The 144,179-nt window shown below is 44.6% G+C and overlaps 3 protein-coding genes across 13 annotated transcripts in view; 1 reads left to right on the top strand and 2 right to left on the bottom strand.

The window, feature by feature from the left end:
• PIN4 (peptidylprolyl cis/trans isomerase, NIMA-interacting 4) overlaps nucleotides 1-3,911 on the bottom strand; it is a 9,579-nt gene extending 5,668 nt beyond the window's left edge. Inside the window, exons 1-2 of the mRNA XM_055393435.2 lie at nucleotides 3,764-3,911; nucleotides 648-724 (exon numbers count right to left, since the gene is read on the bottom strand). Of these exons, the coding sequence (XP_055249410.1) occupies nucleotides 648-724; nucleotides 3,764-3,806 (120 nt within the window). The 5' untranslated portion in view covers nucleotides 3,807-3,911. The remainder of the gene's footprint in view (nucleotides 1-647; nucleotides 725-3,763) is intronic.
• Nucleotides 3,912-47,000: 43,089 nt separating this feature from the next.
• LOC129535223 (NHS-like protein 2) lies at nucleotides 47,001-140,450 on the bottom strand. 9 transcript variants are annotated; one of them, XM_055393878.2, is made up of 8 exons: nucleotides 128,271-132,332; nucleotides 68,643-68,798; nucleotides 65,339-65,466; nucleotides 64,837-65,032; nucleotides 62,927-63,058; nucleotides 59,253-61,580; nucleotides 57,172-57,304; nucleotides 47,001-56,298 (listed from the first exon to the last, which is right to left on the bottom strand). In XM_055393878.2, the coding sequence occupies exons 1-8, from the start codon at nucleotides 128,311-128,313 to the stop codon at nucleotides 55,974-55,976; spliced, it is 3,441 nt and encodes a 1,146-aa protein (XP_055249853.1). In that variant the 5' UTR covers nucleotides 128,314-132,332; the 3' UTR covers nucleotides 47,001-55,973. The 9 variants fall into 9 exon arrangements, with proteins under 9 accessions (XP_055249853.1, XP_088690220.1, XP_055249854.1 ...); XM_088834094.1 differs by lacking the exon at nucleotides 128,271-132,332 and adding an exon at nucleotides 106,298-106,588; XM_055393879.2 differs by lacking the exons at nucleotides 68,643-68,798; nucleotides 128,271-132,332 and adding an exon at nucleotides 140,380-140,435.
• Nucleotides 68,810-73,612, top strand: RTL5 (retrotransposon Gag like 5). Of its 3 annotated transcripts, none has more exons than XM_088834101.1 (2): nucleotides 68,810-70,817; nucleotides 73,034-73,612. In XM_088834101.1, exons 1-2 carry the CDS (start codon nucleotides 69,248-69,250, stop codon nucleotides 73,237-73,239), a joined length of 1,776 nt encoding a protein of 591 aa, XP_088690227.1. In that variant the 5' UTR covers nucleotides 68,810-69,247; the 3' UTR covers nucleotides 73,240-73,612. The 3 variants fall into 3 exon arrangements, with proteins under 3 accessions (XP_088690227.1, XP_055249858.1, XP_055249859.1); XM_055393883.2 differs by having other exon boundaries at nucleotides 68,810-72,589; nucleotides 73,034-73,172; XM_055393884.2 differs by having other exon boundaries at nucleotides 68,810-72,563; nucleotides 73,034-73,171.
• Nucleotides 140,451-144,179: the final 3,729 nt, after the last annotated feature.

Below are 144,179 nucleotides of genomic sequence, written 5' to 3'. Positions count from 1 at the left end.
TTTTTTTTAATACCCAGAATTTAGTACACTGCTTGGCACAGAGCAGATGTGACTAAATCCTTAAGGAATGAATGAATCAAAGTATGAATCCCACATCTTGACTGAAACATGGGAATTGCCTTTTTATGTAGCATTAAACAGTATAATTCTATTTCAGATTATATTTTCCCAGGGCAGACATACTTGTGGCACTATGTCAAGAACTTCAAGTAATTGGCAATTGTCTCCCACCTTAATTTTCATGGTCAGGGCTCTGGCTTGTAGCTCACCAGTGGGGAAGCTGTCTAATGAGACCCTTACCTTTGCCTGCTCATCTCAGCTCTTGGTTTTGTCAAGTAGTATTTCATTCTGAGAAATAACTCATTCACTTACTTGGGAAGACTTAATACATTTTAAGGAAAAACAATAGAGTATGAAGAATTTCTGGATGTCTGAGAAAACATTTAAGAAATATTTAAAAGGAATTATTTTCATAAGTGAGTGATCTATTATTTTCCACTTTTGTGTTATCTTGATCTATCAGTATTAAGCTAGCCTTAGGATGAGTTAAGCATGCTGTCTTTTCCTTTTATGTGTACCAAAATAACAGATGTATATGTTATTTACATTTAAAATGAAAAGAAAAAAAAAAAGAACGAGTAACTCACCTTGACTGCATTGCCACCACCTTTGGGACCCTGAGCCTTCTTCTCAGAACTCTCACTCCCAGAGGCTGCTTTTCCACCTTTAAAGAGATGATAAGTACTCATTTAAACTACACTTTCACCTTATTATTCAACACAACAGGAGTTGATACTTCCATCACAGCTGCTGCTGCTGCTGCTAAGTCACTTCAGTCGTGTCCGACTCTGTGCAACCCTATAGATGGTAGCCCACCAGGCTCCGCCGTCTCTGGGATTCTCCAGGCAAGAACACTGGAGTGGGCTGCCATTTCCTTCTCCAATGCATGAAAGTGAAAAGTGAAAGTGAAGTCACTCAGTCGTATCCGACTCTTGGCGACCCCATGGACTACAGCCTACCAGGCTCCTCCACCCATGGGATTTTCCAGGCAAGAGTACTGGAGTGGGTTGCCATTGCCTTCTCCTCCATCACAGCACCAAGCTTCAAAAGGGAACTCTGCAGACACTTTGCTGCTGCTGCTGCTGCTAAGTCACTTCAGTTGTGTCCGACTCTGTGTGACCCCCATAGACGGAAGCCCACCAGGCTCCCCCGTCCCTGGGATTCTCCAGGCAAGAACACTGGAGTGGGTTGCCATTTCCTTCTCCAATGTGTGAAAGTGAAGTCGCTCAGTCGTGTCCGACCCTTAGCGACCCCACGGACTGCAGCCTACCAGGCTCCTCCATCCATGGGATTTTCTAGGCAATAGTACTGGAGTGGCTTGCCATTGTCTTCTCCGGCAGACACTTTACATCAAGCTAAATTAACTTGTAACTCACCTCTTAAAACAAGAAATTTGTGCCCTACAAAAACCCTTCACGGAAAATGAATACACAAGTGAGTGTGCTAATGGGAGCACCAAAAACCTGGCCTGGATTCTCTAGACCCAGTTTGAAATCCTGCCTTCTAAGAGCAAACAAACCCTGGAGCTCTTGTGAGATTTCTAATAAACACTGCAGCTATGTACTTGGATACTAACAATTATAGTAGGTACAATGTCCAAGAATATACTTTAAATAAAGATCAAATTTCCCACCACCCATATTTGGCTAAAGAATACATTCATGTCCAAACTCCTAGAGTCAATGACATTGCCTACTGATAACCTTCCTATTAAGTTATCAATATTCAGATTAATACAACGGGCAGTATTTTACATTTTATTACTGTGTCATTTTGCCATTATGCCAATTTCTGTGTTGATGGCAGCATATTTACTGTTAGAGGCTGATGTTCCTAAGAACTATTGTTGGTTTAAGTGTTCAGTTCATAAACATTTCCTAAGTAACTAAGTTCCAGGCACTGGAGATACAAAGATGAACAAGCCATGGCATATTACCTTCCTTCAGGGGGCTCCTATACTACTGGGGAAGATCGTTATGTAAAGTTATGTAAAAGATCATCTCAGGAGAATGAGCTATGCTCTATAAATAGGGGGCTGTGGAAGCACAGAGATACTTTTTAGCCAGTTAGAGAAGGTTTCCTGGATGAGCAGGAGCTGAACAGGCAAAGAAAAGACAAAGGTGAGGAAAATTCCAGGGTAGGGGAACAGTATGTGGAGGAAACTATGGACGAAGCCAAATCTGAAGTGGGAGTGCTGTGAGATGAACCCAGGGGAGGTGGCTGAGGGTTAGGGCATGAGGGCCTTTGGGCTCCATTAAGGAACTTGCAATTTATCCTAGAAGTAATAGGGACCCATTGAAATTTTATTCAGGAGACTCCATCCTGTCTTAGGAACCCCAATGCTGAGCACCCAAAAGTTGTTCAATAAATGTTCCACAAAACTGAAAATCCAAAATGCCAACCACCAAATGCCTAAGAAAATGTTACTGCCCAAGGAGTTTTATTACACTAAACTCTTATTTCTCTAGAACAATGATGCCTTCCAGTCATCCCATCCTCTGCCCCAATGGATGCTATCATCTTCTGAATGCCCCTTCACTCCCTCTGACTGAGGACTCTGACAGCAACTTCAGGCTTCCTTTCCACCCTCACTACTGCCCTAATCTTGGATGACTTCACCATATATTCAGAGGAATCATCCAACAGCCTAACCTCACACTTCTTGACCTCCCTCCCAAATACCCAAGCCTTTTACTCCAGGCCGCCTGTTCCCAGGGGCACATGATGGAACTGTGCCACTCACAACCAGTTCAATCTCTGGCTACAATTTTCTGTTCTTCCAGCCTTCTCATGCCTCATTCCCACAACACAGGTTCTTTAACAGAACCACCCCCCCTCCCCCATTCAGTTCCTTTATCCTCCTATGTTCTCCTATGCTATCAAACTTCTTCCCTTCCCAGTCTGGATCCCATGCTTGATCTTCTGAACTGTGTCCCCAGTGGCACTCTTAATTCCCTTGTGTTGCTTTCCTTCTATTATCATTGTCCAACAAAACCTCAACCTTGGCTAAAGGTTATACTTAGCTCTTCTCAATCCTGTACTGTGCCAGTTATATGGTACTAGGTAAATCATGACTGACCAGATTGTGTCCTCTACAAATTTATGGCCTTCAATCTTAAGCTCTCAGCCCTAAGGACAATCCTTTTTTGTTTCATCCCCTCTCACCACCCCAATGACTATTCCAAACGCTTACCACTCTCCTCAAGACCCCTACTCAGTACTTGTCTGCTGTTTTAGTATATGTGCTGCTGAAACGAGCACTTGTCTGCTGTTTTAAAAACTACCCTTGCCTTCCACTTTTTACCACCACATCCATCTTCATCTCTGTGACGTCAAGCTTAAGATGTCCCTTCTCCTACTCAAAGTCAACTGCTCTACCTCTTTTCTCCCAAATTTCACTACCCTGTAGCTTTACCTAACTAATGGATCATTCATGACAGCCTCACTCCCAAGTTTTGCCCATTCGGAAGAAACTAACAAAATCAAACTTTCTTGTAATCCTTTCTCCTCTTCTATCCACCATCTAATCCCCACGCTTTTAAACCAAAACTGAAGTCCGTATTGATTGTTTCTAACTTATCACTTCCTGGTCAGTCTTCTAGTCACTGGCAACCGCTGCCACCGCCCCGGACCCCGGCAGTCTGCTCCTCCACCTTGCTCCTCACCCAACCCCATTTCTTCTTGGTTGCTCTGGCTGCTCTACCTTTTCCCCCTTTTCCAGAACCGCTTTTTCCTTTCGGGGGCATTTCCAAAATCTGCCGTTGAACTCTCAACTGCTTAGGTTGCCGCACAAAGCCCCTTCAGGCCCCACCGGTGTGTCCTAAACATATGCCAAAAAGCGGCATCGCAATTGGCCATCTTTACCATGGTTCCGGAAGCAGGCATATCTTGGGGCAGGCCCGGTCCTTTGACTCTCGGGCCAATGGGGCTGAAGCTCGGACCGGGGTAGAGGGGCGGAGCCAAAGGTTGGGCGGGGGCTGGAAGCCACGCCTCTGTGCTTTTTGCGGCTTCTGTCTTACGCACTTGTTTGCGCCCTTTCCCCAACTGCCCTACCCGCCTCCTCCACGCGTGCGTAGTGGAAGCGGGGGTGGGGGTGGGGGTGGGGGTGGGGAGGGGGCGCCTCTGCAGTCCCTCGGCGCGGGGTTCCAGCCAATCACGCGGGGCCATTAGACAAAGGCATAGCCGGAAGAACCTAGGCGGTCGCCTACCCGTTTCGCTCACTCTTACACACTGGCCTGCCCTTCCTTTCGGGTTTTCGCTTTGTTATTTTATAGCTTGTAGCGAGCCTGTGTAAGTGGCTGAGTTTGCCCAAAGCAGTGCCTCAAGTAGTTCAAAGGAGAAAATGATGAGCAGAGGTGGACACAACTGAGCGACTAACACTACTACTGTTAAATATTTGCTATTGTTAGTACCTGTGCGGCTTCCCTGGTGGCTCAAATGGTTAAGAATCTGCCTGCAATGTAGGAGACACAGGTTCGATCCCTGGGTCAGGAAGTTCCCCTGGAGAAGGAAATGGCAATCCACTCCAGTATTCTTGCCTGGGAAATCCCATGGGCAGAGAAGCCTGGCGGGTTAGTCCATGGGGTCGCAAAAGAGTCAGATAGGGCTTAGCAACTATAACAACAACAATAACAATATGGTTAAAAGCATGGATTCTGGACTTCTGGCTTTAAATCCCTGTTCCACCCCTCAGGTACTAACTCTGTGACCTCGGGGAAGTTACCTCACCTCTCTGGCTCAGTTTCATCTTCTGGAAAATAGAATTAATAATAATACCTTCTTATAGGGTGTGAAGAGAATTAAACAAGTTTGTATTTGTAAAGCACATAAAACAATGACTTGCTTGTGGAGTATTAGCTTAAGGTGAATGAGTTTTGAATTTACATTCTCAAACTTTCTACCCTTATCCACAACCCCTTTTCTCCCAATTTTTGTAAGATCAGGGCTTTTCCTCCATTCCATGAGATAGCTCACTCAGCTTGCCCATGCCAGCCAGAATATGTAGGTCCTCCAGCTCAGAGTTTAGTTTTTGGATTCAGTCTTGTGGGAGTTCAGTGTGTTCCAGCAGATAACAGCAACAACAATAGTGAGCCTGTGTAAATGGCTGAATTTGCCGAAAGGAGTGCCTAGAGGCCAGTAGTTCAAAGGAGAAAATGGTGGGCATAGGTCCCAGGGTTTCGAGGTCAAAAGCACTTTAGGACTGATAAAATCATGTACAATCTCAACTATGCAGTATGCCTCACAAGCATCTTAAATGTTAGTTTTGGGATGTAAGTTTATGGCTAACTTTCTTTTCTGTTTAAATTATGTCCTGTTTATATGAATTGGCATGTATTCTTTTTTTAATTGAAGAAAAAAGGCAATGAATGTTATTTGTAAAACAAACAACAGAAAAGCTAAACCTCTGTACAGGGTTAAGTCTGCACCAGTCTGTGGAGGCCGACTGTGGAGGAATCTGTGGGAGCAGAGTGACGAATGAACAGCAGAAGGGGCAGGGGGGCAGAGCAGAGAAAACTTCAGCCTTGAAACCATGGTAACAATTGCGGGAGTGTGCACAGTGAGTCAGAGCCAGTGATGGCTGCCAGTTGTATTTTCTATTAACTATCTCCTCAGACTGATTCATCCATGCATTTCTTAAACGAGGAAAATCAGGAAGGGAAGCTGGCAGCCCGCTTCTCAGGACACAGTTTCACAAATCTTGACCCAAACTCACTGTCCCGTCCCAGCTGCTCCACAACCAAAGGGCTGCTGCTTCTTTCCCATTTGTGGTGCCAGCAGAGCTTATTCTGAAAGGGGGCCTTGAAGCTATAAAACACAGAGCTCTAGTGGATCCCATTCAGAGGTGGTCAGTGTATGTGGAGCTCTGGGTCCAAGACTCTGGGGACAAGGGTGGGAAAAGGTCACCTTTGGACACTGAAACCAGGAAAAATCAGTACACAGCAGATGTACACCTGCAGAAGTAACCGCTCATCAAGGCAAATGGATGCTGGGGCATTGCCGATGGGATGTATTATGTGTCTCCTGAGCACAGTCAGTGGCCAGAAAAGTTTCTGTTTTCTTCATGCTGTTGTAACATGTCTGACATGAGATAATGAAGCGTTCAAGAACTGGTTTTTTAAAAAGAATGTCAGAGAAGAAGATTCCATCTAGGTTTGTCCAGCCTTGCCTAAGCAAAAGAACTGCAGTTTCTGGAGGACATTAATATTCCAGTATCTGCTGGGAGAAGATTTTCTTTGGAGGCAGTGTTCATTTGAGACAGTGAAAAACTGGACACAAATGGCATATGTGGCATGAACTGGGCACTTTCTTTTCATTATTTCTTCTATTTTTCAGAACAGTCTTATTGGTCAATCACCATTGCCATTTCAGAGCTGAAGACACAGGCTCAGAGAAGTTAAGAAATCTGTTCAAAGTTTCACAGCTAAGGATTGTGGCATGGTTGGGCTCAGAACTTAGGCCTATGTAACTTGCAAGCTGGTACTCTCTGCATGATGACACTGCCATAGGCTTTGCCATTCTCTAAATGAAATTCAAGAATACCTTTGTTCTGGGTGCCTGTTCGCCAAATCAGCTTCCCCAGGGGTGTTTCCGCCTGAGAGGCACCAGGGCCAAGTTATGGCCCCACCATGAGGAAGAAATAAACTTTCCTCTATTTTATGCATCATTGTGTTGGTTTGAAGTAGTCTAGAAGGTGATCACCTCTACCTACAGTGCTGGACCTCCAAAGCTCAGAAACACAGAGGCAAGGAGAAGGAACATGGTGGGGTGGGAGCCAGTGGGCAGAGTGCTGTGGCCAAGGCAGAGGAGAGGACAGTTGGGAAGAGGTCTTCTGTGTCCTCAGGAACTGGTCTCGATGTGTAGTGGATTCTGCCACTTAAACACCTCTTTATCTACACCCTTCATCATTTTAGAGTGAACAATGAACACTTCACTAGAATTCAGCAATCATCTCTGGAACAGCCTCCACACTGGTCTCTCAGCTGCCAGTCTCATCACCCCTCCAATCTACCCTCTCCAGCGACTGATAGAGAGCTCTCAGAAACAGATATGACCCTCTTTCAATGAAAACTCTTCAGTGTCTCTGACTATTTGAGAGGCTACTTAGCCTGGAGACCCAAGGGGCTTTCTCCTGGCATCTACAGTCTCATTTCATGCTGGTCCACACTGGGCTCTAACCATGTCAAGTTACCATCTACAGGCACTCAAGTATACAGGGCTCTCTTAAGACTCCATGCCTTTGTACGTAATACTCTCTCTATCTGGAATACCCTTCCCCCATTTTTGACCTAGCTAACTATTGTCTAACTCAATGAACCTATGAGCCATGCCATGTAGGGCCACCCAAGACAGACAGGTCATGGGGGAGAGTTCTGACAAAATGCGGTCCACTGGAGAAGAGAATGGCAATCCACTTCAGCATTCTTGCCTTGAGAAGCCCAGGAACAGTATGAAAAGGCAAAAAGATATGACACTGAAAGATGAACTTCCCAGGTTGTTAGCTGCCTAATTTGATAAAAGTAAAGTCCGATACTGTAAAGAACAATATTGCATAGGAACCTGGAATGTTAGGTCCATGAATCAAGGTAAATTGGAAGTGGTCAAGCAGCAGATGGCAAGTGTAAACATCAACATTTTAGAAATCAGTGAACTAAAATGGACTCAGTTCAGTCACTCAGTCGTGTCCGACACTTTGAGACACCATGACCACAGCACGCCAGGCCTCCCTGTCCACCAACAGCTCCTGGCATCCACCCAAACCCGTGTCCATTGAGTCGGTGATGCCATCCAACCATCTCATTCTCTGTCGTCCCCTTCTCCTCCAGCCCTCAATCTTTCCCAGCATCAGGGTCTTTTCAAAAGAGTCAGCTCTTTGCATCAGCTGGCCAAAGTATTGGAGCTTCAGCTTCAACATCAGGCCTTCCAATGAACACCCAGGACTGATCTCCTTTAGGATGGACTCGTTGGATCTCCTTACAGTCCAAGGGGTTCTCAAGAGTCTTCTCCAAAACCACAGTTCAAAAGCATCAATTCTTCAGCGCTCAGCTTTCTTTATAGTCCAACTCTCACATCCATATATGACCCCTTGAAAAACCATAGCCTTGACTAGATGGACCTTTGTTGGCAAAGTAATGTCTTTGCTTTTTAATATGCTGTCTAGGTTGGTCATAACGTTCCTTCCAAGGAGTAAGCATCTTTTAATTTCATGGCTGCAGTCACCATCTGCAGTGATCTTGGAGCCCAGAAAAATAAAGTCAGCCACTGTTTCCACTGTTTCCCCATCTATTTGCCGTGAGGTGATGGGACCGGATGCCATGATCTTAGTTTTCTGAATGTTGAGCTTTAAGCCAACTTTTTCACTCTCCTCTTTCACTTTCATCAAGAGGTTCTTTAGTTCTTCTTCACTTTCTGAAATAAAGATATGTCATCTACACATCTGAAGTTATTGATATTTCTCCCGGCAATCTTGATTCCAGCTTGTGCTTCTTCCAGCCCAGCGTTTCTCATGATGTACTCTGCATATAAGTTTAATAAGCAGGGTGACAATATATAGCCCTTGACGTACTCCTTTCCCTATTTGGAACCAGTCTATTGTTTCATGTCCAGTTCTAACCATTGCTTCCTGACCTGCATACAGGTTTCTCAAGAGGCAAGTCAGGTGGTCTGGGATTCCCATCTCTTTCAGAATTTTCCACAGTTTATTGTGATCCACAGAGTCAAAGGCTTTGTCATAGTCAATAAAGCAGAAATAGATGTTTTTTCTGCAACTCTCTTGCTTTTTTGATGATCCAGCGGATGTTGGCAATTTGATCTCTGCTTCCTCTGCCTTTTCTAAATCCAGCTTGAACATTTGGAAGTTCATAGTTCACGTACTGTGGAAGCCTGGCTTGGAGAATTTTAAGCATTACTTTACTAGTGTGTGAGATGAGTGCAATTGTGTGGCAGTTTGAGCATTCTTTGGCATCGCCCATCTTTGGGATTGGAATGAAAACTGACCTTTTCCAGTCCTGTGGCCACTGCTGAGTTTTCCAAATTTGCTGGCATATTGAGTGCAGCACTTTCGCAGCATCATCTTTCAGGATTTGAAATAGCTCAACTTGAATTCCATCACCTCCATTAGCTTTGTTCCTAGTGATGCTTCCTAAGGCCCACTTGACTTCACATTCCAGCATGTCTGGCTCTAGGTGAGTGATCACACCATCGTGATTATCTGGACTGGAATGGGTGAATTTAATTCAGATGACCATTATATCTACTACTGTGGGCAAGAATACCTTAGAAGAAATGGAGTAGCCCTCATAGTCAACAAGAGTCTGAAACGCAAAACTTGGGTGCAATCTCAAAAATGACAGCATTATCTCTGTTCATTTCCAAGGCAAACCATTCAAATCACAGTAATCCAAGTCTATGCCCCAACTGAAGAAGCTGAAGTTGAATTGTTCTATGAAGACCTACAAGACCTTCTAGAACTAACAGCAAAAAAGATGTCCTTCTCATCATAGGGGACTGGAACGCAAAAGTAGGAAGTCAAGAGATTCTTGGAGTTACTGGCAAGTTTGGCCTTGGAATACAAAATGAAGCAGGGCAAAGGCTAACAGAGTTTTGCAAAGAGAAAGCACTAGTCATAGCAAACATGCTTTTCCAACAACACAAGAGAAGACTCTACCCATGGACATGAACAAATGGTCAATACCGAAATCAGATTGATTATATTCTTTGCAGTGGAAGATGGAGAACCGCTATACAGTTACAAAAACAAGACTGGACACTGACTATGGCTCAGATCATGAACTCCATATTGCAAAATTCAGACTTAAATTGAAGAAAGTAGGGAAAACCACTAGACCATTCAGGTATGACCTAAATTGTATCCCTTATGATTATACAGTGCAAGTGACAAATAGATTCAAGGGATTAGATCTGGTAGAGTGCCTGAAGAACTATTGATGGAAGTTTGCAACATTGTATAGGAGGTGGTGATCAAAACCATCCCCAAGAAAAAGAAATGCAAAAAGGCAAAATGGTTGTCTGAGGAGGGCTTACAAATAGCTGAGAAAAGAGAAGTGAAAGGGAAAGGAGAAAAGGAAACATATATTGATCTGAATTCAGACTTCTGAAGAATAGCAGGGAGAGATAAGACAGACTTCCTAAGTGATCAGTGCAAAGAAATAGAAGAAAACAATATAATGGGAAAGACGAGAGATCTCTACAAGAAAATTAGAGATATCAAGGAAATATTTCATGTAACATTGGGCACAATAAAGGGCAGAAACAGTATGAACCTAATAGAAGCAGGAGATATTAAGAAGAGGTAGCAAGAATACACAGAAGAACTGTACAAAAAAGATCTTAATGACTCAGATAACCACGATGGTGTGATCACTCACCTAGAGCCAGACATCTTGGAGTGCAAAGTCAAGTGGGCCTTAGAGAGGATCACTACAAACAAAGCTAGTGGAGGTGATGGAATGCCAGTTGAGCTATTTCAAATCTTGAAAGAGGATGCTGTGAAAGTGCTGCACTCAATATGCCAGCAAATTTGGAAAACTCAGCAGTGGCCACAGGACTGGAAAAGGTCAGTTTTCATTCCAATCCCAAAGATGGGCAATGCCAGAGGATGTTCTAACTACTGCACCATTACACTCATCTCACATGCTAGCAAAGTAATGCTCAAAATTCTCCAAGCCAGACTTCCACAGTACGTGAACTGTGAACTTCCAGATGTTCAAGCTAGATTTAGAAAAGGCAGAGGAACCAGAGATCAAATTGCCAACATCCACTTGATCATAGGAAAAGCAAGAGAATTTCAGAAAAACATCTGTTTCATTGACTACACTAAAGCCTTTGACTGTGAGGATCACAACGAACTGTGGAACATTCTTAAAGAGATAGAAATAGCAGAGCACCTTACCTGCCTTTGAGAAACCTGTATGCAGGTCAAAAAGCAACAGTTAAAACCTGACATGGAACAACAGACTGGTTCAAAATTGAGAAAGGAGTACATCAAGACTGTATTTTGTCACCCTGCTTATTTAACTAATATGCAGAGTACATCATGCGGAATGCCAGGCAGGATGAAGCACAAGCCAGAATCAATATTGCCAGGAGAAATATCAATAAGCTCAGATATGCAGATGACAGCACCCTTACAGCAGAAAGTGAAGAAGAACTAAAGAACCTCTTCATGAAGGTGAAAGAGTATATTGAAAAAGCTGGCTTAAAACTCAACATTCGAAAAACAAAGATCATGGTATCCGGTCCCATCACTTCATGGCAAACAGATGGGGAAACAATGGAAACAGTGACAGACTTTATTTTCTTGGATTCCAAAATCACTGCAGTTGGTGACTGTAGCCATGAAATTAAAAGACACATGTTCCTTGGAAGAAAAGCTATGACAAACCTAGACAGCATATTAAAAAGGAGGGGCATCACTTTGCTGTCACAGGTCCAACTAGTCAAAGCTATGATTTTTCCAGTAGTCATGTATGGATGTGAGTGTTGGACCATAAAGAAGGCTGAGCACCGAAGAACTGATGCTTTTGAATTGTGGTGTTGGGGAAGATTCTTGAAAGTCCCTTGGACCTCAAGGAGATCAAACCAGTCAATCCTAAAGGAAATCAATCCTGATTATTCATTGGAAGGATTGATGCTGAAGCTGAAGCTCCAATACTCCGGCCACCTGATGCGAAGAACTGACTCATTGGAAAAGACCCTGATGCTGGGAAAGATTGAAGGTAGGAGGAGAAGGGGATGACAGAGGATGAGATGGTTGAATGGCATAACTGACTCAATAGATATGAGTTTGAGCAAGCTCTGGGAGATGGTGAAGGACAGATAAGCCTGTTGTGTTGCAGTCCACAGGATTGCAGAGTCAAACATGACTGAGTGACGGAACAACTCTTGTTTACATTTCAAGCCCAGGATCAGGTGTTACTTCCTCCTGGAAGCCTTCCCTGCCCTCTTCTCCACCTTCTCCCAGCTTGGGCTAGGCATTCCTCTGTGCTCCCAAAGCACCCTATCCTTATATCTGCCATTTTTATTATTTGGAGTCGTAGGCCATGACATAGATTGCCCATAGTTTATTTAAGTATTCACTCATTGAAAAACATCTGAGTTGTTTCCAGTTTGAGGCTATTTCAAATCAAGTGGCTATAAATATTAATATTTATGTACAAGTTTTTGCATGAATACAAATTTTCATTTCTCTAGGATAATTTCCAAGGTATAATTGTGAGGTATATGGTAACTGCATTTTAGTTTTGTAAGAAACTGCCAGAGTGTCTGTACCATTTCACATTCCTACCAGTCATGAATGGGTAATCCACTTTCTCTACCTGCTTGCCAGCATTTTGTGTCATTAAAATTTTTCATTTTAGTCATTTGGATAGATATGTACTGATATCACATTGTGATTTTAATTTGCATTTCTCTAATGGCTGATGATACTGAACATCTTTTCACGTGTGAATTTGCTGTCTGTATATCCTCTTCAGTGAAATAAATGTCATGTCTTTTGTGGAGTTTCTGAATGGATTTTTTTTGTTGTTGAGTTTCAAGAGCTCTTTATAGATTCTAAATATGAGTACTTTGTTAGCTATGTGGTTTGCAAATATTTTCTCCCAGTCTTTTAGCTTGTCTTTTTATCTTCTTGAGGGTTTTTTTGGCAGAGCAAAAGTCCTTTGTTTTTTTTTTAAATTATGGATTATACTTTTATGGTGTCATATCTAAGAACTCTTTATCAAGCTGTAGGTCTCAAATGGTTTCTCCTGTATTTTTCTCTAAAAGTTTTAGAGCTCTATGTTTTACACTTAAATGTATGATCCATTTGAGCAAATTTTGTGGAAGATGTGAGGTTTATATTGAAGTCTTTTTTTTTCTTCCAGCGTATAGATGTCCAATTACTCCAGTAACATTTGTTGGAAACGTTGATCTTCATTAAATTGCTTTTGTAGTTTTGTTAAAAATCATTTGACTGGAGACTTTCCTGGTGGTCCAGTGGCTAAGACTCCATGCTCCCAATGCTGGGGGTCTGAGTTCAGTCCCTGGTGGGGGAACTAGATCCCACATGCCACAGCTAAGAAGTGACGCAGCCAAATAAATAAATATTTTTTAAAAACTCAGTTGACTGTACTTGTGTGAATCTATTCTGGATTCTCTGTTCTGTTCCATTGATCTATGTGTCTCTCCCCTCATCAATATTACAGTGTCATGCAGCCTTCATTACTGTAGCTGCATACTAAGTCTTAAAATTGGGTAGAGTGATTTCTCCCACTTTATTCTTTTTTTCAAAATTATTTTAGCTATTCTAGTTCTTTTTTTTCTAGTTCTTTTTTTTTAATAATCTTGTATATATCTACAAAAATGTTGATAAGATTTTGATAGGAATGTTGTTAAAACTGTAAAATATTTTGGGAAGAATTAACATCTTTACTCTGTGGAGTCCTCCAATTCATGAACACAGTATGTCTCTCTATGTAGTTAGTTCTCCTTTGAGTTCTTTCATCAGTGTTTTGCAGTTTCAGCACACAAGTCCTGTACATATTTTCTTAGATTTATATCTTTTCATTTTCTTTGAGTGATTTGTGCATGATATTAAAATTTTTTTATTTGGCTGCATCAGGTTTTAGTTGCAGCATGTGGAATCTTCATTATGTATTCAGGATCTTTCCTTGTGATACACAGATTCTCTAGTTGCGGCAAATGGGCTTAAATATTCCATGGCATGTGGATCTTAGTTCCCCAATCTGGGATTGAACCCAAGCCCCCTACACTGCAAGATGGATTCTTAACCACTGGACCACCAGTGAAGTCACATAATATTGTAATTTAAGCTTTGGTTTTCACATGTTCATTGCTGATATTTAGAAGTACAACTGAGTTTTGTATATTGATCTTGTATCCTGTGACCTTGTTGAACTCATTTATTTGTTCCAGAAGGTTGGGTTTTATATTTGTTTTTACAGATATTTTGTGATTTTCTATATAGACCTGCCTCTTGAGAAATCTGTGTGCAGGTCAGGAAGCAACAGTTAGAACTGGACATGGAACAACAGACTGGTTCCAAACAGGAAAAGGAGTACATCAAGACTGTATATTGTCACCCTGCTTATTTAACTTATATGCAGAGTACATCATAAGAAATGCTGGGCTGGATGAAGCACAAGCTGGAATCAAGATTGCCGGGAGAAATATCAGATATGCAGATGACACCACCATCATGACAGAAAACGAAGAACCAAAGAGCCTCTTGATGAAAGTGAAAGAGGAGAATGAAAAAGGTGGCTTAAAGCTCAACGTTCAGAAAACTAAGATCATGGCATCTGGTCCCATCACTTCATGGCAAATAGATGGGGAAAGAGTGGAAACAGTGGCAGACTTTATTGTTTTGGGCTCCAAAATCACTGCAGATGGTGATTGCAACCATGCAATTAAAAGACGCTTACTCCTTGGAAGGAACGTTATGACCAACCTAGACAGCATATTAAAAAGCAGAGACATTACTTTGCCAACAAAGGTCCGTCCAGTCAAGGCTGTGTTTTCTTCAGTAGTCATGTATGGATGTGAGAGTTGGACTATAAAGAAAGCTGAGCACTGAAGAATTGATGCTTTTGAACTGCGGTGTTGGAGAAGACTCTTGAGAGTCCCTTGGACTGCAAGGAGATCCAATCAGTCCGTCCTAAAGGAGATCAGTCTTGGGTGTTCATTGGAGGGACTGATGTTGAAGCTGAAACTCCAATACTTTGGCCACCTGATGCAAAGTGCTGACTCATCTGAAAAGACCCTGATGCTGGGAAAGATTGAAGGTGGGAGGAAAAGGGGACGACAGAGGATGAGATGGTTGGATGGCATCACCGACTCAATGGACATGAGTTTGGGTGGACTCCGGGAGTTGGTGAAGGACAGGGAGGTCTGGCATGCTGTAGTCCATGGAGTCACAAACAGTGGGACACAACTGAGTGACTGAACTGAACTGAACTTATATAGACCAACATGTCATCTCCAAATAGGGATTTTCCCCCCTTCCTTTCCAATTTGTATGCCTATTATTTCATTTTCTTATCTGGCTAGGGCTTTCAGTACTGTGTTGAATTAAGAGTGGTGAAAGGAGACATCCTTGCCTTGCTCCCAGTCTTAGGGGAGAAAAGCATTTAGTATGGATGATGTTAGTTGTAGGGGTTTTATAGGTGTTCTTTACCAACTTTAGGAAGTTCCCCCTCTTTTCCTAGTTTTCTAAATGAATGTGTGGTTCTGTGCTCAATGTTATATGGCAGTCTGGGTGGGAGGGGAGTTTGGGGGAGAATGGATACATGTATATGTTTGGCTGAATCCTTGTGCTGTTCACCTGAAACTATCACGACATTGTTAATCAGTTATACCCCAATACAAAATAAAAAGTTTTCAAAAAATGAATGTGTGGTTAATTTTGTCAAATGCCTTTTTTTGCATAAATTGATACAATCATGTGATTTTTTTTAGTATGTTAATATGGTGGATTACACGGATTGATTTTCAAATATTGAACTAGTTGCAAGGATTGATTGATGCAAATCTTTGGAATCAACCCTACTTGGTTATGGAGTATAATTCTTTTTATATATTGCTAAATTCTAAGTTTTTTAAATTGGAGTATAGTTGCTTTATACTGCTGTGTCAGTTTCTGCTGTACAGCAATGTGAATCAGCCATTCGTATACATGTATATCCCCTCTTTTTAAAATTAATTAATTTATTTGGCTGCACCGAGTCTTAGTTGCAGCATGGGAATTCTTGGTTGCAGCATGTGGGATCTAGTTTCCTGACCAGGGATCTAACGTGGACCCCCTGGCTATGACCTGGACTATAGCCAGTGGATCACCAGGGAAGTCCCTGTATAGCCCCTCTTTCTTGGATTTCCTTTCTTTTTAGATGACCACAGAGCACCAAGTAGAGTTCCCTGTGCTATAAGGTAGGTTTTCATTTGTTATCCATTTTATGCATAGCAGTATATACATGTTAATCCCCATCTTCCAATTCATCCTACACTACCTTTCCCCCGCTTGGCCTCCATACATTTGGTCTCTACATCTGTGTCTATTTCTGCTTTGAGACAAGACCATCTGTACCATTTTTCTAGATTCCACATATATGCATTAATACATGATGTTTGTTTTTCTCTTTCTGAATTACTTTACTCTGTATGACAGTCTCTAGGTCCATCCATGTCTCTGCAAATGACACAATTTTGTTCCTTTTTATGGCTGACTAATACTCCATTGTATATATGTACCACATCTTTTTTATCCATTCCTCTATTGATGGACATTTAGGTTGCTTCCATGTCCTAGTTACTGTAAATAGTGCTGCAATGAACATTGATGTGTATGTATCTTTTTGAATTATGGCTTTCTCTGTGTATATACCCAGGAGTGGGATTGCTGGGTCATATAGTATATATTACTGAATTCTATTTGCTAATATTTTGTTGTGCATTTTTACAGCTATATTCATGGAGGATATTGATCTGTAGTTTATTTTGTATTGTCTTTGGCTACTATATAGGGCCTAACCTCATAAAATGAATTGGGAAGTGTTCCCTCCTATTTTCTGAAAAAGATTATATAGAATTGGTATTAATACTTCTTTAGATATTTGGTAGAACTGTCCAATGAAATCACCAAAACTGAATATTTCTTTTGAACAAACTTTTAGTTACATATTCAGTTTTCTTCATAGGAATCGGTCTGTTTCATTTAGGTGTCAACATTTATTTTATTTTTTAAAGGTTTTTAAAATTTTATTTATTTTGGCTGTGCTGGTCTTCATTGCTGCACGGGCTTTTCTCTAGTTATGGTGAGCAGGGGCTACTCTCTAGTTGCAGTGAATGTGCTTCTCATTGGCTGGCTTCTCCTGTTGTAGAATACAGGCACTAGGGCACACAGGTTTCAGTAGTTGTGGCTCCTGGGCTCTAGAGCACAGGCTCAATAGTTGTGGTGCATTGGCTTAGTTGTGCCACGACACGTGAGATCTTCCTAGATCAGGGATCAAACACATATCTCCTGCACTGGCAGGCGGATTCTCTACCACTGAGCCACCAAGGAAGCCCTCAGTTCAGTTCAGTTCAGTCGCTCAGTCAAGTCCGACTCTTTGTGACCCCATGGACTGCAGCATTCCAGGCCTCCCTGTCCATCACCAACTCCCAGAGTTTACCCAAACCCATGTCCGTTGAGTCGGTGATGCCATCCAACCTTCTCATCCTCTGTCGCCCCCTTCTTCTCCTGCCTTCAATCTTTTCGAGCATCAGGGTCTTATCCAATGAGTCAGCTCTTCGCATCAAGTGGCCAAAGTTTTGGAGTTTCAGCTTCAATATCAGTCTTTCCAATGAATATTCAGGACTGATTTCCTTTAGAATGGACTGGTTGGATCTCCTTGCAGTCCAAGGGACTCTCAAGAGTCTTCTCCAACACCACAGTTCAAAAGCATCAATCCTTCGGCACTCAGCTTTCTTTATAGTCCAACTCTCACATCCATACATGACTACTGGAAAAACCATAGCCTTGACAGAATGGACTTTTGTTGGCAAAGTAATGTCTCTGCTTTTTAATATGCTGTCTAGGTTGGTCATAACATTCCTTCCAAGGAGCAAGCATCTTTTAATTTCATGGCTGCAGTCACCATCTGCAGTGATTTTGGAGCCCAAAACAATAAAGTCTGCCACTCTTTCCATTGTTTCCCCATCGATTTGCCATGAAGTAATTGGACTGGATGCCATGAGCTTAGTTTTCTGAATGTTGAGTTTAAAGCCACCTTTTTCACTCTCCTCTTTCACTTTCATCAAGAGGCTCTTTAGTTCTTCTTCACCTTCTGCCATAAGCGTGGTGTCATCTGCATATCTGAGGTTGTTGATATTTCTCCCAGCAATCTTGATTCCAGTTTGTGCTTCCTCCAGCCCGACATTTTGCATAATGTACTCTGCATATAAGTTAAATAAGCAGGGTGACAATATACAGCCTTCATGAACTCCTTTCCCGATGTGGAGCCAGTCTCTGGTTCCATGTCCAGTTCTAACTTGCATCTTGACCTGCATACAGATTTCTCAGGAGGCAGGTCAGATGGTCTGGTATTCCAATCCCTTTAAGAATGTTCCACAGTTTCTTGTGATCCACACAGTCAAAGGCTTTGGTGTAGTCAATAAAGCAGAAGTAGATATTTTTCTGGAACTCTTTTGCTTTTTCGATAATCCAACAGATGTTGGCAATTTGATCTCTGGTTCCTCTGCCTTTTCTAAATCCAGCTTGAACATCTGGAAGTGCACAGTTAATGTACTGTGGAAGCCTGGCTTGGAGAATTTTGAGCATTACTTTGCTAGCATGTAAGATGAGTGCAATTGTGCGGTAGTTTGAACGTTCTCTGGCATTGCTCATCTTTGAGATTGGAATGAAAACTGACCTTTTCCAGTCCTGTGGCCACTGCTGAGTTTTCCAAATTTGCTGGCATATTGAGTGCAGCACTTTCACAGCATCATCTTTTAGGATTTGAAATAGCTCAACTGGCATTCCATCACCTCCACTAGCTTTGTTCCTAGTGATGCTTCCTAAGGCCCACTTAACTTTGCATTCCAGGATGTCTAGCTCTAGGTGAGTGATCACACCATTGTGGTTATCTGAGTCATTAAGATCTTTTTTGTACAGTTTTTCTGTGTATTCTTGTCACCTCTTCTTAGTGTCTTCTGCTTCTGTTAGTTCCCTACCATTTCTGTTCTTTATTGTGCCCATCTTTGCATGAAATGTTCCCTTGGTATCTCTAATTTTCTTGTAGAGATCTCTAGTCTTTCCCACTCTATTGTTTTCCTCTATTTCTTTGCATTGATTGCTAAGGAAGGCTTTCTTGTCTCTCCTTGCTATTCTTTGGAACTCTGCATTCAAATTGGTATATCTTTCCTTTTCTCCTTTGCCTTTAGCTTCTCTTCTTTTCTCAGCTATTTGTAAGGCCTCCCCAGACAACCATTTTGCCTTTTTGCCTTTCTTTTCTTAGGGATGGTCTTGATCACTGCCTCCTATACAATGTCACGAACCTCCATCCATAGTTCTTCAGGCACTCTGTCTATCAAATCTAATCCCTTGAATCTATTTGCACTTGCACTGTATAATCATAAGGGATTTGATTTAGGTCATACCTGAATGGTCTAGTGGTTTTCTCTACTTTCTTTAAGTCTGAATTTGGCAATAAAGAGTCCATGATCTGAGCCACAGTCAGCTCCCAGTCTTGTTTTTGCTGACTGTATAGAGTTTCTCCATCTTTGGCTGCAAAGAATATAATCAATCTGATTTCGGTATTGACTATCTATTCATGTCCATGTGTAGAGTCTTCTTTTGTGTTGTTGGAAGAGGGTGTTTGCTATGACCAGTGCGTTCTCTTGGCAAAACTCTGTTATTCCTTGCCCTGCTTCATTCTGTACTCAAAGGCCAAATTTGCCTGTTACTCCAGGTATCTCTTGCCTTCCTACTTTTGCATTCCAGTTCCCTATAATGAAAAAGATATCTTTTTTGAGTGTTAGTTCTAGAAAGTCTTGTAGGTCTTCATAGAGCTGTTCATCTTCAGCTTCTTGAGCATTACTTGTTGGAGCATAGATGGATTACTATGATATTGAATTGTTTGCCTTGGAAACGAATGGAGATCATCCTGTCACTTTTGAGATTGCATCCAAGTACTGTATATTGGACTCTTTTGTTACTATGATGGTTACTCCATTTCTTTTAAGATATTCTTGCCCACAGTAGTAGATATAATGGTCATCTAAGTTAAATTCACCCATTCCAGTTCATTTTGGTTCACTGATTCTTAAAATGTCAATGTTCTCTCTTGCCATCTCTGACCACTTCCAATTTACCTTGATTCATGGACCTAACATTCCAGATTCCTATACAATATTGTTCTTTACAGCATCGAACTTTACTTCCATCACCAGACACACCCACAGCTGTCTTCATTCTTTCTAGAATTATTTCTCCAGTCTTCTCCAGTAGCATACTGAGCTCCTACCGACCTGGGGAGTTCATCTTTCAGTGTCATATCTTTTTGCCTTTCAAGCTGTTCATGGGTTTCTCAAGGCAAGAATACTGAAGTGCTTTGCCATTCCCTTCTCCAGTGGACCATGTTTTGTCAGAACTCTCCACCATGACCTGTGCATCTTGGGTGGCCCTACGTGGCAGGGCTTATGGTTTCATTGAGTTAGACAAGGCTGTTGTCCACGTGATCAATTGATTAGTTTTCTATGATTGTGGTTTTCATTGTCTGCTCTCTGATGAATCAGGGTAAGAGACTTATGGAAGCTTCCTGATGGGAGAAACTGACTGAGGGGGAGACTGGGTCTTGTTCTGATGAGCAGGGCTGTGCTCAGTAAGCAACAGGTAGAACTGAATATGGAACAACAGACTGGTTCCAAATTGGGAAAGGGGTATTGCAAGGCTGTATATTGTCACCATACTTCTTGAAATTATATGCAGAGTACATCATGAGAAACACTGGGCTGGATGAAGCACAAGCTGGAATCAAGATTGCTGGGAGAAATATTAATAACCTCAGATATGCAGATGACACCACCCTTATGGCAGAAAACGAAGAAGAACTAAAGAGCCTCCCAATGAAAGTGAAAGAGGAGAGTGAAAAGTTGGCTTAAAACTCAGCATTCAGAAAACTAAGATCATGGCATCTGTTCCCATAACTTCATGCCAAAGAGATGGGGAAACAATGGAAACAGTGACAGACTATTTTTTTTTTTGGCTCCAAAATCACTGTAGATGGTGACTGAAGCCATGAAATTAAAAGACCCTTGCTCCTTGGAGGAAAAGCTATGACCAACCTAGAAAATATATTAAAAAGCAGAGACATTACTTTGCGAACAAATGTCCATTTAGTCAAAGCTATGGTTTTTCCAGTAGTCGTGTATGGATGTGAGAGTTGGACTATGAAGAAAGCTGAGCACCGAAGGATTGATGCTCTTGAACTGTGGTGTTGGAGAAGACTCTTGCGAGTCCCTTGGACTGCACGGAGATCCAACCAGTCCATCCTAAAGGAGATCAGTCCTGAATATTCATTGGAAAGACTGATGTTGAAGCTGAAACTCCAATACTTTGGCCACCTGATGTGAAACAAAGACCCTGATGCTGGGAAAAATTGAAGGTGGGAGGAGAAGGGGACAACAGAGGATGAGATTGTTCAATGGCAGCACAGGCTCAGTGGTTATGAGTTTGAACAATTCTGGGAGTTGGTGATGGACAGGGAAGCCCGGTGTGCTGCAGTCCATGGGGTTGCAAAGAGTCAGACAGGACTGAACTGAACTGATGCTCAGTAAATTTTTAATCCAATTTTCTGTTGATGGGTGCGGCTGTGTTCCCTCCCTGTTGTTTGACCTAAGGCCAAACTATGCTGGAGATAATGAAGACAATGGTTACCTCCTTCAAAGGGTCCTGTGCTCACACTCCAATTGTAATTGTCAAATTTACCTCCAAATAGAGAAGACCAGCCAACATTCCCACTGATCATGTGTAAGGGCAACTATTTCTCTACTAACCTTTTGTTCTTAAAAGAGCTGCCCTAATTACTTAATTAGCTAATAATATAACAAGATCATTCTAGAAAACTTTCTCTGTATTCAGGCCATAGTACTGCCTCCAGAAGGGAAGTTACCATCTAGGAAGCATCTCTGATTACTTCAGAAATTACCCGCTTTTGCATCCCATCCAAGGCCTCTGGCCTAATACTAAATTGGTTTTATGTGGAACAGTGCCATGGCAAGGTTCCAGTGTGGTAGTCTTTGCTCTGCTGAAACATTTCATAAGCAAAGTAAATTCATTACAGGCCTTTGGGGGCTTAGCTCCTTTGGGACTAGGATTACATCTAAAACATTTCAAGATAGTAATTTTTTTTTAGCAAAGTTAGGCATGTTACTCTTTTGTAACCTCAACAGAATGCTTTTCTCTCAAAAGGATATGACATTCACATGGTCTAATGGATCATTTTGATGTCTCAAAGTTTTGCCCCTTCTAACTTAATGATGTGAAAGTATGCTAGGTCTGCTGTAAGAGCTTAGTATGAGTAAGGTAGTAATCAATGTGAATTGAATTAAGACAATACAAAAATTGATGTATGATATATCTGTATATGGGAGTAGGTTTATAGTGAGTATAGTGACTATCTGGGTATGAATCCTAGTTTTGTTACCTACCAGCTGTAACATCACAGGTAAGTTACTTTTTCTGGCCTTGTCTACAGAGTAATATTAGTATTTTCCTCATAGGACATTAGGAGGATTATAAGAATTAATTTGAATAAAGCATTTAGAACTATGCTTAACATACAGTACACTCTCAACAAAGATAAACAATTATTATGTTTGCATGAGCCAGTATTTTTTCTTTTTTGGGCAAAGTGTGTTAATTAATATAATCAAAGCTCTATGAGATGATATCCTGGTAGATGGTAGGGTGTTTTACAGTATAAGGTGCCTTCTCCTAGCAAAACCTATAAATACCCTAAGAAGCTATTCCAAAAGCAAAGAGAAGGAAGTCACACATATTGAGATACATTAAACGGCAATGAACAATTGTCTATAAAAGACAGTTCATGCAGGAACTCAGAAATCACCACTGTGGTAGAAACTCCACTGTAACCTTTTATTCCAGATATTTGTCAGAGGAGGTTATTTACTTTCATTAGATATGTGAATGGGCTATTTGGAACAGGTAGGGTTAGGGCCACAGCTGGAAGCTGGAAGGAATTGACTGAAAACAGGAAAGTGTAAATAAACAGGGGTCAAAGCTCACAGACGGGCTGAGAAAGAGGGACTATAGGGCAAGTGGATTTTGCACAAGGTTTACGTGTCTATCTCCCTTTAGGCTGTGAGCAATGTGAGGGCAGGGGCCGTATGTATTAATCATCTCTCTAGGCTGAAGATGATTCAGTAAATATTTACTGATGGCACTAAATGGAATTAAAATTAAATGGGCCAAGAATGGTGTTAAGGATTCTGAAGCAAGCAGGAGAGAACAGGCAGAATGGATTCCTACAGTGTTTGGGAACAGTGGCCCTGAACACATCAGAAACAGATGGATACATGAAATTGGCAAAACACTGTTAGAGAAAAATAGGCAACAAAACATTGCAGAAAATTTGGAGAAACTATTTCTAATCATATCTCACTAGTAACAACTACAGTCATTTTTGTTTATTCCTTTGTAGTGGTTGTGATGCCATATGTGTATTACTTTTCATTCTTAATTCATTCAACAAATGTTTACGAACACATGTGCCAGGCATGTTCTATACATGGTTGTGCATGGTTTCAATCATAATTTTGTAGCCTGCCTCTCCATTTACTGTAGCATAAGCCAGGATTTCTCTCCTGTGTTTTGCTGAGCACAAGCCACCGCCCCATGAGAAAAAGTTTCCATGATCAATAACCTGGGGTGGGATGGGGAGGGAAGTGGGAGGTAGATTCAAGAGGGATGGGACATATGTATACCTATGGCTGATTCATGTTGATGCTTGACAGCAACAACACAATTCTGTACAGCAATTATCCTTCAATTAAAAATAAATAAATTTAAAATTAAAAAAAAGAAGACTTGGGAACACTGCAATCTAGAGTTATTCTCTTGACAGTTCACAACTCAGCATCCTTTCTTGGTTGTTCCTTCTTTGCTGGGTATCTAAACATAGGACAGCCCCAGGGCTCATCCTGGGTCCTCTTCTCTATTTTCTTTTCCTCCGTAGGTGAACTCATCCAATCTTAAGGTATTAAACCATCAGTGTCCTAAGAGAACTCCCAAATTTCTTCAAGCCCTGACCACTTCCCTAAACTGCTTATCTGTATATCTAGCTGTCCACTGGTATCACCCCTTGAATGTCTAATAGGCAATTCAGATTATATATATATATATATATATATATATATAAAGCATGATCTTGGTCCCTCCCAACTCTACTCTTTGTCAAATCTTCACCATCCTAATAAATGGTACCACCATCCATGCAGTTGCTGAAGCCTCAAACCTAGGAATTTTTTTAATAATGATTTCTAAAAAAATTGAAGTATAGGTCATTTACAATGTTGTGTTAGCTTCAGGTATACTGCAAAGTGATTCAGTTTATATATATGTATAGTTTTTCAGATTATTTTCCATTATAAGTTATTACAAGACATTGAATATTGCTCCCTGTGTTACAGTAGGACTTTGTTGTTTATCTGTTTTATATATAGTAGTGTGTGTGTGTGTGTGTTTAGTTGTGTCCGACTCCTTGCAATCCCATCCAACCCTATCAGCCTCCTCTATCCATGGGATTTTCCAGGAAAGAATACTACCATTCCCTTCTCCAATACATCATAGTGTGTAAATGTTAATGCCAAACTAGGAGTCATTCTTGATTTCTGCTTTTCACTTGTCATCCGCTTCCAAGTCACCAGAAAGTCTAGTTGGCCCAATATTCAAAATATAACCCAAATGCTTCCATTTTCCCCATGTCCTTGGTTGCTACCCTGCCCCAAGCTGCTGTCCTCTCTGCCTGGCTTGTGGCAGTAATCTCCTCACTGGTCCTCTGTGTTCATTCTTGCTTCACTCCACTCTATTCTCCACAGAGCAGTGAGAACAGTTTTGAAAACAAATCAGGTAATGTCAGTGACTCTCCTAAAACCCTCCAAGGGCTTTCCTTTGTTCTTAGGATCCCAACTCCTTAGCTTGGTCACTCTGATTCACTCACTCTCTCCCAATCATGCCAGGCTTCTTTCTATTCTTTGAAAACAAAAAATTCTCTCCCTTATCCAGGTCTTTGCATTTGCTGTTCTCCTGCCTGGAAGATTCTCCTTTCAGGCTCCTTGAGGTCACTCCAAAGGCACCTTCTGTTACCAACCCACCTAGAATAGCTCTTCTCTCCCTATTCCCATCTCCCATGTCGCCCTGTTAATTCCCTGCACAGAACTTGCTGAAATCTGAAGTAATTTGGCGTATTTACTTATATTTTGCCTCTTCTGATTGGAATATAAGCTTCATGAGGTCAGGGATTTTGTGTCTCTGTTCACTGCTATATTTCCAACAGCTGGGTGTCTGACATATCCAAAAAATACTTGCTGAATGAATAAATGTGTAATAAAAGCCCTGAGAAGTCCGAGATTGCTACTAAAGAAACCTTTGAAATCTGGTATTAAAAAAGTCCTATTGTGCCCACTCTCTCCAGTATTATTCAGCATAGTTTTGGAAGTCCTAGCTATGGCAATCAGAGAAGAAAAAGAAATAAAAGGAGTCCAGATTGAAAAAGAAGAAGTAAAACTCTCAGTGTTTGCAGATGACATGATATTTTACATAGAAAACCCTAAAATACTATTAAAAAAATTACTAGAGCTAATCAGTGAATTTAGTAAATTACAGGATACAAAATCAACACATAGAAATCACTTGCATTCCTATACACTAATAATGCAAAATCAGAAAGAGAAATTAAGGAATCAACCCCATTTACTACTGCAACAAAAAGAATAAAATACCTAGGAATTAACCTACCTAAGGAGATAAAAGCAGAGAAGGCAATGGCAACCCACTCCAGTACTCTTGCCTGGAAAATCCCATAGACGGAGGAGCCGGGTAGGCTGCAGTCCATGGGGTTGCTAAGAGTCTGACATGACTGAGTGACTTCACTTTCATTTTTCACTTTCATGAATTGGAGAAGGAAATGGCAACCCACTCCAGTGTTTTTGCCTGGAGAATCCCAGGGATAGGGGAGCCTGGCGGGCTTCCGTCTATGGGGTCACACAGAGTCGGACACGACTGAGGCGACTTAGCAGCAGCAAGGAGATAAAAGAGCTATATACAGAAAACTATAAGACACTGATGAAAGAAATCAACGATGACATAAACAGATGGAGGGATATTCCATGTTCCTGGGTTGGAAGAATTAATATTGTGAAAATGACTATACTACCAAATGCAATTCACAGATTCAATGCAATCCCTATCAAATTGCCAATGGCATTTTTCACAGAACAAGAACAAATAATTTCACAATTCATATGGAAACACAAAAGACTCTTAATAGCCAAAGAAAGAAGAATGGAGCTAGAGGAATCAACCTTCTTGACTCCAGACTATACTACAAAGCTACAGTCATTAAGACAGTATGGTACTGGCGCAAAAACAGAAATATAGACCAATGGAACAAGATAGCAACCCCAGAGATAAACCCACACCCCTATGCACACCTTATCTTTGACTAGGAGGCAAAAATATACACGGAGAAAAGGCAGTCTCTTCAGTAAGTGGTGCTGGGAAAACTGGACAGCTTTGTGTAAAAGAATGAAATTAGAACACTTCCTAACACCATACACAAAAATAAACTCAAAAATGGATTAAAGATTTAAATGTAGGACCAGAAACTATAAAACTCTTAGAGGAAAACATAGGCAGAACAGTCTATGATATAAATCACAGCAAGATCCTTTATGACCTACCTCCTAGAGTAATGGAAATAAAAACAAAAATAAACAAGTGGGACCTAATTAAACATAAATGCTTTTGCACAGCAAAGGAAACTATAAACAAGGTGAAAAGACAACCCTCAGAATGGGAGAAAATAATAGCAAATTAAACAACTGACAAAGGATTAATTTCCAAAATATGCAAGTAGTTCATGCAACTCAATACCAGAAAAACAAAAAACCCAATCAGAAAGTGGGCAGAAGGCCTAGACAGACATTTCTCCAAAGAAGACATACAGATGGCTAAGCAACACATGAAAAGATGCTCAACATCGCTCATTATTTGAGAAATGCCAATCAAAACTGCAATGAGATATCATTACACCAGTCAGAATATCATACACCAGCCAGAATGGCCATCATCAAAAAATTACAAACAATAAATGCTGGAGAGAGTGTGGAGCAAAGGGAACCTTCTTGCACTGTTGGTGGGAATGTAAATTGACACAGCTACTATGGAGGACAGTGTGGATATTCCTTAAAAAACTAGGAATAAAATTACCATATCACTCAACAATCCCACTACTGGGCATATACCCTGAGGAAATCAGAAGCGTAAAAGACACATATACCCCAATGTTCATCACAGCACAATTTACAATAGCTAGGACATGGAAGCAACCTAGATGTCCACTGGCAGATAAATGGATAAGGAAGTTGTGGTACATATACACAATGGAATATTAAGTTCAGTTCAGTTCGGTCGCTCAGTCGTGTCAGACTCTTTGCAACCCTGTGAATCACAGCACGCCAGGCCTCCCTGTCCATCACCAACTCCCGGACTTCACTCAAATTCATCTTCATCGAGTTGGTGATGCCATCCAGCCATCTCATTCTCTGTCGTCCCCGTCTCCTCCCACCCCCAATCCCTCCCAGCATCAGACTCTTTTCCAGTGAATCAACTCATCGCATGAGGTGGCCAAAGTATTGGAGTTTCAGCTTTAGCATCAGTCCTTCCAATGAACACCCAGGATTGATCTCCTTTAGAATGGACTTGTTGGATCTCCTTGAAGTCCAAGGGACTCTCAAGAGTCTTTGCTGCTGTTGCTGCTAAGTCGCTTCAGTCGTGTCCGACTCTGTGTGACCCCATAGACGGAAGCCCACCAGGCTCCCCCGTCCCTGGGATTCTCCAGGCAAGAACACTGGAGTGGGTTGCCATTTCCTTCTCCAATGTGTGACAGTGAAAAGTGAAAGTGAAGTCGCTCAGTCGTGTCTGACCCTTAGCTACCCCATGGATTGCAGCCTACCAGGCTCCTCCATCCATGGGATTTTCTAGGCAAGAGTACTGGAGTGGCTTGCCATTGCCTTCTCCGGAATAGACTCTCTACTAGAATACAAATCACTGGGAATGAAGAGTGGGAATCCAAGATGATAATGACATCCACACTCTTAGAATCCATAAGGAAATATCTGTATCTTCAGTAAAAATCAGAGTTTCTCAACCATGGCACTACTGGTAATTCTTTGCTGTGGGGTTACTCAGCTATAAAAAGGAATGCATTTGAGTCAGTTCAAATAAGGTGGATGAACCTAGAGCCTATTATACAGAGTGAAGTAAGTCAGAAAGAGAAAAACAAATATCATATACTAACACATATACTTGGAATCTAGAAAGATGGTAATTATGAACCTATTTTCAGGGAAGCAGGGGAGACACAGACATAGAGAACAGACTTATGGATATGGGGGGAGGGGAAGGAGAGGGTGGGATGAAAGGAGAGAGTAGCATGTAAACATGTACACTACCATATGTAAAATTCTTAAAGCAATGGGAATAGCAGACCACCTTACCTGCCTCCTGAGAAATCTGTATGCAGGCCAAGAAGCAACAGGTAGAACTGGACATGGAACAATGGACTGGTTCTAAACTGGGAAAGGAATACATCAAGGCTGTATATTGTCACCCTGCTTATTTAGCTTATATGCAGAGTGAAAGTGAAAGTCGCTCAGTCGTGTCTGACTCTTTGCGACCCCATGGACTATACAGTCCATGGAATTCTCCAGGCCAGAATACTGGAGTGGGTAGCCTTTCCCTTCTCCAGGGGATCTTCCCAACCCAGGGATCGAATGCAGGTCTCCCACATTGCAGGCAGATTTTTTACCACCTGAGCCACAAGGGAAGCCCATATGCAGAGTTCAGTTCAGTTCAGTTCATTTCAGTCGCTCAGTCATGTCCGACTCTTTGCAACCCCATGAATCACAGCACGCCAGGCCTCCCTGTCCATCACCAACTCCCAGAGTTCACTCAAACTCATGTCCACAGAGTCGGTGATGCCATCCAGCCATCTCATTCTCTGTTGTCCCCTTCTCCTCCCGCCCCCAATCCCTCCCAGCATCAGTCTTTTCCAGTGAGTCAACTCGTCTCATGAGGTGGCCAAAGTATTAGAGTTTCAGCTTCAACATCGGTCCTTTCAATGAACACCCAGGACTGATCTCCTTTAGGAAGGACTGGTTGGATCGTCTTGCAGTCCAAGGGGCTCTCAAGAGTCTTCTCCAACACCACAGTTCAAAAGCATCATATGCAGAGTACATCATGCCAAATGCCAGGCTGTATGAAGCACAAGCCAGAATCAAGATTGCCAGGAGAAATATCAATAACCTCAGATATGCAGATGACACCACCCCTTATGGCAGAAAGTGAAGAGGAACTAAAGAACCTCTTGATGAGGGTGAAAGAGGAGAGTGAAAAAGCTGGCTTACAACTCAGCATTAAAAAAACTAAGATCATGGCATTCAGTCCCAGCCCTTCACGGCAAATAAACAGGGAAACAATGGAAACAGTGAGAGACTTTATTTTCTTGGGCTTCAAAATCACTGCAGATGGTGACTGTAGCTGTGAAATTAAAAGATGCTTGCCCCTTCAAGGAAAAACTATGGCAAACCTAGACCGCATATTAAAAAGCAGAGACATCACTTTGCTGACAAAAGTCTGTATTGTCAAAGCTATGGTTTTTCCAGTAGTCATGTATGGATGTGAGAATTGGATAAAAAAGGCTGAGCACCAGAGAATTGATGCCTTTGAGCTATGGCACTGGAGAAGACTCTTGAGAGTACCTTGGGCTGCAAGGAGATCAAACCAGTCAATCCTAAAGGAAATCAATCCTGAATATTCATTAGAAGGACTGATGCTGAAGCTGAAGCTCCAATACCTTGGCCACCTGATGCAAAGAGCCAACTCAATGGAAAAGACCCTGATGCTGGGAAAGATTGAAGGCAGGAGAAGGGGACAGAGAGGACGATATGGTTGGATGGCATCAATGACTCAATGGACATGAATTTGAGCAAACTTCGGGAGATGGTGAAGGACAGCGAAGCCTGGTAAGCTGCAGTCCATGGGGTCAGAGTCGGACACAACTGAGCGACTGAACAACTATATGTAAAATAGATGGCCAGTGGTAACTTGCTCTATGACTCAGGGATCTCAGATCAGGGCTCTGTGACAATATAGAGGGGTAGGACAGGCTGAGAGGTGGGAGGGAGGTTCAAGACGGAAGGGACATATGTATACCTAGGGTTATTCATGTAGATGTATGGCAGAAACCAACAGAATATTGTAAAGCAGTTATCCTTCAATTAAAAATAAATAAATAAAAATGTTAAAAAATAAATAGCATACTAAAAAAGGCCTATTAGTAATTTATGTCTTTTGGGAAAAAAATACTTCAAGAAATGCCAGAAGTATTTTTTTTTTCATGTTGCAGTGTAATGGGGTGAAAATAAGAATTTTCAATTCAGGTAGATATGTACTCAAATCCTGGTTCTGTGCCTCACTAGCTGTGTGATCTTTGGCAAGTTAATTTGCTTCTCTGAGATTCAGTTTCTGCATATTTTAATGACAGTAACAATAAAAGACTTTGGAGGTAACTGCATTAAACTAGATAAAGTAATGCACTTAGTATAATACATGTAAAGACGTATCTCTAAATAAATGTTAGTTTCCTTCCTTCCCATTATCATAATTATGATTTTTACTTAGTGGTGCTTAACAAAGTTTATTCAATGGTTTCCCTGTTAAGGGATATTTGAGTCACTTCCAGATTTGTTCATATAACCTTTCCTTCCTTTGCATGATTTTCCTAGCACAGATTCCCAGAAGGAAGGTTACTAAGATGGTATGAGCATTTACAATTTCCTGATGCATATTGCCAGGTTTTATTTTAAAGGTATCGTGTTTATTCATAGCATCAGCAGCCTGTAACTCCAGGCTTCAATTTGGTACTCTTTCCAGCCTGACATATTGTGATTTCTTCTGCCTCCCCTCAATTTTTGCTACTATGATAGGCAAAAAAATGGTCATTCAGTTTTTAAAATTTTGTATGTCTTAGCTCATTAAAAAAGAGTATGCATTTCCCCATATGTTTGCCTTCTAATGGGTTTCCCTCATAGCTCAGTTGGTAAAGAATCTGCCTGCAATGCAGGAGACCCTGGTATGATTCCTGGCTTGGGAAGATCCCCTGGAGAAGGGATAGGCTACCCACTCTAGTACTCTTGGGCTTCCCTTCTGGCTCAGCTGGTAAAGAATCTGCCTGCAATGTGGGAGACCTGAGTCCGATCCCTGGGTTAGGAGGATCCCCTGGAAAAGGCCTCCCACTCCAGTATTCTGGCCTGGAGAATTCCATTGACTGTATAGTCCATGGGCTTGCAAAGAGTCGGATACACTGAGCAACTTTCACTTTTCCTTCTGTTCGTGCCTTCACTTATTTTCCTCTCACGTAAGCACATTCTTGTCATGGGTGCAAAGACCCAGAATGGTGGCTCTCAGACCTGCTTGCAATGCCTCCTGTGTAGCAGGGGTGAATAGGAGTTGGTGCTGTGGTCGACTCCCTTTGGAAATTTGGCAGCTTCTTCTCTTCTGCTTTGCTGCCTGCCCTATCTCTTTCCTATACTCCTTTTCCTGCAGTTTTTGTCTTAAATTTTGTGCAACTCAGAATTGTAACCTGAGTCTTTAAAAATGTTCTTATTGTAAAATATAACACACAGACATGGATACAGAAAAATGTTTAAAACAAATGTATAGTTCATTTGTATGCTTGTAATAATAGCTATAAGCGAACACTAGTGTGACCACTACTCAGTATCCAAAACTAGAACTTTGCCAGCACCCCAGAACCCTCTCCTGTGTCCTCATCAATTACAGTTTCAGTTCAGTTCAGTTCAGTCACTCAGTCGTGTCCGACTCTTTGAGACCCCTCGAACCGCAGCATGCCAGGCCTCCCTGTCCATCACTAACTCCCGGAGTCCACCCAAACCCATGTCCATGGAGTAGGTGATGTCATCCAACCATCTCATCTTCTGTCATCCCCTTCTCCTCCTACCTTCAATCTTTCCCAGCATCAGGGTCTTTTCAAGTGAGTCAGCTCTTCGCATCAGGTGGCCAAAGTATTCATCAGTCCTTCCAATGAACACCTAGGACTGATCTCCTTTAAGATGGACTGGTTGGATCTCACTGCAGTCCAAGGGACTCTCAAGAGTCTTCTCCAACACCACAGTTCAAAAGCATCAATTCTTCAGCGCTCAGCTTTCTTAATAGTCCAACTCTCACATCCATACATGACTACTGGAAAAACCATAGCTTTGACTAGATGGACCTTTGTCAACAAATGTTTCTGCTTTTTTATATGCTGTCCAGGTTGGTCATAACTTTCCTTCCAAGGAGTAAGCTTCTTTTAATTTCATGGCTGCAATCACCATCTGCAGTGATTTTGGAACCCAGAAAAATAAAGTCAGCCACTGTTTGCACTGTTTCCCCATCTATTTGCCATGAAGTGATGGGACCAGATAACATGATCTTAGTTTTCTGAATGTTGAGCTTCAAGCCAACTTTTTCACTCTCCTCTTTCACTTTCATCAGGAGACTCTTTAGTTCTTCTTCACTTTCTGCCATAAGGGTGGTGTCATCTGCATATCTGAGGTTAGTGATATTTCTCCCGGCAATCTTGATTCCAGCTGCTGCTTCATCCAGCCCAGTGTTTCTCATGATGTACTCTGCATATAGGTTAAATAAGCAGGGTGACAATATACAGCCTTGACGTACTCCTTTACCTATTTGGAACTAGTCTGTTGTTCCATGTCCAGTTCAAACTGTTGCTTCCTAACCTGCATACAAGTTTCTCAAGAGGCAGGTTAGGTGGTCTGGTATTCACATCTCTTTCAGAATTTTCCACAGTTAATTACAATTTACCCTTCCTCTTATAAGGAGCCATTCTTTTAACTTTATAACAGTTTCCTTGCTTCTTTTACAGGTCTATTTTTATCATCTATCTATGTATCCCTAAACAAGAGTTTAGGTTTTTTTTTTTGTACTTTATCTAAATGGAATCATACTATATATGTTCCTTTGTGCATTACTCTTTTGTGTTTGCTTGTTTTTAAGGTGCATGGCATGTGGGATCTTTATTCCCTGACAAGGTATTGAATCTGTATTGAACCCTATACTGAAGGTATAGGGTATTGAACCCTATACTGGACTGAACTGAACTCCTGTACTGGAAGCACAAATTCCTAATCACTGGACCACCAAGAAAGTCCCCTGTGCCTTGCTTCTTTTAATCAACTTTATATCTGTATGTTCCATACATGTTCTTGCATATGGCTATAGTTTAATTGTCATTGGTGTATAATATTCCACAGTTTATTCATTCTCCTTTTGATGGACTGTTTGGTGGTTCCAGTTTGGGCTGTTATATGCAATGCTGCTATGTATTTTCTGTATATATTTTGGGAAAGATAGGCACACATTTCTCTAAGACATATAGCTAGGACTGGAACTGCTGGGGCCTGGGGGACATATACCTTCAACTTAAATAGATAATTACAAACAATTTTCCAAAGTGGTTGAACCAATTCCAATCCCCCACTGCTGCTGCTTCTGCTAAGTCACTTCAGTCATGTCCAACTCTGTGCGACCCCATAGACAGCAGCCCACCAGGCTCCCCCATCCCTGGGATTCTCCAGGCAAGAACACTGGAGTGGGTTGCTATTTCCTTCTCCAATGCATGAAAGTGAAAAGTGAAAGTGAAGTCGCTCAGTCGTGTCTGACCCTCAGCGAACCCATGGACTGGAGCCCACCAGACTCCTCCACCCATGGGATTTTCCAGGCAAGAGTACTGGAGTGGGGTGCTATTGCCTTCTGCAAATCCCCACTGCTGCTGCTGCTGCTGCTAAGTCGCTTCAGTCGTGTCCAACTCTGTGTGACCCCATAGACGGCAGCCCACCAGGCTCCCCCGTCCCTGGGATTCTCCAGGCAAGAACACTGGAGTGGGTTGCCATTTCCTTCTCTGAATCCCCACTAGGGGTGTATAATAGTTTCTATTCCTATACCTCTTCCTCAACCCTATTTATTGTCAGACTTGAAAATATTTTGCCATAAGATTTAGAAAACTATTATGCATATAAACTCTTCTTGATATTTTCTGCTTCTATTAGGTCATTACCATTTCTGTCCATTATTGTGCCCATCTTTGGATGAAATGTTCCTTTGAGATTTCCAATTTTCTTGAAGAGATCTCTAGTCTTTCCCCTTCTGTTGTTTTCCTCTATTTCTTTGCATTGTTCATTGAAGAAGGCCTTTTTATCTCTCCTTGCTATCCTCTGGAACTCGAGATGGAGATCAAGAAGAGATGGAAAGAATACACAGAAGAACTGTACAAAAAAGATATTAATGACCTGGATAACCATGATTGTGTGGTCACTTACCCAGAGCCAGACATTCTGGAATGTGAAGTCAAGTGGGCCTGTCAATAAAGCTAGTGAAGGTGATGGAATTTCAGCAGAGCTATTTAAAATCCTAAAAGATGATGCTATCAAAGTGCTGCACTCAATATATCAGCAAATTTGAAAAATCTAGCAGTGGCCACAGTACTGGAAAAGGTCAATCCCCATCCCAGTTCCCAAGAAGGGCAGTAATAAAGAATGTTCAAACCACCAAACAATTGCACTCATCTCCCATGCTAGTAAGGTTATGCTCAAAATCCTGCATGCTAGGCTTCAGTATTACATGAAACGAGAACTCCCAGATGTCCAAGCTGGGTTTAGAAAAGGCAGAGGAATCAGAGATTAAATTGCCAACATTCACTGGATCATAAAGAAAGCAAGGGAATTCCAGAAAAACATCTACCTTTGTTTCATTGACTATGCTAAAGACTTTGACTGTGTGGATCATAACAAGCTGTGGAAAACTCAGATATGGGAATATCCAACCATCTTACCTGTCTCCTGAGAAACCTGTATGCTGGTCAAGAAGCAACAGTTAGAACCTTGTATGGAACAACTGACTGGTTCAGGATTGAGAAAGGAGTGCAACAAGGCTGTTTGTTATCACCCTGTTTATTTAACTTATATGCAGAGCACATATGAAATGAAAAATGCTGGGCTGGATGAGTTACAAGCTGGAATTAAGATTGCTGGGAGAAATATCAACAACCTCAACTGTAATGACAGAAAGTGAAGAGGAACTAAAGAACCTCTTGATGAGGGTGAAGAAGGAGAGTGAAAAAGCCAACTTAAAAATAAACAACTAAACTTTGAAACGCAGATGTAATCATGAATAGCCTGCCTCATCTTTACATTTTTTTTGTAATTAAAAATAAAGAAACAGTGAGAAAAGGGCAGTAGAAGCTGAGAGCGGCCAGAAGAGATGAGCAGAGGGCCACATGTGGGGCTGGGGGTGCTGACGCCAGCGCTGGGACATGAGGCCTTGGTCTTCCCAGCGCCCACTCAGCCAGGATTGAGGAGGGACTGGGGTTCCCTGCATGGCTTCTCTAGCCTCAACTCCAAATGCTCTGGGGTTCACACCCACAGGGCCCATCTGGCTGCTCTTCAGGGGCTCTCTGACTCAGGGATATATTCCTGAGTAGTTTTGAAACTACCCACATCACTCTCAGAACCTCCCCTGTCTTTGCAGCCACTCACATGGGGCCCAGCCACAAAACCCAGGGGCTAAGGGCAGGGTGTGCAACTGCTCTTGGAAAAAGTGGAGCTTTTCTGGTGTTTAGTGTCATCGTTCCAGGGTGCTTTCCCAGTCAAATGTCCCACCACCGGCTGTCATGAAGAAACTGGGAGTGATCCTTTGCACTGAGCTGTTGTGCGTGGGTTTCTCTTTGAGGGAAGAGAAACAGCTACTATTTCTCTAAAAAAAAAAAAAAAAGAACCTCTTGATGAGGGTGAAGAAGGAGAGTGAAAAAGCCAACTTAAAAATAAACAACTAAACTTAGTTTGCTGTACAGCAGAAATTAACACAACATTGTAATCAACTACACTTCAATAAAATAAAATATATTTTGCAGTCTGGTGGGTGTGAAATTGTATGTTATTGTGTATATGTGTGTTTTACAGCTTTATTGATGTACACCAAACTATATGTATTTAAAGTGACAGTTTGATGAGTAAACATCTGTGAAACCAGAACAACAATCAATATAATGAACATACCCATCATCTCCTAAAGTTCCACTGCCCCTTGGTAATTTATCATCCCTCAATCTTCATTTCTCTCTTAGAGGAAGTTAAGCACATTTTAATGATTATTGGATATTTGGAGTTCTTTTATCATGAATCTGTACAAGTCCTTTACCCATTTTTCCTATTGAGTTTTCTTTTTATTACTAATTTGTAGTTCTTTGTGTATTCTGAGTACCAATCTTTTGTTGGTTGTAAGTGTTGCAAATATCTTTTCTTTTTCTTTTCTTTTACTGTGGCTTTTGTTTTCACTCTTTACATGGTTTCCTAGTCTTAAAATAGTTGAATTTTACCAATTTTCCTTCATGGTTAGTGGTTTTGTATCTTATTTAAGAAATCTTTCTCTTTTTTTTTCCTTCATTATCTTCCGAAAGCTTTATATTCTTGCTGTTCATATTTAGGTTTTTGTCTACTTGGAACCAATTTCCTAGTATGGTGTGAGGCTCACTTTTTATCATGTGAAGTAAATACCAGAATGATAGGCTTCTAAGTATTTATTGAGCCCTTATAGCAACAAATAAAAATAAAGAATGTCTGTAAAGCTTTTGATTTCTCCTTCATATTTGAATGAGATCCTTGCTGGGTATAATAATCTGGGCTGTAGGGTATTTTCTTTCATCACTTTAAGTATGTCAAGCAAAAGCTGAGGGAATTCAGCATCACCAAACCAGCTCTCCAACAAATGCTAAAGGATCTTCTATAGACAGGAAACACAGAAAGAGTGTATAAACTTGAACCCAAAGTAATAAAGAAAATGGCTACGGGATCGTACTTATCAATAATTACCTTAAACGTAAATGGGTTGAAATTTTCAAAAAGGCTAGGAAACAACTCTCATAGCCATCAATAGTTCAGTGTTGAGTTCATGAATAGTTTTTAAAGTTTGGGACAAACTGTAGTATTTGCTATTTGAAGTACTATTTGTAATTGGCATATTACGATGTAACATTGGTCTTCATTTCCAACTTAAAACGCCTAAAAATGCCTAACAGGTTTTTAGATTTGTGAATTTTAGTTGAAATGTATTTTACGATGTTACTAAACCTGCAGAAATATTGAAATATTTCAGAGAACTTATTCACTGTACATTTAATTTATTTTATTTATAAAAGTTATGAACTGTAGAAAGTTTTACTTGTTGGGTCAAATGCTTGTTGCTTCAAATGCTTGTTGCATTTGAAGTGCTAGTTACAAGAAAATCAAATACCTTCAATGTATAAATGCTATTAAGTTTTTAAAGGTCTCTGGAGTATAAGTAAGTTTGTTTAAAGAAATTTAGTCTATTCAACCTGAATCAGCTCTGTCAAACATTAATTAAAAGCCTCATTTTAAAAAAATAAATAAATAAATAAATAATGGTGGTGGGAGGGAGGGTTGGGAAGCTGGCTGGAGGTGGAGGTGGTTAAGTTTATAAATCTAATTAAAAATGAAGTTGCATTTCCATTTTCCAAATCCACCCATCCACCAGCGTACTGTGTCACTAGTCATTATGTACGATTTTACTTTGCGACAGAAACCATTACATTTAAAAATTCATTACAGCAAGGTGAGTTAGACACATGATGGATGCAGCTTTAATTCTGCCATATATTATTACAGTTAAAATGTAAATGATGAAAAATATTTTGTGCTTATCAGCATTTATGTGGAAATGTGTTTTACAGTGATATATGATGTTATATTTCTATTATTGTGATGAAAAAAAAAGCAATACAAAAAGACGAAGTGTTTATTAAAACATGAAAAAAAAAAAGAAATAAATGGTTTTGCAGCACTGAAGAGATTATAGAAAGTAAATAAGCTAGATCAGACCTGTTTTATGTAGTAATTTTATAGTTTATTTTAATTATTTCAGTTGTAAAATATTGTTATACTGTTAATTAGTTCTGATTGTTCATATTAAACTATTGTAATGCAAAAAAATAAATAAATAAATAAAATTAAAACAAGAAAAAAAAAATAAAGAATGAAGAAATACGAGAGATATTTATGTGGTAGAATCTGCAAAGCTTATTGAATGTTGCTTATGGAATGTAAGAAGAGACATCCATGAAGGTGTCCAGGCCCCTGGCTCATGCAAATGAGTGGATGATGACATGATTCACTGAGGAATGAACCACAAGAAGAAGGGCAATAGGTGTGACTGAGACAGCCCAGGGAAAATTTGTAAAGGAGAAGGAGGAGAAGGTCTGAAATACAGGCCTGAGGACTCCAGCTCAATAATGGAGGCTATTGAGAACAGCATGGAGGTTCCTTAAAAAACTAAAAATATAACTACCATTTGATCTTGCAATCCCACTCCTGGACATAAATCTAGAGGAAAACTTGGTCTGAAAGGAAATACACACTCAAATGTTCACTGTAGTGCTGTTTACAATTGCCAAGACATGGAAGCAACCTAAATATCCATCAACAAAGGGATGGATAATGAAAATGTGGTATGTATATAAAATGGAATATTACTTACCCATTAAAAAGAATGGAATAATGCCATTTGTAGCACCATGGATGGACCTAAAAATTTTCATGCTGAGTGAACTAAGTCAGACAGAGAAGGAGAAATACTGTATGACATCCCTTACATGTGGAATCTAAAAATAAATGATACAAATGAACTCATTTACAAATCAGAATGAGACTCACAGACTTAGAGAATGAACTTATGGTTACCAGGGAAAGGATGGGGGAAGGGATAGTTAGGGAGTTTGGGACAGACATGTACACACTGCTGTATTTAAAATGGGTAGCCAACAAAGACATACTGTATAGCACATGGAACTCTGCTCAATGTTGTGTGGCAACCTGGATGGGAGGGGAGTTTGGGGGAGAATGGATGCATGTATATGTATGGCTGAGTCCCTTTGTTGTTCACCTGAAATTATTGCAACATTGTTAATCCACTATACTCCAACACAAAAGAAAAATTAAAAAAAATAAAATAAGGTGGAGAGAGAAGCAAGGTAAATTGCAAAGGAGTGCTCAGTTAAGTGAATGGGGAAACCAGGAGAGTGTAATGTCAGGGAGGCCAAACGAAGAAGCTTCTTTTTTAAGAAGCAGCTTATTGAGAAGAAGGCAGTGCTCAGTGTACCAAGTGCTTCAAAGGTATAAGACAGAACTGAAAGCATCGCTGGAAGTTTTTGACATGGAGTTTTTCAGTGTCCTCAGGACAGCATGTGGACACAGTGGAGGGAGCAGGGTAGAACTCAGATCAGAGAGAGTTGTGAGAGGGTGACACATGAAGAACAGAGCTGGGCAGTGGTGACAATTCTTTCATGATGTTAATTTTTTTTCTTCTTCAATATCTATTGGTTTCATATTTCTTGGTTTGATATTAAGCAAAAACAAAGAATATGTACATATACACAATGGAGTATTACTCCGCCACTAAAAAGAATACATTTGAATCAGTTCTAATAAGGTGGATGAAACTGGAGCCTATTATATAGAGTGAAGTCAGCCAGAAAGAAAAACACCAATACAGTATACTAACGCATATATATGGAAGTTAGAAAGATGGTAATGATAACCCTGTATACGAGACAGCAAAAGAGACACAGATGTATAGAACAGTCTTTTGGACTCTGTGGGAGAGGGTGAGGGTGGGATGTTTGGGGAGAATGGCATTGAAACATGTATATTATCATATGTGAAACGAATCACCAGTCCAGGTTCAATGCATGATACAGGATGCTTGGGGCTAGTGCACGGGGATGACCCAGAGGGAGGATAAGGAGAGGAGGGAGGTGGGAGGGGGTTTCAAGAAGGGGAACACATGTACCCCCGGGGCGGATTCATATCAATGTATGGCAAAACCAATATAATATTGTAAAGTAATTAGCCTCCAATAAATAAATAAATAAAAAACAAAGTATGATCTGAGGAAAGAAAAAACCAAAGGATAACTATCCTTAGGAGAATTTGAGGTGTTATAATTTTAAAATATATAAGTAAAATGACTTCTCATAAATTGCAAAGGTTCACAAAATATTATTTTACACAGCAGTGCAGAGTTGAGACTTTTGACTCATGAAGGATCAAAAATTAAAATTTGTTTTCATTATCAACTCTTGAAAGAAATAGATTAGTCATGAATGTAGTTAATATTAAAGATTATCCTATGCAAAAGTAGGAAGTCAAGAAACACCTGAAGTAACAGGCAAATTTGGCCTTGGAGCACGGAATGAAGCAGGGCAAAGGCTAATAGAGTTTTGCCAAGAGAACGCACTGGTCATAGCAAACACCCTCTTCCAACAACACAAGAGAAGACTCTACACATGGACATCACCAGATGGTCAACACCGAAATCAGATTGATTATATTCTTTGCAGCCAAAGATGGAGAAGCTCTATACAGTCAGCAAAAACAAGATCAGGAGCTGACTGTGGCTCAGATCATGAACTCCTTATTGCCAAATTCAGACTGAAATTGAAGAAAGTAGGGAAAACCACTAGACCATTCAGATATGACCTAAATCAAATCCCTTATGATTATACAGTGGAAGTAAGAAATAGATTTAAGGGACTAGATCTGATAGAGTGCCTGATGAACTCTGGACGGAGGTTCGGGACATTGTACAGGAGACAGGGACCAAGACCATCCCCATGGAAAAGAAATGCAAAAAAGCAAAATGGCTGTCTGAGGAGGCCTTACAAATAGCTGTGAAAAGAAGAGAAGCGAAAAGCAAAGGAGAAAAGGAAAGGTATAAGCATCTGAATGCAGAGTTCCAAAGAATAGCAAGGAGAGATAAGAAAGCCTTCCTCAGTGATCAGTGCAAAGAAATAGAGGAAAACAACAGAATAGGAAAAACAAGAGATCTTTTCAAGAAAATTAAAGATATCAAGGGAACATTTCATGCAAAGATGAGCTCGATAAAGGACAGAAATGGTATGGACCTAACAGAAGCAGAAGATATTAAGAAGAGGTGGCAAGAATACACAGAAGAACTGTACAAAAAAGATCTTCACGATGGCGTGATCACTCACCTGGAGCCAGACATCTTGGAATGTGAAGTCAAGTGGGCCTTAGAGAGCATCACTGCGAACAAAGCTAGTGGAGGTGATGGAATTCCAATTGAGCTATTTCAAATCCTGAAAGATGATGCACTCAATATGCCAGCAAATTTGGAAAACTCAGCAGTGGCCACAGGACTGGAAAAGGTCAATCTTCATTCCAATCCCAAAGAAAGGCAATGCCAAAGAATGCTCAAACTACTGCACAATTGCACTCATCTCACACGCTAGTAAAGTCATGCTCAAAATTCTCCAAGCCAGGCTTCAGCAATATGTGAACCGTGAACTTCCAGATGTTCAAGCAGGTTTTAGAAAAGGCAGAGGCACCAGAGATCAAATTGCCAACATCCACTGGATCATGGAGAAAGCAAGAGAGTTCCAGAAAAACATCTATTTCTGCTTCATTGACTATGCCAAAGCCTTTGACTGTGTGGATCACAATAGACTGTGGAACATTCTGAAAGAGATGGGAATCCCAGACCACCTGACCTGCCTCTTGAGAAACCTGTATGCAGGTCAGAAAGCAACAGTTAGAACTGGACATGGAACAACAGACTGGTTCCAAATAGGAAAAGGAGTACGTCAAGGGCTGTATATTGTCACCCTGCTTATTTAACTTCTATGCAGAGTACATCATGAGGAACGCTGGGTTGGATGAAGCACCAGCTGGAATCAAGATTGCCGGGAGAAATATCAATAACCTCAGATATGCAGATGACACCACCCTTATGGCAGAAAGTGAAGAGGAACTCAAAAGCCTCTTGATGAAAGTGAAAGAGGAGAGTGAAAAGTTTGGCTTGAAGCTCAACATTCAGAAAACGAAGATCATGGCATCTGGTCCCATCACTTCATGGGAAATAGATGGGGAAACAGTGTCGGACTTTATTTTTTTGGGGCTCCAAAATCACTGCAGATGCTGATTGCAGCCAGGAGATTAAAAGATGTTTACTCCTTGGAAGGAAAGTTATGACCAACCTAGATAGCTTATTAAAAAGCAGTGACATTACTTTGCCAACAAAGGTCCGTCTAGTCAAGGCAATGGTTTTTCCCGTGGTCATGTATGGATGTGAGAGTTGGACTGTGAAGAAAGCTGATTGCTGAAGAATTGATGCTTTTGAACTGTGGTGTTGGAGAAGACTCTTGAGAGTCCCTTGGACTGCAAGGAGATCCAACCAGTCCATTCTAGAGGAGGTCAATCCTGGGTGTTCATTGGAAGGACTGATGCGAAAGCTGAAACTCCAATACTTTGGCCACCTCATGTGATGAGTTGACTCACTGGAAAAGAGTCTGATGCTAGGAGGGATTGGGGGTGGGAGGAGAAGGGGACGACAGAGAATGAGATGGCTGGATGGCATCACCGACTCGATGGACATGAGTTTGAGTGAACTCCGGGAGTTGGTGATGGACAGGGAGGCCTGGCATGCTGTGATTCATGGGGTCGCAAAGAGTCGGACACAACTGAGCGACTGAACTGAACTGATAGTTGATTTACAATATTGTGCTAGTTTCATGTATATAGCACAGTGATTCAGATATATGTATGTGTGTATAAATATATATATACATACATACATATATACATTCTTTTTCACATTTTTTCCACTATAGGTTATTACAAGATAATGAATGTAATTCCCTGTACTATACAGTAGGACCTAGTTGTTTATCTATATTATGTATAGGTGAGGTAGGTGAAGTTGCTCAGTCGTGTCCGACTCTTTGCGACCCCATGGACTCTAGCCTACCTGTCTCCTCTGTCCATGGGATTTTCCAGACAATAGTACTGGAGTGGATTGCCATTTCCTTCTCCAGTGTGTATAGCAGTGTGTTTCTGCTAATCCCAAACTCCTAATTTATCCCCTCCCCTGCTTTCCCTTTCGGTAACCATATGTAAGTTTGTATGTCTTTGAGTCTGTTTCTGTTTTGTAAATAAGTTCATTTTTATCATGATGTTAATTTAAATGAAAGGAGATGAGACACAGGATGGTAGCTGAGAAGTGATGTGAGGTTCAGGAAGAGTTATGTTTAGAATGGAGAGATATGGCGGTTTCTGTTCCATCCAGGAGTTAGGAGAAAGGAATCCCAGGTTACTGTATGACCTCTACATTGCCTTGTTATTTCCAGAGAAAGTGACTTCTCCACCCAAAGGCCACACCATCTCAGCTTATGGCTTTGCTTCCTATTTCACTGAGAAATTTGAAGTAGGCAGAAATGAACTTCCTCAGGCTCCTATATTCACACCAGTCCATTAAACCTGTGTTTATGCCCAAATACTCTGCTTTCTGTCCTGTTACTATGTATGGAAGAACTCTCTTCACTCCTTATAAAAAGTCAGCCAACCCTTCCTCCTGTGTTCAGGGTGTTATTCACTCTCACCTTTTCTTTTTAAAAAAAAAATTTTATTGACATATGGTTGATTTACAATGTAGTGTTAGTTTCAGGTGTACAGAAAAGTGATTTAATTATACATATAAAAATTTTTTAATGTATGTATGTATTCGGAGAAGGCCACTCCAATACTCTTGCCTAGAAAATCCCATGGATGGAGGAGCCTGGTGGGCTGCAGTCCATGGGGTCACTCAGTCAGATAGGACTGAGTGACCTCACTTTCACTTTTCACTTTCACGCATTGGAGAAGGAAATGGCAACCCACTCCAGTGTTCTTGCCTGGAGAATCCCAGGGACGGGAGAGCCTGGTGGGCTTCCATCTATGGGGTCGCACAGAGTCGGACACGACTGAAGTGACTTTGCAGCAGCATGTATGTATTACATATATATATGTATATACATATACATTCTTTTCCATTATAGGTCATTACAAGACATTGAATATAGTTCTCTGTGCTGTACAGTTAGGTCCTTGTTGAGTTTTATTTTATATATAGTACTGTGTATCTGTTAATCCCAGACTCTTCATTTATGCACCCCCTTTCCCTTTTGGTAACTATAAGTTTGTTTTCTATGTCTATGAGTCTATTTCTATTTGGTATCATTTTTTTAGATTCCACATATAAATGATATCATGTGATAGTTGTCTTTCTCTGTATGACTGACTTAGTATCACCCTCACCTTTTCAATGGCTCTGCTTCATCAACAGGGCTATAGCGTGAACTAGTCTCAGCAGTGGCCCCACTGGACTGTAAGCTCCATGAGGAATGGGCACAGTATCTGTGTTGGTCACTACTCTACCCTCAGCACCTAACACCCTGCCAGGCAGATTGCTGTTGTTCAGTTGCTCAGTTGTGTCCAAATCTTTGTGACCCCATGGACTGCAACATGTCAGGCCTCTGTCCTTCACTATCTCCCAGAGTTTGCTCAGACTCATGTCCATTGATTTGGTGATGTCATCTAACCATCTCATCCTCTGTTGTCCCCTTATCCTCCTGCCTTCAATCTCTCCCAGCATCAGGGTCTTTTCTAATGAGTGGGTTCTTTGCATCAGGTGGCCAAAGTATTGGAGCTTCAGCATCAGCCCTTCCAGTGAATATTCAGAGTTGATTTTCCTTTAGGATTGACTGGTTTGATCTCTTTGCAGTCCAAGGGACTCTCAAGAGTCTTCTCCAGCACCACAGTTGAAAAGCATCAATTCTTTGGCACTCAGCCAGGTAGGTAGAAGGAGCCTGTTACATTTTTGCTGACTGGATGAATAACAGAAGTGGCTGGGGGAGCACACAATGTCTGAGCCATCTCAGGTGCTTGATAGATGCTGACACCATTTTATTCCTGGTATCTATGATGGATTGACTTATCCATTTGCATCTATGAGAAAGTTTGCTAATGGGCATGAATGAGGCTTGTGACATATCAAAGGCCAATTAAGGCTACTGGCATGTATCCTGAAATGGTGACTACAATTTAAGAAAGCTATATACCTCATCAAATGAACTGTATCTGTCTAACAGAAAATAAGAATTTGTGTGTTTTTTAAAAAGATTTATTTGGCTGTGCGGGGTCTTCACTGCTGTGCGCAGACTTTCTCTATTTGTGGTGAGCAGAGTCTACTCTCTAGTGCTCAGGCTTCTCATTGCGGTGACTTCTCTCGTTGTAGTGCGTGGGCTCTAGGCACACAGGCTTCAGTAGTTGCGGTGCATGAGCTCTAGAGCTGTCTCAATAGTTGTGGTACAGGGAATTAGTTGCTCCATGGCATGTGGGATCTACCTGGACCAGGGATCGAACCTGTGTCCCCTGCATTGGCAGGTGGATTCTTAACCACTAGACCACCAGGGAAGTTCTAGAATTGGTAAGTGTTTAACCTGCACTGTGCTTGGGAGAAAGACTCCTGTGATGGACACAGAACTGTGTTGGCCAGATCCCCCTTCAAGGGCAGATGTTGCTCCAGCTGCTGGGAGTGCTGTCAGCCAAGAACTTTCTTTAGCTGTCCCCCGCCTTTGGGGACTGCCTCTGCTGGAGAGAGTCACCTCACCCAAGGTCAGGCCCTTGGTGGGATGGCCCATAGCCAGGGACTGACTGAAGCAGGGGTGTGAAAGCCTGCCTTTGGCTTGTGCAGGACAACTCTGACGGGTCATATTAGTGCCGGAGTTCTCTGCAGAGTCAGCCAAGGCTATCTGGCGCCTGCATTGCTGCTCTTTTCTCCTTTGGCCTAAGCCTGTTTCCTTCCCTTCTCTCCCACAGATGTCAATCCCTTGGACATTTCTTAATAAACATCCCACACACCAAACTCCATCTCTGAGTCTGCTTCTCAGGGAACCCAACCACAGTAAGGTGTCACCAGCTCAAATGCCTTCAGGAGCCTGGCAGGTGATATAAATGAATGAAGCTAGTTGGACTTCATGTAACAGGGAGTGGTGGGGAACTGGGTAAAGTGAAGACTCTGTGTCCCATCTACATTTTGAAAAATTAAAAACCAACATTAAGTACTCTGGGCAATGTATAAGAACTCAGTTCAGTCTGTGGGCTTCCTGTTGACCTGTATGACCTGTGCTTTAAAGGTATGCTCTCTCTTTGGTTAAATATACCGGTATATTTAAAGTATTTAAAGGCAAAGTATCTCTTTGCCTTTAACATATACTTTCTGACTTGGGTCAATGTGGATCAATCCCTCAAAGCTTCTCCAGCTCATGGTGTGGGGGGGTGATAGGGGGCCCAGACCCTGCTGGGATCAACACTAGCTGGAACCACAGGGTCTCATTGAGGTACCACATGCCATGAGACCCACATCGAGTCAACCTCCTTCTCGGACCTTGACCTTAAGTCTTGATACCTGCTATTGTCTGAGAGTAGCTCTGGCCCTTTTCCCTTCCCCTGTAAACTTTCTAGGTTGTTTCTAGCTCTGTGGTGTCTCTTTGGAAGATCAGTTCAGTGGTATCAGGGGAGGTGAGCTAGCATGGGACTGGGAAGACAAGAAGGCTGGTTGCAAGGGCTTCACCCTTAGAGGCCTGCCAATTGGTACCAGAGAACAAAGTTTTGGATGGGACTTGACCCATGAATATAGCTGTCACCACCAGTGTGGTGGGACCATTCCCTTCTTGAGGGAGGAGGTGATCTGAGCCACATCTGGTCTGCGTTTTTTGCTCCCAGTCCTGACTCACTTTGGTCTGCCCCTGCCAGGTGGCTTCATTGAATCAGAGAACAAAGAAGGAGTGCATACCCTGAGCACAGTTGCTATGGCAACCTCCTGCCCTCAGGAGCCTACTGACTGCCCACTTCACCAGAGCTGTGTTTGTCTGAGACCCCTTGTCGCTTCCAGAAGTAGTTGAATGAGAATCCCTGAGACAAAGTCCTCAAGCATGGATTCCCTGCCCATATAACATAGATTCACAGATGGATGGGTTATGTTTCTGTAAGACACTGTCCTGCACATCTGTTTTGGGCTCTTGGGGGTTTGTGAAAATCAAAACTCATGTTTGTGGGCCCCATACTTGTGTTCTTGGGAAAAGGTACTCACAAACTAGGCTTTGTATCTGGATAAACAAATCATTGCTACAATGAGAACCAGAGGATGAAACAGAAAATGATTTTAACAGAAAAAGTTTATTTTAAGAAGACACAAACAGCTCTAGCTATATAAAGAATACAGTTCAATTGCTGGTAGCAAGCCAGTGAGGAATGCTTTTTTTTTTAAAGGAAAAAAGAAAAAGAAAGAAAGACAAACAAGACCCTTTGTAATATCACCCCACAGAGGGCTCCCTTCCATTCTGTGTTGTAATTCCAAAAAGACTGGGATGACACTCTTCTCCTAGTTTATGTTGCTTCTTGAAATGTCAATCCAGGGATACATTCTCATCACTGGGGGAATTGCCTCATCACTGTCTTTCAGTTTAGGATATTGGTCTGCAAGTTCCTATCTCCCTTATTTTTCTGGAGCGCGTCACACTCATTCAGTAAGCACTGAATGGTAAGCACTAACTTAACAAAAGTCCTCCTGATAGCAGAGTGAGACTAGCCAATCTCCTTCCTCATTTTGCTTTTGGCAAGTGTGTTACTTTTGCTGCTTTAGAGTCCAGGGTACAAGCCTGGTTCCCTCAAGGCTGGAAATCCTAATCAAAAGGCAGAAAGGAACTGTTTCATGAATGCTTTTAAATAGGGAAATCCTAAAGTTACTAGTGTCTCTGATCTTTTAAAAATGTAGATTTCAGTAAGTGGGTAAATCCCTGGGCTCAAATGACAGAAAGCAAACTAAAGGTCCCGAGAAACAAAGTTCTTAGATTTAAAAAATCCTGCATCCTGAGAGATACGTCTAAGTGACAGAATTCATATGGGATTAAAGTCCTAGCTCTCTGTATGTTGGCTGTCCAAAGCTGTCCCAGAGGAGTATCTTCAAATGGCTTCCTGGGAGAAGTGAGCATAAGCCAGTGGAAAGAAGGTTTCAAAAGACAAGAAAAGGGAAATGTCTCAGGAGCCCCCACTATCCCCTACTCCTTGACCAGCCCCATCAGACCATGTTCTCACACACAGGCACATAACTTGTTATTCACTCGTATCCTCCAATATTTATACGAGCAAATGTGAAAATGTGAAACTGAGCTTTACACTCCCAAGCAGCATGAGAGGTAGAGACAGGAGTGAGATGAAGAGACATGTGGAGGAGCTTTAAGGAATCTTTTTAGAGGTTCAGAAAACAGGAGGTGGCAGTGTGCTGAATGCCTGCTGGCTGTGGTGCTGCATGGGGCATCCCAAGGAGCCTATTCCTGGGGCTGGGGGTCAGGGATGCAGGCGGTTTAGGTAGGGAAAACTGTGGACATAGAACACCTTCCATACCTCACTGGTTTCATTGCTGGGGCTGAGTCTTGAACAAGTCCAAATCACATTAAAAAGGGCACATGGACATTTCAGATTTTAAAACCAGCCACTGGAACCAAGAGAGGTGGTGATTTTCCTAGGGAACTGTAGACTGAACTGGAATCTCACGGCCTGGGCCACCAGACTTTCCAGAGATGGCCCTGAACATGTGATGGAAGTATTGGGCAGAGTGGGACTGATGACCGGGGCCAGGGGTCCCCAATCATAGTTTGGAATGAACGAAATAACAAAACTCAGAAAACCATTCTTTCCTGCCAGCTTGACTCACACTCGAGGAAGCAGAGGCACATTAGATAACCAGTACAGGAGATCTGGAGAAAAGAATGTGGGTTCTACACTGAGGTAGTCAGAGAGAGAGAGAGGGACAGAGCCAGAGACAGATTGAGAGGGTCTATGAAGGGCATCTGTCAGAGAGTACTGGTTGGCATGTGCAATGCCTTTCCACCCACCTCTGTGCAGGTGAGCCTGACATTGTGGTAAATGGAAGGGCAGTGTACACATCACCCAGCACACAACCCAGTCATCACGTGGGTCACAGAAATGCCCTACCCAGGGGTCAGGAAACTGTGACAGGCAGGCCAATTTCATTCTGCAGCTTTGTATGGCCCAAGAGCTAAGAATGGTATTTACATTTTTAAAGTGTTGTAAGAGAGGCCTGGCAGGCTGTGATTCATGGGGTCGCAAAGAGTCGGACACGACTGAGCCACTGAACTGAACTGAAAGCAAGCAAACAAACACTAACAAAGAAGAAGACTATGCTACAGAGAACATCTGTTCCTTGCCCACAAAGCCTGAAAGAGTTACTATCTGGACCTTTATAGTAACAGTTTGTCAAACCTTGGTCTAGATGAAGAGGGAAATCCCACCAATCTCTGAGTATTCCTGAAAAGGGAAACGAGAGCAGGTTTAAGAGAAGGACTGGAACAATGGGATATCTGAAAACACCACTCCATCTGATGAGTACTGCCTGCAACTCCACTAAACCACACTAGTGAGGTACACATGAGCTTTGGAAGTAAGCCTGAAACTAGCTAAAGGGAGAGTCATAATAAGGAATATTAGGCAAAGCATGTTCTGGAAAACAAACAGCATGCAGAGCTCAGTACTGATGAGAAAATTCGGTTATTGTTTGATAAAACTGAGATAGAGTTTGAGCCCAGGGATTGATAAAATATCAAGAAGTTTCTAGAACACAACTAAGTATCTCATGAGCATCTAACAGTCTGAATCTATCTTGTAAAGTTTAATAAGGGAAGAATAAAGTAGATTCTAGGAAAGCCTATATTGGTTTGCCCTACTTTAAATAAATACCAGTTACAAAAGTTCACACTGAAAAAGAAAATAGAGGCATTAAGGATATGGACAAGAGCATTTTCCATTTTTCAAGAGAAGTCACCAGAAGATGGCCTTCTGTAAGAAGCTTCTCTCTTAAAACATGGAATTTGATCTATAAAAATTTAGTTTTTCACAGAACTCTTAGAGGAAAACATCCACTGTAAAAAGTAGGGCACATATATTTAATTTGGAGGGAAATGAATGTTTCTATACTGAAAATCAGATTTGTCTTTGGATTCATGAACATTTTCCTTAAAGCATATATATTATTCACTGACATGCCTGGGAAATTCATGTGTCATAATAGTAGAAGCCAGCTGTGGGTCTTCCATAAATGCAGTGATTTGGATGAAAAAACGCTGGGCCCAGAGGCAGGAGAACTGGGATTGAGGCTGGGCCCTGCCACTGCATGACCTTGTGTAAGTTATTTAACTTTCTGGGCCTCAGTTTCCTCATCTGTAAGAGGAGAGGTTGGTCCCTTTCAGCACTAACATTCCATGACTACAGATAAATATAGAAATAAGATCAATACAACAATCTAAAAATAAGAAATAATCCCCAAAGTAAGCTCTGGAGTCAGTAGAAAAAAGTAGCAATGAAATATAATAAAAAGAATAAAATTTTAACTACTAGCCAGAGTAAATATATCTCATTTAAAAATTAATGAAAAGATTTGTAATTTACAATTGATTAGGAGAGGTAAGAACATACATGTTGCTATTTCTTCACCATGATTCATATGGAGGAGGAGATGAGTGTCCAGTGACTTGTACAATGAGCACAATGCTGCGTTTGCATGCAGAACATTTTGTAAAATTGGACATTAAAAAGAGTTCAACACCACATAAGGAATAAAGAAAGAGTAGTTAACTAGTTCCTGCAGTTCAGATTTTTTTGCAGATTTGTTGATATCAAATTCCACAAATATGCAAAATCTTAAAAATCAAATCTACTTCTATAAGAACCTCCCTAGAGAATAGCCACAGCAGGGAAGATAGACATTTAAGGGTCGGCAGTACCAAACAAATGTAACACCTTTTCTTTTTCCTATTTGTGGATTAAAAAATTGTTTTTAAACCAAAAACAGGCCAGATGTGCTGGCTAAGTCAAATCAAAAGTTTTTGCACGTTGAGCAAGTAGTTGATTCAATATGATAATTACTTAACACCAAATAAACATATTATCTGATGAACATGATAACATAAGTCACATGGCCGGAGACTGATCACGTAATGTAATGACAGCAGAAAAGATAGAAAAGGCTAGAATCATTTGGAGTCGAGGCTATAGTGACTCAGGAGCTTGAAGAAGTAACATCACTAGAACACACACACACACACACACACACACACACACAGACACACACTATTCGGATACTGCTGCTGCTGGTCCTGGGACCATGCTTTGAGAACCACTGGCCTAGATTTTGGACCTTACTAAACAGAAGTAGATACCTATTTCACATAACCATTACTTCTGCAAATTTTTTTGCTAAACTTATTAAAAGTGCCTCAAATGTGTGCCTATGACCATTTCCTACTGTATTCCTCTACAAAGTGTTTCAGATTATTAAAAAATTTATTTCATATCTTTGTTAAAATCCTTATCATTTTTGCCGCCCTTTCACAAAGTTAGCTCTTTGCATCTCTTTCTCACTCTCTCACCATTTTAAATCCGTAATAGTTTAGTCACTTAGAACTGAAATACACACAAAGGCTTTGGAGGGACCATACTCTGGAATAGATCTGGTCTCATTTTCACACCAAGAAGAAGTGGTAGCACAAAACACAGATAAGGGTTGGGGCCAAGGCTTCGTGCAGTAAATCTGCACCTTGAGGAAGTTTAATAATCACCACTGATACCAGGTGGCTAACATTGATCTGTCACTTATTGGACAGTTTCACCTTTCATAAAGAAGACACATTTTCACAAACTCTTTAAATCCTTTGTTTTTTACTCAAATGATAAGTAGTACTAATTGCATTTGTGTAAAAATGTTAAGGTAGAATAAGAATTATCTAGGCCTTCTAAGTGTCTTGAGTAGCCATTTCTGAGACTCCCTTGGTAGAAACCATACTGAACAGCACTGAGAATCAGGAGAATTTAATTGACCATCAGCAATTTACTCAGATAGTTCAGGAGATTAAGGTATTTTCTATATTTAGGAATTAGTTATCCATGAATTTGACCTTTCCATGGTGAAAAATATACTTCTGTAACTGACAGATGCCTAAAATTCTACAAGTAGAACATCATTCCTTTGGCTTAAGGCTTTTTCCCTGTTAAAATGCAAGTGACCCTCCAAAGAGGTTTTAATAAGCCTTATAATCTCAAAGTAAAGGAATTTATTCCTTTCCTGAGAGCATGCTTTCCTTAGCAAGGAGGAGGACAAACAAGGAGGCATTCAGGAGAGTTGGTACCAAGAAGCAAGGTCTGTGGGGAATGGAGCAGAAAGAGGAGACAGAGGATGCCAATGACAGACCTCCAACTCATTCACTATTTTGCTGAAGGGCTGTCCCTTCATTTCCTACTGAAATGAGTGCTAACTTGCCACTTGGAGCAGGTTACTTAGAAATCAACCATGTTTTCTGATAATATTGAAGAGTCTTTGATGTATAGGCATACAAAGGTTTAGAACCATGGAAAAATTGATGGCAATGAAACATTTGGTGCAACAACAGATACGGAGTTACCCTCCCCCCTCAAATCAGAAGAACCGCACAAGTCCGTAGGAAGAAGTTAAATTGATAATACTTTACAGAGTGCAAATTGCCAGGCCGGGATTAGGGTAAGGCACTTACATGGCCCTGAGAGTGGGTGCCTCCTTCAATTTTGCACCCCAGGTGCCTCACTCACCCCACTCTAGCCCTGGCCCTGGCAAATCATATTAAAGTGAAGGCTGGCCATTGTGTTACATACTTGATGATAATCAAAGGCTGCACTGGAGGAACAGAGCACTGATTATGAACTTGTCCTTTTAGGGAATAGTTTGTTGATGAGGAAGAGAGCAGGTGCATGGACAGATCTGCTCAAACTGATGGGTCTTGTGGGATTACAATATGACCTGTGTCATTGGAGAATTAAAATGGGTGTCTGGTGACACTCTTGTTATAAGAGCCTTGCAGACTCTCCTCTGTCTTTGTACATTCAAGGTAATGTTTCCAGATCAACTGGTTGATTTGTGGTCAGTAAGCTAATATGAGCTTTTTTGCTTCCTATGATCTTGCCTCTTTAAAGGGTGAGCTGTTGGCTGGGGATGTAGTTCACAGGAATACGTACTGAGGGACAAGTTGGGGCCAGGTGGGAGGCCCAGGCGAGAGACTGAGGCAGGCAAAGGACAAGAGACAGCAGCAAAGATTCCTGTTGTGCTGAGAATGACTTGTTCTTCACCCTCAACCTTTGAACCTCAAACACATAATGAATATCCACCAAGGGCAAAGTGCTCTTAGCTACAGATTAACCTCCTCCCCTGGGGATGACTAGCTCCACTCCTGACTAGACAGAAGTCAGTCCAGCAGAGAACCCTGCTGCTATTAGTTGGAATCAGAGGAAACAAAGGGACAGAAACAACCTGAATTGGAAGTTGATTTCCTGGGGCTAACTTCATTTAATCTGAATCCTTTCTGTATTCCACCTTCAAAGATTATTATTTTTATTTACACTAGTAATAGTGCCAACAGTGGGTTTTCTGAAAGCGTTACTGGAGGGGGCTTTCTGCCTCTCTTCTCCAGTCTTGGCAGAGTAGGTGCAGAAGGCAGCAAACGCTGCAGCTTGTGCCTGGATGGGAGACAGAGTTGGTGTTATGACAAACAAGGGGAAGCAAAACATTGAGTGTTGGGACTAGGAGAGCTGTGTGGTATGATGTTCATCAAAGATTGATAGAAATTCTATAGTTTGGTTGTTTGTTTAGGACTAGATCCACCTGTTGCGATATTAAATGATTATTACCACTCCTCAATGTTACCTCTGACCATGCCATCTCTGCCCTGAATCCTTTTCTGCTAATGGGAATAACACTGTATTGGAGGGCCATAGTGGAGATGTATAAGACTTTCTAAAAATTGCAGGCATGCAGAATATTGCAGAGGAAAGCAAGACTTAGGGTAATTGAAAAACGTCAAGATGTCTGGGTATTCAGCTTTAGAATCTTTGGGGAAAACCACCAGAGGCGGCAAAATGAGGGGAGAGACAAAAGTAGCAAACAAAAAGCTTCCAAAAAGTCAGCAGAAGTAGTAAGTCCTATATGATGTGAGTCTCATACTGTTTTATAGCTCATAATGGTTCAAGAGTAGAGGGCCTGGGCAGTCTTTCACTTTTGTTAGGCAAAAGAACGAACACTCCATTTCCCCACAGAGGAAAATGTTTCTGTCCTTTGAAATTCTGAGTTGAGGGCAGACAAGGGTGGTATTTGTATATAAATTAAGGCTAGGAATGAATCTTATTTTACTTCAGGCAAAACCTCTGAAATCTGGTCAGGGCCTTTGAACCAACTAGTTGGAATGCTTTCAAAAGCAACTGAGCTTTTGGTAACTGTCTATTATTTGAAGTAGCTTCTGTCTAAATCAGGGGGAGGTGTTGATGGCAAAGGAGTGGATGGGCCTGGTCTGTACTCAGAAGTCTAGAATTCAAAACAGTACCAACCAAGGGCCCAGGCCTAGGCCTTCTATGTGAGAGGCCCAAGTCCCCTCAGCACTTAGTGTGGTTTTCCAGCTTCTATGTCTGCTGTGTGGGCAGCTGGGCTAAAGGGTTTGCTTCTTTTTGAGACCTATCAAAATCAAGATCTGCTTGTCTCTGGGGGGACGTTTCCACATCCTCCAAGAGGTTGACCAATGAATCTGTTGGGTGGGGGGTAAAGGAGAAAGAGGTTCAGGATACCCTCTTTGTGAATTTCATTTGACTTTCTTTTTTCCCTCTTGGGAATGGCGGACAATTAATTTTCCATTATTGGTCAGCCAGTTTTCTTTGTTCAAAGCTGTCTGTTTTCCCCCTCAACCTCTCAGAAACCAGACATATGAAAATCAAATGAATCACGGCTCTTGCTTTGCTTAGAAAATTGAACTGACAGGAATAGTTAGTGTCTATAAGCTTTGGCAGGGGGTGGGGGAAGGGGTCACAATGATTGTTCTGGTGCTCTGTCAGCATCCCATTTAACAAAGTTCTTACTTTCTCCCCTAGCATGGTTAATTGAAAATTGGTCAAACAGCAGAACCTAAATGGCAAAAAGTAGCCCTTTTTTGGGGGTATGGCCCACAGTAACTTGCAAGGCCGCCTTTCAGATTTTCGATCTATCCTTTTAGTGTGTATGTTCTTGGCTTGGGAACAGAGGAAGATTTCCTTCAAACAAAATAAAACCAACCACAAACCACAATCTGAACTGAATGGTGGTGGGCAAGTTACACTTACTTTCTGTCCTCCTTGAGCCTCTGAGGATGCTCTTCCTTCAGGTAATGACTTCCTGTAATGAATGCTATATGCAAATGAAACCAGAGTTCTTCGAATGCAGCACGAGCTGGGCACAGACACTAGCTATCATTGGTGGCAGACACTTGAAGGATCTCAAAGCACATGTGTGAGTTACCTTGGGTAGATGTGAGTGAACAAATGCCTGCCTTGTTTGTTGACTGAGCTTGGTTCATCCAAAGCAACCCAGTTCTGACCTTTTCTAGCAGAGGAGTGAGGAGGGGGAGGTCTATATGTTTACTGAAACTCATCACCCTGATCTCCGTGTAGACAATCAAACTGAAAAAGGCATGAAGTTCAGGACAGAGTCACATTCATATTTTGCACTACAAAAGCCATCCAATCAACCCCATGCCGAAATAAGCGCACACCTGCAAACCTCTCATGGGAGAGAGTTATACTGTGGTTGAAGAGGCATTAGAGTCCTTCTGTTTCTCCACACAAGGTCATCAGGGCCTTGATGGGAAAGTGAATAATCAGCATTGGCACCCTATATCCCCTGGGACTGGCAGCCCTCAAACTGCTCTCTCACTGTGCCCCTCAGTGACAGGAGCCAGGGATGGAGCAGCCTGGTGATTGACTGAAAAGATGGCACATGTACCCTTGCATCTGAGAATTTCTTCTAAGTGCATACCACTGGGGGAAATAAGGAGAAAATCGGCACTCAGTAATGGCAAGATTTTAAGTATGAAAATGTAAAATGTCTGAAGATGATTAAAGTGCCTGATAAATTTAGTTCTAGATGGGGCCTCTCTCCTGCTGTCCAGAGTGTAAGTTAACGTCAAAGAAATGCAGGCTTTTTTGTTATGTTCATTTTCAAAACCTTCTTTTCCTCTTCCCCCTTCTCTACTCAAGTTTAGTAACTAAACCTTGCCTGCTGAACCCAGGGCTTAGGTACTGGGGTTATCAGGGGTTTTGTAGTCTTTTGAAAATTGTGCAATAATTCGCCGAGCCAGTGGGTTAGTGGTCTTCAGCAGTTCGGCTGCTGAGGGGCGGGACCTTGGAGTTGTCTTGCTTCCCTTCTTCTGTAGCAAGGCCTTGAAATCATCATTTCTGCCAGCATCTAGGTTGGCACTGCCGCTTGACCCTGCAGAAGCAGCCAACTCACTGACCGGAGACTCAGGTGGGTTCCTTACTGGTGAGTGGGAGCTTGGTTTGCTGCTGCCAGCAAAGGCCTCACCAGGTTCCTTCCAGCCAAGCAGCTTTCTTTTGGACCTAAATATGAGAAAGGGTGCTTTCAGTGAATTCACGCACAAACATTTCCTAATGCTTCATAGAGTGTCATGAGTGTCAGTGACATGATCTGGGAACTTCCATGCAACAGCTTTGTGAGCAGTCGTGCCTACCAGCTTTCTCTCTCTCTGCTAAGTCCTCAGAGCTCCTCATGGTCCCCTGTCCCCATACTCCTTTCAATGCCCACATCTGGAGTCACTGGGCCTGTGCCTGCAGGCTCAGTCCTGCCCAAGTTCTGGGACCAAGGAAGAATTTAAGGAGTCAAGGCTAGTAGCTCAGTGACTCTGAATCAAGACAGCCTGGGAGCTGATCCTGTTCTGAACTTGTGCTCCAACTCCAGTAACTGGGCTCTTTACAGTTTCCTCACTATTGAATCCCTGCTTTGTGTCCCAGTCCAATAACTGGGTCCCCATGTGGTCATCCTTTGCCTACAACTGGGTCCCCGTGTGGTCATCCTTTGGCTAAGTTCCTGCTTTGATGCTCGCCTGGTGTCCCACTTTACTTTTTGAGAGGTGGGTTTTTTTTTCTTTTGGTACAGGAATCCTGTGAAGGGTTAAATGTCTCTGACTGTAGGCAGAGCTGTGAGAGAGCAGATGGAGCCACAATAGGCCATGTGGTTGCTAAGAGACGAGGGGCCTCTCACTCCGCACCTGGTCCTCCCTTCCCTGCCTGCCCCTCCTCCACTTCACCCGAAGATGTCAGTGAATCAGAGATGTGAGGCCCTGGACTGTGTTCACATAATGGACATCTGAACTTAGTCTCCAGTTTCCAATCTAATGCTTAGAGGTAGCAGTTTTTCTTCTGGTATAAGGAGGGAAGGCAATTATAATGGGAATTAAAGAAATTGGTCCAGACCTGTGGATCACAGTAAATAAATCTTCAGTTGTTCGTGAAGCCACAAACACATCATCATCATCTTCTGCAATCCATTCAGCTGTTTTATCACTGATTACACTTTTTTCTTCAGGGCTTGGTTCCATCAAACTCCCTAGGCATAAAAACCAGAAAGAATTACTTTGACCACAATCATTAGGACAAAGCACATTCTCAGATGTATTTCATCTGATATTCAGAGCAACTCTGGGAGGGCAGCAGGGCAGAGACTTGCTGTCTCCATTCTGCAGAGAACAAGATGTTCCAAAGGTTAGTGATTTGGCCTGCGCAATGTGGAGGCAGTGATGAAGACCAGCCTGGGTCCCTGTTTTCTCCTGCCTCCCTTACAACAATGCTCAGATTTCCTGAACATTCTCTTGTTTTAAATGTATCATTTTTAAAACTCAAGGAGCTGAGAACAATCTAAAGCAATGACTCAACCAGTGGGTGGAAGTGGGACCTATCTGAATCTCAGAGGGAGCCTGTGGAGTTTGAGGAAGCAGATTCTAAAATTACCTGTGGCTCTGACTTGTTTGTTTTAGTTACAATGATTTAACTTATGTTGAAAATCCAAATCAGCTTAAGGAAGGCCATAAGATTTTGATGTTTGTGTTAAGGGTTTCAAAAAGGATGAGAAACACAGATGAACGTGGAGGACATTATGTTAAATGAAATAGCCAGTCATCAAAAGGCAAATACTATATAATTCCACTTACATGTGGTCCCTATAGGAGTCAAATTCATAGAGACAGAAAGTAGAAGAGTGGTTGCCAGGGGCTGGGGGGAGAGGATGATGGGGAGTTATTGTTGACTGGGTACTGACTTCAGTTTTGCAAGATGTAGAGAGTTCTGGAGATGGATGGTGGTGATGGTTGCACAACACTATAAATGTGCTTAACACCTACTGAACTGTGCACTTAAAAATGGCTGCATGCATGCTAAGTTGCTTCAGTCATGTCCGACTGTTTGCAACCTTATGGACTAGAGCACACCAGGCTCCTCTGTCCATGGAATTCTCCAGGCAAGAATACTGGAGTGGCTTGCCATTTCCACCTCCAGGGGATCTTACTGACTGTCATTGAACGTGTATCTCTTATGTCTCCTGCATTGGCAGGCAGGTTCTCTACCACTAGTGCCACCTGGGAAGCCCTCAAAATGGTTAAGATGGTAAATTTTACATTATATGTATAGAAAATCCCATGGATGGAGGAGCCTGGTAGGCTGAAGTCCGTGGGGTCGCTATGGGTCGGACACGACTGGGCGACTTCACTTTCACTTTTCACTTTCACACATTGGAGAAGGAAATGGCAACCCACTCCAGTGTTCTTGCCTGGAGAATCCCAGGGACGGGGGAGCCAGGTGGGCTTCCGTCTATGGGGTCACACAGAGTCGGACACGACTGAAGTGACTTAGCATAGCATACCACAGTTAAAGCAAAAAGAGACAAGAAAAAAAAAAAAGCAATCCCAAAGGATGAGAAATATCATCTAGCTTGGTCTTATGGTTCCAGGCAGAGATAGGCTCAAACCATCCAAGAAAGTGAGCCCCCTTTCCTCTAGAAAACACTAAGAGAAGCTGCTAGTGGTAAAATATTACACTGCTTGAAGCCCGCCAGCCTGCTATGGCACTTGAACTCAGACAAGGAGGGTACTTAATCCCATGCATGAAACTAAATTTAGTGGAAGCTGGTGAAAAGTGCTGTCTACTGAGATGGAGAGACGGTTCCTAGGGCAGGAGATGCCTGCCTGAGGAGGAAGATGGGTTTCTAAGGTTCTAGGGTGCTGAGACCTAGTTTGATTTCATTAGCTCACCACTGGGGGTTCCATACTGGCCCATACTCCACTGATCGCTGTGGAGATCCCCCCGATCCCCGGATCAGTCCTGATCCCAAGGAGAGTGAGACCAATTTAGAGTAACTCAAACCTCAAGAGGTGTACCCTCTGGATTTGGTCGCCCTGGATCAGGCTCACTATCTGGGGGCATTTGATTCTGCCTCTGGCACCCCATCCTCACTCTTGTCTCTTCTGGGATTGAAAGGAAAAGCTCACAGAAATTTTACTAACCTGGAGGACGTGCTTCCCTTTCACTGTTGGACTGTGGCATTGAGGTCATCCTTGTGCCAGCAGATGGCAGATGGTCATCAGTTGGGAGACTCTTGGCATCTTCCTCCAGGGTGATGATGGGGCTGAGGGGCAGTCTTGGTTCAGTCACAGAGGCCTCCACTTGAGCCATGGGTGAAGTGAGAGGCAGGTACAGCACGCTGGGCTTTTTCGGTACAGGAGGTGGAATCTTGCCTTTCTTTTTCTCAGCTTCTTCTTGGCTTTGGAGGCTAATTCTTTCAGGCAGGGCTCTCCCCTTAGGGCCCTCATCCTCCATGCTTCCCTGGGGAGGCTGCTGTGTTCCCGAGAAGAAAGCGCCAGAGGAGCTGGCAAAAGGCGTGAAAACAAGAGATGAGGGTGCTGTGGACTCCCCTGGGCTTCTGCTCTCAGGGAAGCTGGAGGACTTTGATTTCCGCACCCCTGTGTAGATATCTGGAGGGAGTGGCCTTAGGTGCTGAATTGAGCTCTTAGGAGTCATAGCCAAGGTAGGCGAAGTTAGTGGGTACTCCTCGGGGACAGATGGTGGCTTGTGGACTAAGCTTGGAGGCCTTCGGGCCAGAGGGGGCTTCTCGGCTATGGGAGGTTTCATCTTCCTCTCTGGCAAGGTGAAGACTTCAGCTCCAGACTCCTCAGCATAGTCAGGGCTCTCAGTGTCATCTTCCAGCTCAGACTTGCTGACTGACCTCAGGCGAACAGAACGTAAGTCAGACTGAGTAACCATGGGCATGATTGGCTGGTTGGGGCTAGTTTTCTGGGCCAGCTTGGCCCCCAAATTTGTATCTGAGTGATGCTGGCTCACCTTGCTTTTGCTTCGGATTGAGATACTCATTCCAGACAGATCCAGGCTAGTTGAAGAGGTCAGTGGTGGGTCAAACGATAGCCGTGACTTGGACATTTTCTCCATCGGTGATGTTGGGGGTAGCGATGACTTCCTCTCAGGCACCACTGGACGCACCCGGACACTGCTGCTTGGAGGGGGCAAGTGGCCCAGGGTCAAGGACATGGAGACAGTGGGTGTTGGTGTCTCTGACTGGCTGGAGTATCCGCTGGAGGGTGACATCAGCCCAGTAGGCCTTCCTGGAGAGGATACCTCCCTGGCCTCCACCTCGATGGAAAGCTGGGAAGGCGTCGTGGCCCTGGACGTGGACGGGGAGGCCAGAGACTCTGAGCTGCCCCGAACCGGGGTGCACTCAATGACTGTGGTGCCAGTGGCAGTGCTGGAGCTGGACAAGGACTGGCAGGTGTCGCCAGACTTCCAGTCAGCAAGATACCAGTGATGGGCGAATTGTGTACCTTCTGGGTCTCTGAAGGCTGGCACAGCCGGGTGACCCTGAGTATCTGGGTGGGATGAGTGATGTCCTTGGTGTTCCAAGGAGAGACAAAGGCTCCTGGGCCTCTGGTCCTTGGGTAGTACTGACCCACCTTCCGGCAAGAGGACTGGCTCATCTTTGACCAGTGAGACACTGCGGGTCGGAGGGGAAGGCTTCTTCTTGGCCTTCCTGAGTGAGATGCTCTTGGACCTCTGCCTTCGGTGATGGGCCTCCTGTTGGGCGCTGAGGGAGGCGATGTTGTCAGCACTGTTACTGCCCTCAGAACTCGCACTGGCATAAGGCAGGGCACAGGCTTCACTGGCCTTCTGCTCCTCCTCAGAGTCCACACCCATGGTACCTGTATCTGTGGGTACAGACAGTGACCGCTCCCGGAACCTGCTGGCCCCACCTGGGCCTGTCTCCAGCCTTGAGGTACCACCGGTCAGAAGGCCAATCTTGGAGGGTCGTTCTGATACTTGGCTTCGTTGAGCAGGGTGCTGAGAGTAGCCAGCAGGCCCACTGCACCCTGCTGGGATATCACGAGTGACAAAGAGGGTAGCAGCCTCCTTAGGAACAAGAGGTGGCAGTGTGTGCAGAGAGACCCAAGAATTCCCAGAGGAAGGATTTTTTCCATTTTCATTGACTTGACTGCTCTGAGTGGTGGCACTTGAAGTCACATAGGTAAAAGCATCTCCCTTCCAGGAAGTGGAGAATGTCGATTCTGTTGGTCCATTGCAAGAACCAGGAATGCTGTACACCATCCCCATGCTCTCCATTCCAGGGGGTTTTGTGGCACCCCATGCCTGGAGAGGTTCTTCCGGATGACTAGAAGGATTTTTTAGAACTGGTGAGGTGAGATTTGGGAACCGAGGTTCCTGACCAAGTGCAACTCTTCCATGAACGCTTTCTGGAACTGAGTGGCTGGGCCTGATGTCTGAGGTGGTAGAGTGGGCCACACTGCCTGAGGGGCTATTGCTGTGACCTGGAGGAGGTAAACATAGAATGTTAGTGGTGTGGATAGGGATCCCCCCAGCAGCAGCTGTCACCAAAGAGACAGGATCACAAATTTTTTGTCAAGAAGCATTTGCCAATAGCTTGGTCAGAATTCCTTGGTTCTTCCTTTCCATAGTTGAGGATGCTGGGGAAGTTGAGTCCTTACCCATCACCACACAGTAAGTCACAGGGTGCCCTTGAATTGTCCAGATGGCTGCCAAAGACTTTCCAGCTTTTAAAAAAAAATTATCTTTTTTAATTGAAGGATGATTGCTTTACAACATTGGTTTGATTTTTGCCATACATCAACATGAATCAGCCATAGGAGGCAGGTTCAAGACGGAGGGGACATATGTACATCTCTGACTTTCCAGCTTTGAATATGCCTGTCAGAGCTGAAGTAGCATGTCGGACAGCCATGTTTTTTTTTTCTCCCAGGTTTTCACCCCAGGCTTAGGAAGCCACCACAGCCCTCAGCATTCACCTCTCCAGAGATAAGAGCAGAGGCTTTCAAACTGATAAAGGACAGCAGTGTGACCTTCAGTTAAGCAGCACATTGGGAGTATGTGCTGAAAAGTTCAGAGTTTGGTTGCATTCTTGGCTTTTTAGATTAGCAACAGGAGAAAGTGAGAATAACTTACAATGTGAGGAGCCCATTCAGATGTTGAAAACCCCCAAAGGTTTTCTCATATACATAACAATTATTACTGTTATGAGGATGATGATGAGGATGACTACTCTTATGATAATTTATAATAACAGCCACTGTTTGCTGAATGCATACGATGTACCGGGCACATGGTAGGAAAATTACATACAGTAACTCTAATCCTCACGACCACTCCATGGGTTGGAATCATCATCCCCACTCACAGATAAAGAAGCTGAGGATCAAAGAGGTTAGGGAACTTGGCTAAGGCCTCACAGTTAGTAAGTGGAGAGGCCAGAATTTGTATTCACATTTCTCTGGTCTGTGCTCTTTGGATGGCATTCATTTAACGGCAGTAATGGTTTTGTGAAGATGCTACTTTTAGTGATGACTTCCTTCTTTATCCGCCTAAAGTTGACATATATAGCTATATTCTACTTATAATGGGAAACAATAACATAACAAGTTTATTAGCCTGGAAATCTGTCCATTTTCAGTTGCTGCCCTTTACAAAAGGCTTTTGGTTATCCTTAATTACTATTAATATATTGCCTTTTTCAAGATGTCCAAAGTCCCTCTCTCCCCCAATCACTCCTGTTCTCTGTCACAGCAATAACACTTGGGCTGCAGAAATGGTAAGAGTGAGCAAGGGAAAAGGTTTGGGGGATCAGCTATGGTGGGGTCACCTTGGTCTCGCTGGGAATAGTTAGAGAATCCAATAATGGTCCGCCTCCGCCTCAGGGTGGACTTGGGGTTCACGGCTGTCTCTGTGTTAAACAACGAGTGTCGCAAACTTGCATGTTTATCAAACTGCTGCCCTGTAGCCAAAATAAAGACACTTGGGTGCATCTTGGTTTCTGTTCACAGTATGGTAGAAACTGGCCTGAGGTAGAGAGAAGGGATGATGGCAGTAGCGATGAGAATGAATAGCATTCAGGCAGGTGACCCTTCTTCCCCATCCCTCCCATCTTGGCCCTGGGCACCCGCAGCTCCAAAGCATGCATGCTGAATTTCAGAGGTCCACCCTGGGGTCACCTGTGAGTCTTAGGTGGCTGAGAGCTGTGATTTTCACCCCTGGTTTTATATCGAAATAAACTGGGTGGCTTTTCAAACTCTAACAACTGGACCCCATCTCAGAACACTTAACACTCTTGGAATAGGGCCCAGGTAGAAGCATTTTCTCAGACTCCCCAGGTGATTGTTCAGAGGTACAACCTGGGGTGAGAACCCCTGAAGTGGAGAGACAGGTTGAGATTAGATGGTGTTTGATTGCAATCTTTTCTCAGAGAATGCTTTAACTTGGGCCAGTGAGTGTCTCCAAGAAATTGCCCCATCCCGGCATCCAGGAAGCAGTCAGATAACCTGCTCTCCAGCCCCCTGATCACGTTTGATCAAAGTTCACCCTGCGTGGTGACTGAGATCTACCTTTCTCAAAGCGCCGGCTCAGTCTTTGCTTCTGTGGAATTGCTAGGGCAAGGACAGGGTGAGGGCAGGGGAGTGAAGTTCACTGCTTCCCACCACTGTCTCTCTTTCAGCAGCTGGCTAACCAAATCCTCCCCTCTCAGTCCCATGGACACAGAGGTACCCCCCTCCCTAGCAAGTGGCTCTGTGGACAAAACACAGGGCCAGCCTCATTGAGGGCAAGGTAGAAGTTCAAAAACAAAGTGCCCACCATCACTTTATGAGCTTTCCCTCTCAGCCCTCACACTTCTGGGTACATCTCCTGAGGCTCTGGGCTCTGTTTCCTGCCTCTGATTTCCTGAGATGACACCAGTGGCACTGGATGACCTCATATCCAGGGAGTATCACCACCTGTGGCCAGAGCTGTCCTTATCATCTTCATCAACTTTTTCCAGCACACCACAGGCTGATTCTGGTCCCCTTGGGTTAGGAGGTCTTGATCTCATCAAGTTGTTGGCCCTATCTCCTTCTGAAATGGTTGACCTTCCTCTTCTTCCACTTATAGCTGGTGAAGTGTGGTGAATGAATTAATAATGGGCATGGTACAGGTTCCACATGTCCCCAGAGAAAAAGCCAGCTGAGCTGTGTACAGTATTTTTCCCATCTCAAGGTAGTACCAGGTTCCTCTTTGATCTTACACAATAGGAGGAGGCCCACCCCTACTAGGAGACTGAGTGATGACTCAAAAGTGCTGCAAGGCCCTTGGTCTGTGCTCTGTGTCTGATCTCACTATTTACCACCAGCACCCTGAACCCCACAAGTCCCCTGAAACTCCTATCTGTATGCTCCAAACCCAGCTTCTGGCTGGACCATGAAAACTTCCCCAAGCCAAACATAACTCATACACTCTAAGTTTCCACAATGCTCCAAAGAGCACACAAATTCATAAAGTTTTAGAGTTTTCTGGTAAGAGAGTTTCCTTTGCCATCAAATGGTCTCAGTTAGCGTGGCAGGGCCAGTAGAAAGTGAAGAAAGAGCATGCCTCCATTCCCTGGTGAGATCGATCTTGACAGTGCAGGGTGAGCCAGTAGCAAAGAAAGTCTTGCTCCCTCCCCCAGCATCCAGTGCATTTGGACAGGATGATCTATAGTTGGCATGGAGGGAAGCGAACAGAGGTGATGCTAAGCGACTCTACCGGAGACGTTGATGGGCACGATGTCAGAGTGTGTGGGACAAGACTGAAGCCACCGCTTCTCCTCTAGGATGGGCAGAGGAAAGGGACTATTCCAGGCAGCTTGCTTGTCGGCTGTGGCAGGCAGGCTCAGGGAGGCCTCAGGGGCCCTCACACCCTGCATGGTAGTCTCATCCTCGCTCAGCTGCCATTTTGTGGGCTGTTGGGAAAGAAGGTGATGGGAAGGGTGTGCTTCCAACTGGAGATGAGCTGTGCCCGCAGGATGGCTGTCTAGGCAGGGTGGTCAGAGGCTTCATCTGGGAGGCAGGAAAGCGTGGACAGGCTGCCAGGCCAGATGCCTGCTGTGCAGGGCCCACCTCAGTGGGGCCTCGGGATGGCTCTGCTGGTGAGCAGAGGTAAGTAGCAGCTTCCAGTGGGTAACGAAAGTTTTTTCAGGTCCCCTGTCAATGGGCATGGGGCAAGCTCTGCATGCCGGCTCTCCCAGGTGGGGGAAGAGGCAACTCACCATCAGTACAAACTCCAGACGCCTGGCAGACTGGAGCCTGGGGCTGGGAGTGGACTCAGGGGCCTCATCATCAGAGCGGAAGGTCTGCCCCAGAAGTCTGGCCTCCGAGTACTGTTCCTCATATTCTTCTGAAAAACAGCACAGTGGATACACACTCTAGGGAGCCACGGCCAAGCGCCAGGCTGGGGAAAGACCACAAGCTTGGGGCTCCTGCTCTAGCTGCCAGGTCTGACTCGCATTGTTTCTTTAGGTTAGTTCCCAGCGTCTGAGCCTCTGGATTCAGGAATGGAAAAATGCCTACTTCCTACGAGAAGAAAAGAGAGTCAATGGATTTGAGTTGTGCTGGTTTGGGAACTAAACCTTTGTCTCCATGGCCCCCATGGTTAAGTGTTCATCTCAGGGAAGAGGCTCAGGAGGCAGATGTCTTTGGCCACTCTTTGCTCCAAGGCCCTCTCTTTGAAGCCCTGCAGCTCTTTAGGTTTTTACGCAAACCTCCCAGGGACATGACCTGTGTGAAGCACAAAGAAATTTGCCTTAGGAAGTCCAATGTTGAACATTCCCTTGGATGCCGAGAACTCTTACCTCAGCCTCTGAGGGCTTGGTTCCCTGCACCTTAGCCCCACTGTGGTGGGGGGCGATGTCAGTTCCAGGGGGGCTAAGGTGAAAGAGGGAAGGCGGAGGTAGTGGCAGAGGAGAAAGATAAGTTTAGGGACATTGTCAGGGAATAAGAAGGATGCAGAAGATTTGAATGGGTTTTATTTAAGTGATGGATTCAGTGAATGAAGGAAGTGAGGTTAAAGAACCAACAGTCAGAGCTTGCACATTTGAACAGAGACTTGAAGACTCATAGAAACTTGGAGTCAGGAAGGGACTTGAGGGTTCTCTGGTCCAACGTTTCATTCTGGGCTCCCATTTCCTCCTCAGCAGCCCTTCCAGGTGTTTCTTCAGCTTCCGCACACACCTGCTTGCAGAGAAGGGAAGGAGTCTTCCTCCCAAGGTGGCTCATTCCATCCAAGGACAGTTGGGGCTCTCAGGCATATTGAAAGTTCTTCCTTATCTTGAGGTGAAATCTACCTCCCTCTAGGTTTCCGCCCACCTGTCCTCATTCTGCCCATGATGGTCACACAGAGCACACTGACTCTTTCTGCATGGCAGCTCCTCTCATCAGGACACAAGGCTCATGGTGTCCCTTGGAATCTTGCTTCTCTAAGCCTGCCACTGCCCTGGCAGGGAGGCGGGGGTCATGGCTGTTGTCCAGTTGGGTGGCCACCCTGAAGTTTTCTTTTCTCCATAAAAGTTAGCCTTTGTTGGTAATGCACAAATGACAGCTGGTAGACCCCTTTGCGCTTTTAATGTTCACTCAACAAATGCCCTCTTGTGGATCCAGCCCTATGCCAGGTGCTCCCGGCAACCTGAGAGTTCTAAGAGATGTGATCTTTTACACTGAGAAGCCCAGTCTGGTTAGGTGGACAAAATATGTACCTGGGATTAGCAGAAGAATGAGTAAATGAACAAATGAAAGGAAAATCCGTTCAGAACTATACAAGTCCTTTTGAGCTAGATGGTACAAAGGGCCTTGTATGAGTGCTTAGGGAGGGAATGATGCAAAGTGCAGAACTAGCCTTAAAGGTCTTTTTGGAGTCAGCAAGCATAGAACTTGGAAGAAAATATAAGGATTGGAGTGAGGAAGAGGGAGGAAGGGCTTCTCTGCTTGGAAAAGAGCCTCGAGTGGGACAATGAGTGCCTGGGGGGTAGAAGGAGCTTGTGACTAGCACTGAGGTTTTATTTGTATTTTTTTTTCTTGAGATCTAACTTACCTACAGTAAAAGACACAAATATTCAGTGTGCAGTTCAGTGAATTCTGATATATGCATTCCCCTTGTAATCTCCATCCAGATATTTGCAGCACCCTAAGAGTTTCTCTCATAGCATTGAGTTTTAATCCTCTTGCCACTTACACTGGATAAATCCCACTGGTCAATGTGTATGTTTTTCATATTGTAAGATCTATCAGGGACCACGTTGTTTTTTTCTTTTACGTTAATTGTAACATTGTGTCAAGATCAGCCTGTGTTCCAAGGACACCAGTCAGGAGTTGATGTTGCCTTTTATCAGTATCATTTTATCCACCCACCAGACACTGTTGCTAATTGGTTTGCTACTGCTAATTCGCTTCAGTCGTGTCCGACTCTGTGCGACCCCATAGACGGCAGCCCACCAGGCTCCCCCGTCCCTGAGATTCTCCAGGCAAGAACAATGGAGTGGGTTGCCATTTCCTTATCCAATGCATGATAGGGAAAAGTGAAAGTGAAGTCGCTCAGTCCAGTCTGACTCTTCACGACCCCATGGACTGCAGCCCACCAGAATCCTCCGCTAATTGGTTTGCTGCTGCTAAGTCGCTTCAGTCATGTCTGACTCTGTGCGACCCCATAGATGGCAGCCCACTAGGCTCACCCATCCCTGGGATTCTCCAGTTATCACAAAATTCTGCCATGTGGGGAACTGGAACCCCCATTTTTGAAGATGACTGACTAATCTGAAGCTCAGAGAGGTTGGGTAATATGCTTAATGTCACACAGCTAGTTAGGTGTGGGATTCAAATCAGATTCTGTCTCTGCCTGATTTCAAAGTACGGGTTTTCTCACTCCACCTGGTGTGCGCAGTCTGACTGCTCGCGTGTTATGACTGGGCTGTTTCTCTGCCAGTGTGGACCCAGCTTTGTGTACAAGGCACTCATCAGTATGCCTCCAAGACACTGAGTTGGGGATTGGGGATGAGATGAAGTCTGAGTGCTGTGTATTGGGCTTACTTGGTGAGGCAGGAGTGACCCATGAGACACATGAACAGGTCATTTCAAAAGCAGAGAGAGTGAAGCCCAGAGAGGGAGACCCTGTTGATGCCTCCTTTGTCTTTGGGTGCCAGAATTCCAAAGGCTTGGGTGATGTGGCAAGAGAAGACCTGAGGGTATGTAGACCACATTTTCGGAGTCTGTCATCTAGTGCTCTTTGTAAATGACTTGACTCACGGCTCTGTCTCGGCCTGTCCCTTTTCCCCCAGAGACAAGGGAACTGAACAAAAGTAAGCGGGGGGGGGGGGGGGAAGGGGTGTAAACAGCCTTAAAATTAGGGTCTTTTGGGGTCAGTAGTTTGGAAGGTGAAAGATGGCAAGCGTGCCTTTTGTTTTTCAATAGGTTTTCTACTAGTCTCTCTTTTTCTCTCGCGGGTCCCTGTCCTTTCTTCGTCGCCTCCCTCTAGCCGCTGCTGGGCCCGTGGCCTCTGGCCGCAGCCCCCCTCCCTCTCAGTACCTTGCAACAGGCTCTGGAGATTGAGCTGCGCCTCGCGAAGCAGCTCCTCTACACTCGGGGGCCTGCCCGAGGAGAGGAACACGTTCACTGGCTGTCGCCATGACGACCTCGAGTGGGCGGTCGCTGTCGCATTTTCCCGACCCGAGTTCGCTGCAGCTAGGGAAGGAGAGAGGCAGTGAGAGGCGCCGCCGGGCGGGGGGCGGCGCGCGGCGGCCAGTGGGCGCCCGCGGTGCCCAGAGACCCGCCCCTGCCGGGGGTGGGGGTAGGGGCGCGGGCCGCGCTTAAAAGGCGGGGACGCGCCAGCCGCAAGATTTTTCCTCGACAGACTGTGCCGCAGTCAGTCCCCTGCCTCGCCGCCAGCCTCCGCCCGCCCGATCGCCGCCTCGCCGCCCGCCTCCGCCGCCTCCCGGCTCCTGCCGCCGCCCGCCCTTCGCGATCCCCGGGACGAGGTAACGCGCCCCGGGCGGAGCCGCCAGGCCCTCCGAGCTCGCTCCAGTGGGTGTGGCTCGGCCCCCCGCGCGCCCCGCCGCGGCCCCCGGCTCCTCTCACGGCCCGATCTCCCCATCCCACCCCTGCCCGCAGCCCCAGGGCCCCGGCTAGTCCTGATGTCCGAGGCGGCCGGGAATCTCAATAGCCTCCGCATGGCGAACGTGGCCCTGCGAGAAGAATTAAATGCCCTTCGCGGGGAGAACGCCAATCTGGGCCTTCAGCTCGGCAGAGCCCTGGCCGAGGTCAATTCCTTGCGGGGCAATGTCTCGAGCTACATGCGCTGGCCGGTCCCCGGGGTGCCCGCCCTTTCTGAGGAGAACTTTGAGTTCCCGCTCAGTGAGATCGACGCCGCTCCCGAGGGAGAACTGCCCTTCCTGTGCTGGCCTCCCCCGCGCACTGAGCCCGAGTATGTCCCGGACGAACTGTTGATTAGCGTGATCCAGGATTGCGGTACCTCCGGCGCACCCGCCGACCCACCCCCGATGCCCAGTCCGCCCCCTCCGGCGCTGCCCCCGCCTCCGGCCAAGGAGCTGCCCCCGCAGCCTCTTCTGCCGCCGCTGGAGCGGCCTGAGATAGAGCCCTTCTCGGGCGACCCAGTCTACCTGGCTGAATTCTTGATGCAGCTAGAGACTTTCATAGCCGACCATGAGGATCATTTCCCCGGGGGCGCTGAGAGGGTGGCCTTTCTGATCTCCTTTTTCTCTGGTGAAGCCAAGGACTGGGCCATCTCAGTCACCCAGGAAGGAAGCCCCCTGCATGCCAACTTTCCACGCTTCCTGGATGAAATCCGTAAGCAATTCTGTGGCCCCATTCCCCCAAGCGTGGCAAAAAAAGCAATCCGCAAGCTCAAGCAGGGAGACTGTACCCTGGGCAGCTATGCAGATGCTTTTCAGTTCCTGGCTCAATTCTTGTCTTGGGATGACTGCCGCCTTCAAAACCAGTTCCTCAAAGGCTTATCAGAGTTCTTCCGCAAGGAGCTCTTATGGTCAACTGAAATGGCCGACCTGGACGAGCTGATTCTCGAGTGTGTGGAGATAGAAAGAAAAGTGCGTGTCCCCAAGCCAATGCCACTCCCTGGGGTTCGCAATATCTTCTTCCCTTTTGCAGCAGACCGTAATCTCGAAGGTGAAGAGGGAGAAGAGTGCCACAGTGGGGATCAAGATGAAGAGGCACGCAGGCGCAGGATTCTCAACAAGGACCAGCGGAAGCGCGTGAGAGCAATCCAGCAAGAGACCAGGGGGGAGGAGGAGGAGAAGAGGAGGAAGAGGGAGGAAGAGATGAGGAAGGAGCTGAAACAGAAAGGGGAGGAGGAAGGGGAGGAGGAGGAGGAAGAAGAGGAGGCGGAAGAAGAGGAGGAGAAAGAAGAGGAGGAAGAGGAGGGGATGAAGAAGAGGAAGAAGGAGGAGGAAGATCAGAGTAAGGATAAGAAAGAAGAGGAACATGAGGGTGGCCGCCAGGAACCAGAGCAGGAGCCCGAGCAAGAGCCCGTGCAGGAGCAGGAGACAGAGGATGAGACCCAAGACGATGACCTCGATGAGCTGATGGAGATGGAGCCCACCTATGCCAACGCTTCATCCCAGACTTCTGGCTACTATCATGAAAACTTCCTAGATGTGTCGCCTCCCATCATACAGCCCAGCCGACGGAGGAACCAGAATCGACTCCCACTTCTGGAGGGCCTTCCAGGTACCAATTCACCTTTCTACAGTTCACCGCCGCTGATTCGCCGCGCAGGTCGCCTGGGGCAACGCCAAATTCGACGCCGTCCCCCAGTGCTATTTCGCCTCACTCCGAGGCAGGGGGGCCACCGGGCTGCACGGGGCCGTATTCGCGTGTGAGAGCTGGAGTGAGCTGCCCCCTCCCCCACAACACACCCTTCCACTGTGTTCCCTGCTCCTGCTTTCGCTGCCACACCTGCCTCATTCACTGACCAGTACTTAAGGGAGTTCCAGACCCGCAGAACCTGAAGAAGACCTGGAGGACTCCAGACCATCCTGTGACCTTGACTGGGGAGTGCCACTCGGGAAAGGAGGGCGCAGTGATAGCTGTCCTCTCAGTGTGCACTCTGCTCATACCTGCCACGATCTAGAGAGCAGGTTTCTGGGCCTGTTCCCATGAATGAACTGGTCACCCTCTTGTATTTCCCCTCTAGTTGTTTCAAGCCCTCACCTCTCCTGTGTTAATTCACACTGTGTTCTATGGTTTAATCCTCTGGCTGGCTAACCTGGACTTCACCCAATGGCTCACTGCTCTGCCCCGGACAGGCTCCACTGAACTTCTAAAGCCACTGAAGCCACTTACTAGGTATAATTGGTGGACAGCAGGATGCTATCAAGAAACGTACCTGGAAGCCTACACTTGCTTCAGGTCACCCCTCCAGCAGGAGGGCCCTGAAGAGGCCCCTCCAATTAGCCCAGTGAGAGAATGCAAAGTCACATGTCCAGTGGATCACCCAGCTGAGACCTGTCTTCAACTGACTGAGCAAGCTGGTTCCACCTTCCCACAGACCATGGGCTTAGGGCCTCAGAGCTTGCCAGATCTGGGACCCTTTCCTCTTACTTCACTGCTCTTCTGGGCATCCCTAGTGGACACAGCCCAATATTCCATGCCCTACTCCTTTCCTTGACGTTGCCTAAAGGGTAAGCAGTTAGGTTGGGGAGGAGGAGGAGAAAGCAGCAGCAACAATGCAATTTGACCTTGTAAGGAGTGACTCTTTCCTTAGGGATGTTGGTCTCCTCCCCTGGCCAGGCCTTGGACTGCAGTCTCCAGCCATAGGTCTTGGCAGAAGATTTGCCATCCTTGGGGTTCCAGAGGTGGCTCAATTGGCCTTTCCTTCCCAGAATGCCAGAGAGAGAGAGAGGTCCAAAGCCTGCTCTTCAACTCCAACGTAGAGGACTCCTTGGTTCTGAGAGGAGAGAGGAAGGTTCTCTCTACAGAGACTGTGCCTCCTGCAGCTTTGCAACCGGGATGACCTCATGTCTCTCACATGAGGGGCAAGCCATAGCCTGATGCTGGGCATTGAGCAGATGGTGAGGTTTAAGAGGTTGACTGCCTCCTAGTAACTCCTGGGGCTTCTGGGTCCTAACCTAGGGGCCTTCACAGAGACCTGCTGCTGGCCTTGGGTCCAGAAGACACGGTTCTGCAGTGAAAAGTACATATTATGTTACTCTGGCCACAGGATGGCAGCCAGATCCACTGATGGCCTGAACTGCCCTCCACACTGGGCTTCCCGCACAGGGCCTGGTAGCTGGGCAAGTGCGGCCAAAGTGTCTGTGGCCAGAGGGAAGAAAACATAATAAATTAAACCTCTGTTCCTCACTGGAGTCTGACAGATAACCTCAGCCCAGCCTTAGGATTTTGAGCTCAGAGGCAAGAAAAAGGAGCAGGAGGAAGAGGAGTCACAGAGAAACCCAGTCCTCCGACTGGTTTCCGGTGAGGTCTCTATTCATCAGTGGGAGGTAAGAAGCACTTCTGTTGCTCACACATTTCTCAGCCTGGGGATTGGTGGAGCCAGGTTCCTATAACCTGTTGCTATCTTTTAAAAAGGCTACTCCCTCCTCCAAATAGAAAAGTAATACACAATCATTATAGAAAATTTGGCAAATAGAGAAAATGATGGGGATCCAAAAGCCACATTCAGAATCCCACCATACAGATGAGCCACACTCTTAACACTTTGCTACCTTTCTTTCTAGTATGTTCTTGCCATGTCTTTTCAAAGCTGAGATCTGTGAGCTCTTGATCAGCAGGATTTAAAATGGCTGCCACCTATGCAATCACGCAGACTGAATAACATTTGAGCTTTCTCCTAATGTGTTGGACACATCAATTGCCTGGTTTTCCCCATCCCCACCAGTTCAAAAATAAATAACCTTGTAAAGAAAATTTTGTCTGTTTTTCAGCTATTTTCTCAGGAGAGAGTTCCAGAAGGAGGCCTGCCATTCTTCAAGGCTGTGGACTGTTTGCTGATGGTCAACGTGCTGGCCCTGCTGCCCATGTCCCTGTCAGAGAAGTCCAAAGGACAGGTGCCTTGCACCCACACTTCCAGGGACCCCTCATCACAGGCCCTGCCTGTTCCCATGGTTCTTTTCATCCTGAGCCCATGTAGCCTCGGCCGGGGAAAGAACAGATGAGCAGTGAGCTGGTTTGTGGCCCCCTGGTGGCAAGGGGGCTTGGGCTCCCCTTTGACCCTCTTCCCCTCCTTTCCCAGATCTTCAATATTGTGATCTAACAGCCACAAGAGCTGTAAGAGGAACTATGGGCTTTGGGCTATTTCTTGGGTTTAAAGAGGGGTGGGTGGGGGTGGGGGTATGCATGCAGGGGTATGAGGGCAGCCCAGGGATTCCCAGAGACCCGGGGAGAAATCGTTTGAAACCAATGTGTTACTGTGTTATTGTTGTTTTACTGTGTTGTGAAGATGAGAAATTGTTCTGTGCGCTAAAGCTTTCTCCTCAATAAAATGATAAAGGGTGTGTAAAGACTATGTCTCTCTGGGTTATTGAACAAGCACAGAAGACCACCTAGGAGGCATTAGGTACTTCCCAGGCACTTCGCCTGGATCAACCCTAGCCTGAAGCCTTGAAATCCTTCAAACTAAGGGCTCCAGCCCACTGAATCTGTGAATGGCAGAAGCTGTCAGGAGGGAAGTGGAGGGACTAGGCATCTTAAAAAACAGCATTAGTTATTCACTAATATAAAGATATGAGTGACCTAGCCTTACCATCCTGTAACAGTGCAGTCCCCCTGGCCTCCAAACACAACGCACACACGACTTTGGAGGGAGGGAGAGGGGAAGGAGGGAAGGCCCTTCCACTTCTTGGCACTAGATGGTGCTATGGGACATCAATGAGAAAGCTGGTGAAGATTTTTAAATACACTCTCAGAGCAAGTCCACGCAGACACTGTCCAGCAAGAATTCACTGCTCCTCACAGACTGTGGGGTCAGAAGAAACCGAATCCCTTTCTGGGATTTGCTCAAGTTTCCCAGCCATGAGCTGAATTTTCCCCACCTGGGACAGTGGGTGAGAACGCTTACGGAGTCCCTCTCAGTGGCTCTGCCAGGCACTTCACACCCGTTCTCTCATTCGTCTCATTCATCCACTCTCCTACAGATGAGGAAACTGAGGCTTAGAAAGGAGAAAGCCTGGCCCAAGGTCTACAGCTGCTAAGTGGTGCTATCATAGCACCACAGCTGCCCATTCCTCAGCTCTAGGGATGCTTCACCCCTCTCCGCCTCCCTCCACTGGCCCTCCAACAGGGTCTGTCCTGTCCTGCCCACCACCGTACAGACATGCTGTGAGAAACAAAGCCCGGCATCAGATGTGCGCTTGCTTTGCCTCTTTACGGGGAAGGAACAAAGGGAAGGAGGGAGAAAAGAGGGAGGAAACTAGCGTGTTTCTGACCGTGTGCAAGGCACTTTCACCACATTTCATTCCCACACTCAGTGAAGAAGGTAATGTGTCTTCTTTTAGAACAGAGGGACCTGAATTTCAGAGATGTTAGGTTGCATGGTGGACTCGGGTCTTTGTGACTCCCCCAGATCGATACTCTCTCAACTCTGATACTCCAAGCCTTTTCCCAAGAAAGCCCCCGACATGCTCAAGCCTCAACTTGACTGGATTCTGGGTCTTTGCCAAAGCAATCAGGTGCCCGATCTCTGGAAGTTCCAGAACCAGCCAGTTCTGTCCTTCAGGGAAGGGCCTGAAGAGCAAGGCAGGCCAGTGGCAGGGCTGAGTTTATGGAGATGAGTATGCATGCGTGTATGGCTGACAACTGCCCCTCCTGGGGAGGAGCAAGGCTGTGGGGCCGTGAGTGCTGGAGCTCCCCTTTCTGCTTTAGGGGGTTAGACAAAGTCTCCAGCACCCAGTGGAGTTTCTCATGCCATTTCAGGGAGAGCTAGGTGATCCCAGATTGCATATGTGATGGCCTGTCAAAGGAGGAGGGGGCAAGCAAGAGCAGGCTCAGCCTTGCCAACCCTTGCAGCGGGGAGCCCTGTCAGTATAGGAAAAAGAGACCTGTATTCCAGTCTGGTCACACCACTGACTGGATTTGGGACCCTGTGTGACTCCCAATCCTGCTTAGGACATAGCTTCCTCATCCATATAGTCCCCTGGGCCTAACCCTAACCCTAACCTAATCCAGCACAGGTATTAGCATTTCATGATCCACACAGTAGGATCACAACACTAGTTTAGTACATAAACAAAGAAGTGAGTGAATCCATGGGTTGCTGGATGGAGACCTAGAAGTAGGCTGCCAAGGACATTAGCAGATGGCATTAAGTTGGAGGACTAGAGGACCCCCTCCAAAATGGAATCAGGAACCACCCCCTCCCAGTCTAACTTGGAAGGATGAGGTGAAATGACCTTTACTAGGTGCACCTGTGAGATCTTGCAGTTATGTTCACAAAACCATCTGCAGAAGCCTGAGTGGGGAAGATGTGGATGAGAAGAAAGTTGTGAAAAAAAATCTGAAAGTTGATGGGGTCTGAGGTGATGGGGGCTCAGGATGAATCAGCAGAGTGCCATGGGTGCCAGAAATGCTAATACCTTCCAGGGCTGCTGCAACAGAGTGCAGGCAGGACTCGAGATGGCAGGCCGTACCTGGGATCCTGGCTGCCCAATGGAAGTGACCAGGCTGTGTCTCACAGAAGCCCATTTGCATGCCCCAAACAAGGAAATAGAACAAAAGCCCAGAAGAGGCAGCTTAAGGTCACTTGCTCCATCTGCAGAGTTCAACTGTGAGCAATTAGACATCCAGAACTCTTAGCCTCCACCCTCCACTCACACCCACACTGGTGGAATCAGAATCTCCAGGAATTTGTATTTCTAAAAAGCTCCCTAGGCAATTCTAATGACTAGCCCAGCCCAGTGCAGAAAAGAGCCTTGGAGACCAACCAGCTCAGGGGACATTTAGTGGCCAGTTTGGTTCTGAGCCTTCCCATAGACCTCCCTGGAGCAGGAGCCAGCCTGGAGATCCTGCACTAGCATGTAGTGTGGGATCAAGAAATCTCTGTGCGGTGATCCCCCAGCATGTAGCACGGCCTGGTGTGAGCTTCCCCCTCCAGGACACTTGCTCAGATTGCACTTCCTGAGAGAGGTGTGCCATAAGATGGGCCTGGCCTTGAGAAACCAGGTCCACCGGAGCCTAGGCTGCCAGAACTGACTTCCCTGGGGCCTTGGCCCCTCCCAGGGGATGAAGAAAGGCATTAACAAGGCAAGAGATTATCTCTAAATGGGAGTAGGGGTTCCACCTCCGGCTAGCACTTCCTGCTTCCTGCCTAGACTAGGGAAAGCTCCGCAGATCACTTCTCCCCAGGGACTCCACAGACAGAAACACAAAGCCCAGGGTTCTTCGTTGCCCTGGTAACAGTGGGACCTACTTGGAAGAAAACAGTCTCTGAAAGGCTTAGGAGGGTGGATATTTCCTTTGAGAGCAGGCTCTGACCTGCTCTTCGAGGCCCCTCTCTCCTTCCTGCCTGCCACGCAGAGGGGTAAAGCTGGGGCCCCTCACATCAGCTACTCTCCTAGGAGGGCAGGGCCAGAAAGTAGGGCCCTGGCTATTTATTCTGCTCTTGGAGGTGTTAGCCTGTGAATTCATGGCGATTGTCTTCTGGCCTGAAGAAGACTTTCCAAACACAACGAAACTTGAGGAGGGCAAGTACCCCCAGCAATTGTGGTCCTGGTCCCACCTCCTCCTCACCACTTAGTGCAGAGGCTGAGTCAGAGGGAATGTCAGAAGTTCCAGACTCCTCCCCTCCCAGTTTAGCCCCGACACATCTCTCCAAAGACTACTGAAGTAGCCTCCCTGTTGGTCTTGTTTGTTGTTGTTTAGTTGCTCAGTCGTGTCCGACTCTTTTGCAACTCCATGGACAATAGCTCACCAGGCTCCTCTGTCCATGGGATTCTCCAGGCAAGAATACTGGAGTGGGTTGCTATTTCCTTCTCCAGAGGATATTCCCGACCCAGGGATCGAACTCCAGTCTCTTTTGTCTCTTTCATTGGCAGGCAGGTTCTTTATAATAGTGCCACCTGTTGGTCTAACCAGCCTCTAGTCTCTACCCCTTCTAATCAATCCAGCTTCTGCAAGCTTGCTTGTGAGGTGGGTGGGCATAGTTCTTTGAACAGGTAAATCTGGTCCTGTTGCTGCTATATAAAAACCCTTCAACGGCTCTCCTTCCTCTACTGGAAGACTTGTAGACCAGGTTCTGACCTTCCTCACTCAGTTCAGTTCTGTCACTCAGTCGTAACCGACTCTTTGAGACCCCATGGACTGCAGCATGCCAGGCCTCCCTGTCCGTCACAAACTCCTGGAGTTTACTCAAACTCATGTCCATTGAGTCAGTGACGTCATCCAACCATCTCATCTTCTGTCGTCCCCTTCTCCTCCCACCTTCAATCTTTCCCAGCATCAGGATCTTTTCCAATGAGTCAGCTCTTCACATCAGGTGGCCAAAGTACTGGAGTTTCAGCTTCAGCATCAGTCCTTCCAATGAATATTCAGGACTGATTTCCTTTAGGATTGACTGGTTTGATCTCCTTGCAGTCCAAGAGACTCTCAAGAGTCTTCTCCAACACCAAAGTTCAAAAGCATCAGTTCTTCAGCACTTAGCCTTCTTTATCATCCAACTTTCACATCATACATGACTATTGGAAAAACCATAGCTTTGTCTATACGGACCTTTGTAGGCAAAGTAATGAATGTCTCTGTAATGAATGTCTCTGCTTTTTAATATGCTGTCTAGGTTGGTCATAACTTTTCTTCCAAGGATCAAACATCTTTTAATTTCATTGCTGCAGCCTTCCTCACTATCTGGTTATAAATAAACTACCATCTCATCTGCCCATGCCAACCTTCTCCCCTCTCCCATTAAATCCAAACCCCAGACATCCTGAATTACTTTCTTCTTTCCTTACATACCAGACTTTTTTATGCCTCTGACCCTTTGCATTCCCTATTCCCTCTGCCTTAAAAATTCATAAGCACTCCTGGCCCCACTCCAACTGGTGATCTCCTCTGCTCCCAGACCACTTCCTTCTCGATGCCGCTTTCACTGCCCAGACAAGCTCATCCATTTCTGAGTCCCCAGTTGCTCCCCTACCCCCAACACCTATGCTCTGTAAGGCTTGAGTAGAGGCTGGTTCATGACCCCAAATGAGCTTGATATTCATTTGTCCCCTTCACATGTAGGGGCTGCACTGGCAGTAGACTTTGGGAGGATGGGAGGACTGGCCTCTTGAGATCTGGCTGAGGGGGCTGATTGTATGCAAGTGGAGCTGAGGGCACCCCCCTCCCCCCATCAAGCTGGAGGTGTGGACAGTAGGAATAAGTTGGGGAAGAGAAATCAGGAATGTGCAGAGCTTGTTGTTCATCCCCAAATGACTCTCCCCTTGATGGTCTCCATCTGTCTGGGGGAGACGGGCAGTTGCTTCTAATCAGCCATGTGGTGAAGAGAGACTTCTGCTGGCCTTGAGAGTCACACAAACCTGGCTTAGAACCCTGGCTCTACCATTTCCTGGTGTGTATCCTTGGGTCAGTCATTTCACCTCTCTAAGCTCCAGTTTCTCTTTTCTAAAAACAGAGATAGTAATAGTATATATATATATATGTGAGATAATCGATATGAACAATAATAATAAAAATTACTAATACTTATGAGCAGTTACTATTTGTTGGTGACTAAGTGCTTTACATATATTAACTCATTGAGTCATTGCAACAACCCTATAAAAGTAGGTAAGTTGGTAGTGTTATTATTCCCCACTTTGCAGATTAAGAAGCAGCAGGGAAATTTGAATTTGCCTAATGTCACAGCACTAGCACACAAGTGTTTTCGAGCCCTCTAGTAAGATAAGGAAAGTTTTGTGGATCAGAAATGAAGCCAGTGGAGCAGGAGAGCACCGAGATATAGGGCAAGGGTCTCAGTCTCTTTTTGGTCACCGGTCCCTCTAGCAGTTTGGTCAAACCTCTGCACTCCTTAGAATATGGTTTTCAGATGCATAAAATATAATGCATAGAATTACAAAGGAAATGAATCATATTGAAATGGTTATAAGAATACTTTTTAGAAATTGTGATCTAGTTATATTACTTTCAGTTCAGTTCAGTTCAGTCACTCAGTCGTGTCCGACTCTTTGCGACCCCATGAATCACAGCACGCCAGGCTTCCTGTCCATCACCAACTCCCGGAGTTCACTCAAACTCATGTCCATCGAGTCGGTGATGCCATCCAGCCATCTCATTCTCTGTCGTCCCCTTCTCCTCCGGCCCCCAACCTTTCCCAGTATCAGAGTCTTTTCCAGTGAGTCAACTCGTCGCATGAGGTGGCCAAAGTATTGGAGTTTCAGCTTTAGCATCAGTCCTTCCAATGAACACCCAGGACTGTTCTCCTTTAGGACGGACTGGTTGGATCTCCTTACAAGACTGAGTGGCAAGTCTATAGATTAGAAGTTTTGAAGTGATAATGAGCATAAATAACTTTTCGGAGACATAATAACTGTAATCTGATATGAAAATATTTGTGATTTCTATTGCAGATAAAGTCACAGAAACTGTTAATACTGCTATGGCTTGCTGCCTACACACCCAATTTGAGGAAATGCTAAATTTCTGGTAGAGATTAGTGGAAAAGGATCAAATAGTTTTCCCATCCAAGTTCATAGACCCCCTAAATTCTTTCCATACACTGCTTGGAGGTCCACAGAGCTCAAGTTGAGAAGCCCTGCCCTTCAGTGTCACAGAAAAGACAATAGCTGCATTTTAAGCTCTAAGGAGAAGCTGGGGGCTGGCAGAAAGACAAGTGTGTGGTTTCTCTTTCAAGAACTGTTTACAGAAATCATGAAGTCTGGCAGCTCCTTCTTCCCCTTGGTCCTGAGTCAGCAGCCCAGGGTGGGGCTGAGGCTGTCACACTTGGTTTGAATTTCAAGCTCACCACACACTCATCCCTAAGAGTTGATTTGTTGCCACTTCCTTTCCAGTGAAATCTCAGTGGGTTTTGCTCCCTTTTAAAATTTGGACTTGCTTGCACATACAGATTTCCTATTAGTCTGGAAATAATCTTTAATCGAACATTTTATTGGCTCAAAGACATTTTCTGAGATAATAGATGCTTCTACCCCCAACACCCCAGTCAGACTTAAGGCTCGCAGAGAGGGGAAAGATCACCAACTGTGCTATGTACCCCAGACCACCAGTCAAAATTGGCACTTTCCCAAAACATCAAATGCCTTTTCCTGACTTCCTGACTTTGCCACCTGTCAGCTGAATCCCTGCCAACCAGGGCAGCACAGTCTGGGTGCCATGGCTAAGGAGACAAATGGTCAGAACAGCAGTAGGCCTCTGGCCTTTCTAACTTGCCTCTGTTCCCATTCAAGACTCAAAGAGTGCTGTTTATCAAGACCAGGCATCAGGTCTACTCACAATGCTTTGCTTGGGGCTTCTAGCTAGCCAGGGTCTGCTGCCTTCTGCTCTTCCCCAGGTCCCCATATTTATTCAGAAATGAGCAATACTTGGTTGATGGCCAGTGTGCTAAAAGGGCTGCAGCTTAATTTCTAAAATGAGTGGTTGAGATAGTGATAGTCTTATGAACTATAGCCAGGGGCTAATAAAGAAGCTGGTTCACAATGAATCTGCCTCAGTTAGCCAAGGGAACAGAATAGTATGCTTTGGGGGTTTAGATTGAGAGCTTCATGTGCTGGAATGTGAAGAAGACTTATTCTTTTGACTATAAAAGAAATATATGTATGCTCTTAGTTTGGCCAAGTCTCCCAAACACAGGCAGAAAGAAACAGGATCAAATGAGAATTCAAAAGAACTTTGATTAGCTAGATTGACTAAGAATAAAAGTGAGAAGATCCAAATTACTTAAATCAGAAATTAAAAAGGGGACATTACAATTCACCTTACAGAAATAAAAAATATTATAAAAGAATACATTGAACAATTGTATGACAATAAATTATACAAGTTAGATGAAATGCATAAATTCTTAGAAAGACACAAACTATTGAAAAGACACAAAGAAGAAACAAAAGCTCCAAATAAATCTGTTGTAACTAAAGAGACTGAATTAATAATCAAAACTACCCATGGAGAAAAGGCTAGACACAGATGGCTTCTTTGATGAATTCTACCAAATAATTAAAGAATTAATGTCAATTCTTAAAAAACTCTTTCAAAATGTAGAAGAAGAGGTAATACTTCTCAACTCATTCTATGAGGCCAGTATTATCCTGATAACAAAAACAGACACAAAACAAAACAAGAAAACTACAGACTGATATCTCTTATTATTATGGACACAAAAATCCTCAACAAGATATGAGCAAACTAAATCCAGCAACATACACATTACCATATGTAAAATAGATAGCCAGTGGGAATTTGCTGTGTGACTCAGGAAACTCAGCCTGGGGCTCTGTGACAACCTAGAGGGGTGGGATGGGGTGGGAAGTGGGAGGGGGGTTGAAGAGGGAGGAGACATATGTATATCTATGGCTGATTTATGTTGACATATGGCAGAAACCAACAGAATATTGTAAAGCAATTATCCTTCAATTAAAAATAAATAAAAAAAGAAGGATCACACACCATGGCCAAGTAGGATTTATCCCAGGAATGCACAATTGTTGTAATGTTTGAAAATCATTTTATGAAATACAGCATATCAATAGAATAAAAAGCAAAAACATAATTATTTCAAAAGACACAGAGAAAAGATTTGACAAAATCCAACACTCTTTCATGATTAAAAAAATACTCTCAACCAATAGAAATAGAAAGAGTTTTCCAAGTTGACAAAGGGCATCTGTGAAAACCCCACAAGAACATCAAAATAGTGAAATGCTAGAAGTTTTCCCTCAAGACCAGGAATGGACAAGGGTATCCTCTCTCACCACTTCTGCTCAACATTGTACTAGATGTTCTAGCTAGATCAATTTGATAGGAAAAAGAAATAAAAGACACTGGAAAGACTGGAAAGGAAGAAGGACAGATGACATGATCCTATGTATAGACATTCCAGTCAAGGCTATGGTTTTTCCCGTGGTCATGTATGGATGTGAGAGTTGGACTGTGAAGAAAGCTGATCACCGAAGAATTGATGCTTTTGAACTGTGGTGTATGGAGAAGACTCTTGAGAGTCCCTTGGACTGCAAGGAGATCCAACCAGTCCATTCTAAAGGAGATCAGTCCTGGGTGTTCATTGGAAGGACTGATGCTAAAGCTGAAACTCCAATACTTTGGCCACCTCATGCGACGAGTTGACTCACTGGAAAAGACTCTGATGCTGGGAGCGATTGGGGGTAGGAGGAGACGGGGACGACAGAGAATGGGATGGCTCAATGGCATCACCAACTCTATGGAGGTGGGTTTGAGTGAACTCCGGGAGTTGGTGATGGACAGGGAGGCCTGGCGTGCTGTGATTCATGGGGTCGCAAAGAGTCGGACATGACTGAGCGACTGAACTGAACTGAAGGAATCCACTAAAAACTATTCAAAGTAATGGATGAGTTCAACAAAGTTGTAGGATATGAAATCAATATAAAAATTGTACTGTTATATACCTGTAATGAACAATCTGAAGTAAAATTAAGAAAGTAACTCCATTTACAACATCATCAAAAGAATAAAACACTTAGAAAAAATTAAACAAAAGTGGTGCCAGACTTGTACACTGAAAACTTACAAAAGAAAGAAGACTGAAACAGATGGAAAGACCAAATACTTAACATTGTTAAGACAGCAATATTCTCCAAAATGATCTACAGATTGCATGCAATTTGGATCAGAAGTCCACTTGAATTCCTTGTAGAAATTGACAGGCTGAGGTTTAAATTCATATGGAAATTCCAGGGACCTAAACAAACTTAAAAAAGACAAAGTTGGAGGACTCACACTTCCCACCAATTTCAAAACTGTATGCAAAGCTACTGGGAGTAGGAAATGGCAACCCACCCCAGTATTCTTGCCTTGCAGAATTTCATGGACAGAGGACCCTGGTGGGCTACAGTCCATGGGGTTGCAAAGAGTCAGATACTGAGCACACATGCACAGTAATTAAAATAATGTGCTACTAGTATAAGGATAGCAAATAGACCAATAGAACAGAATTGAGAATCCAGAAATAATACTCATGGCAACTGATTTTTGACAAGGGTGCCAAATTGATTCAATGGGGAAAGAACAGTCTTTTCAACAAGTGGTATTAGGACAATTGGATCTCCACATGTAGAAGCATTAACTTGGGAATTCTTTCTTACACTTACACAAAATTAAACTCAAATTAGATCAAATTGATCAAATTAGATCATAACAACTAAAACTATAAAACTGAGAAGGAAATATAGATGTAAATTTTTGAGACCTTGGATTATACAATAGTTGCTTAGTTGTGACACACTGCACAAATAACAAAAAAATAGATAAACTGGAATTTATTAAAATTTTAAAAAATTGTGTTATAAATAATGCCATTTAGCAAGTAAAAAGCCTGGACTTCTCTGGCCATCCAGTGGTTAAGAATCCACCTGCCAATTCAGGGGACATAGGTTCCATCCCTGGTCCGGGAAGATCCCATGTACCACGAGGCAGCTAAGTCTGTGCCCTACAACTACTGACCTACGCGCCACAACTACTAAAGCCTGCACACTCTAGAGCCTGTGCTCCACAACAGAGAACCCACCACCACAAAAAGCCCACACACCACAATTAAAGAGCAGCCCCCACTTGCCACAGCTGGAGAAAGCCCATGCACTGCAACAAAGTCCTAAGGCAGACAATAATAAATAAATAAATACATAAAAGTAAATAGCCTCCAGAATGTCAGAAAATATTTGCAAATCATGTATCTAATAAAAGACTTGTATCCAGAATATATAAACATCTCTTACAAATCAGTAATAAAAAGACAAATAATTGAATTCAAAAATGGGTAAAAGATCTGATTAGACATTTCTCCAAGATATACAAATGGCCAATGAGCACATAAAAAATGTTCAACATCGTTAGTCATTAGGAGAATACAGATAAAAACACAGTGAGATCCCACTCCACACCCACTAGGATGGCTAGAATCAAAAAGTCAGACAAATGTTGATGAGGATGTGAAAAAACTGGTACTCTTACACATTGCTGGTGGGAATGTAACATAGTGCAGCTTCTTTGGAAAATGGTTAGTCCCTCAAAATGTTAAATATAGGGTCGTCATACAATCCAGTACTCCTATTACTAGGCATACACCCAAGTGAAATGAAAATACACATCCACACAAAAACTTGTAAATGAATATTTATAGCCACATTATTTACAATAGCCAAAAGAGGAAGCAACCTGTGTGCATCAGCTGATGAATAGATAAAAAAATAAACAAAATATGGTATAGTCATACTACAATGGAATGCTAGCCAGTTGTATGCTAAAGCCTTTGACTGTGTGAATCACAAACTGTAGAAAATTCTTAAAGAGACGGGAATACCAGACTACTTAACCTGCCTCCTGAGAAACCTGTATATAGGTCAAGAATCAACAATTAGAACTGGACATGGAACAACAGACTGGTTGTTGTTGTCAAGGCTGTATATTGTCACCCTGCTTATTTAGCTTATATGCAGAGTACATCATATGAAATGCTGGGCTGGATGAAGCAAAAGCTGGAATCAAGATTGCCAGGAGAAATATCAATAACCTCAGATATGCAGATGACACCACCCTTATGGCAGAAAGTGAAGAGGAACTAAAGAGCCTCTTGATGAAGGTGAAAGAGGAGAGTGAAAAAGTTGGCTTAAAACTCAACATTCAAAAACTTAGATCATGGCATCCAGTCCTATCACTTCATGACAAATAGATGGGGAAACAATGGAAACAGTGACAGTCTATCACTGTTTTCTTGGGCTCCAAAATCACTGCAGATGGTGACTGCAGCCACAAAATTAAAAGACGCTTGTTCCTTGGAAGAAAAGCTGTGAGAAACCGAAATAGCGCATTAAAAAGCAGAGACATTACTTTGCTGACAAAGGTCCATATAGTCAAGGCTATGGTTTTTCCAGTAGTCATGTATGGATGTGAGAGTTGACCAAAAAGAAGGCTGAGCATGGAAGAATTGATGCTTTTGAACTGTGGTGTTGGAGAAGACTCTTGAGAGTCCCTTGGACAGCAAGGAGATTAAACCAGTTAATCCTAAAGGGAATCAACCCTGAATATTCATTGGAAGGACTGATGCTGAAGCTGAGACTCCAATACTTAGGCCACCTGATGAGAAGAGCTGACTCATTGGAAAAGATCCTGATTCTGGGAAAGATTGAAGGTGGGAAGAGAAGGGGATGACAGAGGACGAGATGGTTGGATGGCATCACCGACTCAAAGAATATGAGTTTGAGCAAATTCTGAGAGACGGTAAAGGACAGGGAAACCTGGCATGTTGCAGTCCATGGGATCACAAAGAGTCGGACAGAACTGAGTAACTGAATTGAACTGAACTGATCCAGTCATAAAAGGGAATGAAGTAATGAGACATACTACAACATCAATAAACCTTGAAAACATTATGCCACACCAAAGAAGCCAGACACAAAAGGCCACATAGTGAATGATTCTATTTACATGGCATGCCCAGAATAGGCAAATCCATAGAGATAGTAAGTAGATTAGTGGTTATCTAGGGCTGGGAAGGGGGTTTAAGGTTTCTTTCAGGGTATTGAAAATGTTCCAATATTGGGGTGATCGCTGCAGAACTGTTCAGTTGCACAACTATTTAAATATACTAAACCCTTCTGAATTGTACATTTTAAAATGTGTGAACTGTATGGTAAATGCATGCATTATGTCCCAATAAAGCTGTTATATACATGAAAAAGAACCTTGGTAAGTCAGAAGTGTACCACAATATCATACTCAAGTGTCAAAACAAAGGCCACAAGATGAGATCAGCGTTGCTGTTGTTGTTTAGTGACTAAGTCTTGTCTGACTCTTTGCAGCCCTTTTGTGCCAGGCCCCTCTGTCCATGAGATTCTCCAGGCAAGAATACTAGAGTGGGTTGCCATTTCCTTCTTCAGGGGATCTTCCCGACCCAGGGATCAACTGTGTCTCTTGCAGATTCGTTAACTTTGAGCCACGAGGGAAGCCCAAGATCATGGTAGCTAACTGATAAACTGCAGAAATTCTAGTATGTCTTAGTAGATTCCATAGTGACCGTGTATCAACAGATATGCTGCCATTTAAAAGTAAACTGGTTACCAAGGTACAAAGAAATACTGCTTGTAGAGATCTTAGTAAACTCTAACTGGAGAGTCGTTGTTCTAAGTCGCAGAGTTTAAAAGAGGAAAGTAGAGCTGAGAGTAGCACACACGCCTGAAGTTTCAATACCTACCCCAGTAATCTGACCTAGACCTTGATCCTAAAGGTGGCTATTGTGACCTTATGCCAGGATTTTACAGTCCAGTCAGGAGTCCCCTGGTACCTAAATATACATGTAGGTGGAAAGATGGGGATATAGACATGCCAGCTAGCTGGACTTATTCCTTTAGAGATGGAGATCTAGTTGAAGTTCTCACCAAATATTCAGACTTTTCCAAGAAATCTGCAAGGTCTGAGCTCCCAAGACCATGCTGAGTCTCAGCTGGAATGTTTCTCCCTTTCTGAGGATGAGTTCACTGTCCACCCCTCATGCCCACCTCCCAGCCATCTTTGGTGCCATTATTGAGGTTCTTTAATTGGACCAGACTCTGGCTCACATCTCTTCCATTTTAACCTTGAGGGACTTTGAGTTTTGCCCTCCTGTACCTGAATGGAGATAGGGACAACATATGGCAGTCCTATACCTTGGGCATTCTAGAGCACTCTTTTCTTCTACTCCACCCATTGGTTGTCTATAATGCAATACATTTTTCTTGTCTAATCGGATTTATTTAATATTTTGATTCCAAAGATATATTTAACCACATGCAAATGTTTGTGATTAGAGAAAGAAATTGCCCATGATTTTACCCTGTTCATGTGCATACACAGTTTTATATAAGTACAATAACAGTAAAGATACAATTTGGTACCTTTTTTTTTTTTTTTACTTATCAAATCATAGAAACTTTACAACCCTATTTTTTACTTAGAATCACTGTCATGCTGAAGGAGCAGACAGAAGCCCTAGGCTCCATTATTTCCAACAATAACAGTCGTTAACATTTATAAATGTTACACCAGGCAAAAGGAGAAGAGGGTGGCTGAGGATGAGATGGGTGGACAGCATCACCAGTTCAACGGACACAAACTTGGGCAAACTCCAGGAGATGATGAGGGACAGGGAGGTCTGGTGTGCTGCAGTCCTTGGAGTCACAAAGAGTTGGACATGACTTAGTGACTGAACAACAACAACATTTATAAATATAGCTCCTTACCATGCCCCAGACATTGGTCTAGGCACTTTGCAAGTTTAATCTTGCAGGGTTGTTATGAACCCTGTCAGGCAGGTACTATTTTACAGATGAAGAAACTGAGATACTGAAAAGTTAGGTCTTTTGTCCAAAGTCATAGCTAGTAACGCAGACTGCCTGGTGCCAGAGTTTGTGCTCATAACTCCTTCAGTGAGTCTCAGACCTTAGTGAGAATCAGAATTCCATGGAGGGCCTTTTAAAACACAGATTGCTGGGCCCCGCTCCCAGAGTTTATAATCAAGTAGGTTTGGAGTAGAGTCCAAAATTCTGCGTTTCTCACAAGTCGCCAAGGGATGCTTATCCTGCTGGTGTGAGGATCATATTTGGGAACCACTGCCTCCTGAGAGCAGCATGCAAGTTAGGTACCTGGGTCCCTAAACCAGTCCTTACAATGCCCTTACAGGAAGGGGGCATTACTTGCTACCTGCTTCTTCTTCCCTCACTATTCCCTCTGTAGGACATCCACCCAGGAGCACCATGTCACAAGGGGGTTGCCTGAAGAGAGGGCATATTCATGCCAGTCTCAGACTCAATTAGCTAAATGCAATCCCATCCATTAAAAGGACTGATAAATCAGTCCCTGGCTGTCAGGCTGCTCTGGTCATTACTGAATTAATGCCTGTGCTGTCACTTGCCTGGTGCCTTCAGCCAATTGATCTCACAGGTTAATAAGATGAACTCAAGCTTAACTCAGCCAGACTGGCTTCAGTCTCCCATGTCCCCCCAAACTGGGGAGGCTCAGGTGCAAGAGAGCTCTGCTCCCCTCCAAAGAGAGCAGCTTTCCAGGAGAGGAAGGGCGATTTTATGTTGCATCAATTAAGTAAAAGTGCACTTTGTGATTTGTAGGATTGAGATGGGCTCATCTGGAAACTGATTGGTGGGCACGGGGAACAAACTGGTTTGGCAACAATGAGAAGGAACAGATTTGTCCATTTGATCACAAAACAAATCACTTGAAAGTCTGAGCAGCTGTGTCACCAGGGACACAGAGGGTGGGACCTGGGGGTGGACAAAGCTGGCTCTGAGCCTATGTCATCGCAACTTAGCTGGGTCTCCTCTCTGAACCTAGGATTCCTCATTGATAAAATGTGCTCAGAATATTTCCATTCTGTCTGTATTCAAGAGCAATGAAAGTATCCTAGGAGATAAAGTTGGGAGTAGTGTTGTGGATCATGGGAAGCACCTAAACTAAGGGCTGGCCAATCAGTGGCCCTCAAAGGTCACTGCCTGAGGAGACAAATTGGAATAGAGATTAGAGCTCAGAATGGGAGAGCAGCCAGGCATCTGAATTCAAAAATGATGCTTTCCTCTTTGAAAACCTCTCTAACTTCTGCTGATAGCCTTGCCCCTCATGGAGGCCTCCTTTGCCAGGCAGTCTCCCCATAGCAGACACTGATGTGTTGCCCAGATCTCACCTCAGGGATGAACAATTTAGCCTCAAAGTGTTCACAGAGCTGCCTTAGGCAGCATTGTACTGCTTTGGGGATTCCTTTGCTTTGGGGAATCTGTGGGGATTCCTTGTCAAATGTCATACCTTCTTCCTAGGGTGGCTCTTTCATCCCCAGTCAGGCCAACTCTGAATTGCCGGCTCAGAGCCAGAGCCTCCCATTTAGGTTGACTGAGCAAGGCCTTAGGGCAGCAGTGCACTTTGTCCCACCTGCATAACCCTGCTTCTTCACCCTCTTTCCAAAGCTGCAGATCCTGAGATCCTCTCTAATAAACTCCCTGCACACTCATCTCCATCTCAGAGTCCAATTTCTCTCCCTTGGTGGAGAGCGCACCTCATGTTTTGAAAGGTGTGTTGACATGTGCTCCTACTGGCTCTGGTAGAGGCTATCTTTTTTGCTCCCTTTCCCTGTTAATGACCTCTAGGCAATCTCTCTCTTTAAAAAATGTCAATTTTAGGATTTCCCTGGTGGTCCAGTGATTAAGAATCCATCTGCCAATGTTGGGGACATGGGAAGATTCTATCTGATGCAGAGCAACCAAGTCTGTGTGCCACAACCACTGAAGCCCATGCCCTAGAACCCACACACTGCAGCTACTGAAGCCCCCACTCCTAGAGCCCGTGCTCCACAACAAGACGCCATTGCAATGAGAAGCCAGCGCACCGCAATGAGAGAGTGGTCCCCGCTTGCCACAGCTAGAGAAATGTACTGGGATGAACCTGAGGGATGGGATGGGGAGGGAGGTGGGAGGGGGGTTCAAGATGGGGAACACATGTACACCCGGGGCAGATTCATGTCAATGTATGGCAAAACCAAAACAATAATGTAAAGTAATTAGCCTCCAATTAAAATAAATAAATTAAAAAATAAAATAAAAACAGAAAAGTCCACATAGCAACGAAGACCCAACACAGCCAAAAATAAATAAATTTTAATTTTAAAATGTCAATTTTACTTTCTTTCTCTTATGCTTTTTTTCCCCTTGTTACAAAAGCAAAACATGTTTATCAAAGTGAAAAATTAGAACATACAAGCAAACTGAAAGGAAAAATAAAAAACACATCATCTTCCACATGCCAGAGACAAGCACTGCTGATATTTTCGGTGGATCTTTCTGGTTTTCCTATGCCAAACAAATCATGGGCTCATATTGTAAATATTGTTTTGTGGTTTGTTCTCACTCCCACAATAAATCTTTTCTGCCAGCCTCATTTAGCTACCCTGTGAGACTGGGAAAGTGAAGACCCAGAAGCCTGTGGGCAGCCAGAGACTCAGGTCCAGCCCTCACATAATAAAGATGTGGAAACTGGGGCCCAGAAAGAGGAAAGGTGTCTTCTCAGGTCCTACACTGAGTTAGTGTGAGAGGGGCTCCTCCCCAGCCACCCAAGGCCATCTACATCTGAGCCTATTTTCCAGACATTTGAGTCGTTCAACCAGGTGCATGCAGGATTTGCATAAAAGAAAGGCAAGAAAATGAGGACAGCATGTAAATGCTTGTTTCCGGGTCTGGGCCGTTTTGTAGGCTTTGGAGCCCAGTCCTCAATCAGGCCGAGGTTCTGCATTGAGTGCCCAGAGTGACCCCTCATGGCCACTATCATTCTGCCTCTGCTCAGTATTCTGCGTCCCTGCCTTCCATCTGTTCCCAGCGTGATGGCCAGAAGAGTCATTCTCAAAGTTAAGGGACCAGGAGATGGGTGTTTAGATATGACACCAAGAGCACAAGCAACAGAAGAAAAAAAATAAGGTAAACTGTACTTCATTAAAAAAAAAAAAAACAGAACAACTCACCGAACTGGAGAAAATATTTGCCAATCATCTATCTGATAAGGAACTTGTATTTATCAATAGAATATATAAAGAACTCTTACAACTCAATACTAAAAAGACAAATCCTAACATAGTGTACAAATGGGGAGACATTTCTCCAAAGAACAGACATAAACGGCCAGTAAGCACATGGAAAGATGCTTGACATCTTTAGTCGTCAGGGAAATGCACACTGAAACCACAATGAGATCCCACTTCACACTCACTAAGATGGCTAGAATCAGATAGTCACAAGTGTTGGCAAGGATGTGGAGGAATTGGCCACAAATACATTGCTGGAGGAAATATAAAATTATGCAGCCACAATGGAAAACAGACTGCAGTTTCTCAAATGATTAAACATAGAGTTATGACATGATCCAGCAGTTCCTCTCATAGTTATCACCCGAGAAAATTGAAAACACATGTTCATAAAAAATCATGTGCATGAATGCTTGTAGCAATACTATGCACAATAGCCAAAAGGTGGAAACAAACCAAATGTCCATCAATGGATGAATGGACAAACCAAATGTGGTATATCCACACAATGATACATTATTTCCAGTAAAAAGGAATGAAGTTCTTATACATGTTATAACATGGATGAACTTTGTTGACATTATGTTAAGTGAAATAAGCTAGTCACAAAAGGTAACATATTGTATGATTCTATTCATGTGACATGTCCAGGCTACGCAAATCCAAGAGACAGAAAGTAGATTAGTGATTACCAGTGGCCAGGGTAGGTGACGGTGAAAGTAGGACGTGATTGCTAATGGGTAAAGGGTTGCAAACTTTCTGGAATGAAACTGTTGATGGTTGCATATATATGGGAATATACTAAGAACCAATGAATTATATGCTTTAAATGGCTGAACTATGAAAAGAGACATGCACCCCAATGTTCATAATAGCCAAGACATGGAAGTAACCTAAATGTCTGTTGACAGATGAATGGATAAAAAGATGTGGTGTACACACACACACACACAATGGAATATTACTCAGCCATAAAAAGGAATGAAATCATGCCACTTCAGCAACATGGATGAACCTAGATAGAGATTATCACACTAAATGAAGTCAGACAGAGAAAGACAAATATCATATGATGTCACTTATATGTGGAATCTAAAAAATGATATAAATGAACTTATTTACAAAACAGAAATAAACTCAGACATAGGAAACAGACTTACGGTTACAAAGGGGACAGGGGAGGGGAGGGATAAATTCAGAGTTTGGGATTAGCAGATGCAAACTACTATGTGTAAAACATAAACAACAAGAACCTACTGTATAGCAGAGGGAACTATATTCAATGTAATAAAGTATAATGGAAAAGAATCTAGAAAAGATATATGCATATATTTTCATACATATATAGATATAAGTGAATCACTGTGCTGTATACCAGAAACTGACACAACATTGCATTAATAAATCAACTATATTCATATAAATAAATAAATGGGTGATTGTATAGCATATGAATTATATTAATATCTCAATAAACCTGCTACTAAAGAAAAAAGTTTATTATATCTTATTGTTCCCCAGCACACCTTCCCATTGCTTCTCATCACATTATATGAAGATGAAAAGTCCCTACCATCATCTGGCCTCTGGCTTCCTCTCTGGCCTCATTGCTTACCACTCTCTTTGCAAGCTCTTTTTTGGTCACTGCTGCCTTCTTGCTGCTTCTCAAATATGCCAGGCCCATTCCCACTTCAAGGCCTTGGTACTGGTTGCTCCCTCTGCCTGGGAACACTCTTCTACCAGGTAGTCACATGGTTTGCTTTCTTCTTTCATATGGGTCTTCATTCAAATATCACCTTTTTAGGTAGACCTTCTCTGATCCTCAATCCTATGGTGCCCAGATCCTAGTCATCCTGGCCACATCTCTGCTTGCTTTCCTTCATAGTGCTTCCGCCATTTGAAACTTTTCTGGTTTATTGATTTTATTGTTTCCTATCTGTTTGCCTTTCATTGGAGGTAAACTCCCCAAGGCAAGGGACTTTGTCTTGGTCACCAGTGTATCCACAGTGCCTGGCATACAGTAAGTGCTCGGTAAATGCATGTTGAATGAAGAAACGAGTGGATCTCACTCCAGCCAGCTGAGCCACAAGGGAAGCCCAAGAATACTGGAGTGGTAGCCTATCCCTTCTCCAGCAGATCTTCCCAACCCATGAATTGAACCGGGGTCTCCTGAATTGCAGGTGGATTCTTTACCAACTGAGCTATCGGGGAAGCCCACTCCAGCCAGCTGTCCTTGCAAATATCCGCTCCTGACGGAGCTGAGTGAGTGTGCAGAGGGTCAATGCAGCCCATCCTCAGTGCTAACATGCTACTGTGGAGCCGCTACTTGTTGCTGGATTTTTTGTTTGTTTGTGGCCGCCTGGCATGGCCTATAGGACCTTGGTTCCCCAATCAGGGATCGAATCCGCACCCTTGGCAGTGGAATCACAGTCTTAACCATTGGACCACCAGGGAATTCTCTGTAATGCTTTAATTTAGCTTTAGATGGCGCTTATCACCTGCAGTCAGCTGCAGCCCAATCCTTGTCCCAGTACTCGGTTGCCGTCCTGGCTTCTATGGGCTGTGGTTGCTTGCCTCTGTCTTTTCCATTTGTTGGGAGCTCCTTGTGGAGAGGAGACATGGGCATCATTCCTGGAACCCCACTTGTACCTTAGAACCATCTGTGGAACATAACAATACTAATCCCTGGGCTCCACCTTCAGGGATTTTGATTTAATTGGTCTGGAGTAGGGCTCCACGGAGAAGGCAATGGCAAGCCACTCCAGTACTCTTGCCTAGAAAATCCCATGGACGGAGGAGCCTGGTGGGCTGCAGTCCATGGAGTCGCTACAAGTCAGACATGACTGAGCGACTTCACTTTCACTTTCACACATTGGAGAAGGAAATGGCAACCCACTCCAGTGTTCTTGCCTGGAGAATCCCAGGGACGGGGGGGCCTGGTGCACTGCCGTCTGTGGGGTCACACAGAGTCGGACACGACTGAAGTGACTTAGCAGCAGCAACTTAGCAGCAGGGCTCCAACATGGGCTGTTTTCAAAAACTCTCCAGATGATTCTTTTATTTATCCTTTTATTCGGTTCCTATTGTATATCAGGCATAGGTAAGCCCTGTGTATATATTATCTCTAATTCTTACAACAAATTTTCATTTAAAAATGAGATTTAGAGGCTCTGTAAATCACCCAGCTAGTAAACCATAGCCCTACACTTAAATTCAGGTCTCTCTGACAGTTAATTTCCCAACCTAGTTTGCAGAAACAGATATGATTTCTTAATCAGGTATATCCCCAGTGATTCCAGTGGGCAGTGGCTTTGCTAATGCTGAGCAGAATGTAAATAGTCCTTGGGGCTGCTGAGGCAGTCAACAGGGTCATAAGGCAGTTTTCTGGGGGATTCTTCTAGCCCAGGAAGCAGTAAGGGATGAGAACCTCTGTGGTTCTTAGTCCCATCTCTGTGACTTCCCATCTGTGTGACCATGGGCATTTCCCTAGCCTTCTGAGAGTCTCCATTTTATCTTCTATAAAATGAGGAAAATAGCATCTACCTTACAGTGAGGAGTAAATGGGAATGGAGATATTTAATTTCTAGCAAATTTTATTCCCCCACTCAAAACTGCACAAGACCTGGTGTGTGCGTGTGTGTGTGTGAGGGTCCTCAATGAGTCTCTGGAGTGCAGATGGAACCCCTTTGTGTTCCCTGCTGAGCACTGACTAAGCTGTGCTGGGATAAGGGTGTACCCACGGGGTCCCAGGTTGGTGATCTTCCAGGGAGGCTCTGAAGGCTTTGTCCTGGGCTGGGTTAGGGGCTTTTGCTTAAGTTGTTATTCAGCCAGGCCCCAGCCTATGCTGAGAGCAAACTGGCACACAACACACTGGTGATAATCTCGCAACAGTAGCCTATTTGCGGCTAGAAAGAAAAGAGGGCAAAGTGCCTTAGCACTATTCACATAATACTAACTGGCAATTTAAAAAGCAGCAACAAATTTTGCTATATGTTAAGAAAAGCTTTGGTGCACAATGACTCGGTTTAGCCGGATGGAACCCGCTTTTTCTAGTGGGACCAGGACACCTCACAGCAGCCTCCTAACCTCTGTCACTGTGAGGTTTATGGTGCATTCCCCAGACTTGCAGGGAAGGAAGCAGAAAACTTGACCAAGGCTGGGCCCTCTGACTGGCCTCCTTTCCTGACCCTTGGAGTCTCAGGTGCTCTTGCCTCTCTGTTGGCCTGAGCCCCTCAACCTCTCTGATTTCCATGCCAAAGGACAGTGTTTCCTGAGTCTAAGGAGCACTTATCTGAATATCTGAAAGGGAGAGCAGGGCCCCTCTGAGGAAGGGCAGATCTGCCATTTCTTCTGTTCAGGGCTGTTGGGCTCCCTGACTGCCAAGCATCTTGCCTGGGGCAGCCTGTATTAGTAGCCACCTTATTGCAAGGTTTCCCCCACAAGGTTTCTGACTCCTTGAAGGCAAGAAGCAGATGCAATATGTGTATGCTCCTCTCAGGGCCTGGCACAGAGTAGGTACTCCATAAATGATTTTTAACTGAATGAATGAATGAGGTCTTAAAATAATACCTGGTTTCTTGTTTCAGGTGATTAGTCCTTTGTGACTTTGCAGCAGAGGCAGCAAACAGTGACTTAAGATTCCAATCCCAGCTCTGCACTTCCCTGTGTGACCTTTGACAAGTCACCCCATTGACCTAATACTCCGTCTCCTTATTTGAAGAACTGAGGCAATAATACTACCTGGCAGGGTTGTTGCGAGGATTGAATGTGAGAATGTCAAGGACTTAGCTCAGTGCCCAGTACACAGTAATGACCCAATCAAAGGTAGCTATTGTGATTTTTCTTCAACTCTCCCACCTTTCCCTTACTCCAGGAAGTTGGAGCACTCCTCTGGCAACAGAGTAGTGGGCTTGCTTGCACATGCAGTGCTGGACCTCTGGTCAGGACATCCTCTTCCCCAGTAGTTTCCTTTCCCACATATTCTTTATGACCTCAGCCTGCATCACCACAGGCTGTGCCCCCGAGAGTGGCCCCCAGTCCCCCTGCACAAGCCTATCCAGGTGGGACGGCCTGATTCTCAATCGGCCCTCCTCTTCTTCCCCCTCCCCCTCCCGCTCCAGGCAGAGCCAGGAAACGGAGAGATGAGCTCACAAATTGTTTTCTGCACTTCTGAAAACTCTCAGTCCCCAAACATTGAACATAACCTCCTTGGCCAAGTAACTTTCCTAATGCCAGTTGCCATAACAATGTGACTTAATGAAGGAGCAATTTTTTTTCTTAAAATAATTCGACCTGTTTCCATATCAACAGAGCTTTATTTTGGTTGCACGCTCATGGAGGGCTTGGAAGCCAGCACCTGGCAGAACCTTCTGCACCTTGGAAGGGATATGGATTTCCAGGAGGGGAATGCCTTTGAGAAGCGACATGGGGATGGCGGCGGTCACTTGTGCTGAGGAGGCCAGGCCCGCTGAAGAGAGCAAAAAACAGTGGAGGTGCCACAGAAGTTCCTCCTTGGGGTTTTCAGGATGGGAGGATGGAGGAAGCAAGCCTCTTTGGCATCCTATCCAAAGTCTAAGGCCTATAGAGACAAACCCCCTGTTGGTGGGCCTCCCTCATGGAACCACAGGCCAGGAGGGAGCCCCAGGGCTGGACCCTCTGCCTTGGGCAGCTTACAAGAGCAGGTGACAAGTGCAGGCAGGGCTGCACAACGTGCCTGGTACATGATTCTACCTGTACCTAAGCTGGCTGTATGTGGCTAGATTCCTTCAGAAATTTACTCACTCAACACATATCACTGGGTACCTGCTAGGTGCCTGGCACTGTGCAAGGACCCTGGGGGCACAAGATGACACAGTTTTGCCCTCAGGGAGTTCCCATCTGGTGAGGAGTCAGGTCAATCTCAAAGGCTGCCCCCTAGGTCAATGCTTCTCAACATTTCATGCATAAGAATCCCCTGAGGGTCTTGTTAAAATGAAGGTTCAAATCAGTAGGTGGAGAGGGGTATGTGCCGAGATGCTGTGTTCCTGAGACCCAGGTGCTGCTGCTGCTGCTGGTCCTCATATCACACTCTGAGTAACAAGAAGTTGGTTGAGAAAAGATACCTGGGCCAGAGGGAAGCATTTCGCCCTTCTGTTCCTGCATCCTCCAGGGGATGCTCAGTTCTTTGGGTTTCAGCTGCATCTCCCACAGGGGTAGGATGACTTTCTCACTGACTGGGAACTCTGCTTTGCATTCTGAGGGGCAAATCTAACTTCTCTAAATTAGGTCTTTTAAATAAACAAGAATGAAAAAATGGAACAACCTGGACCTTCTCAGTTGAGATCCTGTTTGGATGCACACTTTGGAGCAATGTATTGTAGGGGAAGCAGCATCAACCAGGAGTCAAATGCCAGCTCTGTCTCTTCCTAATCCCCACCATCTTGGGCAAGTCTTCCTACCTCTGCATGCCTCATTCTCCTCATCTAAAAAATGGGAAGCATAAGCATACCTGGCTTATTCCCATAGGGATGTTTCAAGAATGAAATTAATCAATATTTGCGAAGTACCTGACATACGTGCATGTGTGCTAAGTTGCTTCAGTCATGTTCGACTCTGTGACCCCATGGACTGTAGCCCGCCAGGCTCCTCTGTTCATGGGGATTCTCCAGGCAAGAAAACTGGAGTGGGTTGCATGCCCTCCTCCAGGAGATCTTCCTGACCCAGGGATTGAATCTGTTTCTCAGGGATGGGATGGGGAGGGAGGTGGGAGGGGGGTTCAAGGTGGGGAACACATGTACACCCGGGGCAGATTCATGTCAATGTATGGAAAAACCAATACAATAATGTAATTATCCTCCAATTAAAATAAATAAAAGAAAAAAAAAGAATCTGTGTCTCTTACATCTCCTACATTGGCAGGAGAGTTCTTTACCATTAACTCCACCTGGGAAGTCCATCTGACACACTTTAGGTGCCAAAAAGTAGTTCATTCATTCAGCACTTATTGAGTCCTTTCTGTGTACTGGGCACATAGACATTGGGGCATACAGTGATGACCAGGATTGGGCACAGTCCCTGCCCAGGACATTGCTTTGAAGCAGAGGAGACTGTCCTTACAGCTAAGGTCAGGATGGGTGCCAGGGTATCAGGAGGGACACTGGGGAGCTCCTCAAGGAGCAGGTTGCCTTGGGGAATGAAAGTCAATTCACTGTTTTTTGCTTTGAGGTCGGAGTGCATAAGTACTGAACAAAGGGCACCCGCTACAGTGGCCACCAGCAGAGCTCAGCAGTGCACTATGGCACGCAAGTTCCCATCCACCTTGAGGGATCACCAGGACCTGTCAGTCTGACCTCCTAAATCCCTCATGAATCCCTTCCTTCCTTCATTCACTGGCATCTCCTCAAATAAAATCTCTATGACTTCTCACTTAAGCATTGGCAAGAACCTCCTGCCTGCCCTCCCTGCCTGGGATGTTGCTCTCCACAGGGCCACCACAGTCATATTCTGGTCACACAAGTCAGATAATACCTCTGGAGTAAAATGCCAACACTCAGCCTGGCTGGCAAGACCTCTTCCACTCCTCTCCATTACACATGAGCCACTTCGTTTAGAAACGCCATTCTCCAGGCATTCCTTTGTACTGACATGCCTCTTTCCCCGACTCCTGCCCTTTTCCCACCCATTAGAAGTCTATTGGTCCTCCTAGAATCTCTGAGGAGAAGGCAATGGCACCCCACTCCAGTGTTCTTGCCTAGAGAATCCCATGGACGGAGGAGCCTGGTGGGCTGCCGTCTCTGGGGTCGCACAGAGTCGGACACGACTGAAATGACTTAGCAGCAGCAGCAGCGGAATCTCTAAAGTTTTCCTAACTTCTCTTTACCACATCAGCGGCTTCCTCTCCAAAGCCCTGTCTGTTGGTGCACAACAGATCTGCAATGTCTAGGTTGGCGGGTCTCAGTCCCACACTAGGTGATGAGTGGAAGAGGGCAGAGACAGTTCTGGGAGCAGAGCTGTAACACTCATCCAGCATTGCAGCCTCAGCATCCAGCTTTGCTGGCTCTAGTGTTCATGATCAAACCAGTCCATCCTAAAGGAAATCAACCCTGAATATTCATTGGAAGGACTGATGCTGAAGCTGAAGCTCCAATACTTTGGCCACCTCATGTGAAGAGCCCACTCATTGGAAAAGACCCTGATGATGGGACGGATTGAGAGTAGGAGGAGAAGGGGACGACAGAGGACAAGATGGTTGGATGGAATCACTGACTCAGTGGACATGAGTTTGAACAAACTCTGGGAGATGGTGAAGGACAGGGAAGCCTGGTGTGCTGCAGTCCATCGGGTGGCAAAGAGTCAGACAGGACTGAGCGACTGAACAAGTGTTCATGAACATGAATGCTGGCATGCAGGGCCCCTACTCAGGAGAGCAGGGGGCTGAATGGGGCCTGAGGTAAACTAGGGGATAGGAGGTATGCCCATTCACAAGGGGACAGGACTTCTCAATTCTAACTGACAGGTTCATTGTGGTCAGATCTTAGAATTTTTTGGTTGGCAACGAACAAATTATTTTTAAAACTATGTACAATAACACGAAAAAACTGACCTCCAGGCCACAGTGGGCCTATCATTTTGCAAACCCAAAGTCTGTAATTTTTTTATGGAATGAATGAACAAATGAATAAATTTTTCTGGATTTTGCATTTTGGGAAGAGCTTGTGCCTAATAAGTTTGGTTGCTATTTAGTTTGCTTTTTTGGTCTTAGGACATAAATGTCAAAACCAAAAGTCTAGTTTGTACATGTGTCACTTTCAAAACGAAGCCCAACCTCCTTTTACTTGGCAGCTCTAACAGTATCATTTCTTGGACAGACTGCAGGCCTTGTGAGCAGGGCTCTCACCTCAATTGTGGTGACATCCTCTTTTTGAGATGTGGGTCACCCCAAAGGGAAGGGAGGGACCCAGAGGCCACAGAACTTGTTTCTGCTGTGGTTGGTTTGCTTAGTTTGGTAACCTCTTAAAAACAAACAGTGGAGGATAGCAATGGCTCAGCTCTCTCCAACTTCCCCCTAGCTTAGCCCCAAATGTGAGAAGTTGGAGTAAATACTGAGAACTCTGTATTACAGGCACCAAAGACTCAAATTCCTTTTAGGCCATGGTTCCCTGTCCCTAGATTCCTACAACTGGCTGTAGACTGCAGGATGGGACTTCCTCAAAGGCCTGTGCAGGGTTGGTGGTAGTTATCTGCACTTTCCGCAGGGCTGGGACAGCAGACTTGAAGTTTTTCCCTTCCCTCATTCAGGAGCAAGGAACTCATCCCCCTAGTTGCTAGGGATGTTGGCTGGTGGCTCATAGTTGAGTCCCTATCCAAGGAAATGCCCCGGGGGAGGGCAGCCTTTATCCAAAGACTAGTCAAAATATGGGGGCCAGGGTGGTAGGAAGAGAAAGACCCAGCCACATGGCCACATTTGGGACCCTATGAAGGACATCCCAGTTCAGAACTCCTCATGGGAGTTCAGCTAAGGTCTCCAGTGTGACTATGTTTTGAAGTTCAATTCTTGTCTTTGACCAGTCTTGCTTCAATTACTTCTTCATAGGTGCTGTTCTAGAAGCCATTCTCCTTGCATGCTGCTGCTGCTGCTGCTAAGTTGCTTCAGTCACGTCTGACTCTGTGCGACACCATAGATGGAAGCCCACCATCTGCCCACCATAGACAGCTCCCCCATCCCTGGGATTCTCCAGGCAAGAATACTGGAGTGGGTTGCCATTTCCTCCTCCAATGCATGAAAGTGAAAAGTGAAAGTGAAGTCCTCAAGTCGTGTCCGACTCATAGCGACCCCATGGACTGCAGCCCACCAGGCTCCTCCATCCATAGGATTTTCCAGGCAAGAGTACTGGAATGGGGATTCTCCTTGCATACCTCCATACAAATCTCTGTCTCAGAATCTGTTTCCCAGAGAATCCAGCCTATGACAGCCCCTTTCCTTGGCCTCTTTTCTCCCACTGTCTTTTTTCTATCGAAGGCTACAATTACTCTAAACTCTTCTATGACCATCTTGAAGGATGACCCCCTCAAATCTTTTCTGTTGCAATGGCCACTCTCCCAGTATGCCCACTTGCATTTTCCAGAGCTGGGTGGACAATTTCATGTAGATGTCCAATTTTTAATCCCAAATTAATATGTTTAAAACAAAAGTCTCTCCCACTACCTTAATTGACCTTTCCTCCTCACTTCTCTATTTCTGTTAATGCTACTACCATCCCTGGAATCGCAGGCAGGAAACCTCAGCATCATCTTGGGCAGCCTCCTGCTTAGAATTATCCTCTTGGTGCCTACAGAGCACAAGCCTGTGTTGCCTCTTCTGGCATCCAGGCTTCCCCTGTTGACCACAATTGGCCCGATTTCCTGCCAAATCTCAAACCCAGGAGTTCTTAACACATTTATGGCTTGGACCATTTGGGGAGTCTGATGATACCTACAGACCCTTTCTTGGAATGTTTCTATGAGCATAAAATAAGAAATATAGGATACCAAGGGAAGCCAATTATTTTTAAAGATTATTATAAACATGTATGTTTTTAACTTTGTGATATAGTAAGAGATGTTTCATTATTAGCATATTGAGTAATATGATCTAGTGGCAGGTCCAGTAACCACCACACTTTCAAGATATCTGCAGCAAGAGTGGTGTGGTGGTGTGTGTATGCTCAGTCATGTCCGACTCTGCAACCCCATGGACTGTAGCCCGCCAGGCTCCTCTATTCATGGGATTTTCCAGGCAAGAATACTGGAGTGAATTGCCCCAGGGGATCTTCCTGACCCAGGGATTGAACCCACGTCTCTTGAGTCTCCTGTACTAGTGCGCAGATTCTTTACCACTGTGCCACCTGGGAAGCCCACAGCATGAGTAATGAGATCTAAAAATCTCCGCAGTTTTAATTGGAGACTAAGTCGCTGGTAGTGCTAATACAACTGCAGTGTGTTGCTGCATTCATAATGGAAGGGAAGTCGAAATTTCAATTAGAGGTTAGTGAAGATAAAGTTGTAATTTTTTTCCCATCCAAGTACATGGACTCCTGGTCAAGCACCACTGTGCTCTGGCAGGGTCAATGTTGTAGCTCAGCTTGGAGATTCATCACACTTCCCTGAAAAAATTTCACACATCCCACTCCCATCCTGACTGATGCTGGGTAACTGGCACTTGGCCCTGGGCTTGAGTTGGCCCCACCCTCTGTGTGGACTCTTAGGCACAGGCTGGCCAAGGCTTGGGTCCCTGAGCAGAGTGGTTCACTGCCTGCCAGGGGTATAACCCCATTCGGGCAGCTCCTGGGGGATATCTTTCCTGGCTTTTCTACCCTGAGGTCCCAGGCCCCATCTGACTGATTTTACATGTCTCCACTGGCCCAGTCAAGACCACCCAGTCACTGGGCTCATGGGCTAGCTCATGGCCATCAGGCCACACATAGTTGTGAAGCATCTACTTTAAAAAGTCATCTTCAAGGTGCCATTCAGAGTGATGGAGAGGCTACCACTCTGCTGGGGCCATTCTCCTTAGCCTCAGTGACTGGGACTCACTTGGCTCTTAGGTTTACAAGGTGCATCCTATCCTTATCTTGCTTTCAGATGCTACTTGTCCTGCAACGCATGGGACAGTCCAGTACAATGAACTTTATTGACCACAATGGCAATTGTGCCCTCATTGGGAAACACTGAGTAGGCACTCTATAAATATCTGCTTAGTGCCCCTGTGGTCTCCATCGGCCTGGAGTGCTGGCATCCAAGGCACAGCCAGTCAATGGGCATTTCTTTGGACTTCTCCCATCCCCCTCCCACTTGAAACCCCATGACTTTTACAGACAGAGCTGGGATTGAGTAGCAGATATGTAGGATGGTGAGAGGGCTTTCCCTACTGTGATCATCATGGCTGTTGGTTCCAAATTGGAGCTTTGTCAGGCCTGGATCTTTGCTGGATTAAGAGAAACTGAGCCTGACAGCTGCCACTAGACAGAAAAAAGCTGGCAGGCAGCTGCTTTCAATTTCTTCCAAATGCCTGATGGTCTGGAACCCCTGTGGCTCTGCTCCTGGGAAGGAAAGCCCGTCCTAGGCCATCTCTGCCTTGGAACTTGACTTATGAAGTGGGCACTCCTGGCCAGGTCAGGAGAAGCTGCCAACTCCTACTGTGCCCTTCTGGGTAAATCATTCCCAGGTAGGAGATGCCAGAAGTCACCCTGTTTCTCACCTCCTTTGCTTTCCATGAACCAGTCTAGTCTCTTAAAAATACCTGGTCCCGATTTCCCAGGCCAAACTACTCCAGGAAATGCCTGCAGCTGTGATTGGTGGAGGAGTAGCTGCTACTATTAGTTTGACCTGCATTCTGATGAAAAGGAGGAAGCACTTTCTATATTAGGTTGAATTGTACAAAACTGCTGGTGTTCAACTGTTTGGGGGCAATTTCTTAGGGTTCATCCTAATACATTTTCTCATTTATTCCTTACCACAATCCCAGATAGGTATTTCCAGCTCCATTTTATAAAGCAGAGTACTAAGTCTTGGAGAGGCTGTGTAACTTTTGATTAAGGTCATGTAAATAGGAAAAAGCAGGCTTGAGACTATAATCCAATCCCATGCTTTTGATTCTCAAAGTAGGATGATTCAGCCCAGAAGACCCTAAAAGCAATAATGTGAAGAGAGAGAAGCAATAATGTGCAGTGAGATCATTCTCCCAGCCTACCCTCAGGAGTCCTTGGGTTGGCTGTACTCATGACTGTTTCTTAGTTAGTAGAGATTAGTGGCAGCTGAGGTGCCTGGAGTAGAAGGAACAAAAGTGATACGAGAGATTTTAGTTTGAGGGCTTTGGGAGCAAGTGGTACAGCAAAGACAAAATCTAGAACATGATCATTCATCCATCCATCCATCGATCCAAGAAAACTCTACTGGGTAGCTCGCATGTATGTGCCAGGCTCTACGCTAAGCTACTGACATTCAGGGATGAGTCTTAATTAGCAGGGTTCCACCCTTTGGTCAGTTGGAGAAGGGGACTGGCACAGTGGAACTGGGATGAGGCCACTGTATGCATGTGGGACTTTGATTTGCTGTGAAGCTGCTCTGTCTTCCTAGTACTTTTACTCTGGCCCAGGCTCAACTTGTTGGGAGGCCTCAGCTTAGAGGATTAGGCAGAAAGCTACCCAAAATCAGACTGATTATATTCTTTGCAAATGAAGATGAAGAAGCTCTATACAGTCAGTAAAAACAAGACCAGGAGCTGACTGTGGCTCTGATCATGAGCCCCTTATTGCAAAATTCAGACAAATTGAAGACAGTAGGGAAAACCACTAGGCCATTCAGGTATGATGTAAATCAAATCACTTATGATTATACAGTGGAGGGGACAAATGGATTCAAATTAAATCTGATAGAGTGCTTGAAGAACTATGGACGGAGGTTCATAACACTGTACAGAAGACGTTGACCTAAAACATCCCCAAGAAAAAGAAGTGCAAAAAGGCAAAGTGGTTGTCTGAGGAGATCTTACAAATAGCTGAGAAAAGAGAAGCAAAAGGCAAAGGAGAAAGGGAAAGATATACCCAACTGAAATCAGAGTTCCAGAGAATAGCCAGGAGAGATGAGAAAGCCTTCTTAAGTGAACAATACAAAGAAATAGAGGAACAAAATAGAACAGGAAAGAGTAGAGATCCTCTTCAAGAAAATTAGAGATACCAAGGGAACATTTTATGCAAAGATGGGCACAATAAAGGACAGAAATGGCAAGGACCTAACAGAAGCAGAAGAGATTAAGAAGAGGTGGCAAGAATACACAGAGGAACTGTACACAAAAGTCCTTAAGAACCTGGATAACCATGATGATGTGGTCACTCACCTAGAGCCAGACATCTTGAAGTGTGAAGTCAAGTGGGCCTTAGGAAGCAGTACTACAAACAAAGCTAATGGAGGTGATGGAATTTCAGCTGAACTATTTCAAATTCTAAAAGACGCTGTTAAATTGCTGCACTCAATATGTCAGCAAATTTGGAAAACTCAGCAGTGGCCACAGGACTGCAAAAGGTCAGTTTGCATTCTAATCCCAAAGAAAGACAATGCTAAAGAATGTTCAAATCACTGTACAATTATGCTCATTTAACATGCTAGCAAGATAATGCTCAAAATCCTTCAAACTAGGCTTCAACAGTACGTGAACAGAGAACTTTCAGATATACAAGCTGGATTTAGAAAAGGCAGAGGAACCAGCAATCAAATTTCCAACATCCACTGGATCATAGAAAAAGCAATAGAATTCCAAGAAAACATCTGCTGATGCTTAATTGACTATGCTAAAGCCTTTGACTGTGTGGATCACAACAAACTGTTGAAAATTCTTAAAGAGATGGGAATACCAGACCACCTTACTTGTCTCCTGAAAAGACTGTATGCAGGACAAGAAGCAACAGTTTGAACCGGACATGGAACAACAGACTGGTTCAAAATTGGGAAAGGAGTATGTCAAGGCTGTATATTGCCATCCTGCTTATTTAACTTTTATGCAGAGTACATCATGTGAAATGCCAGGCTAGCTGAATCACAAGCTGGAATAAAGATTGCCGGGAGTAATATCAATAACCTCAGATATGCAGATGATACCACTCTAATGGCAAAAAGTGAAGAGGAACTAAAGAGCCTCTTGATGAGGGTGAAAGAGGGGAGTGAAAAAGTTGGCTTAAAACTCAACACTCAAAAAACTAAGATCATGGCTTCTGGTCCCACTTTGTGGCAAATAGATGGGGAAAAGGTGGAAACAGTAACAGATTTTATTTTCTTGGGCAACAAAATCACTGAGGATGGTGACTGCAGCCATGAAATTAAAAGATGTTTGCTCCTTGGAAGAAAAGCTATGACAAACCTAGAAACAGCATATTAAAAAACAGAGACATCATTTTGCTGACAAATGTCCATTTAGTCAAAGCTATGGTTTTTCCAGTGGTCATGTACGGATGTGAGAGTTGGATCATAAAGAAGGCTGAGTACCCCCATGTAAGGCAGTCGCTGGAAACTGGGAGTGGGGCCAGTGAAGAAGAGCTCCCTTTCTCCTGTTTCAGAGTCCACTCTGAGCCCTTGGAGCAGCTCACCACCATGCGTGGATTCTTGTGGCTGGCCAGCAGGGAAAGGCTAGGCTGGGGTAGGGCTGGTTTGGAAATCAGTCAGGCAGTGGGCATGGGGCCCCTGCCTTTGCCCAGGGACAGCATGCTGTGCTGCAGGAGATAATCATATTTCTCAGTTTCCTGCCAACTTGGGGGCAAGCCCTCAAGCCTGCTGGGAAGTCCAAATGCTTCCCAAACCTGGCCAAAGATGGCCTCCCCGTCCTCAGTGTCCTCCAGCCACCTGCCTCCTCCCATACTGCCAGCACCCATCCAGGCGCCAACCTCCAACCTCCAACCCCACTGCAAATCCCCTTGCCGTATGAAATCATGCCCATGCTCACCATTCCATGCTCTAGGCTGGGCCACCATCGCTGTTGCCACTGCCACCAGGGAACACAGTAGCTCTGGGAGCCTCTGAGTTAAGATCTTACAGTTGAGTAAGCCACAATGTGGGTTCCTCCCACCATACCCTCCCTGACACCAGTGAAGGGCTTTCCTCAGAGCCCCATTGGCACACCACTCTACTTTTGAAAAAAGGAAATGAAGCATTGGGTACAATGCTCATTAAGTACAATGAGAAGCTGTGAACAGATGCAATTCTGGAAACAAAGAAAGGGGAACCTGTGACAGGCCCCAGATAATCACTTCCTGAGCACTCAAGGTCCTTTCTTTATCTCTGTGGCCAGCAGAGCTAGAGCCCCTCAGGGTAAGGAGCTGGGCTTTTTGTACATGGGTCAGCTATTTTGCCTTGCACAAGGGCAGCATACAGCAAATTCATGGGGATCCACATACAAACGACCCAAGAGGGCCCAGGAATTGTCCCAAGTGGTGACACTGAGGTTTTCATCCTCAGCTTCTGCCATTCTAAGCCATTCCTACCACCACAGAGACACACATCTTGGGTGACATTTTGGGCCTCTGTCTGGTTGACCTCCATTGTCCAGGACCACAGCTACCAGCCATGTGTGGCTCTTGAGCACTTGAAATTGGCTAGTGTGAACTGAAATGTGCTAGAAGTGTAAAATTCACACCTGATTTTAAAGACTGAGTGTGAAACAGAGTGTCACATATCTTACTAATAATATTAAATATTGATTTCATGTTGAAATAATATTTTTGATACATGAGATTGAATAAAATATATTCTCAAGATTACTTCCATCTCTTTCTTATAAACTTATGATTACTAAAATGGAAAGGGTGGGGAGAGGATAAATTAGAAGTTTAAGATTAACAGATACACATTAATGTATATAAAACAGATAAACAAGGACCTACTGTATAGCACAAGGAACTATATTCAGTCTCTTGTAATAACCTACAATGGAAAAGAATCTGAAAAAGGATATAAATATACATATATACACGCACACACACATATATGTAACTGACTCACTTTGCTGTCCACCTGACACACAACATTGAAAATCAACTATACTTCAATGAAAAACAATCTTATATTATACTAAAGTGTTTAAAAAATTTTCATAAAAATATCATCTCTTTCTTTTTACTTTTTTTGAGCATGGAAATGAACTGAAGCAAGATATATAATGGAAAAAACCAACTATGCTAAAAATTGTTTCTAGAAGTTCTTTTTTTAATTTTTACTTTTTAAATGTGGTTAGTGGAAATGGTGTAGAAATAGGCAAATTGGTGAATGAAATAAAATAGTCCAAAACAATTTCATGTATAAAAGTGGCATCTCAAATCAGCAAGAAGAAAATGTGGCTACTACTAGAAATTTCAAAATTCTATAAGCAGCTCACATTTGTGGTTCACATTTTATTTCTATTGGGTGGTGTTGCTCTGGGCTCCCTATTTCACTTAGATGTCCATCATTTAAGTGGGTTCCACACACCACAGGGAACATATACAATGGGATGTCATGCAACCATTAATAAGAATGAAGTAGATCTCTATGAGAAGAAATGGGAATATGTCAAATATTGTAAATGAACCATACTTCAATGAAAATAAATGAGAAGATGTGGTACATATGTATAACGGAATACTACTCAGCCATAAAAGGATGAAATAATGCCATTTGCAGCATCATGGATGGACCTAGAGATTATCATAAAAAGTGAAGTAAGTCAGAAAAAGACAAATATTGAATATCACTTATACATGGAATATAAAAAATGATATAAATGAACTTAATTATGAAACAGAAACAGACTCACAGACATAGAAAAGAAACTTATGGTTACCAAAGAGGAAATGGTAGGGGAGGGATATATTAGGAGTTTGCGATATATAAAATAGATAAACAACAAGGTCCATATTCAATATCTTGTAATAAACTATAATGAAAAAATATGAAAAAGAATATATATATGTATAATGGAATCACGTACTAACACAATATTGTAAATAAACTATACTTCAATTTTAAAAAAACCTTTATTTTAAAACTACCAAAAAATTAAATTAAAAAAGAAATGGGAAAATTCCAGATAGTTATTATTAATTTTAAGGAAAAAGGGTTAGGAATGGGCCATAATAAATAGCATGATCTCTTTTATTCATCTAGAAAGCACACTTAAGTTTTTACATGAACAGAGCAAGTCTGTCTGCCAAGGACACACAAAAACTGTTACCAGTAATGGGGCTTTGGGGGCCATAAGGAGGGCTTTGAGCGGCAAGGGGAAGGACTCCAACCCAGATTTTTCAGTTTAAACTCTTCAGTACTATTTGAAGTTTTAATGACAAATGTGATATTTTTACAATAATGAAACCATTCCATTCGTTTAAATTTTATATGTTGGAAAATAATTTATTATAATAGTTTATATAAAAGTATTAATATTTTTCAACCAAAAAAATTAGAGGTTCCATTATTCTTTTCATAGCTTTATTTCTACTTGCAAATACCCCTCTCACCTTACTCTTTCTTATTCCTCCTTTTCTGCCCTTTTCTTTCCTCACCTTCCCTTTCCTCTCACCCTCAAAACCTTGTGCATGGGGAGCCATTCCACATCTGTTGGCTCCTTGCTCAGCTTGAACCTGAGGCTCCCTCTGTCTTCCCATAGAAGAGGAAGGCACCATCCTGGATAAAGTGCAATTACCCACAGCATTATCAAAGACGGCCAGGTCAGCCCCATCCACTACGGAGAGAAAAACCTACTCAGTGGAGATACATCCTACCATTTCTCCCTAGGAGTTTGCCACATTCATGTTAAGATGAGATTGCTTAGAAAAGAGAAAAAGAAAAACAACTTAGGAAAACGTGTGTGGTTTTTTTCTTTCCTGGTTCAGGGATGGGTGGAGGCAGGGTTGAAGCAGTGGGCTTTGGAGAGCCTTGCTCAAAGTTTGGGAAACCAATTTCATGTACCATCTGCAGCTGATAGTCAAGTGTTTTGAAAAGAGAATTAGAGAGGTTGGAGAAAGCAATAAAGCTCTTCAGCTTCTTGGAAACAGGTATGACAAAAGATTTGTCTGCTCCACGGCAGATGGGAACCTCAATCTTTAGTGTTTAATTGAGAGAGGAAAAGAGACAAGAGGTCTCAGCCAGTTGTCAAGCAGATAATAGCTTCTGAAGGGTGGGCCCGCAAGGATTTAGAAATGAAAGCCCTGCCGATGTGTGTAGGGGACAAGTGGTGTGGGAAAATACCAAATTTTCTTTTAACAATCATTCTCAATGCAAATGAAATAAATTGCTTCGATAAAGAAAGGCCTTGTACGTCTACTGAAACACTTTTGTTTTTCATGGAGAGCTCTGCTCCTCCCCCACCTAGCCCCCAAAGTTAAGGGCTTGGCAGTGCTGTAAGTAGCAAAATCACTAGACTGGGAGTCAGGACATAGCTCTGGTCCTGAATTTGCAAAACATGACAACAAATAATTGGCATGATATTCCATTGAAAACCATAAAGTATGGTCCATTATTGTTATGAAACTCAACCTTGTCTTTGGGCCTCCCTGTTTCCCCCTCTCCTTTCAGGCCCTCTTCTCTCCCAGCCTCTCAGAACAAAAAATACCAAGCCAGAGCTTTGAAAGGAATGCAATTTAAAGAACATACGCTGGCCCTGAGATCACCTAGACTGAAGAAGTTTTTCAGCATCCTAAATGAATGGAAACGATGTTGTTTTTAAAGTAACATTCCATTCGATGGAGACAGAGAAAAGACTTGTGGATGTGGAGGGTAGGGAGAGTGGGACGAATGGAGAGAGTAGCGTGGAAACATATACATTACCATTCGTAAAATAGATAGCCAGTGGGAACTTGCTGTATGACTCAGGCAGCTCAAACCGGTGCTCTGTGACAACCTAGAGGGCTGGGATGGAGTAGGAGGTGGGAGGGATGTTCAAGAGGGAGCGGACATATGTATACCTATGACTGATTCATGTTGATGTATGGCAGAAACCGACACACTATTATAAAGCAATTATCCTTCAATGAAAAATAAATTAAAAACTTATTTGGAAATAAAATTTCCATTTGAAATTTGGAAGCAAAGGATTTCCCATTAAGATGAAATCTGCATTCATTGTAAAGACAGAATGCCATATATTTGCCTTTATTATCAACTACGAAGCAAAATTTTAAAAACTAAACGATTAAGATCAAGTCTACACAAACCGATTTGAATGGCACCCCACTCCAGTACTCTTGCCTGGAAAATCCCATGGGCGGAGGAGCCTGGTGGGCTGCAGTCCATGGGGTCACTAAGAGTTGGACACGACTGAGCGACTTCACGTTCACTTTTCACTTTCATACATTGGAGAAGGAAATGGCAACCCACTCCAGTGTTCTTGCCTGGAGAATCCCATGGATGGAGGAGCCTGATGGGCTGCCATCTGTGGGGTTGCACAGAGTCGGACATGACTGAAGTGACTTAGCAGCAGCAGCAGTACCATTCTACAGAAGGGTGATTGTGCTTAGTTGCTCAATTGTGTCCGACTCTTTGCAAGCTCATGGACTGTAGCTCGCCAGGCTCCTCTGTCCATGGGATTCTCCAGGCAAGAATACTGGGGTGGGTTGCCATGCCCTCCCTCAGGGGATCTTCCAACCCAGGGATCAAACCCATGTCTCCCGCATTACAGGTGGATTCTTTACCGTCTGAGCTACAGAGAAGAGAGGAAACCCAAGCTTCACATGGGCTCCCTCGGCAGCCTTGGGACTGTCTCTGTGGGTCCAGTGGCCCCAGTCCTGGGGACACAGCTAGCTAAGATACCTCCTCGCTTCTTCCTTGCTCCGAAACGTCAGTCCATCATCCAGTTCTGTTGCTTCTACCTTCAAAATAGATCCAGAATCTGACCCCTTCTCACCGTCACTGCCACGCTAGCCCACGCTACTGTGGCTGGCAGAAGCCTCCTAAGTGGCCTCCAGCCCCTTCTCTCACTGCCTCACTCTACAAAGCAGCCAGAGCCAGCTTTTAGAAAGAACAGCTCTACCTCATCTTTCCTCTGTGTGAACCTTGAATGGGTGATTCTTGGGCTAATGTATGCCATCTCCCCTGGGCTGAAAGTTCCATGCTAGCAGGGACCTTGTCTGTTTTGCTCATGTCTGTACCCTCAGGACTGACCTCATATGAGCCTGACATGTAGTAGACACTTATTGGATGAATGAAGGGATTAATTTTAATAACTAACTTTTGTTTGAGCTTTAAAGGTAAACATCTCATTTGATGTTTGCTTGGAATAAACCTGGTATTGTTGTTCTTATTTTATAGATGAGGAAATTGGGGCTCAGAGCACTAGAGCTACAGGGGTGTGGAGGACAAGGAGGCACTCTGATGCTTGTTGGCAGTATAAAAGGTCACCTTAGTGCCCAGGGGCAGGCACTGTGGGGATTCCCTGCCACCCAGTGGGGCCAGAGTGAATTCTAAGTCAGCTTTTCCTGGATAATTTAGAGAGCTACTTGGCTCAGAGGTTAAAGCGTCTGCCTCCAATGCGGGAGACCCGGGTTTGATCCATGGGTCAGGAAGATCCCCTGGAGAAGGAAATGGTAACCCACTCCAGTATTCTTGCCTGGAGAATCCCATGGACGGAGAAGCCTGGTAGGCTACAGTCCACGGGGTCGCAAAGAGTCGGACACGACTGAGCGACTGAACGGAACGGAACTATAACTACAGTGACCTTATTTTTCTGAATCTCAAATCAGGATCCTTGGTCTGACAAACAGAACCCGATACTTTAAACTGGGACTTTTCTGGAAAATCTAGGGCACAGAGTTGCTATACTTGAAACCCAAAGCAGCTGCATAATGGGCACTTCTCAGCTAATTCTGACCCAGCCACCTTGATCCATCACATCTCAAGAAGAGTCCTTAAAAGAAACTGTTTTCTTGGCCTCATGTTTCTATACACCAAATTCTTTTCATTTGTTTAATTACTTCGCTACTCACTCTTACCTTTTCTGTTAATCACTTTCTCCCTGGTCTGCCTCAGAGAGCTTCTAGGTCCTGCTTGCTGATGGATGCCATGAATGGTTGAAAGAAATGGTAAGTAAAAGTGCTTGGGAACCATGGCAACAGGGGCCATGGCAACAGGGCCAAGTACTGAGGACTGCCCTTCCTATCCCTCCTAGTTTCTGTTTTAGACCAAGTGCTGCTGATAAGGCCTAATGGTTCCATTGTGTCACCTAATCAGGGCAATGCTGCTTGCAGGAGGCATTGTGGTAAAACTTCAGTTCTAGGAAGAGCTTGGCAATATTCCTGTTTCTTTGCATCTGTGGTGCAACTGTAGGGTAAAGGGTGTTGCCAAATCAGGATTGGATCTAACATTTGTCCCAAGAACTTGATTTGAGTACACTCAGAATCCCTAGATGGCTGGGCAGGCAGACTCCAGCATTTGGGTGACAATAGCAAAAATTCAGTGGTCACCCTCTTTGGTCGGGAAGTCAAGCATCAAATGATATCACCCAAGCAATCTACTTCAAGGATTTATACTGGAGTCTGAAACAGAAGGAGGTTCTCAGTGAATCAGGGTGCGAGCTCCATTCTCAGGTTATCAGTCTCTCTGGTGTACTGGTTGCCCCTGAACAAAAGGGTGAACTCCAGAGGGGCTGTGAACCTGTCTCAGCCTCAGTTTTCTCATCTTCACAAAAAGAGTAGAGGGAATCTTTGCCCTGCTTTTCTTTCCTTCTGTTTTGAAGATGTTGAATATTTCAAACATACAGAAAAGTATTAGGAACAACATATTTCCCAGTATTTGTCCTAGAATATTTTCTTTAAAGAAATAAAATATTACAGGGTCAGCTGAAGCCTCTTGTGTCCCTCCTCCCAAAGGCAGCCATCCCCTGAATTGAGAGGCTATCATTCACATGCATGTTTAAAAATATACTTTGCATATGCTCATAAACAGTACACAATATACAGTATTGTTTTGCACGTCCTTAAACTTTTACAAATTATTACTGAACTGTATATATCCTTCTACAATGTGCTTTCTTTGTTCAGCATTAGATATGTGAGAAATAGTCACATTGATGTTGGTTCAGACATTTTTATGCTGTGTAGTATTCCACTGTTTTAATCCACAATAATCAATGATTTTATTTATCTGTCCTCCTGTTGTTTCTCAAGCTTTTACTCTTGTAAACAACATTGTCATGAACATTCATGGCATATGTGTCATTGTGCACCTGTATGAGAGTGTCTCTAGGATATATACCGAGGCATGCAATAGTTGAGGTAAATGATGGAAGTGTAAATTTTAAAAGCTTTTTTGAGGCAATATTCTGATATTTATCCAAAGTAACTATTCAGACTCTATTTGACCCAGTAACTGCACTTTCATAAAGTTAGACTAGGTAAGTATTCATACATGTGCATGCTCAATTGCTCAGTCATTTCTGATTGTTTACAACCCCATGGACTGTATCCCGCCAGGCTCCTCTGTCCATGGGATTTTCCAGGCAAGAATACTGGAGTGGGTTGCCATTTCCTTCTCCAGGGTATCTTCCTGACCCAGGAATTGAACCTGAGTCTCTTGCATCTCCTGCATTGGCAGACAGGTTCCTTACCACTGTGCCACCTGGGAAGCCCCAGTATATACACAGATATATGTACGAGAATGCTCATTGCCTTGTTGTTAGCATTTGGGTGAAACTAGAAACATTCTCAATGTCCATCAGTGTAGAGTGGGGCAGATGAACAATGTGTGGGGCCCCTACCCTAGAGAATAGAGTTTGCAAGAAAGCAACGTTAAGCAGTCCCTTTCTCATCTACTACCTTGACTCCTGGACTGAAGAAATAATGTTGCTCACAGCTCAGGGCCAAGTACCAGGGAGGTGACATAACTGCTGATATATCAGATGGAGATACCCTCACTCCTGCCATATGGAGACCTGACTAGAGTTCCAGTCTGCTGGGAAGGTGCCTTTCTTGGAAATCAATTTTTAAAAAAATAGGGAAGTAGTCCAAGGAATAAATTAGAATTCAGATTGTGGAACTATCAGAAGGAGACAGAATTCATAAGTATTTGAAAGGAACATTTGCAAATTGATGCGATGACTTGCCTTGTTTCAAAGCTAAATGCCGAACAGAAAGAAAAGGAAGAAAAGGCTTTTTCTTTTGGTAACAAACATCAATAAGAGGAAATGTTTGTGGTGCCTGGGAGTATTTGACTTGAGACATTCAAGCATATCTCTAAAATTGCAAGCATGCTCTCATTTACTGGGAGCTTAATGGATAAAGCCAGAAGGTTTAACATTTTTAAATGACTTTAATAACCACAATAGATAATGCCTCTTAAACACCTTTAAGAACTAGGCACTGCATTCTTTGTCTAGACTAGTTTTCCTAATAACACCATAAGATAAATGTATTATGAAAGTGAAAGTGTCAGTCGCTCAGTCGTGTCCGACTCTTTGCGACCCATTGATAGTAACCCATCAGGCTCCTCTGTCCATGGGATTCTCCAGGCAAAAATACTGAATGGGTTGCCAATCCCTTCTCCAGGGGATCTTCTGACTCAGGGATCAAACCCACATCTCCTGCATTGAAAGCAGATTCTTTACCATTTGAGCCACCAGAGAAGCCCCAGATATATCATGAGGGTCATTTTATTGGTAAGGATATGAAGAGGTCAAGGAACCTGCCCAAAGCTGCAGAGTTAGTGATAGTCAGGACTTGAGTTCAGGTCTGTCTGCATTCTTCTCCTTATAATATTGCACCTCTACATTCGAGACAGAAGTATATCAGAAATCCAGGTAATTAATTTGCTAAATGTGACCTTTAGAGAGGGGTCCCACAATGTTTTGTGTGCCTGCCTCACCTATAGCCCCTTCTGAACAAAGTGTACATAATTGATTTCTTGATTCTGGATTATTATTTATTCATTCGAGAAATATTTTATTGAGTGGCTACTCTGTGCCAGGCACTGTTCTTTTGGTTGTGACTGAATAATTTAGGAAGTCTGTGCTTGAGTCAAGGGAAGTCATCTGCCAGCTGGCTCTGAGGGCACACAGTGGGCTGTGAAGGTTCTGCAGTGAGGACCCAGACAGACAGGTACTCCAGAATGCCAAGTGACCAACTGAACCTATGAGACTCCTTCCCTGGGGAATGTGATGTGACACACACAGACAGGAGAACGCAAGCTGTGGGGGTGGTCCAGAAGCCCAGAGAGATAGCAGTAAGCAGAAGTCACAGGGAGCAGGTAAAGCACAGCCACAGGGAGCAGCAGGAGAAGGAATGGCAGAGAGCAACTGAGTGGGAGAAGTGGCAGACACTTTGCTTGTCTTGTAAAGCACTGCTGATGCATTAGTCATGAAGAATAGTGGCTGCTGGAGATGACTTCCGCTACTTCACTTATGCTTGAATCCTCACACTCATGGCCTGCTGCCCAAGGAAACTGAGGCACACCCTTGTTCTTGCAACTGATTAACCTCAAGTGTCTGGGAACCCAGACCGCACATGAGCTGTGCTTCCCAAGGCCTGGGCTTGCATTCTGAACCTGGGTGTTGAGTTCTATAGTTAGTCCTTTTGGGGTGTGTGTGTGAATTTGGGAACAGTGGATGAAAAATTCTGTCCACTAGCAGAATGTCATCCAGACTTCTTGGTCCTGGCTGATGCACATGAAGAAGTCCAGAAGAGGTTCTGTGTGAAGCTGTAAGAGGGTGGCAAGAACCAAAAGGATCTCTTTGGGCAATCCAAGACAGAATCACATGGGTTTGTGGATCATGGGCAATTTCTGGGTGCCACTAGTTACCTAAGGCTTTGGGGACACAATGTTTTTGAGTTACAAGCACCGTTGGGCTCTTATGAGTCTCAGCCATACCCATGGGGAACATGGGGAACAACTGGGCCATTTCTGCCTTCCCTGATGACACTCCCACCCCACCATCTCAGGCTTTCATCCTGTTCCTCTGGCACAGATGAAAAAATTTTTATTACCCACTGTGATGGGGAGAGGGCATATAGGGCCAGGATTCACACAGCAAGTGGAAGGGTTAACTGGAACAACTTCTTGGGAGGACAGTTTGGCATTATCTGTCAAAAGTGTAAATACACGTTCCTTTTACCCAAAGATTGAAGGTGGAAGGAGAAGGGGATGACAGAGGATGAGATGGTAAACTCTGGGAGTTGGTGACGGACAGGGAGGCCTGGTGTGCTGCAGTCCATGGAGTCGCAAAGAGTCGGACATGACTGAGTGACTGAACTGAACTGAACTTTACCCAACAATGTCACTTCTAGGAATTTACATTAGAGGCAAAGTACACATGAAGGCAAGTGAACAAATACATACATTATACTACTTTGAACAGATTTTTTTTTCCTTGGGCTCCAAAATCACTGCAGACAGTGACTATAGCCATGAAATTAAAAGACGTTTGCTCCTTGGAAGGAAAGCTATGATAAACCTAGACAGCATATTAAAAAGCAGAGACATTACTTAGCCAACAAAGGTCCATATAGTCAAAACTATGGTTTTTCCAGTAGTCATGTATGGATGTGAGAGTTGGACAAAAAACAAGACTGAGCACCAAAGAATTGATGCTTTCAAATTGTGGTGCTTGAGGAGTCTTGAGAGTCCCTTGGACAGCAAGGAGATCAAACCATCCAATCCTAAAGGAAATCAACCCTGAATATTCATTGGAAGGACTGATTCTGAAGCTCCAATACTTTGGCCAGCTGATGCAAAGAACTGATTCATTGGAAAAGACCCTGATGCAGGTAAAGATTGAAGGCAAAAGGAGAAAGGGGCGGTAGAGGATAAGATGGTTAGATAGCATCACGGACTCGATGGACATGAGTTTGAGCAGACTTTGGGAGACAATGGAGGACAGAAGAGCCTGGTGTGCTGAACTCTATGTGGTTGTGAAGAGTCAGACATGACTTAATGACTGAACAAACAAATAAAACTATGTACAATAGCAAACTACTAGCAATAACCCCTTCAATAGAAGATACGCTAGATAAACAGTGGTTTAGCCACACGATAAAACACTCTGCAGCCATTAAGAAGAATCATGCAGCTAAAATATGTGCTGATATAGAATGTTCTCTCCTTCTCTGCCCCCCTCCGTCTCTCCTTCTCCATGTGCTAAGTCATTTCAGTCATGTCCGACTCTTTGCAACCCTATGGACTGTGGCCCACCAGGCTCCCCTGTCCATGGGATTCTCCAGGCAAGAATACTGGAGTGGGTTGCTATTTCCTCCTCTAGGGGATCTTCCTGACCCAAAGATCAAACCCACATCTATTACATTGGCAGGCAGGTTCTTTACCACTAGTGCTACCTAGAAAGTCCCTTCTTCTCCATACAAACACACACACACACACACACACATTCATACATAGAAGTGATCTATGTATATGCATAAATCATCTCCGGTTACATAGATCACTTCTGGAAGGACACACAAACTACTGGTCTCTGTGGTTGCCTCTTGAAAGGGGAGCTATTAAAGTGGGGGTGGGGATTAGGAATAGTCAAGAGAACCACTTTTCCTGCTTTTTACTGTTGAGTTTCTTTTGCCACATGCATATGTTACTTAAAGACATGAAAATAAAAAGAAAAAGCAAAATTAATTGCAGAAGTCTTTATCAACAAGGGGTTGGTTAAACAAGTTGCAATATACTCTTACTAAGGAATGCTATACAGCCATTCAGAAGAAAAGATTCTGCCACAGAAATTGTCCATAGACATATTAGGTTAAAAATATTAAGGCGTTGTACAAATGTATAAGAGAATCCCACTTATGTAAAAAGATACACATACACGGGCGTATGCATAGGAAAAGATCTAGAATGAGTTACAATACGCAAAGAACAGATGCAGTCTCTGAAAGTGACTGGGAGTGGCTGGGGGAGAGGGAGGGGAGATAAAAGGGGACCTTTTTTTACCCCCTAAATACCTGTTGATTTACTTGTGATTTTTTGGCATAATGACTATATTTTAATCTCATAATAAAAACATACAAATGGTAAATAAATCATGAGGAAAACAAGAAATCCGATCTTAGAGAAAGCTGCATTCTAAAGCTTGATTTAGATTGTTCCTCTGTTCAAAAGCCGCCCAGTGACCTCATGGCAGGAAGGCCCAGCACCTGAGCCTGGCACTGGAGGCCTCCGGGTCTGGCTCACCTCTCCGTTTCTCCCACTGCCCCTTCACACTTTGCTCTGTGTATCCCAACTGGCCTCCTCACTCCTCATCAGCGTGTCTGTTTTTCTTCCCTATTCAATTTGCTTCCCTCATGCTCCACACTTATCTCTGCTCCCCTTCCCTACCTCCACTCCTTACTGACCTTCTGCTCTTGCTTCGTGGCCCATCTCAAGAAGCCTTCTGGAGCCATTCTGCCCATTAGTGAGTACCAGAGGGACTCATGTGGAGCTTGGGAAACTGCCTTATGACATTTTTTATTTGGCCATCTTGTATTGTTATGGAAACTTTATGGAAATATTTAACTAAAATATAGATATCATGTTCTTATTTACAAAGCACTTACATGACTATCACTTCATTGTAGCCTCCCATCCATTCTACAAGGGAGGCTAAGCAGGTATGATCATTGCTATTTTCATTTCATTGATGAGGAAACTGAGGGGCAGGGAGGTTTCTTCTTCAAGGTAACATAAGTAGAAAATGGACAAGGGGGAAGTTACATTTGCTGGACTCACAAAGAACACCTAATTTTGTTTTTCTAGCCAGAATATAAGTCATCGGAGGACCGGGAGTACATTTTCAACATTTCTCTGCACACTAAAGGGACAGAGGGAAAGTCAGCAGTGTTCCGAAAAGAAGTTTATCAAGGAAGACTCAGTCAACCAAAGGTTTGGTGGTGAGTTCACACCAAGGGCCTAGGCCAGTGCTGTGTGATGAGGGACACCAGAGTCATAGCACCTGTCCTCAAGGAGCTTACCATCTTCAAGTGAGGCCAAATACACTGAAAAATTAGAATACAATCATGTATGAAATAAATGTGATTTGAAGTGGTACACCAGTGAATTTTTCTTTTTTAAACAGCCTATCAAAACTGCAGCTTTGGGCAAGTAACTTTTCAAAAGAGAGTCATTTTTTTTAAAAAAATCAGAAAACAGTACAGATAGCAAACAAAATTTGTGACAGCAGTACATGGATGACTGAAATTTGGGAAATTGCCATCAGCCCATTCGGATAAGAGATGGGCCAGAGACACAAAATGGGAGTGTCTGCCTAAGGGAAGGTCAGAAATTCAGCAAGGAGTTTGGAGAGACCCACATGATTTGGACTGAGAGCAATGAAACTTGAAAGCTTTCTTTCAAATTTCGAGCCAGGCTAGATTCCAGAGGCTTCTGTGAACCAGTCTGAGAAGTGTGGACTATATCAGGAGTGATTTCAGTTTTGTGTGTAGGAGGGACACAGTCAAAGTGATGTTTTGAAAGACCAGTCTGATGGATTCATACTGGATTTAGCATGGACTGAAGTGAGCCTTACAAGTAGCCAAGGACTGTACCTGCTGGGTGCCATCCAGAAGATGCCACCAAGATGTTAATGCCATGAGAATCAGGCCTTGAAACCAAAGTTAAGTTTTCTTCATGGAGACTCATATGAGAGCTGTGGTTCATCATGCATTATTTGAAGTGTTAAGAAGAATTACATTCAGAAAACAAAGATCATGGCATCTGGTCCCATCACTTCATGGGAAATAGATGGGGAAACAGTGGAAATAGTGTCAGACTTTATTTTTTTGGGCTCCAAAGTCACTGCAGATGCTGATTGCAGCCATGAAATTAAAAGACGCTTACTCCTTGGAAGGAAAGTTATGACCAACCTAGATAGCATATTAAAAAGCAGAGACATTACTTTGCCAACCAAGGTCCATCTAGTCAAGGCTATGGTTTTTCCCGTGGTCATGTATGGATGTGAGAGTTGGACTGTGAAGAAAGCTGAACGCCGAAGAATCAATGTTTTTGAACTGTGGTGCTGGAGAAAACTCTTGAGAGTCCCTTGGACTGCAAGGAGATCCAACCAGTCCATTCTAGAGGAGATCAATCCTGGGTGTTCATTGGAAGGACTGATGCTAAAGCTGAAACTGCAATACTTTGGCCACCTCATGCGACGAGTTGACTCACTGGAAAAGACTCTGATGCTGGGAGGGGTTGGGGGCGGGAGGAGAAGGGGACGACAGAGAATGAGATGGCTGGATGGCATCACCGACTCGAAGGACGTGAGTTTGAGTGAACTCCGGGAGTTGGTGATGGACAGGGAGGCCTGGCGTGCTGTGATTCATGGGGTCGCAAAGAGTCGGACACGACTGAGCGACTGAACTGAACTGAAGAAGAATTATCTGAAAATTGCCACGGCAAAAAATATTACTGAATGCCCTTTCAAGAACACAGGAGAGCATCATCTATGTGATTGTTTGACTATTCACTACTTAAAATTTTTTTTTAAATTGAAGTATAGTTGATTTACAATGTTGTGTTAGTTTCATGTATACAGAAAAGTGGTTTGGTTATACATATATCTGTATATATCTATAGTTTTTTATTTCAATTCTTTTCCATTATAGTTTATTACAAGATACTGAATACAATTCCCTGTGCTACACACTAAATCCTTGTTGTTTGACTGCTGCTGCTAAGTCGCTTCAGTCGTGTCCGACTCTGTGCGACCCCACAGATGGAAGCCCACGAGGCTCCCCCATCCCTGGGATTCTCCAGGCAAGAACAGTGGAGTGGGTTGCCATTTCCTTGTTTGACTAGTCAGTATTAATTAAGGCCCACCCTGTAAAGTTAAACATTAGCTAGTAGAAGATTGATAAGTTGCAAGTGATTTTTGCCTGGTAGAAATGAAAATTATTTCTGTCTAGTAGAAAAAATAGCCCCAAAGATTACAGTTTTATTATCTTGTAGAACTAGTTTTGTATCCAGCTTTTTTATCTTATCCCAGCATTCTTTTGAAAGTTCCAATATCTTTTGGTCTCTCACACTTTTTTTTACTATTTTTAATGAAGTTTTATATATATATATATATATATACACACACACATATATAGCACAAAATTGTCATTAAAATCATTTCAAGCATACAGTTCAGTGGCATTAATTATACTCATGATATTGTACAACCATTACCACTATCCATTTCCAAAATTTTTCATCATCCCAAACAAGAACATTAAGCAGTAATTTCCCTTTCCCTCTTTTCCAACCCCTGGTGACTTCCAGTCTACTTTCTGTCCCTATGAATTTGCCTATTCTAGATATTTCACATACATGGAATCATACAATATTTCTTTTGTGTTTGGCTTCTTTCACTGAGCATAATGTGTTCAAGTTCATCTGTACTGTGTTATGGATTAGAACTTCACTCCCTTTTACTGAGGGATAATGTTTCGTTGTATGGATATACCACATCTTGTTTATTCATTCATCTATTGGTGGCCATTTGGGTTGTGAACAATGGACCTTTTGGCTATTGTGAATAATGCTGCTATGAACATTAATGTACAAGTATCTGTTCAAGTCCCTATTCTCGATTCTTTTGCATATAACCTAGAAGTGGAATTGCCAGCTCATATGGTAATAGTAACCCACTCCAATACTCTTGCCTGGAAAATCCCACGGACGGAGGAGCCTGGTAGGCTACAGTCCATGGGGTCGCAAAGAGTCAGACACAACTGAGCGACTTCACATCATCACATGGTTATTCTATATTTAACTTTTTGAGGAATTGCTAAAATCTCATTTTTTTAAAAAACCAGCTTTACCATAATGCTGTTTACTTCATCAATGAGTTCAATAAGTTTTTGATAGGTGATCACTATATATTTCAATGAGAGTCATGTTTTTAAATTTTTTAAAGTTACACTTCAATAAGGGTGATCTATTTACCTTGCTAATCTTTAAAACAAAATTGACTCCTGTACCTCACTTCAGCTCCTATTGCCTATTGCAAGCTCCCTACAAGGAAGTCAAGGAAATGAGTAAAAAGGGCGGCTCTCTTTAGCCCATGAGGCCAGCATGGTATTTTAGTAGTTATAAAGAGAGGGGAAATTTTAATTATGGTCCCGTAATAGTGATGGCAAATAGTATCACGCAGGGCTAGGCATGGACACGGATCGTGTAAATCTTTATTTTCATTGGGAACATATGGAGACTTTCCTCCTGTGCAACAGAGAGCAACTGTTGGTTCTCTGCAATATGACAGCTTCTGTTAGGAAAACTCTAGAGAAAAACTTTGCTTTAGATGAACTCTGGGACCAGAGAGACTACAATAGAATCTATTGGGAGAGATGCTAGAATTGGGGGATCGGGGGCAGCTTCAAAATTTGCCTTCATCATCATTTGACAGAAAATCTTTAAGGCTGGGAATGAAGAGAAGAAAAACCTCAGCCTGGAGCTTGAGGAGGATGGTGGGCACAAAGGTAGGGAGAGGGCACAGCCTGGCGTGGTGGTAGAGGGAGCAAGGAGCAGCAACCCTGCCCAAGACCAGCTCCTCAAGGGGGATTTTTAGTTGCTCCTAACTGATGCTGGGAGGGATTGGGGGCGGGAGGAGACGGGGATGACAGAGAATGAGATGGCTGGATGGCATCACCGACTCGATGGACATGAGTTTGAGTGAGCTCCGGGAGTTGGTGATGGACAGGGAGGCCTGGCGTGCTGTGATTCATGGGGTCGCAAAGAGTCGGACACGACTGAGCAACTGAACTGAACTGAAGTGGTCTTTCAGAGAAGGCAATGGCAAGCCACTCCAGTACTCTTGCCTGGAAAATCACATGGACAGAGGAGCCTGGTGGGCTGCAGTCCATGGGGTCGCTACTAGTCGGACAAGACTGAGCTACTTCACTTTTACTTTTCACTTTCACACACTGGAGAAGGAAATGGCAACCCACTCTAATGTTCTTGCCTGGAGAATCCCAGGGACGGCGGAGCCTGGTCGGTTGCCGTCTATGGGGTCGCACAGAGTCGGACACGACTGAAGCGACTTAGCAGCAACAGCAGCAGCAAGTGGTCTTTTATTCAAACTATACAATCTCCCCCACAGAACATTTCTCCTAGAGTATTAATCACATGTAGAATCAGAGATATTCTTGGTTTCATACATTTTTTACATTTCAAACCAAGAAAGTTTTGCCTTTCTGAGTAAGGCTGAAATTTAAAAAAAAAATCCACATAATTTCCCCACTCACAGCACAAAAGGAATGAACTGGATTTTGATCATAATTTTCTCATTTTTGAGATAAAATATGGAAGAACAGATGAGTGTAGTGGAAGAATTTCACAGGTGGTTAAGAATGTGTAGGAAAAAAAGCAATAAAAAAGAATGTCACTGTTATAAATATGGTCAGAATATATCTGAAAGCATACCAGGCAGGTTAAGAAAATAAAGGTAAAAAACAACTTTTTTCTGGCACCCTTATTTTGCTCCCTCACAGTGTTGTGACAAGATAGAAAATATGTAATAAGCACTTTGTAAAGGACTGCACGTGGCTTGGAGAGGGGCTGGGTGGTTTAGGCCTGCTTGCTTGGGGGACCTGAGTGGCAGTGAGTTTTAGAGCAAATCTGGGGCTCTCAATTTTCACATGTGTAGAGTGAGGACAAGAATTCATGCCTTAGAGGGTTGTCAGAAGGGTAGTAAGCTAAGGCCTCCAACAGAAGCAAGAACGAGATGCTCTGGCAACATGGTCTTTGGTACACATTGTTCTACACAAGTTGTTCTGGAATAGGTTGGTTTTTTTTTTCCATATCTGTCACCCTAATTATACCAGAAGTTACCTGTGACTTGTTTGCCTCTAAGCACATTGCCTTGAACCTCATACTCGGCCATTCATTTTTAAATGAACATTTATTAGACTCTTCCAGTTTCCGACTCTTGACAGCTACATTCTGCCCTTTAAACCACTGTACTATTCTCCCTGCCCTCCCAGCACTGAAGTCCCAGGGGGAGGACAAGGTCCTGTCGTGAACACAGAGATACCCCTCCTTCACATACTTGCTGAGTATTGTTGGCTGACAGTCCTCTTCAAGGATTGCCCAGCCGCCTTCTCAGACCCACGCTGCCTCGCCCAAGACTGTGCTCCCTCCCTGGGGACAGCCTGCATCTAATAAGTGGTCCATATGGGCTGATGTCAACATCTGAGCCTCTCACCCTAACTTAGAACAACTCTGAAGGGCCAACCCAGTTCCAGAGCTCCTCATGGTCAGCTGAGGCTGTCATGAGCTATGCCAGTTCAACTTCTTCCTTGAACCAATCCTGCTGTCTTCTCTTAGATCCCAGGTGTTGATTTCAAGGGCACCCCAGTGAACGTTCTACATGTGGCCTGCAACTGTCCCTCAGAGGCAGCCCCCAGGTCAGCTTTGTGGCCTCTGTAGGCTCTGGATCAGCATTTGGGAAGTCTCAATTCCAAGTGATCCCAGGAGCTGTAATAGTCCCCAGGGCCCAGACACTGTGCACATGCCTCTCTCTTTTTATTTCTTTCTCTCTTTCTTGTAAAATGCATTTGCAACCAAGAGGGTAGAAGCTATTAGCCTAGAAGAAAATAAACACAGCCATGAGAGAGACACTATAATAGTGAAATGAATGAACTTAATGCTTAGCTGAAGGAAAGCTCCCTAGAGGAGGTGCCATTTAATCTGAGTCTTGAAGGCTGAGTTAGAGATTGATGGGTGGACAGGGGATGTGGGAGAGGCACTCTAGGCACAGGGTACAACATGTGCAAAGGCTGGCAGGCATGAAAGGGTGTAAGGTGTGGGAGGAAAGGGAGTAAGAGACAACAAAGTCTGGGATACTAGCAGGGGCAAATTGTGCAGGGCCACTTCTACAAGTTTTGCCGTATCTAGGCACCGCTGGTTGTATTTACTATTCATCTTTTTCTCAATGTGAATTTTTTTTTTTGCTTAAAGAAATGTATATTAATTTTTTATATGGCACCCAAGAACCAAAAAGAATAAAACTTGCCAGAAATAGAAAGTAACCGTAAAAATAAATACAAAGAAATAGAACAGAGTAATTAAATTCTATATAGATATCATTGCCTGTCACTGTCTTTGAGCCTGAGGCCTGCTCTCGTTCTGTTCCGAAAGAAGATTAGCAAGCATTACAGAGGGTGAAGAATAGCATCACACTGAGCTTTTTTCCTTGATGTAATCAGAAAGCTGGAAAAGAGAAGGAAGCAAGAATCATTTTCTCACCATGTAATTTAGTGTTTTTTAAAGCTGTACCATGTACCATTACAATCACCTTGGAGTCCCCCTCCCTAGCACTCTGCTGGCTGTGAGAGCAGTTGGTATAAACAATAAAGTGCCCTACAAATGTGGTTGTTACTACCACTTGATTGTTTTGTCCATTGGCACTGGGGCAGTTACTTTGATGTAGCTGTCCTTTCATTTGGTTTAGTGAAGGTTTCCAAACCAGTGCCTGTGGTGACCATCATTCCCCACACCGTGTGAGAGAAAGCAGCAGAGTGGGGCAAGATCTTGGGCAACCCAGGCTCTTAGAACTGGGAGGACCTTTACAGAACATCCTATCTTCCCACTTTACATCTGGGGAAACTGAGACCAGAGCAGGGACACAATCTGTCTAAGGCCACAGGGGGTGATAGTCTTAGCAGTCTAGGGGGCAGACGTGGAAGAAAGAATCGTATTTTTTTCTCAAACAAGCTTATTGTTTGAGACTCCTGGTCCTAGTAGCTGCTACCTGCAAGGCAGCAGAGAACAGAATGTGGAAGCAGAGATGGGGGAAGTTAGCCCATCAGGCCTGAGAGCATTGGGGCACCATCAAAAGACTGGATCTCCTGGGCTGGGTTCCACAGCTAGGGGTGGAGGTTGAGGTGGGCCTGGGGCCTGCGTGATGGGCCGCGTGCAGAGAGCCTTCAAGAGGCTCTAGCATTTGCAGACACGCAAAGAAACGAGGGAGAGCTGCTCCAAAGGGCAGTTCCTACTCAGCCGGGGAGGATTTGGAGTTTGACAGGCCTAGGTTCAATGCCGGTTCTGTCCCTTTCCAGCTATGTCTGACTTTGGGTAAAGTCACTAAAATGCTCTGAGTCCATCTCCTCACTGGAGACGATGGTGGGTACTATCAGTACCTACATCCTAGAATTGCTAGGAGGATCACACCAGGCAATGTGTGCAAAATATCGTATACAGGGTCCACAGCACATTACTCAGCATTACTCCCTTCCCCCTTACTGTGTCCACAGCAAGACCTCTGATGAGATGTTTTCTTCTCTCCTGGTTCCCCTGCCTAACCCAGCCCATGCCTCCTGGCCCTGTCCTCTGTCCTATTCTTGAGCTCATCTGCTGTCCCACATATTGGGTTATAGGTTTCCTAAAGAGTCTTTCAGGTATTTGCAGATAAGAAAGCTGAGGGGGCACACTCCAGGGGGTGGGACAGGGATGTCACTCCTGTGACAGAAGGGAGGGTGGGTGCTCTGGGGCAAATGGCCTGCCCCCACTGGAGGGAGAGGCTGGCTGTGGTCTTGATCTTACAGAGAACAAAGAAAAGGCACTGGTCTCCTGCAGCAGCATTAGAAGGCAGCGCCTGAAGCCAGTCCCTCCATTATAAGCTACAAGGCGGAAGGTTAAATATAGCCCTTTCCAGCTGTCTAGGACATAGATTTATGAAATGTCAGATCTGCATTAGAGTGAGAAACGATCTTATCTCTGCACTGTTTTTAGAGAGTAGAAAGGAGGCAATAGAGAAGAGAAATAAATCTGGACTTGCACCAGTGGGTGGTGGGCGGCCATTGGAGGATTTTTGAGCAGCTGGGGCTGTTTTATAAGGTCGCACTCTGGCCGCTGAGTGGAGAATGAGCTGGAGAGGGGCAAGAATGAAAGCAGGGAGGCCAGGTAATCCTGGTGCCCCCCTTGCTCCTCCTTGGAAGAAGAAGGCCAGCTCTCACTTGCCCTTGTCTTCTTAAGGGCTCACCCTGTGATTTCCCAAAGACACTCAGACTCGTTACTCCTTTGCAAGGCAGCCCGTGAAGAGTCTGTTAGAAAGTTCTCCTTGTCCATAGGTCACACAGCTCTGTCTCCTGAGCCCCCCTCAATTCCCTTCACCCTGTGACAGACCCTCTAAGACCTGAAGACCAAAGACCACTTTCCTCTGCTTCTTCTCCATGCCAAACAGCATGTAGTCCTCACACAGTGCCATCACTCTGCTTTTCAAACTCCTTTAGCTCATAAACTCCTTTATAGTCTGCCACAGAGGGCCAACTCCTGCTCCTGTTAGCTACCTCTGCAGTTGTAACTGGATCTTCAGGAACATTGTCAAGGGTAGGCAACATCCTTGTCACACAAAATAGAGGGGAGCCCCCTGGTGTGGCTCAGGACCCTGAAATTGATTCCACCCTACTGCCACTACTTCTGGCTTGACCTGCACTTAGCAAGCACTTGGTCCCGTAGAAGTCACCTGTGTTGACGGATGACTAGCAACAGACACTGCTTTCCTGCCCCTCCCTGAGCTCCCTGTTGGTATTGTGAAAAAAAAAAATCAGCATTTTAGCAGCAGTCCAGGAGCTGGGTAAAGCCCTGAGGGCGACGGAAACAGCATTTTCCACCATGCAAGGGACAAGGCTTCAGAGAGCATGCTAAATCGATTTGTAGAAGATGAGAGAGTGTTTCTTACACACACACTTACAGTTCTTCAGTCACTTTTCTTATCCCTCTAGAATGCCAGATTATCAGGGTTGGGATGTGATCACATCCACCCTCCCCTCCTCGAGAGCCACCCAATTTTTAATTCCTTTTATAGCCCCTCTGCCAAGTGGTTAGTCTGTCTCTCCTCATATGCCTCTAGGACTAAAAAGGGACCTATGTTCCCCCAAACAGCCCAGGCTGCCTCTGGACACCTTGGAGTGCTCAACCCTCTCCCTCAGCGAGCGCTGATTCCTCCCCATGCCACCTCTGCTGAGCCCGTGAACCTGCTCCTCCTCCATGCGACTCACCTCCCCGGCTCCAGAAGAGGGTGATAGCCTCGGCTCTCTCCATCCTAGCGGTGTGGACGACTAAGACTCCACATCCGGCAACTCCACACTGGGGGCAGGGAGCCAAGGAGCTCCACGCTGTTCTGAATCCCTCTCCTGGGCTCCTCCGTGGGCACCCAGCGACTCCTCCTGAACCCCGCTTCCCAGCACCCTGGCCGGGTCAGTTTGGCCCCTTCAGTCACATGCTCTGTTGCCCGTAAAGTTGTTTCTAGGCCGCCCAGCCCAGGGAAAGCAATGCAGGATTCAAAGAGTGCGTTTCCTCTCTCTCTTTTTCCACTCCCCACTGCCCCCACTTGCCTGCCCACAGCCACACTGGTCCAGCCCGTTCTCTCACAGAGAGACCTGTTTGTGAGTTGGTCTCGTCTTTCTCTAGGAAAGGTTCTCAGCCAAAGGCCTGAATCAGAGCCCCACGGAGGGCTGACCTCCCGCTCGGTTGCTGTCCTGCAGCAAGGGGAAATGAGCAGGAACTGGCTGTCTGAGTCAGCGCCCCTGGTCTATTGTCACCGTGCGGGCCCCTTCCTTTCCAGAGGAGAGACGTGCAGAGAGATAGGCCTTGTTTTTTGCAAATCTCTCTTGCACACACACACTTTCTCTCTTGGCCTAGAACAAGTCTGTGCATGATGGCCAAACACAATTCAATTCAGCTTCCACAACTCCTAGGGAGTGCCTACTCCAGCAGAGTATTGTGCCTCCAGCATGTAGGGGTCATCTCCCAGCATCCTTGCCACAGACAGAGGAGCTAATGACGACGGGTCCCAGTACCAGGGGAGGAAACTGAAGCTCTGAGAGGGAAAGGGGTTTTCCCAAGGCCCAACAGCCACAGAATAGTGAGACTCAGAGTCCACCTTTTCTCTCCATAGCATCGGGTAGAGAACCCTGCTGGCCTCCCTTGCTGCTTCTCCCATCTCCACCCTTCCAGCATTCTAGAATCAGTGCTGCAAATGTTAGCAAAGCCTATTTTCCCAGGACACAAAACAGGAGAGAATTGCTGGTTTTAAAACATTTAAAATGAATTTTTGTTCAATTTGTTTCTGTGTGTTTAGAAACACAAGGGCCCAGGAAACAATCCATGCATGCCAGAAGCTCATTGCAGAGGGACTCCATGACTCTTCTGGCAAAAAGAGCACAGGCACATAGCCTGTGCCCTGTCCCAGTAACCAGCTTGTAACTGGAAGATAAGTATTGAGAGTTCTTGCTCACAGAGTGAAAAGACCTAGTCAGAGCTTTGTTCTCTTTCCTATTTTTGCCAGAAGTGCAAAGAGACAGGGAAGCAGCTTGAGGGAAGGAGTTGGGGGGCTCTCCTTGAGGAACCACCTTGTCACCTCAAGGACGAGGATACTGAATCCCTCCTGTGATGACTTTCAGCTCCTCAAGGGCAAGGTTGTGGGTCTCTGGAGGCCCTGCCCCCAGAAAATATTTGTATGGCTTGAGACAAAAAGCCGTCTAAAAAGACTGATATGAAATTTCCAGACAAGAAGAATAGGTTTGCGACCCCGAGGTTGGGAAAAGGTTAACTTCTGGGAGCAAGGACCAGCTGACATAATGAACTGCATTCCAGAATTTAAGTAGGTGGCGGACCGAGCAGTGAATGTGTCCGGTGGCAGTATCAAGAGGGGTAGCCTCAGCAAGGCCGGCTTGCAGAGGCCAGACGGCAGCAGGCTAAGGAGGGAAACGGGAGGGGAGGGGAGACAGCTCTCAGGAAGTCTGGCTGTGGTTAGAGAGGAAAGAGAGCCATAGCTGGAGGGAGTGACGGAGCTCTGGCTGGGAGTTAGATGTTTGTCAGGATGGGAGAGGTGCTGTGTGTTTTCAAGTGGAGGGGCTCTCACCAAAAGTGCCGCTCACCCTATCCTCCATATCCCCGTGTGCCGGACTTCATCACAGACCAATTAAACCAGAATTTCTCAGGCGTGGAGACTAGGCGTTGATGGTGTTCTAAATCTCCTCAGGTTGGGAATCATTACACTAATTCTTAGTAGAGACTGAATTAATTAATTAACTAATTCTTAGCCCAGCTAGTGGGTTGAAGGCAAATTGGCCTGACTGGCTTAGCTCTCCTACGTTGGCAGCTTAGCAGAGTGGTTAAGAAGACAGACTTGAGATACCTACTATCCGGACTCAAACCACAGTCTCACCTGTGTGCCCTTGTGCAAGTTACCCTCTCTGATCCTCAGTTTCGAATCTATAGATTAGTTACATAATTGACAATTGCTAAACTATATATCCCTTTGGAGGATAATAAAAGTACCGACACCATCAGGTTGTCATGTGGATCAAACGAGTTAATATCTGCAAAGTGCTCAGAATGCTGCCTAGTTCGATAGAAGCAATGCTGGGGCTAGCCTACATCTTCCACTGTCTCTCCCTAAGGCTCAGGAGGGCCCCCCTTCAAAAATATTGATGGTCAACTTGGTCTCCCGTCGGCTATCATCCCTGGCCTGCCTGGCTCACGCTGGAGTCTGTCATCCCCCTTGGCAGCTTCTTCTCACCCGGGTTCCTCTAGGCTGAAGCTAGCTGCTGTTGCTGTGATAGGGGGCCACCAAACGCATAACTGAAGCCAAACTGTTTGGGATGGGAAGACTCCACAATTAGAGTCTCAGCTGATATCTGCCTTTTGTCCCTCAGCTCAGGTTTTTGTGTTCTTTTGGCTGGAGTCAGGGCAAACAATTGCCCCTGGGCAGGGAAATGATTGGTGTGTGTCACTTTCTACAACATACACTTCATTTTGGCAGGGTGGTGGTGGAAGTCTGACGATGATGGGGATGGCAGTTGTCTTCGTCCTCAGAACAAGTGGCGTGACCTGGGCTCTCTGGATCAGGACTCTGGCTTGGGTGGCCACCAAAAGAGATCTCACCCTTCCCCCTTTTGCCTTTTACCCTAATCAGACAGCTCCTGTCCCCTAGGCCAGGCCCTGAAGTATCCAGAGAAGAGGAAGGAGCTGGTGACAGAACCAAAGGTGGGACTAGATGTCCAGGAAGACATCCATGGTGCAGGGACAGGGGTAGTCAAGAGTCTGGAAAAAGAGATGGGTGAAGCATCAATGTTCTGCAATGAAAGTAAGTCAGAAATCCCAGGAGTCAGGCCCCTGAAGTTAGGTTCTCAGAAGCAGGAGTAAGGTCCCAGGCTGCTAGGTGGGTGAGAATATTCCAGAGGAGCACTATGCAAGACATAGTATGTGCCTTTTATCTCCTGTGTGGCACTGGAGGTGGGCACATGTCTGAGTCGAGCCTAAAGGGTCTCATCAGTAAACCGCACCTACTCCCCACCAACCTCCAAGTTTACAAATTCCACAAAAGGAATTCACAGAGGTGGTTCTGCGCTACCCTCCCCAATGCCAGAAACCAGACATGGATAACATGCTCCACTCCAATGGCAGGGAGCAACTGGGAGCTTCATCTCACTGCTGGGATCCCATAGCCCTCCATCTGTGCTCTTGGAGAATTTGACAGGAGATTGACTTTTTAAATAGAAAATCTGCTGTTGAGAAAGATGAAGGTTTCATCAAAGACCATTTACAGGGATGCAGATGGCACCTAGGAGGCCATGTCAGCCTAGATTGTTTGGAAGTACCACCTGGGGATGATGCAGAGCTGACCTGTCAGCATGCAGGACCACCTTGCAGGGGCATCTTTCTTCATCATCTCAAGCATCATTCTTGCCTCTTCTCCACATCAAAGCTTTGTCCGTCTTCTCTTAGTTTGGTCATACGGCTGTGGCTATGTGGCACAGGGTGTCTCCACCAGGGTGATAAGGAAATCCCAGAGGCCATGAAGACATCTCTTGGGCAGTGGTTAACAGCAGTAAGGGTGAGGGCAGGGGCAGAGAGCAGCTGGACTGTGGCCCACATTAATCTCATCTCTGTAGTTAGGTGACTTGGGCACATCACCTTACTTGTGTGGGTCTGTAAAATGCAAGGTTTGTGGGAGTCTAGTGGGTTAAAATAACCAGGTCTTAACTATGATACACAAAAAGTCTACTTTTCCCATAGAAGACTTCTCAACATTGACACGCAAATAGTGTAATATGTACACACTGTGCTCCCACAAGACTCCCTCCACACCCCTCTCAGCACCCATTGAGAAGCTTGGAATCGGGTGATCCCTAGAGACCTCTCTTCCTCTGACAATTTCACACAGTGATGATGGCAGAACATCTGTTCTCCTTGCTTACTATGTGCCAGGGGTTTTGCACACAGCATCTTATTTCATCTTCACAACCACCCTATGAGGGAGACACTATGAATCCTATTAGATGAAGGAGGCAACAGAGACTCTGAGAGCTTAGATCCCTTGCCCAAAGGCCTACAGCTAGTAGGTGGCCAAGTCTGGCTGAGAACCCAAGGAGCTGTGGAAGTCTTCACCAAGTTCTACATCCATGATTCTCATCTCTCCATGAATTTTAAACATTTTAGATGAGGAAAACCTATAACATTGCCCAAGATATTCCCCAACTATGGCTAAAACCAGAAAGCTTCACATGCTTAATCCCATTTCACTGGCATTCTATAATCAGAGAAGACATCTGAAACCACCCAGCGGCACAGGCCCAGCCTGACTTTGTTGTCAACTGAGGTGGAACAGGGGCAAACAATACCTATTACTTTTGTTTCCAAGTCTTCATATCTCTACCATGATAAGGCTTACACTGTGCAGCATTTTTACACCTCACAAAAAGCCCTTTAGAACATCCTGCACCATTGGTTGGAGAAGGCAATGGCAATCCACTCCAGTACTCTTGCCTGGAAAATCCCATGGGTGAAGGAGCCTGGTGGGCTGCAGTTCATGGGGTCGCAAAGAGTCGGACACGACTGAGCAACTTCACTTTCACTTTCATGCATTGGAGAAGGAAATGGCAACCCGCTCCAGTATTCTTGCCTGGAGAATCCCAGGGATGAGGGGAACCTGGAACCTGGTGGGCTGCCGTCTATGGGGTTGCACAGAGTCGGACACGACTGATGTGACTTAGCAGCAGCAGCAGCACCATTGGTTCATTACCACAGCCCTGCAAAGTGGTGGTGGTGATTATGATTATCCTCTTGTGGCAGATGAAGAAATTGAGGCTACAGCAGTGAAATTACTTCTGCTAAAGACCCTAAGTAAGGGTCAGAGCTTGGATTCAAACCTGAGGTTTGCCACACTAAATCCACACATTTCCCCGTTCCCTGTGGCTGCTTCTTTCTGTAAAAAGAGGCGCAGACTTTTGCATTTATGTCTTTCAACTATGTTTGTTGGCTCAGGGACATGATATGATTTGGTCTCTCAGCTTGACAGAATGGTTTGCCAGGGTGCTTGTTCTATATGTTAATGGTTTTTATTTTTCTTTGCACAAGCATTATAACAACGTTAATGGAAATCTAGAAAGAAAAATTCACCAATAAGCCTGCCACCCACAATAAATCAACTTTTGCTTTTTCCACAAATTCCCTTCCAATCCTCGCTCATGTGCAGACATGCTTTTTTAACAGGGTTTGTAAAGCTCAGCCTCGATAAAGTTTTGTATCATGCCGTTTGCATGTTATACTGTACTTTACTATAAGCACTGTCCGTGTTGCTCAACTGTCTTCATAATTAGCTCTTTAGCACTCCACTGCACTTCAGTGAGGTTGGCTGCATCAGATTTACTTAGCCATTATCCTATTATTTGACAGTGGAGGGTTACTGTAATTTTTTATACCCACTTTTTGTTTTCTTCTAGTTCTGGTCCAAGGAATGTGGGAGTATCACCATTGGCTTTAAGCCCAGGGCCCATGCCTATACCTTCAACATGTCTCTCATCTGTGGGAGGTGAGGAGCACCAGGAAATATTTTATTTGGTGGCCTAGAGTTTCAATTTCTTCCATACCTTCCAATAGGCTCATTAAATTGGATTAGGAATTATGCCTTTGGGAAGGTTTCCCAGGGGAATAGTGGCTATCTGACTCCCTTATAAGTCTCTGCCACTTCAGCATCCATCAAACTGAAATAAAAGATTTTGAGGATTCCATAAGTTTGTGGACTATGAAAGGGTTAGGTCAACTACAAAAAGTGTCTGGTAAATGCAATGAGATCGTTTCTCCATTGTTTTTAGGTACAGAGGAGAGAATGGTGGACTCATCTTCATCTTGAAGCACAGGTCACCTTACTGCTTGACAGTGTGGCTGCTTGGTGAGGTGGAAACCAGTATGATATCAGTTATCTCCACATTGGAAGCCCTTCTCAATGCCCAATTTGGGCTTAAGAATTCCCCCACTTTCTCACTAGCTCAGAAATCAGCTCTAGCTTCTGGAACAAACATGGAGCTTCAAATGAGTTCAGTTATTCCAACATCCAAAACATGTCATTAGACAGATATATGGTGGGACTTCTACAAGGCTGGGAATTGCAGTTCTTGTTGCTATAGAGATCTGCTAGCCTTACCAGCACAGAACTGTAGAATCCACCCTTCACCGCACCCGGTCTCCAGGGTTAGTAACTCCTGTCACAGATGCAAAGATGCTGAAAAGCACACGGCATGGCGCAGTAGGCACAAGCTTTGACAGTCCAACAGGCTTGGCTTCCAATCTTGCCTCTACAACTTCTTTTTTATTGGACCATGAGGCAGCTCACCCCTGAGTCTCAGTGTTTTCCTCTGTAAAATGGCGTCAATAGTCCCTGCTTGCACAGCAGAGACAAGACTACCCATGAGCAGAGGTTAGCTCCAGTTGGTACAGGTCAGAGGCATTCTGGGGGAAAAGGTGAGGGGTACCTGGAGGAGGAAAGTGGGGATGGGGGTGGGGAGGGAGCAGCAAAACTTGGTGTGGGTCATTTACAAGGAGAGATTGATCAAGTCCAAGACTGTGACTTGTCATCTCACCTTCAGGAGAACCATTTTTGAAAACTATTTCACAGAACAAATAGGAGCTATACTAATGTGAGAATTATCAAAATCAAAAAGTTTCTCTATCGTTTTCCAAAAAACAACCCCACCCCCGAAAAAAAATCAGTCCCTGCTTGGAGGTTGTTTTGAGGGTTAAGCAAAGTTGTTAATGAGACATGCTGGCATTTATATACAGAATGGATAAACAACAAGATCCTACCGTATAGCACAGAGAAGTATATTCAATATCCTATGATAAGCCATAATGGAAAACAACATTAAAAAAGAATGTATATATATGTAAGACAGAATCACTTTGCTGTATAGCAGTAATGAATACAATGCTGCAAATCAGCTATATGTCAATAAAAAACGTGCTGGCATATAGTACGTGTGTGATATTGGTTCCCTGTCTCTTCTCTGTGGGATACTTGTTCACATAGATGGTTCATATGTGCACAGCTATGCAAATGCTGTGTAGTTAGGGTGGCGCTAGCATGTATCTCCCCTAAAGTCCATACAGATTCATAAGGCAACATGGCTATACTCACTCAAGAGGTGAAAGGGGGTGTGAAAGTTGATGAGAAGTCAATTCCAGCTCACGAGCCTGGTAGACAAGTCTTTTCAGGGTCAAAGCAACCTATGCTCTAAGGTCATGGCAGGTTTCCACATGCTGTGACTACCCTGCCCCCACCCTCCACTTCCACCTGCTTTGCAACTGCACTGGCTGCTCCCCATGGTCCCTCAAACATACCAAGCTCATTCCTGGTTCCATTCTCAGGGCAAGACCCATGCTATTCTTCTATCTACAACTACAATCACTTGTTTCATTTGAAAAGCAATCTCAACTTTTTAAAAGCTCTCCTAGCATCTCATATCATATCTTCCCAAGCCCCCTTGGCAGTTTTGGGGAGAGGTGTGTGTGATAAGAATCCCCCTTAAGGATTTACAGCTTTATAGCTGAAGGATGGAAGTAACAGAGATCTTACTTGCCTAAGATCACACTGCTGGTTCATAGCCAAGAGAGATAAGAACCCAAGCCTTCCAAGACCTGGTTAACAGTTTTTCTCCAACCTCTGGTAAATAAGTTTTGTGCTATGCTGAGCTTAGTTGTTCAGTCATGTCCAACTCTTTGAGACAGCATGGACTGTAGCCCACCAGGCTTATATGCCCATGGGGATTCTCCAGGCAAGAATACTAGAGTGGGTTGCTATGCCCTCCTCCAGGGGATCTTCCCAACCCAGGGACCGAACCCAGGTCTCCCGCATTGCAGGCAGATTCTTTACCAGCTGAGCTACCAGGGAAGCTCATTTTTATGCCTTACCTTAGAAAAGCTCACATTTCACTTGGGCATATAAGCATGTAACGACAACCATAAAAATGACAAGGCTGGAAGAAAACCATCTGAAAAGGCTACATACTGTATGATTCCAGCTATATGATATTCTGTAAAAGGCAAAGTTATGTTAATATTATAATGATCAGTGGTTGCTAGAGGGATTGGTGGTGGTGGTGGAGGGGAGATGGAGGTGAAGCAGAGAGGATCTTTAGGGCAGTGAAAATATTCTGTATGATCCTGTAACTATAGATATATGTCACCATACCTTTGCCCAAACCCATAGAATGTACAGCACCAAGAGTGAACCATGATGTAAACTATGGACTTTGGGTTATTATGATGTGTTGATATAGGTTCGTCAATTATCACAAATGTACCACTCTGGTGGGGATGTAGACCATGCGGGAAACTATGCATGTGTGGGTGTAGGAGGTATATGGGAAATCTCTATACCTTCTCTTTACCTTTCCTGTGAATCTAAAACTGTTCTTAAAAATAAAAGGCCTTACTTTTAAAAAGACAGAAGAAAAGCACATTGAAAAAAAGACAATGCCAGCAATGATAAAATTATGTACAAGTTCCCAAATTAGTACAGAGGAATGAAGGATGAACTCTGTTAATTAATTCAGTATGGAGGAAGGAGGTTGGTCAGGCAAGGTTTTAAAGAAGAGGTGACACCTAATCAGCGTTTTGAAGGATGGCTAGGAAATTGCCAAGAGAAGATAAGTGGTTAGAGGCAGGGATCCAGGCAGAGCAAAGTGCGCTTGTAAAAGCATGGACATGTTGAATGGGCACGGTGTATTTGGTAAACCACAAGTGATTCAAGATGGGTGGATCATCAAGTTCAACAGGAAGTGAAAGGAGGTAAGGCCAGAGAGGTAGGCGGGGTCTAATCATGGAAGGTCTCTAAGTTGTGCTAAGGAACATATATTTTACCCTAGAAACTGGTGCTTCCCAAACCTTAAGCAATAATGTTTTGCATTCTCAACTTTTTTCATACACCACCTATACTACTATTTACTTACTTGGGCATTTTATTAAAAGAGATTTACTCTAAAAACCCTTAATCTTGCCCTAATTAAAAATATATGAGTGACTGTGGGTTGGATTTACTAGTTATACTTTTCCTAATGCACATTAAAATACGCCCAGAACTCTGAAAGGCAAAAAAAGTTTTGTCTATACCACCTGCAAATGATCTCCTGGGCCACCTGGGATGTGCAGGGTGCATGCTGGGAGCAATCCTGACCTCTACTCCTAAAATTAGCAAGCTTTGGGTTCATAGCAAGGGAGTGCGGGGCAGATCGTTCTGCGGACTTTGCTAGGCATGGCCAAGAGAAGGGCAAATGTGGATGCAGGGAGCCTAGTTCTGGAATGGGCCAGAGATAATAAAGGCCTGGACTCAGACACTGACAGTGTGATAAGAGAAGGAGTTTCCAGCTCTCAGAGAAGACTCGACAATAAAGACTTGTTGCATGAATGGATGGATGCGTGGGTGGATGAGTGTAAGTGTGAGATGAGGCAGCAAGAGGAGCTGACTCCCAGGTGTCTAGTTTGGGTTCCTGGAGAGATGGTGGTGTCAGCAAGTGAAAATGGAAAGCAGAAAGGGGAGCTTCTCTGCAGGGGCGGAGGGTGGAACAAGAAGATGTGCTCGGCTGAGTGTGAGACCCTTGTGTACTATTCAGGTGGCGATGGAGGGATCCACTATGTTAGTCTGAGTCGGAGGTAGAGATTTGGAGGCCAAGTCTCTGGAGGTTGTCTCTGCGTGTGGTCTCGACCACCAGGGGAGAGGGTGTAGAGTAGGAGGAGACACAGGTCTGAGACAGTGCTCTGAGGAAAGAAATCTGCATGTAAAGGTGGGTAATGGAGGAGGTGATTTTTTCTCCACGAAGCATTTCCTAGTAACCACAAGACAGACCACCTCCCATGGTCAATACCTTGCTCCCTCCCTTAGACCACTAGCTGACTGTTTCCTGTGCTTCCCTCCTCTCTTTGACCAGTTTGTGGGCCGCTTGAGTCTGGGAGGCTAACCAGCCTTTCTCTAGTTAGCCCAGTGAGAATGAATGTTCAATAAAGGCTTCTGGGACTGCCTAGGGATGGTGAGTGTGCAGTGCTGGGGGAAGCCAAGGACTAAGAAGTGAAACAGGGCAGGAGGTGGAGTGAGAGACAGAAGCAGAATTGGTCATGAGACTCCCTTCTCAGGCAGCCAGAAGCTGGTCAAGTAGTTACCGCCTCCAGGATGACCTTGGACTGGAGCTGGCATTGAAGATGCAGAGCAGTTTTTAAAAGATGAAATGGCAGTCAGTAACTGTCCTGAGCTGTAGTACCAGCAGTTACATGGAAAGTTACCCTCAAGCTCCCATCATGGCCTGTACAGAGCATCTCTATTTAACACCAGCAGGTCCTGAGCTTCTGTGGCAGAGATGCAGGATGCTAGCAGCTGGAGGTTGGGCCATTCACTTAATGGTGGCCTTAGAAGAGTGTATCCATGGAAGATTCCAAAGAAACTCCAATCCAAAGAACCTCTGCTACTGGTTCAGTCCACCACAGGGGCCCCAATTCAGCCCATCCAGGAGGCCAAACCAGAACCTGCTCTGACACATGGGCCCCCGTGGCCATCAGCCTGCATGGCAGCACATCCCAGGTCCCTTTCTGTAGCTTCCCTCCCACTACACCCCGTAAGACTCCCGTTCTAGGGCTGCCCCTAGGACTGCTTGACTCTGGGCAACTTCCTTCAAACAGATGACCAGCTGAGTCCCCAGGAAAAGGCTGGACAAGCCTCTGGGCCTGAGCACAGCAGGCTTTCAGCCAGACACCTATCTATTTGCTGCTTTCTGATGGCACACTGGAATTAAACTTAGCAAAAAATTTTTCTTTCTTCCCACTGGCCTGAATTGTAGCTGAGAGCCTCCCCAACAAGTACAGAGGAAAACCACAGGCTTCTCTGCGAGGAGAGATGCTGAGAAGGGAGGGGGGCACCATCCAGACAGAGGGAGGAGGGCAGGGAAGGTACCCTCAGCTTAATTGCTGCTGCCTGATCGGGTGCTTCCCAGTGACCAAGGGAAAAGCAGGAGGGAAAAGAGCTGGTGGGGAGTGAACAGGACAGGAGAAGTTGAGTCCATGTTGCTCTTGCACTGTCTGGGATGGTGGGCTAGGAAAAGTTGTCTGCAGATCCCGTCTCCCTGATTTCCACGCTGTTAGCATCCAGGAAGGGGTTGTTGGGGAGAGCTATGCCAGCACCTTTGAGTGGGTCCTTGTCTGGAGAGGGCCCAGGGGCGAAGCAGGGCACACCCAGGGTAGGAGGGCAACAAGCTCAGAGCTGGCACATGCTCCTCTCGCCCTTGCGGCGAGGAGAGCTCTCTGCCAGGGCTGGGGCAGGAGGTGGGGGCAGGGCATTACACAGCAAGAAACAGATTCATCTGGATCATTCCGTGCATGCAGCATAGGAGGTAGAGGCAGGAGAGGTGTAGGTGTTCAGTGCAGGGTGGGGGCAGCTGGGGGAGATGAAGGTTGGAATAACAAAGGAGGCTCGTAAAGGATAAGCCATGCATGGTTCCAGGTCTCTGCCTACTGGATACAGACAGAAAGCACAGTCTTAGCAATAAACTTCAGTCCATGGCACGTTGCTCACTTCCCTGACACTCCAGCTACCCTCCAGAGGCTACATGGGGTTGCTGGCAAAGAGGCTGGCCCCTACCAGCTTGGGGAGCTTTGACTTATGCAATTCAGGCTGGCGCGGGAGCAGGGGAGCTGGGAGTTCACCGGCATCTCCCTTGAGCTCTCCCCGCCCCCAGCCAGCCCCTGAAAGTCACGCCAAGGGTCAGGGGCCCCCGCGCGGCTGTAGCCGGGGAGGCCCTGGCTGGAGGGGCCCCGGAAAAAGGAGGGAAGGGAAGAGAGTACCTGTTGCTGAATGCATCCCGCTTTGGCTCTTACTCCTCGGTTGCTTGTGGTGAGAGTTGCCCATCATTCTGTTCTGGACTGGCAGCCGCCCTGTGGCTGCCGCCGCCGCCTCCTCCTCCTCCTTTTCCTCCTCCTCCTCCCCCCACCTCCTCCTCCTCCTCCTCTGCCTGTGCTCCTCCCCAGGTGCTTACATCACCTCAGCTTTGCTTCTCACACACATGGCTCATCCAAATCCCACTTGTGCTCCTGGCACACATTTGTCCAGACCTGACCCTCTCACTTGGACTAGAGCCTGCTAGGAGCTTCTCCCAGCCTGTCTCTCTCTTCTCTCTTCCTCCCTCTCCCTCTCTCTCTCTCCCTCCCTTCCTCTCTCTCCCCCTTCCTCCCCCTCCTCCTTGCTTGGTGCTCCACTCAGGTTGAGCAGCCCAGGTTCCAGGAGAATCCTAGTGAGCCCCCGCCAAATCTGCCTCTGCAGATGGGGCCAGCGCGGGTGCCTGTGGGGACCCACCTTGCCAGCCCTCGCCAGCCCTGGCCGCCTCTGTTCCCAGTGCTGTCATCTCTGCTGCCGCTAGCTCGCAGCTCCGTCTGCAGAAGCTCGCAGGACCGAGGGGCCAATAACAGAGCCTAATCCGGGAGTGTGACAGCGACCAGTGAAGGAATGTGGTACTCGGGAATTCTAAGTGACACAGCTCCCTGCTTCACTGGGGGACGGATCCAGTTCTGTAAGTGACAGCTGCCAATGGGCTCTGGGCTCCAGTCCTGACCAAGACCTGGGGAGATCTGGGCAGAACATGAAGCTGCCAGGCTGCAGACTGGGAACGAATGCAGCCAGATGTCTCTCCCATGCCCAGTGTGGCCACTAGGCGTACCTGGCTCCTTGTCAGACACACCTGGAGTCTCACTCCACTCTCCCCTCTTTCTCCTGCCTGGCCTTCCCAGGGGAGGGTAGTGCTGGCAGCCCAGAGATTCACAGACTGGAGCTGGGACCCTTGGCAGCCAATGAGAAAGCTCTGTCCATGAGTCACACTGTAAATCCTCTCTCTCTCTCTCTCACACACACACATGCAGCTGCTCACTGCAAGTGCTGCAGCCCCCTGGGATAAATGACACGGGGCAGGTTGTGCTGGATTGGCAGCTCATTCCAGCCTCAACAGCCTGGCAATGAGGAAGGGCCATGACTCCTGGAATCAACTCTGCCAGAGCCAGACAGCCTTGAGTGACTTCACTTACTTAGCGGAGTTGTAGTACTGCCCAAGGCTGATGTCATCAGACTCATGCTTACAGACACAGGGGGCCTGTCTGTCACAGTCACAGAGCACTGTGGGTGCAGGTCCAACTAGAGCCTCAGCCTGGCAGAGTTAGGGCTCTGTGCTACCCAGAAAGCAGAACTTTCTGACTTTGGGACAAGAGGTCTAAAGTGGGATCCATCTGTCCGTCCATCCATCCATCTACTCACCCACTCTCCCATTCAGTCATTTAGTCATTCTTTCAATAGTCCCCAGGGATCTGCTCTGGCCAGGCAGGCATCGTGTTAGGTGTTGGGGACACAGAGGTATAAGTCACCATCTAGGAGGGGTGACCAACATATCTACAGACCACAACAGTACAGTGTGATCACTGCTATACCAGGGAAAGGATCACGTGTTGGGGGAACACCAAAAAGAAACTTTTTTGGTCTGGAAGAGATGGAGATACCTTCCCAGAGGAAGTGACTCTTTGAGTGGGTCAAGAAGGATGAAGAAGAATTGGCCAGACCCAGAAAGGGAAAGGGTAGACTGCTAAATTGGAGAAGGAAATGGCAGGCCACTCCAGTATTCTTGCTTGGAGAATTCCATGGACAGAGGAGCCTGGTGGGCTACAGTCCATGGAGTCGCAAAAAGTCGGACACAACTGAGCAACCAACACTGCTAGACTGTTAAATATTTGGTATAGTTAGTACCTGTGTGGCTTCCCTGGTGGCTCAACTGGTAAAGAATCTGCCTGCAATGCAAGAGACACAGGTTTGATCCCTGGGTCAGGAAGATTCCCTGGAGAAGGACATGGCAACCCACTCCAGTATTCTTGCCTGGAAAATCCCATGGACAGAGGACCCTGGCAGGCTACAGTCCATGGGGTTGCAGAGTCAGACATGACTGAGCAACTAAACACAAGTACCTGTGCTAGGAACATCTTCTGCCAGGCCCCTAGACATCAAGGATCTCTTCAGCTTTCTTTAATAATTCCACACACATCCCTTAAGCTCCACCTTTGTTCCAGAACAAGGCTACAGAGGGAGGCAGACACTGACTGTAAGGCTCCCTAAAGCCTTGTTGGGGAAATAGATAATTATACTGAGAAGTCACAGGATGGTGTGATCTTTGCTTGGGCTTTGCAGCTCACTGTAGAAAGTGTCAGAAGACCTCCAAGAGGACCTACTAGAGGTCAGAAAAGAGGTCTTGGGAAATAGAGTTCCCAGAGCAACTGTGAAAGACAAAGAGTGAAGCACCTTGGGAAAACAGATTGATGCAAAAAACCTTAAATATTTATGAACATTGCAAAAACTTGAAAGTAAGGTTTGGGGACAGTTTTGTCCCTGCCCTCTTGTTCACTTATGCTGGGTCCAAGATACAAGTCTTGGTAGGTTCAAAGTTGTAAGTATGGACTGAAAAAAGCGTAGAGAGGCTGGAATAGACAGAACCATGATGTCTTGAGACAGTCCTAAAATGCACGGGATGCCCTGAGAGTCAAAGCAGAATCGAACTCAACTGGGCTGTGCATGTGGGACTCCGGACAATATTCTCAGGGGTCAGGTGAGGAAGTCTGAATAGGAACAGGCACACTTTGGAAGCGTTTGGGGAGTAAGGGGAGGGAGGAAGCTGCTGAGGAATGAGTGAATGATAAACTAAACACACCTGTGTACACACTACCCAAGTCAACAAGTTTAGCCTAACCTGGTCTACAAAAGCCCCCCTCTAAGCAGTTTTTAAATCATCATTGTGATCTCACAATGGCCCTGAGTATATATCAGTTCAGTCCACATCGTGCATGCGTGCTCAGTCGCTTCACTCATGTGCGACTCTTTGCAACCCTATGGACTGTAGCCCGCCAGGCTCCTCTGTCCATGGGATTCTCCAGGGAAGAACACTAGAGTGGGTTGCCATGCCCTCTCCCAGGGGATCTTCCTGACCCAGGAATCGAACCCACATCTCCTGCACTGCAGGCAAATTCTGAGCCACCTGGGAAGTCCCTTGATCCACTTTATAGATACCTAAATGGAAGCTAAGTGAGAGGAGGCAGCTTAGCTGAGGTCTCCACTGGCCTGTTCCACTGGGCCTACTTGCCTTTGCTAGTTTCCCCCAGAGGAGAAAAGCCAACAGAAGAGAACAGATCAGCAGGCAGAGAACCCCTCTTCTCTCCCAGGGTTCCTTGATGTTTTCATTCTTGTCTGAGCTTCTTGTAAGGAGAGTCTACAGCATGTGTTCCATGTCCTCACGTCCTCCCCTCTGCAGTCTCAGCCCTTCTTCATCCCTTATCCAGTCACCAGTGTCGCCATGCCACAGCCAGGATGCTTCAGCATCTCTTCTCATTGGGCCTTCCTGCTTTGTTTGCCACCGGGAGTCACATGCTCCTTCTTGACTAAATGAACCTAACCAGTACATGTGGCAGCCAGTATTCGAATCCCTGTCTGGTTATCTCCAAATTCAGCACCTTCTCCACCATATCTCTCTTTATCATCCAAGGGGGATGGACATCTTTACTACATTCCTCTCCCTCCCTGATCCATTCACTGAATCTTGGGAGTTGTTCCTTGTGTGCATGTG

This window comes from Moschus berezovskii, chromosome X (assembly GCF_049115385.1).
Source record: "Moschus berezovskii isolate FMDL1 chromosome X, NW_MosBer_1.0, whole genome shotgun sequence".
Taxonomy (NCBI): domain Eukaryota; kingdom Metazoa; phylum Chordata; class Mammalia; order Artiodactyla; family Moschidae; genus Moschus; species Moschus berezovskii.
This window is presented reverse-complemented; position numbering and strand designations above follow the sequence as displayed.

Excerpts from the sequence above, each read along its gene's own strand:
- LOC129535223 (XM_088834094.1), bottom strand. The coding sequence starts at position 106,505 with ATGCTTCATTTCCTTTTTTCAAAAGTAGAGTGGTGTGCCAATGGGGCT. Across the intron at positions 68,799-106,297 it reads CCAGCCTAGAGCATGGAATG|CTGCAGCGAACTCGGGTCGG; the intron begins GTGAGCATGGGC and ends CTCCTTCCCTAG. Across the intron at positions 63,059-64,836 it reads CGTGCCCATCAACGTCTCCG|GGCAGCAGTTTGATAAACAT; the intron begins GTAGAGTCGCTT and ends TTTTGGCTACAG.
- RTL5 (XM_088834101.1), top strand. The coding sequence starts at position 69,248 with ATGTCCGAGGCGGCCGGGAATCTCAATAGCCTCCGCATGGCGAACGTG. Across the intron at positions 70,818-73,033 it reads ACTTCTGGAGGGCCTTCCAG|CTATTTTCTCAGGAGAGAGT; the intron begins GTACCAATTCAC and ends TCTGTTTTTCAG.